This window comes from Amphibalanus amphitrite, unplaced genomic scaffold (genome assembly GCF_019059575.1).
Source record: "Amphibalanus amphitrite isolate SeventyFive unplaced genomic scaffold, NRLGWU_Aamphi_draft 001502F_arrow, whole genome shotgun sequence".
Lineage (NCBI taxonomy): Eukaryota > Metazoa > Arthropoda > Thecostraca > Balanomorpha > Balanidae > Amphibalanus > Amphibalanus amphitrite.
In genome coordinates, this window is record NW_024882995.1 from 29,787 (window position 1) to 152,764 (window position 122,978).

General features: G+C 58.3%; 4 protein-coding genes and 1 pseudogene across 7 annotated transcripts; 1 reads left to right on the forward strand and 4 right to left on the reverse strand.

Annotated features, from left to right (window-relative positions):
• Positions 1 to 17,158: 17,158 nt before the first annotated feature.
• Positions 17,159 to 73,393, reverse strand: LOC122373478 (muscle M-line assembly protein unc-89-like). 3 transcript variants are annotated; one of them, XM_043351580.1, is made up of 45 exons: positions 73,197 to 73,393; positions 64,530 to 64,652; positions 57,707 to 57,885; positions 52,060 to 52,171; positions 51,589 to 51,724; positions 51,092 to 51,220; positions 49,636 to 49,760; positions 48,853 to 49,044; positions 48,536 to 48,706; positions 48,232 to 48,360; positions 47,483 to 47,605; positions 46,878 to 47,016; positions 46,424 to 46,635; positions 44,897 to 45,073; positions 44,515 to 44,698; positions 44,204 to 44,331; positions 43,750 to 43,877; positions 43,062 to 43,173; positions 42,619 to 42,828; positions 41,970 to 42,158; positions 41,531 to 41,714; positions 41,212 to 41,396; positions 40,846 to 41,004; positions 39,636 to 40,594; positions 39,271 to 39,479; positions 38,843 to 39,136; positions 38,482 to 38,645; positions 35,393 to 35,521; positions 35,005 to 35,157; positions 33,860 to 34,040; positions 33,210 to 33,391; positions 32,677 to 32,946; positions 32,307 to 32,484; positions 31,932 to 32,065; positions 31,645 to 31,743; positions 31,185 to 31,338; positions 30,774 to 30,977; positions 30,088 to 30,285; positions 27,793 to 27,938; positions 20,954 to 22,285; positions 20,633 to 20,807; positions 20,188 to 20,394; positions 19,181 to 19,591; positions 18,282 to 18,500; positions 17,159 to 18,097 (listed from the first exon to the last, which is right to left on the reverse strand). In XM_043351580.1, exons 1-45 carry the CDS (start codon positions 73,329 to 73,331, stop codon positions 18,009 to 18,011), a joined length of 9,648 nt encoding a protein of 3,215 aa, XP_043207515.1. In that variant the 5' UTR covers positions 73,332 to 73,393; the 3' UTR covers positions 17,159 to 18,008. The 3 variants fall into 3 exon arrangements, with proteins under 3 accessions (XP_043207515.1, XP_043207517.1, XP_043207518.1); XM_043351582.1 differs by lacking the exon at positions 19,181 to 19,591; XM_043351583.1 differs by lacking the exons at positions 48,232 to 48,360; positions 48,536 to 48,706; positions 48,853 to 49,044; ... (5 more) ...; positions 64,530 to 64,652; positions 73,197 to 73,393 and having other exon boundaries at positions 46,878 to 47,085; positions 47,483 to 47,580.
• A 3,931-nt stretch (positions 73,394 to 77,324) lies between these two features.
• Positions 77,325 to 79,719, reverse strand: LOC122373480 (band 7 protein AGAP004871-like). Its single transcript, XM_043351586.1, has one exon. It carries the CDS (start codon positions 79,454 to 79,456, stop codon positions 78,533 to 78,535), a length of 924 nt encoding a protein of 307 aa, XP_043207521.1. The 5' UTR covers positions 79,457 to 79,719; the 3' UTR covers positions 77,325 to 78,532.
• A 783-nt stretch (positions 79,720 to 80,502) lies between these two features.
• Positions 80,503 to 82,914, forward strand: LOC122373479 (band 7 protein AGAP004871-like). Of its 2 annotated transcripts, none has more exons than XM_043351584.1 (2): positions 80,503 to 81,929; positions 82,063 to 82,914. In XM_043351584.1, the coding sequence occupies exon 1, from the start codon at positions 80,796 to 80,798 to the stop codon at positions 81,717 to 81,719; it is 924 nt and encodes a 307-aa protein (XP_043207519.1). In that variant the 5' UTR covers positions 80,503 to 80,795; the 3' UTR covers positions 81,720 to 81,929; positions 82,063 to 82,914. The 2 variants fall into 2 exon arrangements, with proteins under 2 accessions (XP_043207519.1, XP_043207520.1); XM_043351585.1 differs by having other exon boundaries at positions 80,565 to 81,920; positions 82,054 to 82,914.
• A 696-nt stretch (positions 82,915 to 83,610) lies between these two features.
• On the reverse strand, positions 83,611 to 111,453 carry LOC122373481. Its single transcript, XM_043351587.1, has 20 exons — positions 110,041 to 111,453; positions 107,633 to 107,816; positions 105,393 to 105,506; positions 105,002 to 105,176; positions 104,590 to 104,759; positions 103,864 to 104,109; positions 103,413 to 103,622; positions 102,851 to 103,004; positions 102,449 to 102,551; positions 101,846 to 101,984; positions 101,259 to 101,381; positions 100,925 to 101,101; positions 100,306 to 100,520; positions 96,923 to 97,148; positions 92,319 to 92,540; positions 91,611 to 92,039; positions 90,858 to 91,502; positions 90,357 to 90,626; positions 89,589 to 89,684; positions 83,611 to 83,625 (listed from the first exon to the last, which is right to left on the reverse strand). Exons 1-20 carry the CDS (start codon positions 110,208 to 110,210, stop codon positions 83,611 to 83,613), a joined length of 4,083 nt encoding a protein of 1,360 aa, XP_043207522.1. The 5' UTR covers positions 110,211 to 111,453.
• Positions 111,454 to 114,914: 3,461 nt separating this feature from the next.
• Positions 114,915 to 121,460, reverse strand: LOC122373482 (annotated as a pseudogene).
• Positions 121,461 to 122,978: the final 1,518 nt, after the last annotated feature.

The following is a 122,978-nucleotide window of genomic DNA, read 5'->3' on the forward strand; positions in this document are numbered from 1 at the left end:
ATCGGGTGGGGAAGGAGAACGTTCCTAATCGAGCTTGGGTTGGGGAAAGCCGAAAATATCGCGATCGGCTCATAGCTCAGACAGGGCCGGGTGCCGTACCATGTGTTGTATACATATTTAGGCGGGCAGACAGAGATGAGTTATTGGATTTAAATTCACCTTACCATCGGTTTCTGGTGGGGTTTGAAAATGGTTTTAGTCAAGCTCGGAGTGGGGCAACCCACTGGCGGATCCAGGGGAAGGCATTTGGGGCAAATGTCTTCCCCCACATTGGCAGCGCCCGAAATCGCTTTTCGAGAATCAAAGAAAACTTCACAACTTTTCTGAGGAAATGTTGGTTAATCACACTGCACAGCAGTGCGCAAGGAATCGAAATCAGAGTTTTTTTTTAATTAATTCCGAGAAACCTTTTTGGGGTAAGCCCCCGCAGTGTCCAAGACCGCTTCCTGGATCCGCCAGTTGTGAATAAGTCACGGTCGATACCGAGCTTCGGCGGGACCAGGCGCTGTATACGTTGTTCTTTCAATGAAGAGGTGGACAGAACAGACACCTAGCCCCACATCCTACTGCTATGCCCGTGCTTCTGTGGGTGAAGCACTAAAGCATCACGGAATCCCACAGGACCTGCGAGTCGACGAGGTGGGCCGCTTTGGCCGCCGGGTACTGCAGCTCCCTGGAGTTGCCTGGGACCGATGGCAAAACAACAGCTCCGGCGGTGCCCCTATGGGCCGTAGTAATTAGCGAATTCCTGTAATGTAGAGATCATATCCTCAATAATCTCCATTACCATTTTATATTCCTAAACAGTATGACAGAACAATTATGCTTGCCTACGTTCAGGCATTACCTCTGATGGTCATACGTCCAGTACAACATGTGTTGTCTGTCAAACAACAATCGACGACGGGATCTCTTCTCATTATCTCTTAAGCCATCGGTTGTCAATTCACCCACCCCGTTTCCCTAAAAATAGACGGTCAGATTCGGCCTGGGTCCTTACGACCCCTCTAGATTCGCCAGAGACGGGATTGGATCGCCGTTATTGCACCCGTCTTAGTGTCTTTAATACTATGACAGCTTCGACCACGGACTTCGGACGGGGTGATCGTTCCACGAATGTGTTACGGGCGGCTGTGACCGCCCGTTGTGGCATGCCTGGCGCCGCCCGTGGCGCCTCCCCGGCTGGCCGCGCCCGGCGCCGCCCCTGCCGCGTGGCCCTGGGGCGGGGTCGAGGGCTGGCGCTGGCTGGGCGGTCGGCGGCCCGGGAGAGGCAGGGAGACCGTGGTTACGAGCGGTTGGCTCTGTGGTTCTTGTTTGGGCCTCTGCCGATAATACAGTAAAGCATCGAGTCTGAGTGTGTTCAGCTCCCGCAACATTTGGCGCGGTCGGTAGGACTGCAGAAGACGACAAAGGGTGAGTTCATTAATTTCATTTGATGATATTTATTGAAATTTAGTTCATGAATGTTGATTATCGTAACTAGTCTGTGCTCAACAAAAAGCGGGCGGTTTGCTCAAAAATAGAACGCCGATATTTTCTGTTCTGAGGGGAACGTTAGGAATAAGGCGGTCCGCCTGGGTGCAGTTTTGAATAATTTGGTGAATTGTTTCCGCTGGCCATGGATTTCAACGACACTATTTTGGTATCGCGAACCCCTCGTTTTGCGGGTATAGAGACAGATGATTGGGAGCGGTGGATATCTCGTTTCGAGTCGTTAACGGTGGGACTCGGAGACGTTGAGCGAGTTAAGCGGCTGTTGCCTCTGCTGGATGGCGTCGCACTCGATTATGCGCATTCGCTGTATCAGGGTGACAGTTCGTACTCTGAGATAAAGTCAGGACTTGGGGTCCGGTTTGGTCGGTTAATCGAGCCCTTACAGGCGCAGGCCGAGCTGGGGCGCGCCTCCCAGTCGCCGGGGGAATCAGCTGAGAGCTTCGCTGACCGTATTAAGAGACTGGGGCGGGCTGCGTTCCCTCATTCTACCGGTCCGTCAGGGGAGGGAAAAGGTCCTGAGGAAACGTATGCAGAGAGGGCGTTCGTGATGAAAACCCTGACGAGTCGGTTCATATGTGGACTTCGGGATGAGTGGCTCCAGACGAAACTGTGCCACCGTAATCCTGAGTCACTGTCTGCGGCTGTAGCGGTGATCCGAGAGCTGCATAAACGCCAGGAGGTCGTCCAGGCGGTACGCGCTGCTAACCCATCGACGCATACAGGTACTGGGCCCCTTCCCCTGGGTGCTGTAGCGTCAGCTGTTCATGCAGAGGTAGGAGGTGGGTCGCAGCAGGATGCAAGGATAGCTCAGCTGCAGCAGGAGATCGGCCAGCTGCGGTCTTCGTTGGAGGCGTTCGCCGTTGCCAAGACGGACCACCTGCCTGAGGCTGTCAAATGTTACGGGTGTGGTGCCCCCGGCCATTTTCGGCGTGACTGCCCGGTGGTACGCCGTGGTCAGCCGAGAACTGGACCGAGAGCCACCAGGGTGAAATGTTTTTCGTGCGGGCAGGAGGGTCACATTCGGAGCAACTGTCAGTCGGCTGTACAAGCTGCCACCCCGCTCCAACCGTTTTGTTTATTCTGTGGCGAGGCTGGGCACTGGATGGCGGCATGCCATTCTCGCCTGCAGCAGGGGCCTCCAGCAATGGGTGGACGTCGGGGGCTGATGTCGAGGGAAGCCCTTCCATCTGATAAGCCGGCGGAAAACTAGGGGCAGCTGGCCCTGTGGGACAAGAGCCGGCTGCGTGTATCCAGTCCCGATTAACTGCAACAGCCATTCGAGTCCACTTGGGCAGCCTCGAAGTATGGGCGCTGGTCGATTCGGGTGCCGACTTTTCCATGGTCAGGGATGGGCTCCAGCAGCGGTTGAAAACGGAACTGGCTTGTCAGGCCACCACCCCGACGCGGTCCGCGAAGGGAGCTGGTGGTAGCCCCCTGAACATCGTTGAGGTGCTCCGTGATGTCCCTATCCAGGTGGAGGAGGAGTCGATTGTGTGTCCACGACTGGCTGTGGTGTCGGGGCTGGTCTATGACGTGATCCTTGGACGTGACTTCTGTTGCCAAAACAGAACTATCATTGACGATGAGAAGGGGGTGATCCGTATGAAAGGGATGACGATTCCACTTCCAACATACCCTGAGATCCGTCCCCCGCGGGCTAGAGTCATTCTTGGCGATGCAGTAACACTACCAGGTCGTTCGGTAACAACGGTAGCAGCAGTGGTGCAGCGACTTGATGGCCAGGGACCTTTTGTGACGTCAGCAGGCTCGGTAAGTGGGATGATGGAGCCAAGCCGCACGGCGGAGCGTGAGGATCTATTGATTCCACGGGCTGTGGTGGTGATCGCCTCCAATGGCACCATACCTATCCGGTTGACGAATGTCGGAGCGGAGGGCGTCCGTCTCTTGAAGGGCTCTGATGTCGGGACGTTCCTTGCGTTTGGGGGCGGTGAAGACGCCCTGTGTGTTTTGTGTCCCGGGGCAGACTGTGCCGATTGCAATGTGGCGAGCTGTGGAGATGGAGGTAATCCATCTCATGATCCTGGAGAGGTGGAACCGGAGGTGCAACAAGCCCTGTCACCAGAACTGACAGACTTGAGTGAGAGAGGTCGTAACAAACTACGGGGTTTATTTGAGACCTACAGTGACGTCTTCAGTAAAAGACCGGGAGACATTGGTCGTACAGGTGTGACAAAACACAGGATTGACACGGGGGATGCAGTCCCAGTCAAACAACGTCCACGACGGATACCCATGAAAGTCCGAGACCAGGTAGAGAAACAAAAAGAAAAGATGTTACAGGATGGTGTCATTGAGGAAAGCGAAAGTCCGTGGTGTTCGCCGGTCGTGTTGGTGCGCAAGAAAGATGGATCCTTCCGCTTCTGCGTCGACCTGAGGGCTGTGAACGCAGTGACGAAGGGCTTCGCCATGCCGCTCCCACGAATCGACGACTCGCTCGATACCCTGTCAAGGGCGAGGTGGTTTACCACGCTGGACATGGCCACAGGGTATTGGCAGGTTGAACTGGCGGCTGAAGATCGAGAGAAGACGGCATTTTCGACTGGAAAAGGCCTCCATCAGTTCAGAGTCATGGCAATGGGTCTCAAGAACGCCAGCGGCACTTTCCAGAAGATGATGGAACTGATTCTCGCAGGCCTTGACACCAAAAGCTGTTTGGTGTACTTGGATGACGTCATCTTGTTCAACAGGACCGAGGAAGAACATCTGGCTACCCTGCAGGAGGTACTCCTGAGGATTCAGCAAGCCGGGCTGAAGCTAAAGGCACAGAAATGTCGATTCGCACGCAAGGAGGTGACTTTCCTTGGACATCTCGTCTCCGAGGAAGGGATACGTCCAGATCCGCATAACGTGGACAAGGTCCTGGCCTGGCCGCAGCCGTCATCTGAGGAGGAGATGAAAAGCTTCTTAGGCCTGTGCGGGTACTACGCGCGGTTTATTCAGGGGTATGCCGCGATTACAAAGCCACTTAGGGACGCCGCAGTAGAGGAGGGACGAATCAGGTGGTCCGAACCGATGCGCATTGCATTCGAGCTGTTGAAGTCCACTCTGTCCTCGCCTCCCGTACTGGCTTTGCCAACAGGTGAAGGGACGTTCGTCCTGTATACAGACGCATGCAACTCTGCCGTGGGTGTGGTGCTGGCTGAACGCATTGGAGATGAGGAAAAGGTGATCGCCTATGAGAGTAAGGCACTCACAAAGCAGCAGACGAGATGGCCGACTTACGATAAGGAACTCTGGGCGATCGTTCATGGCATCAGACATTTCCGTCAGTACACTGTTGGTGCCAGATTTGAAGTGGTGACCGACCACAAGCCGCTGGCAAACATACCGACATCGATCGCAGCAGAGCGAGACGGCACAGGACGTCGTGGTCGATGGGCGATCGAGCTGAGTTCTTTCGACTTCAATGTTCGGATCCGCAGCGGTCTGGCCCACGGGAACGCTGATGCGCTGTCTCGCAGACCACCAGATATGGCGTCTGCGGTCCGATCTGGTCAAGCCCAAGGCCAGGGGTGGTGTCCCGGTCGCTCTGTCTCAGAGAGAGGAGATAGAACGGAGACGGTGGGGTCAGTAGCGGGCGGCTCGCCCGCGCCGACGGAAGGCGGTTCGCCTGAGTCGGTTGTGACTCTTGTAGCTCCAACTGCTGTATTCTCAAGGCTTACGCAGGAACCGGCTGCTGTATCAGTCGCTGTGTCACAATCAGTCCAAGAACGGACCCTCCCTCCAATCGCCCAGGCGCAAGCCAGTGACGCGACGCTGTCGGCTCTCCGAAGAGCACACGAGAGGAAGGAGAAGCCAAGGCCTGCAGCGTTCGCTGGGTGGGGAGTGCTGCGAAAACACTGGAGCAAGGTGCGCGTCATGAATGGAGTAATCGGCATTGCCTCGGGTCGACAGTTCCAGGCGGCGGTGCCTCAAACTGAACGGGCCGAGATCATCCGACTGGCGCATGATGATCCATCGAGCGGGCACATGGGTCGCAGACGGACCATCGCCCGGGTGAAGGCTCGATTCGTCTGGCCGGGGATGAATGAGGACATCCGGAGCTTCTGTGCCTCGTGCACGCCGTGTCAGCGGCGGTACAGACCGGCACCCAAAAGACGAGCACCGATGGTTACCGAGGTTACCTCACGACCCTTCCAGAGAATAGCCATGGACATCACGGAGATGCCTGTGTCGAGAAGAGGCAACCGATATGTGCTCGTGATCATGGATTACTTCTCAAAGTTCGTACGAATCTTCCCGATGCCGAATCAGAAGACAGAAACGGTGATGGAGGCACTCCTTCACTGGGTTCAGGAGCTTGGTGTTCCCGAGAGGCTTCACACAGATCAGGGCGCTCAATTCGAATCTCTGATGATGCGTGAGCTGTATCAGAGGCTCGGCATCCACAAGACTAGAACAACGCCTTATCATCCTGAGAGCGACGGGATGGTGGAGCGCTTCATGAGGACCCTGAAAGACATGGTGTCGAAATACATCGACAGCCAGGGCCTTGACTGGGACGAAAGTACCAGATCATACGCCATGGCCTACAATTCTTCCCTCCACGAAACCACCGGTCACACACCTTTCTACATGATCCATGGCTTTGAGCCTCGGTTGCCTCTGGATGTAATGTACGGAACCGATGAAGTCGCAATACCAGCTGAAACCTTCCTGAACAAACGGCTGAAGAACATGAAGCGGGTCTTCGCACAGGTGAGGAGAGCCTCCTCCCAATCAGCTGCTCGAATGGCGGTTCGCCATGACAGCAAACTCAATTTTACCGCGTACCCAACGGGCTTGAAGGTGTGGGTACGAGACCACACTGCCGCTGTGGGAGGAAAACCGAAGCTGGGTCTGCCGTTTAAAGGACCGGTGACCATCGTCGAGAGAAGAGGCACACCGGGGGAGGAAGTTACCTACCGGATACAGGACGTCCGCGGCAAGACACGCGTCGTGCACCACAACGACCTCAAGGAGTTCATCCCTCGTCGGACCGACTTGCAGCCAGTTCAGGATCCGAGTGGTCCAAATGGACGTGGTGAGGCCGTGGGGGTGGATCCCGTGAGCGACTGTGGTAACGAGCATGGCGTTCTGCTCGAGGTGCCGCTAATGCACTTACTCGGGAGAACTGGCCCATCTGGTGATGTGGGCGTCGCTCAGAGGGGAATGTTGCCGCCAATGTCATACGTGACCAGATCAGGCCGAGTATCGCGACCACCTGAAAGGTTCCAGGCGGGACTATGAGTGTGGTGGAGGAGGTGAAGGCTGTGATTGTGTATATAGTTGTAATGTAAATAGCGTGTCGTAAGTGTCGCATTGTTCAATGTATGATTGTTTCCGTGAGGGGGGAGGGGTGTTACGGGCGGCTGTGACCGCCCGTTGTGGCATGCCTGGCGCCGCCCGTGGCGCCTCCCCGGCTGGCCGCGCCCGGCGCCGCCCCTGCCGCGTGGCCCTGGGGCGGGGTCGAGGGCTGGCGCTGGCTGGGCGGTCGGCGGCCCGGGAGAGGCAGGGAGACCGTGGTTACGAGCGGTTGGCTCTGTGGTTCTTGTTTGGGCCTCTGCCGATAATACAGTAAAGCATCGAGTCTGAGTGTGTTCAGCTCCCGCAACAAATGTACGAACCATCCAGGCCTAGAGTGCATCGAGGTTTAAAAGAATGCAGTCTGTAGATCAATAAACATAACAATGGTGGTATACAACCACATTAAAATATCTCCCCGGCTCCCGCAACGTTCCAACGCCCCTCCGTTATGCATTCGCCTTGTGTGTCCGCCGAGCCGGCTTGCCTCCAATGACGTCATCGGCCGGCCGGCGGCGTTCAAGGTCAAACGGCTGGTGTCCTTACCTGGAGTTCTATAGCCTTGGCCCTTATAAGGGGCGGGGGGGGGGGGGGGTGGAGTTGGACCGTGGACGGATCCCACTATTGAGTACGAATAGAAGCGTAAAAACCGGAGCATCACGACATTGCTCCAATCAATCTCGTGTTACTTCGTTTTACACCTAACCTCAAAATTTCATGACTAATTCAAATGATCTTCGACCTGTGACCTGTTTCTCGAGACCAGGTCAACCCAGAATGGTAGGAACTGAACGAAAGCCAGCGGACCTAATCAGTTTATTTATTAGGTAGGTAGGTATAGGGGAAGGGTTCGGCAGGCAGGGGTTCGCATATCATTCGATTCGGCAGGCCCATCGGTGCTCCACCGGATTCGGCTGAATTCGATGGGAGTACCTAATTATTGACGAAAAGCTTCGATGACTTCAAACGACCCGAGTATTTCGGAAAATCAGCGATGCAAAAGCCAAGCGTGGAACCCAGCATAGAATGTAGGGCAGCCTTGATTCTACGTGCTTGAGAAATGAGATATTCATAGATCCTTTTCAGCAGGGTTTCGGTGTCGGAGTCGGAGTCGGAGTCGCCCGGAGTCGTGGAAGCAGCCAGGAGTCAGAGTTGGAGTCGGAGTCGGTCAAGCTGCCTCGACTCCGACCCCGGAAATTGAACTAGAATCCGTGATATCACTTTTCAGCTGTTTTTTTAACCAATTGCCCCCGCGGTAGAATTCGCTTCTGGTGATCAAAAATAAATCATATATCTACCTATCTTACGTAAGTTCTAACTACAGAGGCCACTCTATGTAGTTGATAAAGTGTCGTTTTCAATGCTTCGTATCAGACCCGGAGTCGGAGTCGGAGTCAGTCAGGACCTCAGAGTCGGCGTCGGAGTCGGAACAGGGCTACCACGACTCCGAGACCACGACTCCGACTTTTCGGCACCATGGAAACCGTGCCACATCGAATGGGCCACGAGAAGCCGTTCTTCTCCCTAGATGGCGTTAGTAGTACAGCGCCTGGACTCACGCTGTGCCGCAAGACGCGAGCCCGGCTCAGGTGGCTCAGGGAGCGGCGAATGCATGGTGGCCTTCGATGTGCTGGCTGCTCTTCTAGGCGATGTAATTAGATAGACGATCAGCATTATTCAGCGATCGATGCAGGCTGATTCTAATCAGGCGGCCCAAACCGTCAGCTTCCTATACGGTCCTGGGGTGGCCCCTCTAGGCTTTGTGATGAGTTTCAGGACATGATAGCTTATTTATTTATTTATTTATTTACGATCTTAAGCCTCCACATGGTGGGTTTTAAAGCTTGCGTCAATATACATTGAAGCATCATGTATGGTATTGGTACCTACATACAAATTATGATCACATGGTTTCTACATACCTACATATTATTGTCACCGCACAAGAATCACAGCCTAACTATAAAACACTGTACCTCGCGACGCGTTCTACAGATTAATACACCAAGTTGATACAGAGTTAAAATGCAGTCATCACAGTGCAGAAGCTCACTTTGATCGCAGTCTCGCACGACACGTGGCGACAGTTACTGTCTCCCTGACAGCATCAGGGGCATCGTTCCAGCTCATAGCGGCCCGGAAACAAAAGTGCCGCCGGGCCCGCTCAGAGCGCACCTGGGGCAGCTCCAGGTGACCCGCCTCCGTAGCCCGGGTACAGCGGCTTGATACCTCACCGCGCCGTGTTAGCAGCTGTTTCAGTCTGACAGGAGCCAGATGCGAGTGTGTCAGCTTGTGGACGGTAATGATATCTCTCTCGCGTATGAGGGAGTCCACGCTCTGCCAGTCTAGTTGGGCTAGAAGTGGCGTAACGTGCGTCCGACGTGAACATCCCGACACGATCTGCGCGGCATGGTTTAGAATTTTCTGAACCCTATGTCTTTGGGTTTTATTACACCCGCCCCAAACAGTAGCGCAGTACAAAATGTGTGGGAACACCAGGGACTCGACGACTAGTTTTTTGACCGAACTCGGCAGCCGATGGGAGAATTTTGAGAGACCTGATAAGGTGCTGTAGCACCGGCGCACCACTAAGGACACGTGGTCCACCCACTGTAGGCGCGAGTCGAGCACCACTCCCAGCACCTTCACCTTCTCACATGGCTGAACTACTGCACCGGCAAACTGGATAGAAAAATCGGCTCCGTGATTTTTTCCGAACATGATCAGTTCTGTTTTTGACGGGTTTATCCTCAGGCTGTTTTGATTGTACCATGCCTGGACCACCCCGAGCATGACCTCTAGGTCGGCTGCGTGTTCTCCGATACTGGTCTGTCCACAGGTATTAATGAATTGTGTGTCGTCCGCGTACATAATCAGTCTGCCGCACGGTACGTGAGACGGAAGCTCCTTCAGTGCTCACTGCTCAGCCCATTTAGGAAATCTCACTAGCTTGACAGTGCAAAAGACAGTACCTAATCATCGTCTAAAGAGCGCCTTATCAACTGTGTGGCCACAGCGGCTCCTCGAAAACACGTGCACCCGAGCTGCGACCTCGGCCGGTGACCTCGACAGCCTGAGGCTGATACCCTCTGACCAGTGTGATTGGCAGCTCCCCTTTGATCAGTGAACAGACAGAGGGCAGCTAATGTGAGCGGGAAGGGTCGGCGGCCCGCCGCCATATGGTGCACCCGGAACGGCTAAGGCGGATCCATCAGCTGAGACGGGGTTTCGCAATTGATCCCAGATGGCAAATGACTTGTGCAGTACGGCGGGACAAGCCTAAAAAACGCGCATGTGTATTTTCGATTTCCCATTTAGCATTCAACGAAAAAAACAAAACAAAACAATAACTTTTGCTCTTTCAAGTTAACCAACAGTGCATTTATCGATGGTTAAAATGTCACCCTTTCTGTCGGCTATTTCAGAGTCTGAGCCCCTACAGTGGAGTCTGGTATGGCCGCTGTGCTACAATGCCCGCCACTGTTGCCGCTGCTCCCGTTCTCCTCCAGCGGCGCTGGCAGCCTGCCGCCCTGGAGCGGCGGCGGGGGCGGGGCGGGGGCGGGGGCGGTGCAGCGCACACTGGTCGGAAACGCTCCAGCGAGAGGCCAGCGGCCTTTCCGCAAAAGTTTTTTGCTTGTTATTCCACAACTAGTGAAGCAAACTTCATAAAACTTTGCATACCTTCTCTGTCATATGTAAGCTATCATTTGGATGTCAAGCACTAAATATATGACGTGAATCTGTTAAGTTATGACGTCATAATTGAGTATAATACAGGATCTAGCACCACTTTAAGTCAACAAGGGAAATTGGGAGCTGCTATTCGGGCACCGGGAATGGTTTCATGCACTCCTTGCAAGGTCCTGTGCTTGACTTTAGCATTGTTGACTTTGCGTGACGTCATTTATGACGTCACTAAGGCCATGTAAGTTTTTCGTCAATAACTCCTGATCAGATGGAGCTAGAGAGTCGGGAAAGCCACCATTGGACTCCGGAAGACCTGCCGAATCGAATGATATGCGATATGACCTCCTTCAACCATTTTCGTGACCTGAGGGGCTCCGACCTGACCTTGACCCGAGGTTAACACCTTAACCCTCGCCGGCACAGGGAGTTGATGCAACCCCCCTAAAGTTTTTCGCGAATAACTCGCGTAAAAAGCGGCCAATCGCGACGAAACCTTCAGTACCCTCGCATTGATCAATTTTACACCTACCCTGAAAATTTCATGACCCTGACCCCAATGACCTTTGACCTGTGACCTCTTTTCCGTGACCATGTTTGGAAATCTCGATTCGGCGTATGTCGGCTCGCATTAGCCGCGCGTTTGCAGGCTTTTCGTGGTTTCAAACGTTCAAACATGTGATTTGATGTTGCTCCCATACATTAGGATGGGTGTCAAGGTCACCTGAAGGTCAGGTCAGGTCACTGACCTTTGGTGACCTCGGGTGACCTCGGTTCACTTTTTCGAGTTTTACATGTTTCTAGGCTAGGCTAGTTTTTGGAGCTGAATTCCAATTTAGCAACCATTTGAACATTTACGAAGTAGTTTTGGCGCCTTCGTAACATGTTACGAAGCTGTCAGAGGCGGTTGACACGTATTACGAATACCCGTCACAACCCCTACCGGTTGACCTGACCTGACCTGACCCGACCTGGTCTAAATGCTTAAAGACATCATCTCTGATCAAAACTAATACGATATTCGTGATCAGCACCCCGGAAACCACATAGCAGCCACAATTTACGACTTTCTAACAGGTCCCGATTTTCCCGGTTTTCGGGTCATTGACCTGACCTGGAAGGTCACCCGATGACCTAGGACCTTAAAATTGGGTATCATCGGCTTCCTCTCGTGACGGGCAACACGCTCGTTTTTTTCGCGAGGCTCTAGCTCGATCAGGGGCCAAACGCGACCCTTGTGCCGTCGAAGGACGCAAAATGGCCTGTGCCGGCGAGGGTTAAGTTGACTTCACCCGAACACCAAGTATAGCATTCAACGCGCCTGAGCTAGACAAACACAATTATGCCAAAATCGCGGCAGTGCGACCATTTTTGGCAAAGTAATTAACCTAAAACCGAGCCCGTGCCTTGTGGCACTTACCTGACCTAAGAGGTCACTGGCTGACCTAAGACCTTAAAATCGGGTAGTACCTAATTTTTGCGACTTATAACTGCACACAAGCTTGTTTTTTTCCGCGAGGCTCTAGCTCAATTAGAGGCGAAACGGCGAGGGAGTTGTACCAACTCTCCCCGGTCAATGTAGAAAACCAATCGGTCCGGCCAGGGTTAAATACCGGAATTGTGATCTAATGTAAAAAGACGGCCCAAGGTAACCCGACGTCAGTGACAGGTGTCCTATATTTGCAGCGTCTTATATTCACGAAGGTTTCAATTTCCACTTTCTTCAGCCGAGTGATGGTTGTCAATAGCAAGGCTCTCTAAATGCAAGCCGTAATCGCCACGCAATATGTGGAAGGCTTTTGATGTCAATACATACATAAATGCATACATAAAACGCGCTTTTCACAAAATTCATAAACTCAAGCGCATCTGTTTTTAATGACCAGTCAACTACGCATGGATGCGTGCAGGCCACACAGGTCAGCGTAAGCCGGGCGCGGCGACCGAGCCGAAACTGGGGCGGGGCGGGCGGTAGTTGGGTAGGAAGAGCGGCTCCTGCAAATTTTGCGCAAATATGCGCAGTTAGCTTTTATGTTGCCCTGGTGTAAATTTAAATCCTACTTCATCTCACAAAAAATCAGAGTGGAACTAGATGGGACTACCTGTTGTTTCCTTACCTAAACTTTGCAGTTATATTCCAGAATCACTGTAGGAGAGCCTTCATAAAAAAGCTATAGTACATCTTAGTTAGGGAAAAAGTATACCAAAAATTTTGCACTGACCAGTCGGCAACTTCATAACGAACATTTTGATGCATAATATGTGGGATTTCAATTTGGTGTCTATCAGCAATAAGACTCTGAATATCCGGCTCAAGAAACCTCCTGCTCCGCGTCAGTTTCCGAGTTCTGGGATATCCCATCTTCGGGGGCTGATTACAGCTATTTTTGGTCACCCGGATTAGTTTTTTTGGCCTAAGTATAATAATTTGATCAATTTCAAATCGATCTATATAAAAAATAATCTGAAACTCCGGAATCGCCCGTGGCCTCTCGTGAGGGCGTTTCCGACCAGTGTGCAGCGGGCCGGTACCGCCAGCTGTTTACCCTGGCTCCGGAGCCGTGTACATACGGTACCGCTGTATTCGGGACACGGACGGCGCGGCGGCCCAGCCTCGAGCTCTGAATCAGCGCGGCCCTCACTGCGGCTCTCCTGTCCTCTATCTGTCCATCCTGCATCCGCCCCAGATTCCCTTTAATGTTCCCCTGTCATCGTCAGGCTGGTTTCCTGGAACGCTGGGTCCCTCCGTCGTGGCTGGAGCGATGTTCAGTGACCAGTGGGAAATGCAGGGCAGATGGGCGGCGAACGCCCTAGTCCCATTGTCAGAGAGGTGAATCCTATTTTCAACGTACGGTCCTGCGGTCTGTCAGCTGAGCCGCTGTGCTGCAGTATAGCGCAGCCTGGGCCGGCTCTGTTGTGTGTTGTGCAGCAGCTGTGCGCCACCTGAGTCACGGCTGACCGCTGCTCCCACCCCGTCCCCGGCCGGTGATTGGGCGGCTCAGTTTGGCCACCGTCCTGGCGCGTCCGACGGCCGGGGAAGCGCCCAGACGGCTGAGTCACTTCCCCGGCCGAGCCGCCTCACCGCCGGCTGTCACCGCGATCAGTGACGTCACCGGGAGCAGTCGCACGTCACTGGAGTCAGTGATACGTCGCCGTGCTATTCTCCCGAGCATTCGTGCCGCCCTGTGACGCGGAAAGTCGCCCCCGACTCACGCTCGAGGTGACGTCTAACAGGTGGGCCCTGACGGTGGGTGTGGGTGTAGTGACTCGGCGGACAATCTCTTTGGTCACCGCGAGTTCCGAACCATACAGAGGCAAAATCACCCAGCAGGACAGGCCGCACAACTTGCCCTAAAAATCAGTATCTGCAAATCGCCGGTGAAGTAGGTAAACGGGCTGCCTCGTGACACCTAACGAAGTACCCACACGACAGCGCACACTCGAATGCAGCTCCGACGATCACAAACCAGACGGAATGAGGGGTCGTGACAAACTTAGAGCAGGCTTTGGCTTTCCATAGCATTTTAGGTAGGAATGAAACACCTGCCAATGAAATATATGCTTCATCAAAATCGCCTAATGACCGATTCCGGTTGAGGTGGACGCGGGAATGACCGATAAAACGATATTTATATTAACGGAGCTAAAGGCACTGGCCATAGCTTTTGTGCTAACAAAAATGGCGAATCAAAATGAGCCACCGTTGTCTGATTGGACGCGGCCATCTGCGTCTTCCTCCGATTCGGTGTATGTGTTGCAGGCACTTTAGAAAATCAGTCATTTTGTAAAATGCCTAGGCATTTTGCAAAATGCCTGATTTTCCAGGCTTTTTGCAAAAAGCCTAGGCATTTTACAAAATGACTGACTCTCCAGTCATTTTGCAAAATGCCTAGGCATTTTACAAAATACCTAGCCATTTTACAAAATGACTGAGCAGCGTGTTGTAGATACGAGTACCTAATTATATACGTTTTGGTAGCGTGTAGGTGGACCGAGGAGTCCAGCATTATGACCAGAGGAGTTCAGCAGTGGGAAGTCCATACCTACCTCTCTCTATTTTGAGAAGTGCAGGCCCGCGACATTTCCAACCCCCACGTCAGCGACGCTGCTGGATTTAGAATGATCGATCTGGAGCGTCAACAAACGACTGGCCCTATGCCGGCCTGCATTTGTAAAACCATTAGAGGTCGCGAGGATTCGATCCCACACTTAGGCGCTAGTGTCTTCTGAAACCAACGCTCTCGTCCTACGCCAAGCGACCTGATGATTCTCCCGATGTGGAGCTTGATATTTTTAACTGGGACCATGCAAGTAGGTACTCAAAGCTGTCAAACAAAGACACAATCAAACAAAGACTACACTCATTCGTTTACATGTAATTGTACATCAACCGGGCCTGCCTATTGACTAGGGCCGGTCTCCGGCTGGTTTTGTTAGGTCTAGTTTCAGGCAGAACGTGAACGGCGTTGATGTACTTGGGAGTTTTTACAGCGATAACTAAACAATGCTTTATGCTACAGCCGAGTCTGCAACTCAACCTGGTCGTTACTCAGCATTGTAGTCATCACAGAGCTTCAAATCGATCAGCTACAGGCTGAACACGTACCTATAGGGTATAGGAAGACGTCCAAAAACTGTTGGCCATAGTATCTGTAGTGGGATCTACGTTCCATGCTGGTCAAGCATTTTGCAAAATGCCTAGTCATTTTGTAAAATGGCTAGCCATTTTGAAAAAAGCCTGGTTGCGTTCAGTCATTTTTCAAACAGCCGTCTTTTTGTAAAATGCCTAGGCATTTTACAAAATGACTGATTTTCTAAAGTGCCTGCAACATATGCACCGCCCCGCCCGCCTTGCAGACGGCTCAGTCGCCGCTGGCCGGCGGCGGCCTCTGACTCGGCGGCCTCTGACTCGACGCTGGCTCTCGGGCCGACTGAGTCACGGCTGTCCGTCGACTGCTGCGCGGATGACATGGCCCGGTCAGACGGGCGGCCGGCCGGCCGTCCGTCGGCTGACCGCCGCCCCAGACGGAAGGACTCCGGCTCTGACAGACGGACGCAGCGCCAGACGCACCGACGGCGGGTGACTCAGGAGTCAGAGAGGGGCGATCCAGGGGCCAGAGCGGGGCGACCCAGGTGTCGATGATTTGTCCGATGATGCGAGGCAGAGCACGATGTGTCGTCTGAAATCTGTGTCGTACAAACACTGGCATTCAACGCTGCCATAAGCAAAACCGAAAATAAATCAAACGATCTACCATGGCTGTGCAAACCAGGTGAAATGATGCACCGACGTCCACGTGACATTGATCAATGGCCCCACTTTGTGTCTAGAAAGTAATGAAAGCGATCAGCACCCGTTGCTGCGAAGAGTCTGATGCGCTGGGGTATTTTTACACACGGAGCACCCGATCTCGGTCGGGTGCGGGGCCGGGCGGGCGGCGGCAGTTCGCCGGTCAGGGCAGACGCGGTGAGTCACCAGCAGGGGCCGGGCCACCAGCTGGCAGCCGCTGCTACCAAAACACTGAACCGGGTAAAAATAAATACCACAACGCCCACGGAGGGGCGCGCCGCGGCCAGACGGGCTCTTCACCGGCATCTACCGACGGGAGCAGGCACTAGTGATACCTCAGAATACCGTCGCACGGCCGCCGAATACGGAACGCCAAGATCCGAGCCGGAACGGGGTGAACGAACCGATATATACGAGTAGGTACACGAGAGGGAGCAGGGTTCGTGTGCACCAGCTGATGTTCACCCGTCCGTCGTTTTCATCCTCAGAATGTCCCGTCCGTCGTTTTCATCTTCAGAATGTTCAAATCCTTCTTATCCACGCCGTAACCCTCGGTCCGGGCTAGACAGGCAGGCAACTTGATCTCAAACGGTGCTCCCTTGGAGCGGCACCGCTGCTCTAAAGGGAGCACACCCGTAGCCGGGTGCAGAGAGTAATTGGGGGCTGGTCTACCTGTTTATTGGGATGGGCTCAGCCCCGGTGAATCTCGTGCCTGCCCAGACCAATGCCTCTCCCCCTATTTCTTATCATCCTCCTGACTCTGCAATGGTCTCAATGGACCGAAAGGGCCTAATCCAACAAAAGGAACAAACAAGCAAGCAAAACTGATGTTCCAATCATTTGAATGATGCCACAAAAAGCCCTACCAGAAACGATTAGCCTGTTAGCATCTCCTGGACCACGCTCTCTCACTTACCACTAATGTTGTATGTTTCTTTCGGGGGAATTTCCAGGGCAGGAGTCGGGCAGCGGCTGCGGACGGCACAGGACGCTCCGGCAGAAGTACCGGACCCGCCGCACACTCACGGTCCGCAGCGGCGGGCCGACGCTCTCCGTCCCACTCGCGGCCGAACGAGAGTCGGTGGGCGGCCGAGAATCCCGTGATCCAGGGTGGGAATAGGTAGTCCAGCCGGATTGACATTCTCGAGGAAAGGATGTGCGTGGATGCGGGACGCCTGAAACACAGGAAATGGATGCTTGTTATAGGTATAGAGGCACGAAAATAGTTGAGTGTGGATATATTCACGTGTTACGCAACACACTATCGCAGTGGCAGAGGTGGTAAAGGTTTCTTTTCTTTTCTTGCTGAATGCGCAGCTGATCAAGTACTTGTCTGAGTTGTAAGTTCAACCGGGGATCCTCCGTGACTTTGAGTCGGAACCAGTGTTGATCAGAGACGGTGTATTGCTATTGCAGTCGTCGTATTTATCAACACGGGCCTCACTAAGATCTCGCCAGCTAGTTGCAGCTTTATTAGTAACTGACATGTCACTGTATATAATATATCCTTCGTCTACCAACAACATTCTACAGAGCTTATAGTGGCGCCAGGAGCAAACACGGGCCCGCTGTGCGCAGGGGCGGCACTATTCACACAACAGTCCACACACAAACACGAGAACGCGTTATATATTTACATCCATGATCTAGCTGCCCATAGGCGAGGGACGAGCACCAAAGCGGAGACGGGCAGACAGGGTGGCCCTAGCAGAGCCTTACTGACCGGCGGACAGGACACACCACACATAGCTCGGTACAAACGGCGGCGACACGCCCAACAGTGACTAGCAGCGCGGCGAACCCCAGGCGGCGGCGGGCAGTCCGCTCCTCCCCACCACCCCCTGAACACCCAACAACTCGGTACGTATGACTGACCTGACCGCGGCCACGGAGCAGTACCTGGCACGACTGGACTTCACAGACGACAGGGACAGGCCACCCGACATCCCTGTTCCACCTCCCCAGTCTCCTAACATGTCATCTTCTGTACGGCTCCTCGCTAACAACAAAGGTACAAATACACCCCACTGGTTCTCAAATCAGGCAGTGCAGTTATCAGCGCTGGGGGAGCACCCCGGGTGCAGTGCAGTGCGGATCGGTGCAGTGCAGTGCAGTACTGACCAGAACCCATCCACCGAGTGCGCTGCGCCGCGGTGCAGTAGTGTTGGGCACGGTGCGGCGCGGTGCTCTATGGCACAGTGCGGTGCAGTGCAGTGCGGTGCGGTGCGGCGGCTCCTCAGGGCTCACCGGACACGGTCACCACCGCCTCTGACGTCACGGAGCCCTGCTCTCCAGTGCAGACGCACCGGTACACACCGGCGTCCTCTGCGGCGCAGATGGCACACGTTCAGACATATAGAGGACTGGAATGCCGACAGGCGGTCCGACGCGCGCATGATCGGCGACGTAGGCGGTGCTTTACGGACAACGGCGACAACAAATCGTGAGCGATACATTTATTCGGTGGGATATTAGCTCCATGAGCCAGCCAGTCCCACAGGAGTCTCACCTGCGAACGCCTCGCGGACGGAGAGTCGGCACAGGCCGCCGGCCGAGTCGGCGCGGTACGGCGAGCCGGGCCCGGCGCCCACCGGCCGGCCGTCCTTGGTCCAGGCCACGCGCAGGCCGGGCGCCGCCTCCACCAGACAGCGCAGCTCGAACGGCGCGCCGCGCACCACGTACACGGCCGAGAGCGGCTTCAGCAGAACGGGCGGCTGCTGCGCGCCGTCTGCGGCGGGGCGGGGAGGCGCTGTCAGAGACTGGCACACCGGGTGGCCGGTGAGGGGGGGGGGGAGGCGTGGGTCAACTGTGTCAAAGGGAATGCGGGATGGCCAGTAACATAGGTCGCACACTGAGACGGGTAGATGTGATTGAAAGTAGCGATACGAATAGTTGTGCCGGTCGATGGGCCACGCATGGTTGTAATTAGTGTGGATCGGGTGACTGTCGGCTGGGATACGGTTGGAATCAACGTCGTGTTTAACTTCATCATCTATAGCATATTGATGGCCTCAGATCACATAATTAAATCTACATGCTGATAAGTTAGTACTTCATCACCTCAGACAACGAGACATGTCATGACAAGGTAAGTCATGCTGGCAAAGGACATACTAATAAAGAAGCATGTCGAAATGAAAAGAATAACAACATGACACAACACATTTGGATGTAAAATCACGCTTAATAAAAGATGACAAAACAGCAGGCAACACATACACAGAACAATCACATGGTCATGCAGACACGTTGCGCCCATGCCGTTGTATCGTGCTCGTTCCGTGGTCGGTCTCGCGGCATGTCGTCGCCGCGTCTCTCCGGCTCATTATTCGGCTCTCGTTAGACCCATGCGTCCGTCCGTGCCGCACCGCACACCCGGGCCGGTGGACCGGTCCGTGCACCACTCACTGCCGACTGGAGCGGGCGGCACCAGGGGCGCCGGCCGGCGCAGGATGCCGCGCGGCGCCGGCCGGCTGCCCGGCCGACTCTCCTCGCCCTCGGAACGCTCGCCGTCCGTCGCCGGGTAGTCGACGAACGCGTTGGGCGGCGTGCGCGTGCCGAACGCGCTCTCGGGCCGCAGCCGTCCGGCGGTGACGAGTTCGCTGAGCTGCGCCCGGTCCAGCTCCTGAGCGGGCGGCGCGGGCGTGGAGGCGGCCGGCCGGACCGACTCGGCCGCCGGCGGGCCCGGCCGCGCCGCCGCCGCCGACGGGTCGATGTCGACGGTCGGAGGCCTCTCGCCCGGCAGGATGACGCCGAACTCGTACCCGAAGTCGTACTTGAAGTAGATCAGACCGGTGTCCTGGTCGATGTGCTTCGTGCCTAGAAGTTCGCAACGCCATTGAAATGCTATCCATGTCCTTGACTACAGCAGACGTTTACGACGTAAGATTGAAGCTGGCTGGACCCGACCGAGGGTTGGGGGCCGAATCTCGGAAGACTTTAGCTCAACTAAACTTTATCCCTCCCATTTAAAATACATGCAACCCTGTAATCAAAACACAACCAAAGCAGTGTCTCACAGGCCACAGCACGTCTTCCGGTTTCCACGGTATCCTTTGGTAGTGTTCCCAGAGTGGAGTATGTGCCGGTCAGCGCCCGCGTTACCCGTCCCGAGACCGGCCTATCCACTCGCCAGTCCTTTCCTCCGGTAAGACACCGGCTGCCCTATCGCTCACCCTATCACTTACAGTTGCCCCATCCATCAGCCGCAGTCCCGGGCCGACCTACCCACTCACCAGTTTCACGGAGGCCCACCCTGGCACCTCAGTCCCCTAACAGGTCCATTCACTCACCGCAGTACCGGGCCGCCCTGTTCATTTACCGCAGTCACACAGACACCATATACCTACCTTTACCGCAGTGCGCCGGACCGATCTGCTCACCTACCACAGTCCCGGGCCGGTCAATGCACTCACCGCAGTCGCGGGCACGGTCCTCGTTGCGGTACGACATCGGCCGGCCGTTGTCGGTCGGTGGCTGGCCGGCGCCGCCCTGCCCTGCCGTCACGGCGGGGGCGGGGGCGGGAGCGGGGGCGGCGCGCTCCGACTGCACCTCCTTGGATAGCCTCTGCACCTTGGAGCTGAACGTGTCGCGCATCTCGCTGAACTGCCGGGACAGAGTCTCTGGAAGACAGACAAAAGGGATACGAGTTAGGCAATCGGCACCAAACGCATGCAATCACAAACAAGCCACAATGATTAAATCTGTTGCCAAAGGATCTAACAGGAAGCACAATGCCACCTTCGTTAATTCATTGCTCTGAGCGACGTTAATGATCCTGCTCAGGAAACCATACAACCACTTGAACGACTACGAGTATACGGCTTAGAACGACTGGACAGGTGCAGGAATCACACTCACCAGTCGCGTCGGTGTGCTGGCTCCCCGCCGCGCTCCGCTGCTGCTGCTGCTGCTGCTGCTGCTGCTGTTGCTGTTGCTGCTGCTGCTGCTGTTGCAGCAGCTGCTGCCGCTGGACCTCTTGGACCAGCTGGCTGGAGGTCGTCGATGGGGGCGGCGGAGGCGTCGGCGAGGGAATCTGAAAACGTTGGAATGACTATCTCATTCTGCCCTTTAATCAGGGGTACATGTCACGATTACTACAAATCGACAGAATGTTTAAGAAATAACAAATCAGCACGTATCTCTCTCGGCTCAGAGCTGCAGTGAGCGCCGGCCACGTACCCGGGTGGCGGTGGTGGTCTCGCGCCGCTCGGTGACGGTCCGCCGGCTCAGCTGGCTGCTCGTGCTGGTCGTCTGCCGCACGGAGCCGGCCCCGACCGGCGCCGGCTCACAGTCGGGCTCCGTCTGGAGCGCGCCCGGAGCCGGCTGGGACCGGGCCGCCGCCGGCGACTCGAACCGGGACGGCGGCGTGGGAGAGCGGCCGCGGCCGGCGGCGGCCGGCCCGGCGCTGCCGGCGCGGTACTCCACCCGCCGGTAGCCTGGCGTGCCGGCGCCGCCCGCCCGCGCCGCGCCGGGCTGCCAGCGCGCCGCGATGCCGCCCTCCAGGTCACTCTCGTAGTCGGACTCGCGCATCTCGCCGCGGACGAACTTGGACGGCACTGGCGGCGAGGGGGCGACGGCCGTCCGGCCGGGGCCCTGCGCCGCCGGCTGGGAGCTCAGCTGGGAGGTCTGCTGGGAGCTCTGCTGGGATTTCAGCTCGGAGTTCTGCTGGGATTTCAGCTGGGAGCTCTGCTGAGAGCTCTGCTGGGAGGTCTGTTGATAGCTCTGCTTGGAACTCTGCTCGGAAGTCTGCTGAGAAAGTCTCTGGGACTGCTGAGACGACTGGTTTATTGATTGGTGAGAGCTCATTTGGGAGCTCATTTGTGTGGTTGTTTGTGAGGTCAAACGAGATGTCATTTGGGAGGACATCTGAGAGGTCATTTGTGATGTCATCTTGGAGCTCGTCTGCGAGCTGGATTGGGATCTCTGGTTACTCACAGATGACTTCTGTTCCGTTCTCGCTCTGCTGATCTGTGTACCGGACGTTCCGTTGGTCTGGGGGGTTTGTCCCGGGCCGTTTTCCCTCCGGCTGGATGTGGCCGAGGTGGTAGCGCTGTAGAAGGTCTGGGCAGGGGGCGGCGGAGCGGGGGTGTCGGCGATTTTCACCGCGCTCTCGGAGGTGCTGACAGACGTCCTGACCTGCCGGCTGAGGCTCTCCGTGGTGGTTTTGGTTTGTGTTTTGACCTGCCGCGGTGGGGACGGCGGCCTCGCTGTCTGCTGGAGCCGCTCGCTGATCCGCTGAATACTTTCACTGGCGTTAAGCTGTCTGAACACGGACGGCGGCGGAGCCGGCTGTCCGTTCGCGGCTCTGCCGGCCGGCCCGGTGACGTCACTGGACCGATGGTCGGTGACGTCACTGGTCCGGACGGTGCGCTGCTGCTGCTGGCTCAGCTGGGTGAGCTGCTGAGCTCCGGCTGGCTCAGCGGGCCGCGGCGCCGGCCAGTGAGCCAGCGGAGCCACGGCCGAGTCTAGCGCCGCCGCCTCCAGAGCCGAGTCAGCCGCGACACCATCCTTCTGCAGCAGACACACACAGACAGACACACAGTCACATCCTCTGAGCGGCGCGGGCCTCTCACCGGACCACCCAGTCGGGCTCATATGTGGATGGCAACGATAGCTTGTTTACGAGTGAGAGCTCGCACTGTAAGCGAGCCATCAAAATCGTTGAGATAACGCAAAAACACAAATCAAGCGGTAAACGACTGATGTAGTTGGGAATACAATAGCGGAAACATTTTCTAAACTTAAACAGTACCGTGCCACTACTCTATATCTATTGGTTTGAACTTCTACCGTCAGTTAGGGCAAACGTAGCCAAAGAAGCGCTCTAACAGCGTTTGAGTCCAGATCTCATTGCTTTTTATCGTTACTTTACAACGGCATGAGCTTTTACAATGGATACGGGTAGCTTATTTCGGCTCCTTCCTATGAATTGCGATAAAAGGGTTAGAGCACGTGCCTTCAGTTAATAAGTCATGGGCAGTCTCGACTAGGATTCTATGAACACTAAATGGGATCTATTGTGAGATTCTAAAAAAGACGACCAAAGCTAAACAAAGGTCACACCACGTTCAGCGCAGCCTGCGATGGATTCAGTCAGGTTTTGGCGCAGTGTAGCGGTGGTTGATCAGGCGCAGTCAGACAACCGACACCATGCACACTCGGTGGGTAGTCACTCCAAAGCTCTAGCCTGGATACAGAGAGCACTCGGCGGCGGGGGAAGCCATGCGAACTCAGCGTCAGTGCGTGCGGCGGCCACGGCTGTGTCGGCCGGACGCTGCAAAACCAGCGGCGCAGGAAAGCTCGGGGCTGTGAGCCACAGTGAGTCAGCAACCGGACAGACAGGACAGATACCTAGCGAGCAGAGAGAGCGGCCGAACCTGACGCACCGGCGGCGCCGCGTCGCTGCCCTGCTCCGGGAAGCTGGACACGGAGAGCGGCGACTCCGAGCGCGGCTCGTCGCCGTCGGCCGGCCGCTGAGACTGGAACGTCGCGTCGGCCGTCTCCGAGTACAGCGACGTCCGCTGGCGGCGGATGGTGTTCTCGGCGTCTGCTGTGTAGCCCGAGTCGGGCTCGCGCGCCGGCCGCGGCGGCGAGCGGCGCACCGCCGGCGGCGAGCGGCGCGGCGGCGGCGAGCGAGGCGGCGTGACGGGCGGCGCCGGCCGCGCCAGCGGAATGCCCATCACGTCCGAGCTCTCCTCGGCGGCGGCGGCGGCGGCCGGGGACGGCTGCGGCGCGCGCACGGCCCGGTACTGCGGCTCCTCGTCGCCGCTGTCCTGCGGACGCCAGCGCGCCGGGATGCGGCCCTCGTAGTCGGACTCGAAGTCAGACTCGCGCATCTCTCCCTTCTGGAACTTGCTGGGCATGCGCGGCGGCGGTCCACGTGGCGGCCGCGCGCGTGGCTCCTCGGCGCGGTACGGGAACGGCGGCAGCGTCGGGAACGGCTCGAACGCGGCCGACGTGGGCGTGCTGGTGGCGGGCCGGGCGGCGGCGGCGGCCGGCGCGGCCGTGGCCGGGGCCGGCGCGGACGGCGGCCGGGCGGGCGGCGCCGCCCTCAGCACCAGCGGCGACTTGGGCCGGATGGGCCGGGCGGGCCGCGGCGACTGGTGCGGCACCACGCCCACGGCGCCGGGCATCCGCGGCGCGCCCGGCGCCGGCGCCTGCTGCCGCACCACCTGGCGGCTGCTGTGGAACTCCTGGCGGCTGCTGAAACTGGTCACAGACGTGGCCGTCGACGCGGCGGCCGCCGGGCCGAGCTGGCGCTGCGGGGACGGCGACGGTCGCACCGGTCGGAACACGGTCTGCGCCGGCCGGGCCCCGACCGCAGTCTGCTGCTGAGTGACCTGACGCACAGTGCTCTGCTGCTGCTGCTGCCATACGGTCCTGCTCTGCTGCTGGTACTGCTGCTGCTGCAGGTATTGCTGCTGCTGGTACTGCTGTACCTGCTGCGGCTGCGGCTGCGGCTGCGGCAGCACCTTCTGCTGGATGTACGGGTCGGGCCGGCGGGCGGCCAGCGCCGCCAGCTCCGGCTCCGAGGCGTACCCGGCAAAGTCGGACGTGTAGCCGGCGCTTTCGTAGGCTCGCTCCTCCACATTGCTGCCCAGACTGAGTGCCGACGAGGGCCGGTCACGCTCGTCCTGCGTCCACACGGGGCCCGCCGGCCGGTCGTCTTCCTGCGCCGGCGGCGGCCAGATCTTGGAGAGCTTCTCCGACTTTTTGGTGGACCACATTTTCTGCATGGTGACGGCCTCTGCCGAGGGGCGCGGGGACAGGCCGCGCGCCGCCGGCCGCGGGGACACGGGCGATGCGAGGCGGACCCCGGCCGGACCGGCGCGGCGCTCGCACGACGAGCTCTCGACTCGCTTCTCGAGGCGGCTGTAGCCGGTGCTCTGCTGGCCGAACGGCACTGGTCCCTGGCCCACCGGACTCTGAGGGACGCCAGCGCGCGGCTGCGGCGACGGCTGCGAGAAAGGCACCGGCCCGGGCGACATCGGTCCGACAGGGCTCTGGGGCACACCGACCCTGGGCTGAGCTGCCGGCGGGACGAACGGTGCTGGCCCGGGGGACACCAGTCCCACGGGACTGTGGGGCACGCCGACTCTGGGCTGCGGCGGCGCCGGGGCCGCGCTCGTCTCGACCGTCCGTCGCTGGCTCCAGGCGGCCTGCTGCTGCTGCGTGGTGGTGGTGTGCGCGGCGGCAGGCTGGACGGGGGCCGGCGCCGGCGGCCAGGCCGGTCTCCGGTACTGCGGCTGCTCCGGCTCCGAGCTCTGGGAGGCGCGCCGCGCCGCTGGGCCACCGTCCGGCTGCTCCACCGGCGGCCACTGCGGCCGCGCCGCCGCCGCCGCCGGGGCCGGGCCGGCCGGCGCCGCCGCCACTGGCCGCTTGGTGGGCACCCACGGCGTCTCGACGGGCGCCTTCTTGGTGAAGCGCGGCCGGTCGGGAGTCGGGTCGCGCGGCGGCTCGGCGGCCGGCGGCGTGTCCAGTTTGGGCCGCGGCGGCAGCTCAATCTGCGGCGGCATGTCGAACTGGGACGGCGGCGTGGGTGGCTTGGCGGCGTCGGCCGGCCGCGGCGCCGCCGCCGGCAGGCTCACCTGGATCTCGCGCCGGTCGATGTATTCATAGCCGTCGGCCTGCCAGCGGGTCGGGATGCGCTCGTCGTAGTCGCTCTCGTGGTCGCTCTCGCCGAACTTGCCGGGTACGAAGCGGGTGGGGGTGGGCGGCGGTCGGGTGGCGCGGGCCGAGGCCGGCCGCGGCCGCTCCGGCGCGTACGGGAACGGCTCCAGCTCGGGAAACCGCTGGAACGGCTCGGCGGCGGCCGACTGGGGCCGCGGCGCCGGCCGCGGAGCCGCAGCCGCCGCCGGAGGTACCGGCCGGGGGGCCGCAGCCGGCGGTGCCGGCCGGTCCGGCTCGGCCGGCCGCGTCGGCAGCACACACACACCGCCGCGCAGCTCGGCCGTCGAGCCGTTCGTCTCCACCTCCGAGATCTGAGACTCGAGCTTGCGTTTGATGCTGTTGAGCCGCTCGCCGGGCTGTCGGCGCGGCTCGCCGGGCTCGGTGGCGGAGCCGGCGCGCTCCTCTCGGCTCGTGACGCGCTGCTCGCTCGTGACTCGGTGCTCGCTGCTCGTGACGCGCTGCTCGCTCGTCACGCGCTGCTCGCTGCTCGTCCTTGTCGTCTCGCTGGTGACCGTCGCTGGGGCCGGGACCGGCGGTTTGTACGGCTGGTGGGCCGCAGCCGCGTGGGATACGTACGTCAGCGGCGCGGGTGCTGGGGCTGAAACAGGAGCAGGAGCTGGAGCCGGGGCTGGAGCCGGGGCTGGAGCTGGAACCGGGGCTGGGGCTGGAGCTGGAGCCGGGGCAGGAGCAGGAGCAGATACTGGGGCAGAAGCTGGAGTACGGGTTTGCAATGGAGCTGGAGCCGGGGTGGTTTGCACGGGAGTCGGTTTCGGGAACCTGTACAGGCTGGCTCCGCTGTGGACCTGCGGCGCCGGGGCGGCCGCGGCCGCGGGGGCCGCCCGGCCCACGGCCAGCTGCTCGGCTGTGAGCGCAGCCTCGCTGGCCGTCCGTCCGTACACCGGCGACTGGACGGGCGGCGGCGCCGGCTGCTGGGCCGCCGGGACGGCAGGGGCGGACGGCGGCGGCACCGCGGGCTTCGGGGCCGGCCTCGGGGGCTCCTTCGCCGGCGGCGGCGGCGGCTGCTTTACCGAGGTCTCGGTGGTCTGCCGGAGGGTGTGCGACTTCACCTCGTGGGACGTGGTGGTGGTTTTCACAGCAGTCGGTGGCGGCGGCTGAACGGGCGGCGGTGTCGCGGTCAGCTCGGGGATCCTGGGCTCTCGGTTGACGGTGGTCTTGGTCACCTTCTCCTGCACGGTCTCGCCCTCCCTGATCTTCTCCTCGGCGAGTTTCCTCAGCTCGCTGACGCTGCGGCGCGCCGGCGGCGGCTCGGGAATCTCGGCGATCTCCGAGAGGCGCGTCAGCTGGCTCTGCCTGGTGGCGTCGCTCTGGGCGTCGTCCGTCTGCGGGATCACCTGCCTGGCGATGGGCGGCTCGGGCCGGCCGGCGGCCGCCAGGTCCACCGACACGCCGCCGGTGCTCATCCGCAGCTCCTTGTGCTGCTGCAGCTCGTGTCGGGAGCGCGTCTCCAGGCGACTCAGCTCAGCGGCCGGCGCAGCGGCGGCAGGCGCGGCAGGAGCGGCGGCCGGGGCAGGCACGGATGGCACAGGGGCGGCCGGCGCCGTCTCGCAGGCCACACTGCTCTGCCCAAGCGTCGCCTTATACTAGGGGGGAGCAGAATATGAACAGTTAGCACAGCCACGGCGGCTTTGGGGAGGCGCGGCGGGACTCTGGTGTGGCCATAGCCGAGCCAGCTGAGGCGCCGGCCCGGCTACTTTCGCCACTTCCTCGTGAAAGTGAAGTTCTGGAACACAGTGTGGTGCTTTATACAGGGTGGTGACGGTGCAGGTGATTAACAGACAACAGACCGTCACCGGTGCTGCCACCCCACCCAGACAGTGCGCAGGCAGGTGCACGGGCTCAAATAACTTGAAATCGGGCCTATATCAGTGGCGAGAGTGACTCCAGAATGCCCACACAGACCTGTGCATATACCTGCTGCAATGTTTACCACACAGAAAGACAGGCCACCACCAACCCAGTAAGTCCTCACTCATCAGCATTCTGAGACACCAGGACAATGCAACACAGAGCCCATGGTGGATAAAAAACGCGTAAGAAGACCCCTCACCATATGACCGACCATCCCCAAACCATACCATACACCATACTCGCACTCAAAATTCCGTACACTAAGAAAAGCAATGGCGCAGAGAGGAAATTACGACAGGCGAAAGAACGCGACAGAAAAGGTGACAGGGTCGAGGCTAAAAACGGGAGACGGAAGATGGAACATGTGACACTGACGGAGTGCATGGGGACGGGGAGGATACGGGAGCGGACTGGGACGGACCGAGACGACAGGGGACGGGGCGGCCGTCTCCGCGCGGGGCCTGGACCGGCGGACCCACCTCCTTCTCAGTGAGGTTCTGCGTGGTGAGCCGGCGCTCCACCAGCAGCGGCACCTGGTCCGTCACCACCAGGTCAGCGATCGAGGTCGCCTCGCCGGCGGCGTTCGTCGCCCGAATGCTGTACTTGCCCGCATCCTCCCTCGTCACTGCCGAAACAAAACCATAGACACGGTAAAAATGAATACGGCTGTGTTCACTTGCCTTAGATAAAACATGTAAATACCTACCTACTGAACATGGCTTGGAACTTGGAAGTGCAAAAAACCTACGCTATCTACGCAGGTACCTACGCTATTTTCGCGGCAGAGGATGCTTGGATAATGTAGCACGGAATTATTTGAGATGACAACACCACGGTGACAACACTTTGCTACCTGCAGAAATCACCTATAATTACCGATAATTACCTGCAAATTTCAGTTACCTAGTGACCCTAGCAGAGTTTCAATGGAGCTGTAGCGGGTTGGTTTCGATTGTGTTTTTAAGGGGTGGGGTAAAGGGGTGGGTGCAATCACACATAGACAATACAGGGCAGCCTGCATCATAAGTGAAAATTTACGTTAATCAGCTGAAACAAGAAACTAAGCTAATCGCAATTCATCATAATGCGAGCACATTAGCAGGCCCAGGTCGGACTGGTGCGCCGCTATGGGTGCCGAGTCGGAGGCGGCGCCGGCCGGCCGCCGTGACGCCATGGGCGAGTTTATACCGGCGCCGGGCGGCAGGCCGCTGACCGCGCTGTGCGCGCCCACCCCGGGGCCGGCCAACTACCAGCTGCCCGAGCTGAACGCCCACCGGCCAGCCGCGCCCGCGCACCTGCTGGTCGGCCGGCCCGCCGAGCGCGCGGCGCCCGCCGACGCCGCCAACGCCGCCTCCTACAACCTGCGCGAGACGCGCAGCCGGCATCGGCTGGCGGTGACGCTGAAGCCGCGTCTGAGCGCGCCCGACTACCGCTGCTCGCCGGGCCCCGTCCACCTGGTCACCGTCGGGGACGTGGCCAGCCGGCCGGCGCGCACCTCTCTGAAGGCGGTGCCGGCCGCCGGCGTCACGGTCGGCCTGCCCAGTCCGCTCGACAAGGGCATCGTGTCGGCGCCGGCGCCCGTCTACGGCCCGGTGACGGCGCACCTGCCGTCGGCGCCCGTCCACAGCCTGGCCGCCCGGCTGCCCGTCTGTGACCGCACGGCCGGGCCCGGGCCGGGCGCGCGGGACGTGCGAGCGCCTCCGGCCGGGCCGCGCCACTCGTTCACGGGCCGGCCGCGGCCGGTGACGCCGCCGACCCGCGACTTCCCCGGGCCGGGCGCGCACGACCCGGTCCCCGTGACACCCGCGAGCCACGCGCCCACCATCGGCCGGCGGCTGCACCCGCGCGGCCCGTCACCCACGCCGCCGCCTAACACCTACACCATGCCACCCGGCACGTCCCGCAAGTCAGAGATGACGTTCCGGCCGTTCGAGAGCGAGTCGCCCGCGCAGGAGACACCCGGACCGGCCGCCTACTCGCCCGAGAAACCGGCGCGCCGCCGAGCTCCGGCGTTCAGCCTGGCTGGACAGCTGACACCCAGCCAGAGCGGCGCGCCCCCTGCCGTCGGGCCGGCCACCTACAGACTCCCCCGGGAGCCCAAAGCGCGGCCCGCCTTCAGCTTCGGACTGAAGGCGGCCCGCGCCGGCGGCGGCACGCCGGCGCCCAACGCCTACGAGCCGCACGAGCCGCCGGGCACCCGACGCGGCTTCCCGCTGGTGGGCCGCCGACCGGCCGGCCCGGCCCAGCCGACGCCGGCGCCCAACGCCTACTCGCCGCGGCCGGTGCTGGCGCGCGCCGCCCGCTACCCGCTCGGACTGCGCCACGTGGACATGAGCGGCCGGCAGCAGCAGCTGGTGCCCTCCCCGGCGGCCTACACGCCCCGCGGCGGCGGCGGCTGCCGGCTCCGCGCCGGCGCCACCCTCAAGGGCCGCGCCTCCCGCTACATCTACACAGGGTTCGACCAGAGCAGGCCACTCGGAGACATGTCGCAGCGCGCGCAGCGCACCCGGCCCGTCATCTACTAGACGTCGAGCGAAATCCCTACCGAGTGACGAGCACTGCTTATGGGAAGCAATGTGTTCAGTTTGTTCGTTTATCCACTCTGGTCTCCGCATTTATTTTCTGTTACAATACACGGGTCGAATGAAATAATAATAAATCGATCTATGAACCTACTGCATGACAGCATGACCCCAACTGCCTCGCCAAATGTATTTATTTCTTTCACCCTTGTTGTGGGGAGACCACGCTTTCCCTTCCCCGTCCCCACTGACCTGTCTCGATGACGAGGATGTGCCGGCTGCCCTCCTCCTTGACGCGGTGCCGCTCGGGGTGGAGCGGCGCTCCGTCCCGGCTCCAGACCACCTGCGGGTTCGGCGTGCCGCTCACCGTGGCCTCCAGGAACACCCGCTGGCCCGGCTGGGCCACCTGCGCCTTCAGCCGGTGGTCGAACACCGGCGGGAACACCGTCTCTGCGGGGAGGAGGGGGGGGATGGTCAGTCAGGCCGGCGAACGGGCCACTAGTGGGTGGAGGTGGACCACAGCATCAGCGGAATATGTACACGTGCAGGACACATTTCCTGAACTTTGGGGTGTTCACGGACACCGCACACTGCTGCGTGCGGTGTGTGCGGTGCGTCCAGCAGGCGTGGGGGTAGGGGATGGGTAGGCGGCTCTGACGTCACGGCTGCGTGCGGTGGACGGTCTGCTGTGGCCAGTCCCGACCGGCCACAGCGGTCGCTGTGTGCGGTGACGGAAGGCTGCCGTAGGGACGCAGTGGGCGGAGCTTGGAGGCTGTGTGCGGTCCGATCGCACACAGGGCCCGTGAACAGCCCTCATGCGAAATTATTGCACGAATTCGACTGAGTCTCTCTTTAGAGTTAGACACTCGGCCTCATCATCTAACGGTCTCTGTCGGCTAGCCCATGACCCCGCGCCGGCAGTGCGCCCAGTCGCCTACTTTTGACGACGAGGTCGGCGGTGCTGGTGGCCGTGCCGGCGGCGTTCTTCATGGTGCACGTGTACCGGCCGGCGTCCGCCTCGGTGACGTCATCCACCGTCAGCGTGACGCGGCCCGGCTCGTGTGACGTCACCAGCCGGGGCGCGGCGTCGGCCGGCAGCGGGGCGCCATCCCGGAGCCACTGCACCTCGGGGGCCGGCGAGCCTGCCGGACAGACCGGGCGGCGGCCGTCAGTGCGGATAGCGGGTATGTACCAGCCTCACTGCGCATCACCGTGACTCTACCGTCTTCACATTCACCGCCCCGTCCTGTCCGTCCCCATACATACAGGTGAAGGTCCCACCGCCCGTGTATATGGACCCATCCGTACCCATACAGACCCCTCCCTACCCCTGCAGACTCCCTCCGTACCTGTGTAGGCCCCCTCCAGGCGGGCCGTCTCGCCCTGGCGCACCATCTGACCCTGCAGCGGAGTCAGGAAGCGCGGCGGCTTGGCCGGCACCTTCTTCTCGACCCGCTCCGCCACCTCGCCGCGGTGGACCTCCTCGTAGGTGGTCCGGTGCAGCTGAGGGAGGTCAGGTCAGGTCAGGTCAGTGTGGACCTCCTCGTAGATTGTGCGGTGCAGCTGACTGCTGAGGACGGAGGATGTCTGCTGAGGTAAGGTCAGGCTAGCGTCAACTATCAAACCAGTTGGGTCATATTCACAGCACATTTCATCAGACAAAAGACGAGCAAAATACATCAAGCTTGGGGTAGAAAAGAGCGTTTTAGCTTCAGAGGCCTTCCCTGGGTACAGCCAATGGCAAGCCATCACAGCACTCACTGGTCGTCCCTCTGTTGAGTCCCCCCCCCTGCCCCTACCCCCTCGTACCGGCTCCTCGGGAGGAACCGCGATGCTGGAGTGCACCTCCTGACTGCGCTCCTGATCCTGCTCCTCCGCCGGCTTCGGTCTCCTGCCACCGTTAATCACCTGAGGGCAGGGACAGAGTAGGGCACTGCTGAATGCTGATAACTGGTAAGTGGCTGAATCGATGTGTCATCGTGAGGAACTCGATGTTTCTGCGCAAACAAGGAAAAAAATGCATGAAGTGACTAGTAGACAGCTCCGTTTCCAGCCCATGGGACGAGGAGGTGGCCGTTTCACGGCCCATCCCGCACCTGCGTCTGTTCGTGGACCTCAGTGTGCAAGGTTTTCTTCATGGTGAACGACTTGGCCGTCTGGCTGTTGGTGGCGCCGCCGGAGAGGGCGATCATCTGGCTGACGGTGGGCGGCGGCAGGTCGGACACCGGCTCTGTGGACGACGGACACCGGTGGACCGGTCAGCGACGGAAACGAGACCGACAGAGTAAACTAACGTCAGCGACGAGTGGAGCGGTCAGGGACGGAAACGAGACAGAGTACACACCAAAAACAGGACTGACGTTTCACGGCTAACCGATCGCCAGAGCCATTTCCGTGTGTGGCTACCTCCGAAAGACATCTGGGCCCAGCCCTGCAGCCACCCCAGCCGCTGATTCCCGCGCTTCGGCTACCTTCGACGGAGAGCTGGGCCACACAGGTGGCCTTTCCGATGTCGTTCTCGGCGATGCACTTGACGCGTCCGCAGTGGTCGAGCTCTGCGGACCGAATCCTCAGCACGTGGTGCTGGCCCTCCGAGGAGACGGAGAACTTCTCCGAGGGCAGCGGGCCGTCGTCAAACAGCCACTGCACCTGTGACACGGCACACAGACAGGTATCAGTCAGATCAGGACTGGAGGGAGAGGAGGAACGGCAATGACTGCAGATACGGAGCTCGTCCCCAAATACGACATGTAACATTGACGGACACCTGACCATCTACCCGCGTCCCGCAGCCTCCGGAGTCCAGCCTGTGGAGTATGCAGTCCCCCAGCGTCCACTAACCGTCGGTTTGGGTTTGCCGTCGATGATGCACTGGTAGAGCACGTCATCTCCCTCTGCCACGTGTTGGTCCTTGAAGATCTGCACGAACACGGGCGGCTGCATGGGCGGCGGCGCGCGGAACTGCACCGGCTGCGGCCGCGCGCGAACCGTCACGTGCGCGAAGCAGCGCGCCTCGCCGGCTCGGTTGGAGGCCACACAGATGTAGTTACCGGCGTGCTGCGGCAGACAGGAGCCGATCTCCAGCCGGGCGCGGCCCCCATCCAGGGAGAGCTGCGGGAAGATGGGGGGGGGGGCGGGGTCAGGCACTGCCAGCTACGTATGCGAACAACGGGCCCGTCTAGGGGGGACTGTGGACAGACGGACGCAAGGATAGGTCAGGGACTGTGAGAGCTTTTGTCAGGGAATATATTCTTCACAGGGGGACCATGGGCTGCGAGCTGGTGTGAGGTAAAACATCCAGCCGGGCACAGAAGGTCAGAAAGTCCCACTCAAACACTCCCTTCCAATGGGAATCCACTGCGGCCCGGCCGTACCTTGACGCTCTCCGTGGATCGGATCTCCCGGCCGTCCTTGAGCCAGGTGACGGTCGGCGCCGGCGTGCCGGTGACCTCGGCCTCCAGCACCTCCTGCTCGCCCTCCCGGGCACTGGCGTCCGTCAGCAGCCGGGTGAACTTGGGCTCCTCGGTCACCTCCTCCGGGGTGGGGGTGCGCGGCGCTGTAAGGGGCCAGGGTGGGGGTGAGTTAGGACTCCTCAGTCACCTCCTCGAGGGTCGGGGTGCGCGGCGCTGTAAGGGGCCAGGGTGGGGGTGAGTTAGGGCTCCTCGGTCACCTCCTCCAGGTGGTGCGCGGCGCTGCGGGCAAAGGGGTCGCCGGTCAGGATGGGGATATGTCGTACTGCGAGGAAGGGAGCTCCCATCGTAAAGTGGATGTTTCAGGTCGTAAGCTGGAGTGGAGACTAGTTCAATTAGCAGCAAATAACAGTTGCGTTTTGACATTACCAAAAAAAGTTATCTGTTGCCCCTAACTAATAAACGAAACCAAAACACCTTCGCTCCTCAGATATTCAATAGGTCCTCTCCACCCTGAAAAGTACAGTGCCAGCCCACCGCTCACCGAACACATTCATGTAGCAGCGCGAGCTGACCTCCCCACCTCTCCCCTCCCTCCTCCCAGACACTCTCACCGAGCACGTTGAGGGCGCAGCGCGAGCTGGCCTCGCCGGCCGAGTTGATGGCCACCACCGAGTAGGGGCCGGCGTCCTCTGACAGCGCGCTGTTAATGACCAGCGTGCACCGGTCGCCGTGGAACAGCAGCTGGTAGTCGCGCGACTCCTTCACCGGCAGCTCGCCGTGGTACCAAATCACCTGTCAGACAGAGAGGGTCGGTACTACAGCAGCTGGTAGTCGCGCGACTCCTTCACCGGCAGCTCGCCGTGGTACCAAATCACCTGTCAGACAGAGAGGGTCGGTACTACAGCAGCTGGTAGTCGCGCGACTCCTTCACCGGCAGCTCGCCGTGGTACCAAATCACCTGTCAGACAGAGAGGGTCGGTACTACAGCAGCTGGTAGTCGCACGACTCCTTCACCGGCAGCTCGCCGTGGTACCAAATCACCTGTCAGACAGAGAGGGTCGGTACTACAGCAGCTGGTAGTCGCGCGACTCCTTCACCGGCAGCTCGCCGTGGTACCAAATCACCTGCCAGACAGAGAGGGTCGGTACTACAGCAGCTGGTAGTCGCGCGACTCCTTCACCGGCAGCTCGCCGTGGTACCAAATCACCTGCCAGACAGAGAGGGTCGGTACTACAGCAGCTGGTAGTCGCGCGACTCCTTCACCGGCAGCTCGCCGTGGTACCAAATCACCTGTCAGACAGAGAGGGTCGGTACTACAGCAGCTGGTAGTCGCACGACTCCTTCACCGGCAGCTCGCCGTGGTACCAAATCACCTGCCAGACAGAGAGGGTCGGTACTACAGCAGCTGGTAGTCGCGCGACTCCTTCACCGGCAGCTCGCCGTGGTACCAAATCACCTGTCAGACAGAGAGGGTCGGTACTACAGCAGCTGGTAGTCGCACGACTCCTTCACCGGCAGCTCGCCGTGGTACCAAATCACCTGTCAGACAGAGAGGGTCGGTACTACAGCAGGTACCAAATCACCTGTCCGAGGGGCAGATACTACGGCTGTCCAGAGTGCATTCTCACCCAGAAATATCCAGCCTCCCGCAGTACTCCCGTACATCAGGCTCGGGCTGGTTTAAGTCCCGCCGTACCCCGGGCTCGGGCTGCCCCATGGTCAGTGTTTCAGTTACCCCCCCCCCCCCTCCCCGTACCTCTGGCTCTGGCTGGCCGGTGATGACGCAGTCGAGCTGCGCGCGCTGGCCGCGCTCCACAGTCAGGTCTCGCAGCTGCACCTCGACACACGGCTTCACCGGCTCCGCGTCACTGGCAAACTCCGAGTCGGACGTCTCGGTCGGCAGACGGCCCTGCCGAGGGTGGAAACGATAGAGTTTAGTTGTTTGGAGCGACAAAAGGATCCTGGATGTCAGTGTCACTAATTATCAAATACTCAGACCACGTAAAAACTAGGCCATGCAGTACATTCGGTGAAAACCAACTTGTGACAAGTATCACCATCTTGCCTGGGTACCATTGACTGCCAGACTCACAAAAACAGGCTGCTTACCCTGACAAACGTGACACTGCCACACTGACTCGTACCTTGACGGAGACGTGGCACTGGCAGCTGGCCTCGCCGGCCTCGTTTTTGGCCACGATGACGTACGTCCCGGCGTCCTTGGGGAACGCCTCCGGGATGGTGAGCGTGGCGCGACGGCCGTCAAAGGTCACCTGAGGTCACAGGACGGCAGCGGTCAAACACATTGACACACTACACAGAATCGGAAGTTTCCAAAGTCGCTAAGACAGTTCCAGGCATTGGAGATTTCCTGAGACGGATAAGTGACCTCGTTTAAATTCAAGACCCCACTGACCCGGGTAGAGTGCCCCTCAGACCCCACACTGTCCCGTGCGCCCCGCCTCTCTTGTGACTGGCCCGGGTGTGGTACCCCTCCCGCCACTGACCCGGGTGTCTCGTCCCTCCCGTCACTGACCTGGGTGTCTCGTCCCTCCCGTCACTGACCCGGGTGTCTCGTCCCTCCCGCCACTGACCCGGGTGTCTCGTCCCTCCCGCCACTGACCCGGGTGTCTCGTCCCTCCCGCCACTGACCCGGGTGTCTCGTCCCTCCCGCCACTGACCCGGGTGTCTCGTCCCTCCCGCCACTGACCCGGGTGTCTCGTCCCTCCCGCCACTGACCCGTGTGTCGCGTCCCTCCCGCCACTGACCCGGGTGTCTCGTCCCTCCCGTCACTGACCTGGGTGTCTCGTCCCTCCCGTCACTGACCCGGGTGTCTCGTCCCTCCCGCCACTGACCCGGGTGTCTCGTCCCTCCCGCCACTGACCCGGGTGTCTCGTCCCTCCCGCCACTGACCCGGGTGTCTCGTCCCTCCCGCCACTGACCCGGGTGTCTCGTCCCTCCCGCCACTGACCCGGGTTTCTCGTCCCTCCCGCCACTGACCCGGGTGTCTCGTCCCTCCCGCCACTGACCCGGGTGTCTCGTCCCTCCCGCCACTGACCCGGGTTTCTCGTCCCTCCCGCCACTGACCCGGGTGCCTCGTCCCTCCCGCCACTGACCCGTGTGTCTCGTCCCTCCCGCCACTGACCCGTGTGTCTCGTCCCTCCTGTCACTGACCCGGGTGTCTCGTCCCTCCCGCCACTGACCCGTGTGTCGCGTCCCTCCCGCCACTGACCCGTGTTTCTCGTCCCTCCCGCCACTGACCCGTGTGTCTCGTCCCTCCCGTCACTGACCCGGGTGTCTCGTCCCTCCCGCCACTGACCCGGGTGTCTCGTCCCTCCCGCCACTGACCCGGGTGTCTCGTCCCTCCCGCCACTGACCCGGGTGTGGTACCCCTCCCGCCACTGACCCGTGTGTCTCGTCCCTCCCGTCACTGACCCGGGTGTCTCGTCCCTCCCGCCACTGACCCGTGTGTCTCGTCCCTCCCGCCACTGACCCGGGTGTCTCGTCCCTCCCGCCACTGACCCGGGTGTCTCGTCCCTCCCGCCACTGACCCGGGTTTCTCGTCCCTCCCGCCACTGACCCGGGTGCCTCGTCCCTCCCGCCACTGACCCGTGTGTCTCGTCCCTCCCGCCACTGACCCGTGTGTCTCGTCCCTCCTGTCACTGACCCGGGTGTCTCGTCCCTCCCGCCACTGACCCGTGTGTCGCGTCCCTCCCGCCACTGACCCGTGTTTCTCGTCCCTCCCGCCACTGACCCGTGTGTCTCGTCCCTCCCGTCACTGACCCGGGTGTCTCGTCCCTCCCGCCACTGACCCGGGTGTCTCGTCCCTCCCGCCACTGACCCGGGTGTCTCGTCCCTCCCGCCACTGACCCGGGTGTGGTACCCCTCCCGCCACTGACCCGTGTGTCTCGTCCCTCCCGTCACTGACCCGGGTGTCTCGTCCCTCCCGCCACTGACCCGTGTGTCTCGTCCCTCCCGCCACTGACCCGGGTGTCTCGTCCCTCCCGCCACTGACCCGGGTGTCTCGTCCCTCCCGCCACTGACCCGTGTGTCTCGTCCCTCCCGTCACTGACCCGGGTGTCTCGTCCCTCCCGCCACTGACCCGGGTGTCTCGTCCCTCCCGCCACTGACCCGTGTGTCTCGTCCCTCCCGCCACTGACCCGTGTGTCTCGTCCCTCCCGTCACTGACCCGGGTGTCTCGTCCCTCCCGCCACTGACCCGGGTGTCTCGTCCCTCCCGCCACTGACCCGGGTGTCTCGTCCCTCCCGCCACTGACCCGTGTGTCGCGTCCCTCCCGCCACTGACCCGGGTGTCTCGTCCCTCCCGCCACTGACCCGTGTGTCTCGTCCCTCCCGCCACTGACCCGTGTATCTCGTCCCTCCCGCCACTGACCCGGGTGTCTCGTCCCTCCCGCCACTGACCCGGGTGTCTCGTCCCTCCCGCCACTGACCCGTGTGTCTCGTCCCTCCCGCCACTGACCCGTGTGTCTCGTCCCTCCCGCCACTGACCTGGGTGTCTCGTCCCTCCCGCCACTGACCCGGGTGTCTCGTCCCTCCCGCCACTGACCTGGGTGTCTCGTCCCTCCCGCCACTGACCCGGGTGTCTCGTCCCTCCCGTCACTGACCCGGGTGTCTCGTCCCTCCCGCCACTGACCCGGGTGTCTCGTCCCTCCCGCCACTGACCCGGGTTTCTCGTCCCTCCCGCCACTGACCCGGGTGTCTCGTCCCTCCCGCCACTGACCCGGGTGTCTCGTCCCTCCCGCCACTGACCCGGGTTTCTCGTCCCTCCCGCCACTGACCCGTGTGTCTCGTCCCTCCCGCCACTGACCCGGGTGTCTCGTCCCTCCCGCCACTGACCCGTGTGTCTCGTCCCTCCCGCCACTGACCTGGGTGTCTCGTCCCTCCCGCCACTGACCCGGGTGTCTCGTCCCTCCCGCCACTGACCCGGGTGTCTCGTCCCTCCCGCCACTGACCCGGGTGTCTCGTCCCTCCCGTCACTGACCCGGGTGTCTCGTCCCTCCCGCCACTGACCCGGGTGTCTCGTCCCTCCCGCCACTGACCCGTGTGTCTCGTCCCTCCCGCCACTGACCTGGGTGTCTCGTCCCTCCCGCCACTGACCCGGGTGTCTCGTCCCTCCCGCCACTGACCTGGGTGTCTCGTCCCTCCCGCCACTGACCCGGGTGTCTCGTCCCTCCCGCCACTGACCCGGGTGTCCCGTCCCTCCCGCCACTGACCCGTGTGTCGCGTCCCTCCTGCACGGGCCGTCCGTTGTGCAGCCAGCTCAGCTCCGGGTGCGGCAGACCGGTGACCTCACACTCGAGCCGCAGCTTCTGGCCGGTGCGCGCCATGACGTTACTCAGCGGACTGCAGAACTGGGGCTTCTCGTACGGCACGCGCGCTGCCGACCAGAGCGAGGGCGAGGGTCAGTCAGCTCGGGGCAGGTGGATGAGACGAGATGGGTGAACGCAAGCAGGGTGCTATTCAGGTGCAGGTCAGCGTTTTACAAACCCCAGAACGATCCAATCAATAGAGCGTGTCAGTTTTCCTGCAGTGCCTTATCCTGCACCCGCCCTCCCCGGCTGAGGGAGCACTCACTCTGGATGCGGACGGTGGCCGAGGTCTGGTCGAAGCCGAGCGCGTTGGCGGCGCGGCACACGAAGACGCCCTGGTCGCGCGGCTCGGCCGCCTCGGCGCGCAGCGTGCACTGGCCGTTGTTGACGGTGGTCAGGTAGCGGCGGTCGGCGTCCACGCTGGCGCCGTTGTGCAGCCAGCTGACCTGCGGTGTCGGCGAGCCGGACACGGTGGCGTGCAGCACCAGCGGACGGCCCGGCTCCACCCGCAGGTCGCGCAGCGGGCGGCTGAACGCCGGCGACTGGCCGCGCTCCAGCTCTGCCGCCGCAGCAGAAAAATAACATCAGACTCGCGTGAGGAATAGCCATGTATCAGGCGCCCCAGAGTCGCACCCCACCTCTCCTCTCCCCAGCCCACCCTGCCCCCATCCCCCGGCTCTCCCGGTGCCGTACCGCGGACGGTGAGCCGGCCGCTGGTCTCGGCCACCCCGGCGGCGTTCTCGGCGCGGCACGTGAACACGGCGCTGTCCTCGACCAGGGTCTCCTCGATGAGCAGCGAGCACAGGCCGTCGGCCGTGCGGCTCAGCTCGTACTCCGAGTTGGCGCCGCACGGCCGGCCGTCCTTGTGCCAGGTGACGGTCGGGGCCGGCTCTCCGGACACACTGTATAACAGAGGGAGGTACAGTCAGAATGGACAGAGGAGGGGGGCGGGAGCAGCCGCTGGGGTCAGTAAAAGTAAGCCATGTATGAACGATAGCCACTTGTCATTGCCGATATCCACCCTCGCCAAGACGCCCCACCCCGCCCCGGGTACGTACCGGGCCTGCAGCACGTGCCGTTCGCCCTCCGGTACGGTGCGGTCCGTCAGGGGAACCGTGAACACGGGCGGTACGAGCGGAGCGGCCGGCGGTGGCGGCGGCTGGGCGGAGCGCGGCCGGCGGGCGGCCGTCACCGGCTCCTCGGCGGCCGGCACCTCCGGGGGCGGGTCCGTGAGGCACGGCTCCGTGCCGGCGTCCACCACCGAGACGCCGCTCTCCTGAGTCGAGGCGTCCGCCGCCAGAGTCACCTTCTGAGTGGCCGCGTCCGTAGCCGCCGTTTCGTTCTGGGTGGCCGCGTCCGCCGCCGACGTGGAGTCCTGGGTCGAGGCGTCCGTCCCCATGGTGATTTTCTGTGTAGAGACATCCGTTCCCACTGTCGTGTTCTGCGTGGAGGCGTCAGTGCCAACAGTGACGTTCTGGGTTGAAGCGTCGGTTCCCATGGTGATTTTCTGCGTGGCGGCGTCTGTGCCGCTGGAGACCTTCTGCGTGGCCGCGTCCGAGGTGCTCACGGGGAGGTCCTGCGTGGAGGCGTCCGTCCCGGCCGACACCTTCTGCGTGGACACGTCCGCCACCAGGGCCACGTTCTGAGTCGACACGTCCGTGCCGAAAGACACCTTTTGGGTGGCCGCATCCGTGCCGAGCGACACCTTCTGCGTGGCGGCGTCCGACGTCCCCACGGGGATCTCTTGGGTCGCCGCGTCGGAGGTGCCCACCGCGATCTGTTGCGTGCAGGCGTCGGCGGTGGCGGCCGTGGCGCGCTGCGTGGACGCGTCGGCCGTGCCGACGGCCATCTCCTGAGTGGCGGCGTCCGAGGTGGCCGGGATCTCCTGCGTGGCGGCGTCCGCGGTGCCGACGGCCGCCTGCTGCGTGCCGGCGTCGGCCGTGTGCACTGCCGCCTGCTGGGTGGCCGCGTCGGCCGTACCGACAGGGACGCCCTGGGTGTACCTGTCCACCGTCACCTGGGGCGGCACGAACACACAGGTCAGCGGTGAGACGGGTGGGAACAGACAGACGATGCCATTTATGTAAACTGTGTGACCAAGAGACAGAGTGATAGAGCTGCCAGCAGATGACACTCAGTGCGCGCCTTATTCATTCTGGTCTGTCACCGCTGTCCATTGCTAAGCAGCTCGGCAAAGTGACGCATCTTTGTCACTGGCCCGGTGTTCACCACTGACCCCACCGCCCGGCCTCCCGCCGCAGTACATACCTTGGTGACCTCTGTGAGTGTCTCAGTGCAGACGTCCACCTTGGGTACGACCAGCGGCGTGATGGGCCGCGGCATCTCCTGCAGCGCCAGCGCGGCCGCCTCCGCCGCGCGGCGCGCCTCCTCGGCAGCCGAGGCGGCGGCGCGCGCCGCATCAGCCTCCTGCCGGCCGCCGGGGAAACGGACCGGATCAGTGGAGGGACAGGGTGGGGTGCAGTGCAGCATGGAGGTTAACGCCGGGCGTATACCGAGTTAAAACTGTGCGACAACGAACATATCAAGCCACGAACATCCTACTATCGAGCCTGACACCGGTCACGCTGCCCACCGGTCCCTTCCTCCGCTCCGCCTCCGGCCGTGCCGTCTGACCTGCTGCGCGGCCCTCATGTCGACGGCCAGCTGGTCGTTGTGGCGGCGCAGCTGCTCCCGCTCCGAGTCGGCCTGCTCCAGCTTCTCGACGAGCCGCTGCAGCTCGTGGCGGACCGTGGTCAGAGAGTCCACCATGTCGCGGTGCTGCTGCGTCACCGTCTGTACACGCTCCGGCTGCGGGGTGCCTGAGGGAATGCGACCAACGGTCACACTGGCACCAGTCTGACGTCCAAGCGAGAACCAGCATACAGAGAACGAAACCGTCCTCTTAGTCAGAGAGTTAGCTAATCAGCCAGACCCCTCCTTCTCTCCCTCTCACCATACAGCTGCTCGGCCATCACGGAGATGGTCCTGAGCCGCTCCTCCTGGCGCTGCTCGCCCGGCGAGAGGAACAGGTTGATCTCGGTCCTAAGCCGCTGGGCCTCCTCTGGCGAGCGGATCTGGGTGGTCTTTCGGGCGATGTCCACCAGCAGTTTGCCGCCCTCCTTGTACCAGTCCTCAGACTGCGCCACACAATAACCCAGCCGGTCAGGTGCCGTCAGTGGGACCGAGATATGACAATATAATCACGCGAAACTAGCAGGGCTGATGTGTTCAAGCCACTCACTAATTACAGCAATCAGCATTAATGGGGATCATAATGTCGGTCATAACTAAAGAAACATACAAAATCGAGTCACATTCCTGTCACAGGTGTTAGTCACACGCTGCTCTCCCTACCCATGTTCCAACGTCCCCTCCGTCCCCGGTCCTCTCACCTCCTCGACCAGTTTGAAGTACTGGATGGAGAGGTCGATCAGCTTCCGGTTGTCGCCGACCTGCCGGTGGAAGGAGGACCACTTGTTCTGCACCGTCTCCAGCTCCAGATGGACCCGCTCCGGCTCTGGCGTCCCGCCGAGGAACCCCTCCGCCGTGCTGACGAAACTCTGGATCTGACTACCCGTGTTCTGCAAAAGGCAGAGAGAGAGAGAGAGAGAGAGAGAGAGAGAGAGAGAGAGAGAGAGAGAGAGAGAGAGAGAGAGAGAGAGAGAGAGAGTCTCAGGTTATTGTTCTTGCAGAAACATGGTCACACGTATAAAAAATGTACCCACGGTAGGCGTGAGCCATGGATCGTATCGGATAGCATAGAGGCAATACCTACGCAGAGATAGTACGTACGCAATCGGTCAATGTCACGGAAACTCTCCGACAGTCATTGAGCGATATGGTGTCCCGTCACTGACCGATATGGTGTCCCGTCACTGACCGATATGGTGTCCCGTCACTGACCGATATGGTGTCCCGTCACTGACCGATGTGGTGTCCCGTCACTGACCGATATGGTGTCCCGTCACTGACCGATATGGTGTCCCGTCACTGACCGATGTGGTGTCCCGTCACTGACCGATATGGTGTCCCGTCACTGACCGATATGGTGTCCTCGAAGTTGCGGAAGGCGCGGCTGGTCTGCTCGGCCTCCCGGCGCGTCTCCCCGTACTGCCCCCTCATGGTGTCCAGCTGGGAGCTCAGCTCTGCCAGCTGGCCGTTAATGGCTCCCAGCTCAGAGTTGAAGGCCGTGGAGGCGGCCTGGCGCTCCAGCTGCTCCCGGCGAGAGCTCCACGTCTGCTCACACTTGGTCTGAGGAACGGGCGGTAGGGGAGGGGCGAAATAAGCGGTAATGGTGTGCGACGAAAGAAGAGGCGGAAAATTGGAAAACATTGACAAAAAAGATCCGAGTGCGGCTCATAGACTATTTTGACCATTTGCATACAAAATTGATTTCGTTCAGACTTCCGAGTGTTCCCTAGATGAATGACTGTAATTAGCACAGCGAAGCAGCCCCCCGGACAGCCGCTGCGGCCGCGCCTCACCGTCTGCGTGTCCAGAGCCGAGCGCAGCTCCCTGATGTCCTGAGCGGCGGCCGCCGGCGGCTCCACCTGGTGGACGCGCTCCTCCAGCCGCTCCAGCTCGCCGCCAGCGAACCTGGTGGGAGAAAGAAGAACTACGCGTCAATAATATCCCTCCCTATCACACTCTCCAGCCGCTCCAGCTCGCCGCCAGCGAACCTAGTGGGAGAAAGAAGAACTATGCGTCAACAATGTCCCTATCGTACTCCTCCAGCCGCTGCAGCTCGCCGCCAGCGAACCTAGTGGGAAAAGGACGAACTACGTGTCAATAATATCCCTATCACACTCTCCAGCCGCTCAAGCTCGCCGCCAGCGAATCTAGTGGGAGAAAGATGAACTATGCGTCAACAATGCTCCTATCGTATTCCTCCAGCCGCTCCAGCTTGCCGCCGGCGAACCTGGTGGGAGAAGGACGAAATATGCGTCAACAATGTCCCTACCGCATCGCTCTAGCCGCTCCAGCTTCGCTAGCTCGCTGCCAGCAGTTAGCAAACCTGGTGGCAAATAGTCAGGTCAACACGGCCCAACTCCCCTTAAAGTGCTACCGCTTGATGAAAGCGACCTCACGGAAAGGCTCGCCTATATGAACACCCACCCGTTCAAGCACTACCCACAAACATTCGTCCTACAGAGGCCGGTAGCGGTGGCCCACCTGAAGAGCTCCTGGAAGGCGCGCCGGCTGGACTCCAGCTCCTGGAGGCGCTGCTGGCAGTCGGCCGGAGCGCTCGGCAGCGGCTCGCTCTGGTACGTGGAGCGCTGCTTCTCAATGCCAGAGTCCAGCTGGTGAGTGAGCAGAGACGGGCGAGGGTGTCAAAGACGAGGTATATGCCGAACAGTGAGGTATATACGGTACATACGGCATAGAATGGTATATTAGGACTGTAGCCTGCCCACTTGTACCATCAAAATGAATATTATGACAACATACAGAAGATGGAAGAGCTCCAGCTTTGCCTGTTAACGGACGTCAATATAGCAGCGATTTTAGCGAAATATACCGTAGATAATTACTAACTCCACTATTTGCAAATCACTGAGATCCTCAAAAGTCGTAATAATGGAGCAGCATTTCCACACAGATGAGGCAATTCACGTCTCGTTCGTACCTCTGCGACGTTTTTGAAGTAGGTCTGCATCATCTGTAGCGTCATCTGGTACTCGGTGGTGACGGTGGTCACGTGATCGCGCTGGCGGCTCAGCTGCTGCGCCAGCCGGTCGGCCTCGCCGCCCGTGTCTGCCGGACATAAGGGAACTGAGGGTAACAGAAAGTGTCACCTGCGGGGGACCACTGGGGGTAACGAGACTGACAGGCGCTGCTGACGGTTGATTAAAGCGGTTGATTAAAAAGAGTGATCTACCCCCCCCCCCCTTTATCACCGCTGTTTTACCGCAGCCGCCCTCGCTCTCCGCTCCGCACCTGCGTCCCGCAGTTTCTCGGCGCTCCTGGCGCGCTGCTCCAGCTCCTGTCTGAGCCGCTCCAGCTGCGGCACGTGCTCCTGCACCGCCTGCTGGCACTGGCTGCCGCGCTCCCGGGCCGGCCGGGGCGGGTCGCGCAGCACAGGGAACAGCTCACCGAGCAGGCGCGAGGCGCTCTCCAGAGTCTGACGGCGGGAGAGACACGGCGCGATTATCAGCGGAGCTAGGGGAGGGACGCTGTCATAAAAGGCGGGACAGCGGGACACACCAGGGCATTATCATCGTCTGAAAAAGAATATCGGTAAATGTCTTCAAATATGACGAGGAGTTCCGCACCCCACCTATCCCTCCCCTCCCAGCCCTCTCTCCCGTTCCGCCCGCACCTGTTTGGAGTCCCGCGCGCACGTCTCCCAGTCGCGCTGCAGCTGGCGCGCCGTGCTCATACTCAGCTGGACGCGCTCGTACGTCTCGGTGACCTTCAGCTGGTCGGCGCGCAGGTGCTCCAGGATGGACTCCACGCAGAGGCAGGCGCGCCGCGCGTCCAGGTACGGATCCTTGCACTGGGCAGACAGGGGAGGGCTCGAGGTCAGTTACTGCCAGCCGCGCGTCCAGGCACGGGTCCTTGCACTGGCCAGACAGGGGGAGGGCTCGAGGTCAGTTACTGCCAGCCGCGCGTCCAGGCACGGGTCCTTGCACTGGACAGACAGGGGGAGGGCTCGAGGTCAGTTACTGCCAGCCGCGCGTCCAGGTACGGGTCCTTGCACTGGACAGACAGGGGGAGGGCTCGAGGTCAGTTACTGCCAGCCGCGCGTCCAGGCACGGGTCCTTGCACTGGACAGACAGGGGGAGGGCTCGAGGTCAGTTACTGCCAGCCGCGCGTCCAGGTACGGGTCCTTGCACTGGACAGACAGGGGGAGGGCTCGAGGTCAGTTACTGCCAGCCGCGCGTCCAGGTACGGGTCCTTGCACTGGACAGACAGGGGGAGGGCTCGAGGTCAGTTACTGCCAGCCGCGCGTCCAGGTACGGGTCCTTGCACTGGACAGACAGGGGGAGGGCTCGAGGTCAGTTACTGCCAGCCGCGCGTCCAGGTACGGGTCCTTGCACTGGACAGACAGGGGGAGGGCTCGAGGTCAGTTACTGCCAGCCGCGCGTCCAGGCACGGGTCCTTGCACTGGGCAGACAGGGGGAGGGCTCGAGGTCAGTTACTGCCAGCCGCGCGTTCAGGCACGGGTCCTTGCACTGGACAGACAGGGGGAGGGCTCGAGGTCAGTTACTGCCAGCCGCGCGTCCAGGTACGGGTCCTTGCACTGGACAGACAGGGGGAGGGCTCGAGGTCAGTTACTGCCAGCCGCGCGTTCAGGCACGGGTCCTTGCACTGGACAGACAGGGGGAGGGCTCGAGGTCAGTTACTGCCAGCCGCGCGTCCAGGTACGGGTCCTTGCACTGGACAGACAGGGGGAGGGCTCGAGGTCAGTTACTGCCAGCCGCGCGTCCAGGTACGGGTCCTTGCACTGGACAGACAGGGGGAGGGCTCGAGGTCAGTTACTGCCAGCCGCGCGTCCAGGCACGGGTCCTTGCACTGGGCAGACAGGGGGAGGGCTCGAGGTCAGTTACTGCCAGCCGCGCGTTCAGGCACGGGTCCTTGCACTGGACAGACAGGGGGAGGGCCCGAGGTCAGTTACTGCCAGCCGCGCGTCCAGGTACGGGTCCTTGCACTGGACAGACAGGAAGAGTCAACTCAAAAACAGTCATTCAAAGAGCAGCGTCCAAAGCGTTCGGCGTATTTAAGCAAAATACATACTGCATTGAGCGGAAACATAGCAAACACAGAGCGAGCAGAGAGCACCTAAACCCTTCAATTCTCTCCACTTACACGATACATAATTTCAAGCAAATGACACCGTTCTCACGTTTTGCGCCATGTCGACGAAGGCCTTTCCGGCGTCGGCCAGCTGGTGGTACTGCTGCTGCATGCCTGGCCAGCGGGTCTCCACCAGTGCGATGTCGTCCTCGGTCAGCGGCCGTCCGTCCAGCGCAGCGCGCAGCTCGTCCAGCGTCCGCTGCAGCTGCTCGGCCCGCTGGTGGAACTGGCCGTACGGCCGCAGCACCTCCTGCCGGGAGTCTGGTGACCACAAACACTGACTGTTACACAGGGGAGGGAGGCCCACACCGCCCGCTGGTGGAACTGGCCGTACGGCCGCAGCAGCTCCTGCCGGGGGCCTGGCGACCACAGACACTGACTGTTACACAGGGGAAGGGCGAGCGGGACCGGATATCCGCCGGCACTCTCAAAGTTTCGCGACACCTGTATTTGTTTGTCTGGTATTATGCCGGAAAATAGGTGTGTCTGAGAGCGCCACTCACTGATGATTCTGTAGATGCTGTTCCACTGGGCGCGCATGTCCTCGGCCTTCCGCTGGAGGTCGGCCGCTCTCTCGGCGCCCAGCTGCTCCGACAGGGCCGGTACAGAGTCCAGCAGAGCCTCCATGTCACGGCCGCGGGCCTGGGATACAGGTCAGGTCAGATCAGGTCACACAGAGTCCAGCAGGGCCTCCATGTCACGGCCGCGGGCCTGGAACACAGGTCAGGTCAGACCAGGTCACACAGAGTCCAGCAGGGCCTCCATGTCACGGCCGCGCACCTGAGACAGACAGCAGGTCAGGTCATGTCAGGTCAGGTCAGACCAGGTCACACAGAGTCCAGCAGGGCCTCCATGTCACGGCCGCGCGCCTGGGACACAGGTCAGGTCAGGTCAGGTCATACAGAGTCCAGGAGGGCCTCCATGTCACGGCCGCGCGCCTGGGACACAGGTCAGGTCAGGTCAGGTCAATTCACACGGGGGACCAGATACTAAATGTCGGGTAACATATTAAATAAAAAACGAACTATAAATGGGTGGCGGACGAACCCCCGTCCGTCCGTCTATCCGTTCGTCCGCCCGCTCCAGCGCGCGCCGTTCCGCGACTGACCTCGACGTCGTGCTGCATGTGCTGGTGCAGCTGAGAGAAGGTGTTGGCCGGCTCCAGCGCCTGGCCAGGGTCGGTGTGCGTCCGAAGGAAGGTCTCTGCCTCGCCCACCATCCAGCCGAACAGCTGTCAGAGGAGGAAGGAGCAGGCAGGTCAGAGGGGAGACACGGACACTGACATTAGGTATCGTCACAAAAAACTTGTTTCATATCAGGCTGCAACGCATCGACATTTAGATGGTGGTCTTAGGAATAACGTGTGTTTCTGCCCGACCATATGGGCACACCCTGAGACAACTACCACCGTAGAGTGATGTGAAAGGAGTACCTAACAGCGATGTAACAACACGAGTTTAGCGACTGTCTGACAGGGATCCGACGCGAGTCTAATGCTGATATAACAGATGTCCCTGTCACGGGCCGGCGACTCCCGACTGCCGGGACCGTACCTGGAGGACCCACTGCGGCCGGTCGGCGGCAGGACGGGAGGCACGCGATCGGAGGACAAACGGTCCCCCGACACGCACCGACACCGCTCGGCAATTACCGGGATGAGACCAAATTGGGACGGTTAATGACACTGGGCGGGGGCAACTATGGTATATGGGTCGACCACATGCACACTGCACAGACAATGGACAAACAGAAACGATAGACACAATTGTTAACACGATGTAGTAACAAAAGGAGGTACACATACTATACCAGTGCAGTCGATACACTGGCATCCGAGGCCGACCACTAATAGCTCACCGTGTTGTACTTTTCGAGGAAGTCGTTGTACAGCTGCGTCTGCCGCAGGCTCTCCTCCTTGTGTGCGGTGCAGAGCTGCTCGAGCGCCTCCAGCCGACGCTGCAGCGTCTCCAGACACTCGGACACACCCTGAGGGAGGGAGAGTGGGGTCACATGGGGTCGCCAGTGCGGTATGGGGTGGCATATTGGACTAGAAAAAAGGCACCGACCCGACCACTGACCCTCCCCACTCCCAGCCATCAGGACCAGTGATCAGCGTCTCCCAGCGCAGCACCTAACCGTCCATGCCGTCACCCCGTCCCACCTCTGTTCCGTCGGCGCCGCGGCCGGCCAGGTCCAGCAGCTGGTTACCCAGCCGCGCGGCCGGCTCGCCGGCGGAGCGCAGAGACTCGGCCGTCTGCGCGTGCACCAGCGCCCGCTCGGCGGCCGGCGCGGCGCGCAGCGCCTCCTCCATCCGGTCCAGCTGATCGCAGGCCTGACAGACAGAGACAGCGGGCGGTCAGCAGAGGCAGCGGCACGGTCAGAAGAGGCGGCGGCGACCTCTGTTATTCTGTCCTTTAGCCCGTCTCTCAGCCTTCACTTACTATCCCACACCCTCCCCATTCATTTCCTCGGCCGAACCTTCTGCGCCTGGTCGAAGAACTGGGCGGCGCCGGTGAGCAGGCCGCGCCGCCGCTCGGCCAGCTCCATCAGCTGGCTGCAGATCTCCAGCACGGCGTAGGCGCGGGTGGCCGGCTCGTGGCGGGCGTATGTGTCGGCGCGGACCAGCGCCTCGGCAGAGCGCAGCAGCGCCAGCGCCCGGTCCTGCAGCGCCTGGGAGGGGGAGGGGGAGTCAGTGGGGGAAGGGAGCAGCGCCAGCGCCCGGTCCTGCAGCGCCTGGGAGAGGGAGGGGAGGGGGAGTCAGTGGGGGAAGGGAGCAGCGCCAGCGCCCGGTCCTGCAGCGCCTGGGAGGGGAGGGGAAGAGAGTCAGCGGGGAAGGGAGCAGCGCCAGCGCCCGGTCCTGCAGCGCCTGGGAGGGGGAGGGGGAGTCAGTGGGAGGGAGAGAGAGGGGAGGAGGGAGGTGGTGGGCGGAGTGTGAGGAGAGCATAAACACTCGTACAGTCGAATCGTCCGTCAATCGTCATGGCTTACAGTGTGTGGGATACGATAGAATGAACACAGCCCGAGGGCGGCAAATGGCGACCGAGCTCAGCACTCCATTTATACGGCGCCTAGGCCTGTAAAATACATAACTACACAGGTATCTAAATGAGCATCATACATATTTTCGTCGCAAAAAAGAGATGTATCGGCTGTTGGTCCATTTTCGTGACGGAACTCCACGGCTACTGACGTGGACGACACGTCATGCACATACCACAGGGGGGGGGGGGGCACAGAGGGCGGGCGGCACCGCGGTCCTACCTTGGCCTCCAGTTCGATTTTGGAGTGTTCGTGCAGCAGCAGGTCGGCGGCGTGAGCGGACGCGCCCAGCTGGCAGCCGGCGGCCAGCTGCCTCCTGACCAGCTCTGCCCGCTTCTGGACACCGCCTGGGGACACGGCGCGCCGGTCAGGTCAACAGTGCTGGACGCCATCTGAGGGTACACCGGGCCAACACCTCGACAGGTCGGGTCAACAATACCACCAAAGGAATGTTTCCAATTTCAAACGATAAAAACGTAACTTAGCAGACTCAAATGTTAGCCCGCGCACCGACGGGGGTCTGCGCCAACTTCGCACCGACGGGGGGGGGGGGGCGGATGACCGCCCCCCCCCTGAGATCTCGAAAACGAAGCAAGATAGCGACAAGCGGTAAACGGCATTGGATACACACGGTCAAGATCTACAATTTTTACTAAGGTCATTTTCAGGTCAGGTCAAAGATGACGTCACAGGGGTCGAAAAAAGTCAAAATGGCGGCGCTAGATATGGAGAGAGTTTTTCTCGAATAACTTTCGAATTAGTCAAGATAGGAACAAACTAAGGGCATCATCGTGATCCTCTCGTCAATCCGCATCGAATGATATATATGTTGACCTCGAAAGGTCAAGGTCAAAGGTTGACCTCAGGTCACGTGACCTCGAGGTCATCATGTATATCATTCGATGCGTCTTGACGAGCTGAACACAATGAGACCATCCACGCGTCTGTATCTTGTTCCTGCACGGAGTTATTGGCCAAAAACCTTTGGTGACCTTTGATGACGTCACATGACCTCACAGCTGCCCAACAGCAAAACAGACCTCAAGGTAGTGAAGGTTGATCGTATATGAAGTCATGCATGGTATATGGGGCCATTCCGACCCGTTTTAGTGGTAAAAACAGGGAGTTGATTTTTCCCCCATTGACTTATAATGGGGAGGTCGCGAAATTGACCTGACCTTAGGTCACCGATATCAAAATTCCGAGATATACAAATTGTAGCTTCTAATGACCTAATAACATCCTGCGACTTTCAAAGGCCTCCGACATCTACTGTAGCTCTGGCACGGTGACAAAGTTGCAAAAAAGTGACTTGAGGTTGGGTCATTCAAAGTGACCTGGTGACCTGACCTTAATAGGTAGGAGGTTCAAACTTGCACACCATGTGTAAAATTGATGAGGTAATAGTCATACCAAATTTCGCGGCGTAGCGCCGGTTTTCCCGCTATTCGCGAAAAACCTCAGGGGGGGCGGATATCCCCCCCCCCCCGTCGGTGCGCGGGTTAAGAATTTACTGATAATAATACTGAAACTGATAATCCGGTGCCTCAGAATTCACGGATAACATTTTTTTTTATATATAATATGTACAAATCATATGAGGGGTGGTAAAACAATGAGCGGCAATACCGCGAGGTTAGAGGACGATGGACGGCGATAATATGTAAGAGCGCCCTACCCAGGTCGGTGTAGAGTTGGCAGAGCGCGCGGCACTGGTCCAGAATCGTGCGCCGGTTGTTGAAGAGAACCTCCAGACAGCGGCGTCGGTCGTGCAGTTCCTCCAGCCACCGCTCCACCTGGCTACAGGCTGGACACACAGACACACACACAAACACACGGTCAGACGGGCAGTTCCTCCAGCCACCGCTCCACCTGGCTACAGGCTGCAAACACGAGGAAAAACATGGGTTTGCGAAGCCAATTGTTGTACGTGAGTGAGTACTGCTTCGCTACACACAACCAAAATTTTAAGCATTTATCGAATTCACTAACGCCAGTTCGGCAGGGGAATAAATGTGCCAGCTCGATTGGAAAAAAAAAAATTGGACATAGACTGCATTGCACCCAAGCTTCACTGGTGTATCTGAATGCAACATATGCCTATACGAATTACGAAAGATCGGATGGATTCAAGATCGCGCACGAGCCAGAGGCCCAAAGGACTGGACATCTCACCGGTCTGGACGGTGGTGCGGATCTGGTTCGGTCGGGAGTCGATCGTTCCTCGCAGAGCCAGCTGGCGCAGCTGCTCCAGCAACTGGTTGCCCTCCTGCAGTGTCAGCATCGACGCCTCCAGCATCGCCTTCTTCACCTGCGACATCACATCAGGGCAGTGGCGTCAGGACAGAACATGGGTCAGATTTCAACATGGCGTGCACCACAACCCGCGCTCGTCCATATTCCACTGGCAGATCCAGCTCTCCAGCGCATGGTTTACGTACTTGGGGGGGAGGGGGGGGGGGTAATTATCGCTAGCTTTTGTCTCGCCAGGGCTGTGAGATGCTGGTAGTTAACTCACGTCTGTTAGCTGTTAGAAGGAGGGTAAGAGGCCGGTAACTCAAATCGATCAGCTGTTAGAAGGAGGATGAGAGGCCGGTAACTCGCAGCTGTGAGCTGTTTGATGCGGGTGAGAGGGAGGTAACTCACGTCGGTGAGCTGTTTGATGGCGGCCTGGGCCTCCTCCGAGTCGGACGGAATTCGGACGTCGCTGAACACCCGCTCCGCCAGGTCCATGCTGTCGCTGAAGTTCCGCGCCCGGCTGCAACAACGAATAAAAACATGTAAACGCTATTGTTGGTGGCATTACATTCTGTTGTGTCGTGAGCCGACTGGCGAGACTTATGCGGTTCTAGGCAGGTTTATTCTTGGCTGCGCAATCCACGATCACACGTTTACACGGATCCTACCCGGACCGTGCCGGGGGCGGCGCGCGACTTCCCTCCCCCACGTGCTGCCATCTACGCGGGCACGGTAACAATGCTGCCAAAGCAGGGGGATTTCTACCGGCGGAGGGAGTCCTGTTAACATTAACGGGCGACGCCACCACACCTTACCCTCCTTAATTAAAATGGGTGTAACCACATCAGCGTTCGGGCCTGTAACTAAACAAAGCGTTAATCCCGCCGGCGTACGAAAACACAACCCCAAAAGATCAAACATCGACATCGACCTTAACAAACAGTTGCTTTACGCCAGTTTCCCCGACGCATCGCCCTCCTTAAAATCGAACGGCCGGCACCATGCGAAGATGTAACGAACATCTCAGAGTGCAACGACAATAAAAAAAATCCAGCTTCTCAAGACACCGGGGAGTCATGGTGTGGAAACAAAAGATCGCTGCCCCTCACCTATTCGTGGCCGTAAGGTTACAGAGAATCACTCAAAGATTGGCTCACAGTATCCGACCTGTTCGTTTCAGTCACAGTTCCGTTATAAGTCGGCGGGTTGCCTTCCGGCGCCTGCCGGACCGGCGGCCGCCGCGTGTGCTGGTCCCAGCTCCGGCGTTCACTGCTTGTGTGCCAGCAGTTACCGGCTGATCCGCCGCGCCGGCGCCGTCTCCTGTTCCCAGCTGTCTGTCTCTGTCCTCGCCGACTCTGGGCGAGTCTGGCGCCCCGTCTGTTTCCGGCCGACCAGTGGTGTCGGCGCTGCTGCCGGCGTCCGTACCGGGTCTACCGTCTGCAGGAGACCGGCCGGGTGTGCAGGTGCCGCTGGCCGGTACCGGGTCGCTGCCCGTACGGCTGCTGACCGGGACCGTGCCCGTGCCCGGGCTGCTGGTCGCTCCTGAGCCGCCGGCCGCCCCGGTACCGGGCCGCTGCTCGTGACGCTGCTGACCGGGACCGTGTCCGGGCTCCTGGCAGCTCCCGAACCGCTGCCGCTGACCGGTACCACCGACAGCGTCAGGCCCACTGGCCGCGCCGCGTCCGCTGACGATGCCGCCGCCGTGTGTCACGCCCGGCCAGCCGACTGCGCCGGGTCCGGGGACTGCACTGGGATCGACAGGCGTGTCGGGGTCGCGGGGCGCGCCAGCATGACGGAGCTGATCAGCGTGTCGGGACCAAATGGCGCTGCCATCCACGTCGATTTCGTAGGACAGCGGGCCTGTCCGGGCCATGATGACGCCCCGCCTCCACTTGGCAGCGCCGCCGTACGCCCGCGTCCAGACGTGGTCGCCGATCACGAACGGCCTGTCCCGTCCTCCAGCGCTCTGCCACTGCCGGAGTTTCTCCTCCCTCTGCCTCACGCTCACGTCCGGCTTGAGCAGGTCCAGGGTTGTCCGTACGTTTCGCCCGAGGAACATTTCCGCCGGCGACCGGCCCGTAACGGCGTGTGGCGCCGCTCGATACGCCAGCAGGAAACGCTGCAGCCGCTGAGACAGCGTGCCGCCGTCCCTCACCGCAGCTTTTAGCGCGTTTTTGATGGTTTGCACCGCGCGCTCAGCAGCACCATTACTGCTCGGGTGCCAGGGCGCCGTCCGGATGTGACGCACGCCGTTGGACTGGAGAAACTGTTCGAAGGCAGCAGCGGTCAGCTGAGGTCCGTTATCGCTCACAAGCTGTACCGGCAGTCCAAATCTCGCAAATATTTCACGCAGCACGCGCACCGTGTTCTCCGTCGTCGTGTCACGCATCGGCACCGCCTCCACCCACCGCGAATAACTGTCGTACACTATCAGGAAGGACGTTCCCTGAAAGGGTCCCGCAAAGTCAATATGCACGCGGAACCAACAGCTGTCTGTCGGTTCCCACGGATGCAGCTCCGCTCTCGGCGGCGCGCCACGTTTCTCCATACACGCGGCGCAGTCTCGCGCCATCGCCTCGAGCTCTGCGTCCATTTTAGGCCACCAGACATATCTGCGCGCCACTCCCTTCATCTTGGCGCTGCCGAGATGGCCTTCATGCAGCTCGTCCAACACCTGCCGCCGGAGGCACTGGGGAATCACTGTGCGGCCACCCCAGAGCAGGCAGCCCATGTCCGTGGATAGCTCCTCCCGTCGCCGTTGGAACGGGGCCAGCTCCGGCTCGACTCGGTCCGGCCAGCCGCTGTGCGTGTAGGTCAAGACACGCGACAGCAGGCGGTCTCGGCGCGTCGCCGTGGCGATCTGTCCGGCCGTGAGCACGGGGGCCACTCCGTCCATGAATAGGAGGTGAGAGCCGCCGCTGTTGTCCTCTTCGGCCTCCGCTGACTCGTCGGCGGGGCGCCCCGGCACCGCCATGCGGGACAGGCTGTCAGCCAGATGCATGTTCTCCGAAGGTCTCAGCTCGACGTCGTACGTGAAGGCTGCGAGCTGCAGTGCGTACCTCTGTAGTCTCGCCGCAGCGAGGGTCGGCAGCTCGCGTTCGGGACAGAGAATACGCGACAGCGCCCTGTTATCCGTGACGAGAGTCCATCGTCGGCCATAGAGGAACTGCCCGAACCGTTTGACGGCGAATGACACCGCCAGAGCCTCCTTTTCCACCATCGGGTACTTCCTCTCGGTGCCGGTGAGTGTGCGGGAGGCGTACATTATTGGGCGCTCCAGTCCTTCGCCGTCGGGCTGTGTCAGTACTGCTCCCACTCCGACCTCGCTGCTGTCCGTTACCAGCTTGAGCGGCGCCTCCGGCTCGTACCGCTTGAGTACCGTGTCTCCTGCCAGGAGCTGTCTGACCTGAGTCAGCGCGCGTCGACATTCGCCGCTCCATTCCCACGGCACCCCTTTCTGCAGCAGGCGGTAGAGCGGCGCCAGCAGCGTCGACAGGTTGGGTAGCAGCCGCTGATAGTAGGTGATACTACCCAGGATGCTGCGCAGCGCCTTGACGTCCTTGGGGTCCGGCATGTCCAGCACGGCTTGGACCTTGTCCTTCACCGGCCGCAGTCCGTTCGCCGATATGCACCAGCCGAGATACTGCACTTCATCGAGTCCCAGGCGGCACTTTTCTCGCTTCAGTTTGACCCCGTGCTGCTCCAGGCGAGCCAGCACTCGGTCGAGCCGCTGCGCCAGCTCCACCCGGTCGGCGCCTGCGATGAGCAGGTCATCCTGGTACGCCACGCAGCCGTCAATTCCATCCAGGATATGATCAATCGCTGATTGGAAAATTGAGCTGCACGCCGAGATCCCGAACGGCAGAGCGAGCATTCGGTACCTTCCTCGGTGCGTGACCACGGTCGTCATGTCACGCGACTCCTCTTCGAGCTCCAGCTGTAGGAACGCGTCCTTAAGGTCGAGTTTACAGAACTGCTGTCCTCTGACGTTCGCGAAGATGTCCTCCGGCGTTGGCGTCGGGTGCGTGGCCATCTGCAGTTGCGGATTTACCGTCAGGCGGTAGTCTCCGCACAAACGTATGCCTCCATCAGCACGCGGGACTGTCACCAGCGGAGTGCCCCATCCCAGGGCGTCGTTTGGTCCGATTTTCTCCGCTATACCGGCTTCCACCCACCGGTCCAGCTCCCGCTCCACGGCTGGTTTGAGCGCGTAGGGAGGCAGACGTACCGGCCTCGACACAGGCTGCGCGTCGGGTTTAAGGACCAGGTGCGCCTTGGTCCCTTTGATCCGCCCCGGGCGGCCATCGAACACAGGCGCGTGCCGATCACAGACCGCCTGCAGATCTGCGGCCATGCCGCCCGGTCCGACGGTCAGTACCTACTGCAGCCTCGCCACTCGCGCTGATGTTCAGGGCCGACATCCAGTCGCGGCCCAGCAGCCGTCTCTCGCCGGGATCCTCGTCGCCAAGTGTTGTGTCGTGAGCCGACTGGCGAGACTTATGCGGTTCTAGGCAGGTTTATTCTTGGCTGCGCAATCCACGATCACACGTTTACACGGATCCTACCCGGACCGTGCCGGGGGCGGCGCGCGACTTCCCTCCCCCACGTGCTGCCATCTACGCGGGCACGGTAACAATGCTGCCAAAGCAGGGGGATTTCTACCGGCGGAGGGAGTCCTGTTAACATTAACGGGCGACGCCACCACACATTCAGTAAATGTAAACTTATTAACGTTTTCAAATTGCAGGGATACCGTCTGCTCAAAAGACGTAGGGCAGGACTCCTAAAAATATAGCACTGTCAGTTTGTAGGATACCTACATTGACACCTCGCATACAACACAAACCTACTAACGTTTCGGACTGGAAAACCGAGACGGCTAACAGCGTCAGCCGTCATGTCACGGTCGGTCCGGACCAGTCCCGAGGGGCTGCGTCCCCACCAGTCTCTCCTGAGCTCCCCGGCACGCCGAGTTATGCACGGAGTCCGTGATGGGCAGACGGACACATTCCGGCGGACTGCCGTAAGATTGTGAGCAGCTGCCGACTGAGTGCGGCCATATCGCAGTAGTGTTGGCGACACCCGACACGGTCCGAGGGCAGCCGGCCAGACGGGCCAGTCTGGCAGCCCGGTCCGTGACGTCATCACAGTCCGCTGGACTCCCCCGCGGGTCGCGGCTGGGGGCCAGCGCATCACTGGGTGGGTAAGCTACGACAGAGTGTCCCTCCGGCCAAAGAAAGCTGGATAAATTCAGTGGACGGTATTAGATGGAGACCGTAAAAATACTAAGCCGTGTGGATGATGAATAATCATGGTGAAACACCACACTTCAATCAAAACTGAAGGAAAAAAGTAACAGCTACCGCAACGCTGCAACTAATTTGTCGTAATAAAGTAATTTCGCTTATTTCTAAAAATGTCATAAACATATCGTCACAAGCACTTACTCTATACACCATTCTAATTGATCTTTTTTTTTGCATTGGGAGTGCTTACAAATGAGACGGGGCAGCCCCTATACCTACTTACTTTTCAGAAGCTATCCATGGAAGCAAGAATAGGGAAGATTATCAGTTTAGTTGATTATGACAATTTAGTTGATAGGCAGTGAAGCATTGCTTCACAAAATATCACTATGCTTATTGATGGACTGCTTAGATTAAAAGCCGGCAGGCAGCTCAGTCAGACATCAGCAGTCGGAGCACCGGAGGCAGTCGAACCGCCCGGCAGTGACGGCGACATATGGGCGGCCGACGAGCGACACGATACCAATGACGGATGGCCGCAGCCGAGCGGGCGGCGCACTGCGGGAATGGCTGGGGATGAAGAGAAACGGAGGACTTCGCTCAGGGGCGGCCCACAAACAATACAATATTCCATGCATCATATACCCGGCACCACGGACCTGTGGAAGGCGACGCTGTGCAGCCGTGTGGAGGGGCCTGTGGAACTGACCTGTGGAAGGCGACGCTGTGCTGCAGTGTGGAGGGGCCAATGGAACTGACCTGTGGAAGGCGACGCTGTGCTGCAGTGTGGAGGGGCCTGTGGAACTGACCTGTGGAAGGCGACGCTGTGCTGCAGCAGCTGGCGGCGGCTCTCCAGCTGGCCGTTCAGGTCGCGCCAGGCCAGGCCCAGACTCTCGGCCATGGCCGAGTACACCTCGGCCTTGGGCTTCTGGCTGGCGATCAGCTGGTCGGCCTGGTTGAGCAGCTCCTCCACCGGCGACTGTTTGCTCTGAAAGGAGCCGGACGGGGGGGGGGGGGGGGTCAGACCACACTCCCACAGCACAGCAGCAGTGCATCCCGGGGAGGCGGGACGGGGGGGTCAGACCACACTCCCACAGCACAGCAGCAGTGCATCCCGGGGGAGGCGGGACGGGGGGGGGGCAGACCACACTCCCACAGCACAGCAGCAGTGCGTCCCGGGGGAGGCGGGACGGGGGGGGGGGGGTCAGACCACACTCCCACAGCACAGCAGCAGTGCATCCCGGGGGAGGCGGGACGGGGGGGGGTCAGACCACACTCCCACAGCACAGCAGCAGTGCGTCCCGGGGGAGCCGGACGGGGGGGGGGGGGGTCAGACCACACTCCCACAGCATACAGCAGTGCGTCCCGGGGGAGGCGGGACGGGGGGGGGGGGGTCAGACCACACTCCCACAGCACAGCAGCAGTGCGTCCCGGGGGAGGCGGGACGGGGGGGGTCAGACCACACTCCCACAGCACAGCAGCAGTGCGTCCCGGGGGAGGCGGGACGGGGGGGGGGGTCAGACCACACTCCCACAGCACAGCAGCAGTGCGTCCCGGGGGAGGCGGGACGGGGGGGGGGGGTCAGACCACACTCCCACAGCACAGCAGCAGTGCGTCCCGGGGGAGGCGGGACGGGGGGGGGGTCAGACCACACTCCCACAGCATACAGCAGTGCGTCCCGGGGGAGGCGGGACGGGGATAGCGCGCGGAAATCGTCAGGGGACGACTCATGACTAAAAGAGACCAACAGGGACAGCCATCATATGTACCTAGTCATTATATCTTTTTCAGGATACATTTAAAGAGCGTAAGTTTTTAGTGGTAGACCGCGAATCTCGACATAGGGTGCCTTCCATGAAAAACCAGCATATAAATTATTGAACCAGGTTTAGCGCCAGCCGGGCACTACGATTGAAGTCCAAGGAATCACGTGCAGAGCAGAGCTAGCTCAAACATAATGTCTGTTACAGGATCAGTGAGATTGGGCATGACCGTGAGCGGACCAAAATTGGATGGATGTCATCGAGACGCTCAAGAGACATCTGTGAAGCCATACAGGCTAGCGACAACGTGAAATGCTCCAAAGACAGAAGCGCGCCGGAACAGAATCACTTTGCCAGGCCAAATCCGGTCGGTTGCATTACTGTGTGCAGTGTTTACCGCTCAGATCATCTGGCAATGCCGCGCAGTAGTCGGCTCTGCAGTATTGAACCCGGCATCAGATCCGTCCGACCGTGCCGGCCCGGCTCCCGCTGTCAATCAGACTGACGCAGCTGAGCGGCCAGGGACAGTGTCCCGTCGGAGGGGGTGGGTCGGCTCCGCCAACTGAGCCACCACTGCACTGGGACGGGACATGGAGGGGACAGACTGTACCCGGGACAGAGACGGACTGTACCCGGGACTGGGGCGGTCCGTCGCTGGGACTGGGACGGTCCGTCGCTGGGACTGAGGCGGTCCGTCGCCGGGACTTGGACGGTCCGTCGCCGGGACTTGGACGGTCCGTCGCCGGGACTTGGCGCCCGTGCCAGGAGCCGGGCCACGCCCCGGGCGGGAGAGAGGATGGTACGAGCAGAGAGCCGAGTCAGCCAGACAGTGGACAGAACGGCGAGCCGAGCGGTCAGACGGTAAGACAGGCCTGCTGGTCGAGCGGACCAGACACGGCATGGGCCGGCAGTCCCGAACTACCGACAGCTCTGCCCGGACCACATCGGCGCCCAGAGGAGGCCCAGCGCGCCGATGGACTCATCAGAGTCCCCAACAGCCCGGCGGAGAGGTGCTGCGGTCACGGCAATTACCGGCGACTGTGATTAGCAGCCGCCGTGGCCCGCCACTGCCGGCCGGCGCGCTCAGGGGAGCCAGAATAACGCCGGCGTAGAGAGGTGCACGTCAATATTCCCTCCGAGTCCAAAAACCTGACACCTGCGTAAGATGCTATCAGGCCCCATCAAAGTTCGTAGCTAGTAGCGTCTGAGGAGGCATTATGAAAGTGGTCAAAACATTGTCGGCAAACTGAACTTACTTTCCTGTGATCAGTATGCACTACTCTGCCCGCCCCCTACCGTTGGATGGGAGAGAGGGGAGAGGGAGAGAGAGAGAGAGAGAGAGAGAGAGAGAGAGAGAGAGAGAGAGAGAGAGAGAGAGAGAGAGAGAGAGAGAGAGAGAGAGAGAGAGAGAGAGAGAGAGAGTCGGAGAGAGCGGCGGGGAGGAGACGTCTGTGCCGACAGGTGATCAACAGAGGAGAGGTCGAGCGCTAACAAACACACGCTCCGGCCGGTGTGTGTATATGGACCGACGGGCCGCGGCCGGCGGCGCCCCGTCCCGCCCCACACCGGATGCAGCGCCTTTGTTGGAGGAGACAAGACCGCCTCACGGAGACATTCACTGAGTGAACTGTACAGAAAATCACACTCGCGCAATCATATCAAATCACATTTAAACTGGAGAAATGAGAACTGCATCCAAACAGCGTAAGAATAAGTTCAGCCGTATTCTGGGAAGCTGGCCGACGCGCCCCGATGAATGAGCCGCTCACAGCGCCTGCAGTGGGTCCGCACTCTGCAGCTGCGTGTGTCGGAGGGAGCGGAAGGGCCGCACGTGCCCGGGCGTTACTGTAGCGCCGGCACGTCTTCACAGGTTAGGCAGCTGACATGACGGAGACCGGACGGCACCCGACGCGCGGCACGTGCGGCGGCGCGCAGCGCGAACCCGTGTCCGGGGCGAGCGCCTCACCACGGCTGGATGGGCGCCGCGCCGCCACGGACCACTGGACAGGTGCCAGAGCGCCCCTGAGCCGCCCAGCCCAGCACGACGGCGACACTGGCAGTGGCTGAAGGCGATGATATGCGAGCCAAACATGTCACGGCGCCGGAACTTCGGTAGATTTATGAACTGAAATTGTTTAAATTCAAAGTCATAGTAACCGAGAAGCATAAGGATAGGGATACCATAAACAATGACCCACATGACATTTAAAAATGGAATTAAGATCGAGTAGAGCCATTTGCGAGTTCTCCATTTTAATTCCTACTCCCTCATACAGCTGTTGCCCTGCCCGGCCCGACTCTGACAGTCGGGTCACAGACTCAGTCGCGTCACCCAGCAATGTGCCTCGGCGGTCGGCCGGACTGTGATGCGTCAACACATCGACACCCTGCGACAATGAGGCCGTCCCAGACAACAGACGGTGACCGAGCGACCATTACGAAATCGGTCCGCAGCGTCCGGCGGCGGAGACGTGGGGCGGCCAACAGAGCGGGCTGCCGGCGGCGAACTGTTCCGACCCGACTCGTAAACATAACTCTGAGACCTCCAAAAATAAAGACGGGTGCATAAATGTTTGCACTTTCCGTTCTAAGCGTGCTTATAAAAATGTGATCCGAGGGTTTATGATTCAGTTGTTTATAAATTTCATGAGATAACGGGTGGTCAGTATGAAACTGGACAAAATTTGATTAAGTATAGCTTCTCTAATTATGGACAGATTTTAATTATTTTTGGCAGGTGAATACTTCCAGTTATTGTATATTACCAGCTCATATTTCAACTTTCTGCTATTAACTAGAAGAAAACATTGCGCCGGTAAGTCAGCAAGCGTTCCGGGACCTGTTCGCGGAAGTTTGTGAAAATAACACAAATTACAAAAATGCTACCATTATGCGTCACATTACGCCATAGGGTGTAACCAGATCTTAAGAATATGTGATCATCGATAAACTCTGAGGACTTGCAGATGTTTTGCATGGTGGGAATCGCAAGATCACCAAGAAAAGGCTCATTCAGCACCGGAAGAAACAAACCGGCGCCGTCACCGAACAGTTGGGGCTCTCCTTGTGATCTCTGGGAAGAAATGTTGGAATCTTCAAAACATATGAACAATTAATGCGTCAAGAAGCAGGAAGCAGGTACAAAAATAGGATAAAGGTGACGGAGGCACAATTTCGAACACAGAAAACCCGCCTGCGCCGTCTGTCACAGGGTCCAATGCAGGGTAGCAAAAACATGGAGGTGCATATGGACGATGAATCTTATTTCACCTGCAGTGGCAGCCAAATGCCTTCCATTGTCGAATTTTACACCTCAGCTGGTGGAGACACTATTCCACATGTGGATCGCACCTTCGCTTTCGACCTGAGAGCAAGCATCCACTCGAGATGCCCGTCTGGCTTGCCATGCGTCCGAGGGGCTCACGCGTCCAGTTACTTGCCGAGCACAGGCAATGTAAAGGGCGAACTGTGCTATGAAAAGTGTTTGAATGGCGCGTTGCTACCACTTCGTGAGTCTCAGAACACAGAGCATGATGTTCTGTTAGGTTCCGACCTTGCAACAGTCACAGTACGCGCGCTAGAACACGAAACTTCTTGAGGAGGCTGGGGTGCCCGAAATAGCACGTGACATGAACCTGCCATGTACCCCTCAGATTTAGCCCATTGAGGATCTGTGGGGGCTCATCAAACAGAGAGTGTATAAGGGAAGGTGACAGGCCAGCTGAGACACTCAGTTGAAGCGGAAAATCCAGCAGGTCATACGTCAAATCGACCCGGAGGTGCCGCGAAAGACAATAGCGGGGCTGCCAGCGCGCGTGCGCTTGGCGGCTGACAGAGGTCCGGTGTCACATATCCATTAGAGCGATCGTGATCACAACAAAATAATGGCACGGTAACGCGATTTTCGTTGCTTTTGCTTGGAAACTTTCGACACAGTAACAATTCAAACTTTGTCCAGTTTCATACTGACCACCCGTTAGGTAATGGCCTAAACCTCAGGCAGGCAGTGACTGAGAATTGCTATGAGCTCATTTTTAGAACTGTGAGAGCAGAGCTGAATTGTGCGGTCATAGTTCACATCATATGTCGTCCTCAGTTCCACTGCCCGGAGCTGGGCCCTCTCAGGCCCGCTGTGAGGGTGTGAAAGCTCCGCCAGCTCGCCGGGAGCTGCGCTGTCTGTTTATACCGGCCCATCCTGTGCCGGGCGGGGGCGGGGCGGGGCGGGCTCCTGGCGCCGCCGCCGGCCCCGGCTGGGTCAGGAATGCCGCGCAGCCGTCCGCGCCGGCAGGGGGTGACCGGTGAGCTCAGTGGACGCCGTCTCACCATCCGCGGCCCAGCCGTCACACAGGCTGCACACTGCACAGGCCTCCTTTGAACCTCGAGTTATCGCCCAGTTTTGAGACAGCACAAAGAAGAGGGTGATGCATCCAGTGTTGATAAAACAGGTGACTGTATTAAAGATAGGAGCAATAGCTCTGAATTCAGAACAATGCCGCACTAACATAGGCGCAATGTAGCAATTGAAAACAACGCAAAGAGTTGCTACTATTTACAGATAGATGCTCGATGCTGGTTTCCTGCGTCACACAGGCCATTATTTTACCTTCCCGATTAAATAACTAGGCTGGTCAATAGGGGAAGTTGGGGGAACGCCGAAGACTTTTTTTTTCTGACGCCCGTAGCACGCAAGGTAGACAACATACGCTATTCTTGCTGGCGTCATTCGAGAGGCCAGTCTTTTGCCTTTCAAACATACCAGGCGCATTTGATGAATTCGCACACCGTTAAGCGCACAAACTAAAAATATCAAAGAAGTGACTTTTTCGGCGTTGCCCCGGACTGCGGGGAAAGCCGAAAATGGGAGAAATGATCTACGGGGAATGCCGACATTGATGTTTTACCATTTTATCTCAAACTTTATCCAGAATTCATCAAAGCTGACACACGTTTCAAGAGATTGAGGACGCGGTGCACACTGGAAGTTATAATTGTGTGATATAATAAGAAAATGCCAGGTAAATCATTCCTTATAGGTAACAAGCCGTTGTGTCGGTTGAAAGTGTAATTTGTGTGACTAAAAATACGCGTTGCTTTTCTACAGCAGTAAAGTCCACGTAGCGTGCTTTTAACACGTGCGTAATCGCACGTTTTCGGCATTACCCCAGCCAGCCATACTTTCATTTGCAGGCCCATAACTTTTCAACGTGCTGTATAAATTTCAAATAGGCAGCACACTTATGCAAAGACATGCTGAAGATTACTTAACCGAATTGGCCAGACAAACGGTAGCATAATGAGTAAAAAATGCAGCTTCAAAGGCGCATGTAGTACAAGGGAAACGTACCTTGAAAACGCTCTTGGCGCCCTCACAGTCGAAGTATTCCGAATGACGACTCGTAACAAACATGCGATAATTGTAGTCACTTAAGCTTCAGAGCATCACTGACAGGTGGCATTCATGTCTTACGGTTTTCGAAATATCTCGAATTTCGGCTTTGCCCCAACTCCGGCATTGCCCCAACATCCCCTACACAAAGGTCACCAGCCCGGCAGAGCTCAGTGTATCTAGTTCTACACGTGTTCAGCCGCAGCACAGCCGTTTGACGGCGGTGTCGACCCTGCCCAGCTGGCACTCACCGTACACCTGTGCGCTACACACAGCACACCGCGGCGGCCGGGGGCGACCCTACCGCGAGAGACCAGCGTTCCTTACCGCAAGTTTCTGCAGCACCTGCAGACCAGCGTTCCTTACCGCGAGTTTCTGCAGCACCTGCAGACCAGCGTTCCGTACCGCGAGTTTCTGCAGCACCTACAGACCAGCGCTCCTTACCGCGAGTTTCTGTAACACCTGCAGACCAGCGTTCCTTACCGCGAGTTTCTGCAGCACCTCGTCGTGCTGTTTTTGGAGCAGCTGCGCCTCCTCCAGGCTGTGTCCCAGGTGGGTCAGCTCCGGGCTCATCTCCAGTACCTTCAGCTCCACCCATTCTCGGCTCTGGAAACGAAAGCAACAAACCCGTCACGAATAGAGAAATGCAGAGTCTATTTAGCCAGGGCTCATGGAGCGCTGGGTGGCATAAATCAAATTGACCAGAACGCCTAAACTGTCCGACACTGCACCCAATAAAGTATGTACTGCACAGTGCACACGCCGGTCGCTTTGGTGCTCGATGAGCGCATGTAAGCTGTCCAGCAACACACCAGACAGAATGCCGTAAACATAGACTGTACCGCAATACACCAAACAGAACGCCATATACAGACTGTCCCGCAGTATGTACACCGAACGCCGTATACATAGGGTGCCCCACAGCACACAGAACGCCGTAGACATAGACTGTCCCGAAGTACACCGAATGCCGTGTACACTGTACACAGACTGTCCCGCAATACACGGAACGCCGTAAATGTAGACTGTACCGCAAAACACCGAACGCCGTATGCCTAGACTGTGCCGCCTTACACACACCATACAGAGCGCCGTATATGTAGACTGTCCCGCAATATACCGAACGCCGTATACATAGACTGTCCCGTTGTACACCGAACGCCGTATATGTAGACTGCCCCGCAGTACACCAGGCGCCGTATATGTCGACTGTCCCGCAGTACACTGAACGCCGTATACATAGACTGGCCCGCAGTGCGCCAGACGCACGCATTGCATCACAATCTAGTTTATGAATATTCATCATTATTTATAGGGCCACTGTGAGGCATTGCAACATGGCTTCACTAGCCTGCCTACACAAATACAATTGTAATTCATATTAGCTACTCCTTTTTCCGCTATTATCATGCCTACGTTAACTATTTTCCCTTATCATAAAACAAAACCCCGCCCCCGACTAGAGGTTCAATGTCGACCGCACGCGCCCACGTCAGACGAAGAGCGATGAGTGACGGTGTCTGAAACAACACAACGTTCTCCGACAGACGGGCTTTGTTCCTCTCAGGAGCCAGGCCCGGCCAGGTCTCCCGGTCCAACATTTCACGCGCGGTGTGCAGGTCGCCAGACGCAGCCACCGACCCCGCCAGGTCAGCCGGTCGGGTCGCGCCCCACCTGCGCCCTCCATTCCCCATAGGACCGCTGCCGCCCCTGGGACGGCCACACAAACAGAGGCGGAGGGGGGGGGGGGGGGGGGCGGGGGCTGTCGGCGCCGCCGGCCAGGCTGCCAAATGGCCGGCCCGCTCGGCCCCTGACGGAGCGCCTGTCGGGAGGGTGACGCTAGAGCGGCGAAATTAGCGCCTCCGCGCTGATAACGGACACTTCAATGTCAATGCGAACATACTGCTGTATGTAATTCGGTGGCGATGATACTAACGCTCACAACATCCTTTATGCACACACTGACTGGGTGGCAATAGTGCGGCGGCTGCTGAAGTGGCACTCCGCCAACATCGGCTTTGAGCGGAACCAGCAGCGTCGGACGACTCTGCTCCAACAATGCCGGCCCCCGCCGTGTACCCGGGGCCTTTCCATCCTCCAGCACACAGGTGCTAATCAGCCGGGCAAACGGGCGCAGTGAATTGTACCGGGTCTGACTCGACAAACAAGCCCGACGTGCAGCCGCGGCAAACACGCCAGCGACCTGGCGGCTATCAACAATAGCCAGTAACTGCCACCACCGGCGGGCAAAAACGCTGCGACCCCGCACGGCCATGTAAGACCGCGCTATTCGCTAATCCTTATTACTGTTTTTAATGTGTGCTTTTACGACTGTTATTCCTTTCAATTATTTAGACAGGTATAGGGGGTCGATAAGGCCGGATTAGATCACACTGTCCCATGTACATACTATAGTTCCGCACTGGTAGTGAACTTACTCCCCATCGTCACCGCTGCCCTGCGACTCTCTGCGCCTGGTGCGTGGCCTGTCACTCTCCACCGGCCGTCGGAGGGCCGCACGCAGTATACCCAACAGGTCACCACCGCTCTGCGGCGGACCGCACGCAGTACCCGCCGCTCTGGGGCGGACCGCACGCAGTACCCACCGCTCAGGGGCGGACCGCACGCAGTACCCGCCGCTCTGGGGCGGACCGCACGCAGTACCCACCGCTCAGGGGCGGACCGCGCGCAGTACCCGCCGCTCTGGGGCGGACCGCACGCAGTACCCGCCGCTCTGGGTCGGTCGTCAGACCACCTGCGACGCCGCGGCGCCGTCCAAACAAACTGACCGCCGCGCACGGGCCGGGGCGGGCGGGGGGAGGTCGGCTCTGACCCGGCTCACAGGTATATACGGCCGGTGTACGCCGCGGGCGGCGGAGAACGGGGAGACGAGGAGAGGGGAGAGGGGAGAGGGGGCGCCGATGAAACATAGCCCGGTCAGCGGTGAGATGGCGTCTATTTCAGGAGGCTGAGGCACCGACGGGAAATGCCACAGCCCCCGGCCACGGTGGCAACCGGAGGCCTCCTACATCGAACGGTGGCTTTATACTGGAAAACTTCAATTAAACTACAAATGACTTTGTTGATTCAACTTTAAATCATGAATGAACACCAAATAACAAATCTGCCCATGTCCTTGTTAAGCAAAATTAAAGCTTCGGAAACGTTACTGCAAGCTTTTGAATGGCCTATAAGTGCGGCATTGCAACAAGATACCAGCACCACCTCAAAGGCCAGCCCCAGGCAGTGGTCAGTCATCTCCGCTGACGTCCAGCACGCCGGCAACAGCCTCCCGTCCCAAATCACTCCCCGGAAGCGTCTCACACATCATTCTGTTCCGCGGCGGCTCGTAAAGCTCATTTGTTTAACCCCATTTCTCGGCACCTGACGGGCGGGCTGCGGGCCCTCCGGCGCCGCGGCTGTGTGAGGCGCACTGGAGGGGAGCAGCGCGGCGCCCTGCTCTCCCAGCCGGCCGTCTCAGCCAGTGACAGACGCCACTCGGCCGTGCAGAGAACGGCTGGGCGGGGGGGGGGGGGCAGGGACCGGGAGCACGGCGGCCGCAGAGTGAGGTCTGCCGCTCTGTGCCTCTCAGAGCGCATCGGCCCACCCGCCCCAGACCGGCACCTTTGAGGGCAGCACGGGCCGAGACAGCCGTGAGAGGAGCCCTTCACTTCGGAGGGAGAGATCAAAGTGTGAGACGAACAGCAGTTCCCGGCAAAAAGATATTCAAAGGAGCGCGACTGGGTGGCGCAAAAGATGACCGACAGACTGGTGAAGATTGAAAAGACGAAATAATTTATCTTACGGTAATTTATTCTCCCGTCTCCCACATCCAGCCAAAATCCAACTCTGCATGCTTATTCCGATATATCTTCCTCATTCACACCACAAGACACGAGCAAGGAAAAGTGTTATTCAGAGGGCCACTCCATTCAAACGCCTCCCAACACTGTTCCGGTAGCTATACAGACCCAGCGCGGGCAGTCCCAGTTGTTCCAGCCGCGCCGGCCGTCCCTGGCCGCCTGGAACCGCCGCTGGCCTCCGTCAACACGGTCGGGCCGCGCCGGCTGAAAGCGGTGCCGTCGTCGTACCGGCAGGTTGACGTCACCCGCTCCCTCTGCTCCCACCCCAGACAGGGCATCGTCCCACCCCGCCCATCCCTAACCGCCGGTCATCGTCCCACCCAAACTCAGGAGTCCGCCCAGCCCCCAGATGTTTGTCCACTTGAAGCCCGTGCCCTAATCCCGACCTCACAGGAGTCAGGAATCATTCCTTCCCGAAGCCAAGCTGCCCTTCAGCTGGGAGGGCTTCCATCCCGCCCAAAACTCGGCCGCAGCCCTCGCTGAGCGCGGACGGGGCCGGGCGCGGCGCGGCGGTGAGGCCGGCCGGACCGACTCGGTTTACACGTGCGCGCCCGGTGGACCCTGCCCGGCTGCACGGCCGCATACGGCCCGGGTACGGCGGACCGGCCGAATTCCATTCCGCAGGTGCCCGGTGCCGCTGGCGGAGGGATGGTGCCAGGGGGGGGGGAGGAGGTGCCGGGGGCGAGGAGGCATTACCCAGACGGTGCGCCGACGAGCCTCTGGGAAAAACGGGCTGAAAAACGGGCCGTCGACGGATGCAAGTAGGCGAGAAACTGGCGCGAGAGCCAAGATAAGGTGTGGTAATTAATCTGGAATGCCGGCAAATTTTACGTGCATCCCTTGGTAACAAACAAAGCCAGAAGGCACGGTACACACTGATAAATTGAAGATTGGGGACGATACTCACCGACACGAGATAATAGTCATGATAAAGGGTCATCGCAATATAAGAATGCGGTAGTCGACGGACGAGACGAGACGGACGAGACAGCTGCCAGCCGTTTTAATAAAGGTCGCCCCGTGCACCACCAATGTGTAAACGTCGTTGACACTGCGGGCGGCGCAGACCCGCTCTATACATCGCCGAGCCACTCAGCCGGACGACCAACACCCGATGCGCCTCTATTTGTTGTTGAATGTCGAGTGCTCCATGAAGTGCTCCTTGTTGCAATACAACGGCTATGCGAGTGAAGTCAGTTACGCGATCGATCCCCTATGGAGGCCTAGTTGGGACGCACGGGTAACATGAATTATTGGAGCGTGTAGTCTCGCACGGGGCACACCGTTGGTAACGAAAGAACACCGAGTTAGGTGGCCACATTATTCATTGGCTGGTGCGCATTACGACCCATGACACATATACGAAATACATACTTCCGAATGCGATCCATACGCTCAGCATGTGCGCTACCACGACTCAAAAGCCATACCATGCAATAACCGCCCGGCTGAACAGTGAACACCACACCGGGGCGGCGTCAGTGATCGCGCATTCCGAGCCGACCGCCGTCACCGCCGCGCCCCGTGGGACCGTGGGTGTGTGACAGCAGCGCCAATACATGGCGACTCGCCGCCCGCTCCGCCGAGACAGGCCGGCCGGGACAGGCGGCAGGCACAGACCTGGCGCCCTGCCCCGCAGCATGCGTCAGGCCCAAAACTCTCAGAAGTGGCCTGTCGGAGCCGCGGTGAGGGGGGAGGGCGGGGCCGCCGGGACGGCACCGAGAGCCCGGGCGCGGACTCGGAGATGGGAAGCTATCATGACGCTACTAGACGGTGGTAGTCGTTCGACGACGGAGGTAGACCGGAGGGACACAGCGACCCCACCTGGCGGCAGAGTGGATCCGCTGGGGACTCAGTGGGTCCCGCCCAGTGCTGACGGCCATGGGTGCCCTGACCGGTCGGCTGGGCCGGCGGCTATTTATACCGCCGACGGTGAGCTCATAGCGGGCCGAGCCGTTCTCGGCCGGCACCTGCTGCGACAGGCCGGCCGGACTCTGACTCGGAGTCGAGTCCGAGTCCAGCGCCAAGTTTACATCCAGCTCGGAACTTGACAATGACTCGCCGCTGACGCAATGGCTGCTTCTGGACCCGCAAATCGAGTTTCCATTCCAAGTTCAACGCTTATTTTGAGTCTGACCCTTCAATGACATCATATTCTGTGGGCCCTCGCAGATGGTCTGACTCCGAATGCAAACAGTGTTTAGAACAGACTTCAACGAGGGCTTACTTTCATAAAGTAACTTTATAGCGACAGTCGCTACCTGCCGCAGACATCTGCCCGAACGAGCCAGATCAAGCAACGTTCATAGATAGACTCAGAATTCAGAATTCAGAATTCAGAATTCAGAATGTATTTCAAGCTCATCCAGGTAAACATACACCGGCTTTTCATGTGCTTACGTCAGTTGTGGGATAAAAGGCATACACACACGACACTAATACGACATAAAACAATGCAAAAGGCAACTAACCCAATGAAAGAATGCTAAAAGGTACCACACACGAGCACGCTCACACCTGGGGCATTCCACGTCAAATCAAACACCGAAATCCGTCATCCCCTTCGATTTTTCTGAAAATTTGTAGGCAGACTGGGCATGGTTCAAAACTGAGTTACGTATAATATTTTCAAAATTTGATAACGTATCGCTGAGATATAGGTCATCGAATATAGCGAAAAATGCCACACATCAATTTTTTAAATGGCTATAACTCTGGTTCCTTTTCTGGTATCAAAATGATATTAACAGGGTCTTATAGGCAATTGATAAGGCTTTGATTTTTAATTATAAAATTAAATTGAAGTGACCTTGAAATGCATTTGACCTTGAATTAAAACAGAAAAATTTAAATAGCAAAAAACACGTCACCTTCGATTTGGGTAATTTTTACATATTATGTCCGTCACAATGTTCCTAACCATCTGTGAAAAAATTGGAGTGGGCCATTCATAACTTTCGCGGCAAACGCCGTTTTCATGCATCAACATCACGCAACCGCGCGTGACCTTGAAAGACAGAGTCAAGACATGCTTGCTTGTGTACACTTTCTGAAATGAATGATTGCTGATTAGCGATATCCCAAACTCTGCGAGAATGGAAATGCATAGTCATCGTAGTCAAGCATTCACGTTCCATAGTAAAAGTGTCTCAGGCAAACGGTATTTTGCGGTGAATTTTGAGCCGTGTGGAAATGCATCATGAAGTAAATTCAACGAAAACATTATCACGCTACGATATTTTCACGTCTTTTGATCTCCACTATACGAAAGAACATACATTTTTTAGTATGTATGGGGAATTTCTAGTTAATCCAATAATAAATATGGCAGTTAGAGGCCTGCTAAGAGTAACATGTCGCCGGCTGAGGCGGGCTCGGCCGATGCGGGAAACGCAGCAATCACAATTTTGTGTTTACACGTTCATATTTCAATTGTTTACCAACCGATTTTCAAAATTTTTTCGCCATAAGATTGCCTGTACATTTCTTAGTCTTCTCACAAAATTTGACGCGAATCGAAGGTAATCAGCGGTAGGGAGCGCGATGTAAAGACGGAACCGTTCCGTTCCGTCCCGGCACAGTCTACAATTCAGGCGGCGTGTAGCGGTCGGCGCCGGCTGCCGAGCCGCCGCGTTGCTGCGGCGACAGGATGTTCACTTTACACCGCTATTACTAGAACAGTTGTGAACCGATTTTCTTATTGCTTGCACGATGAGATGCCCAATTCAATTCTTGACAGGTAGCCATAATTAATTTCGCATTAATCTTATGAGATATTGGCGAAAAACAGGAGGGGTGGGCGAAATTTGTTCTTCCCCCTCCACTGCGCGTGCTAACATACGTTTGCATATGTGCAATTTTCTTCAAAACTTATGAATGGCCCACTCTAATTTTTTCACAGGTTGTTAAGAATATAGTAGGCAATAAAATATATGAAAATGAGCCAAATCGAAGGTGACGTGTTTTTTGCTATTTCAATATTTGTGCTTAAGAACAGAGTTAAGCAAATTTCAAGGTCATATATTTAAGTTAGTGCAGTTCTAAACAAATGCTTAAGAAATTACCTAAACAGTAAGGTTTATTTCATTCAAATCAAACAAGTACAACCAAAGTTATGGTCGTTCAAAAATATAAAGATGCAACATTTTGTAAAAATTTGATGCCCTATATTTAGAAGACCTGTGGTCAGAATGTGCAAAAAACATCAATGTAATGTCCGGAGCCACACAGGAACTCGCTCACAAATTTATAATGAAATCGCTGATGGTAAGGTGCAAAACAGCCGATTTTTGTTCGATTTGACGTGGAATGCCCCACCTGCATCTGCCGCGCCTGACCCATGTGTATCCGCAAAGCGTTTTTGAAAGCCGCGGTGCGTCCGTCCCGTACGGAGGGTGGTAGGGCATTATATGCTCGGGCCCCCCGGTAGATGAACATTCTCCTCCCTGACTCTGTTCTGATGCGTGGTAAAACAAGATGGTCGTCCTGCCTGGTCGATCTCTGCCTCACACTCATCGCCGTTCGAAAGTGACTCGCTAAGTCAGCCGGTTGTTCGTAGGTGAGGATGGCTTTCAGCAGACACAGTGTACGATACATCACGAGGTCCTCGGCAGGCAACCAGTTCAACTCGCTAACAACTCGCTAGACGTAGGCCTAGTGCGCTATGTCTGTGGGTGTCTGTGTGCAGTACGGTCACTGCTGTTTGTCTGGCTGTGTAATACGGTGTCAGTCACCCAATCAGTGGTAGAACTGGCGTCGGCCGCCACTGTGTCTGTGAGTGGCACGGTAAGCGGAGCGATGCGAGATGCGACGGCGCCGCCCAGGCACTGCTATAAACAGCGCCCGGCGACCGACACCGTGCGGCCGTCCCCGCGCGGTCAGGGCCCGTTCGTCTCACCCACTTACAGAGCGGTCAGGGAGACCGACGGGCCGGGCGATAGGGACAGGGGCCGGGCTGTCAGTCGCCCCCTGCCACTGTCAGGATTGATCCAATGGCAGGGAGGAGAGCTGTCACCGAGAGGAGACCTTCAGTTCAGTCCAAGGTGTCAGAGGTGGATGTAAAAGAAGGAACGCCGCACCTGAGCGGCGCTCAAAGGCATATCAAAGACGATCGTCGGGGGCTGTTAATGAAACAGGGTCATATTCCAGACGCAAATGGGTCAAATCTCAAAATCATTCCCAGACGCTACCGTGCACTAAATTTCGGTCCCATGCAGGCTGACTCGACACCCTCAGGCTCGGCCTCGGCTGACCTCAGCCCAGCCGGTCCGGTGCCCCGCGGCCGTACCTGCAGCAGAGCGATGACGATCCGCGTGGCGCCGCTCTGCACGGCGATCGTCGATAGGGTGGTGGGCACGCGCTGCTCGGGCCCCACCGACTCGAGCCGCCGGCCCAGCGGCGCCTGCTCCGCCTCCGTGGCCATCGCGCGCCGCTCGCCCTCGCGCTCTCCGGGAGTACCACCTGCCGCCGCGCCGGCTCGCCGCCCTGTCCGCCCGAGCTGCGACCGGCCACGCCCGCCGCGACGGCCGGCTATGATTAGACGCCGGCTGGCAGGAGCTAGTCGGCGCCGGCGCACTGCTCACCGGACCGCCCCGGGGGCGCACTGCAGGCGCGCCGCACCACCCGCAGCTCAGCCCCGCCGTCAGGTGGCAGGGTGGGAGCTGAGAGCGGCCGCCAGGTGGCTGGGCCCTCGGCACATCTGACCACCATGCACCCCCCGTGGCGCTGAGATCAGTCTGCAGGACCGTCGGCCGGTGTAGATGGCGCAAACAGCCGCCCCGAACTACCCGCTCGTCACCGCCCGCCCGTCAGCGGTCGCTAGACATTAGACGATCAGGTCGCAGCTCAGTTCGCCGATACCCAACGAACAAATGTCAGCAATGGGAGGGGACCACTGGGTCACCAGGCCAGCCGCCCGCATTTGTCACACTATGCGGGCTGGTGCTGATATGTATACAGCCAGGCGGTGATCCCAATAGCGGCGGTAGTCGGTAGAATCGCTCCGTGAACACGGCCCAATCTCGCTGAAAGACCGCTACCCGCCAGTGGATCAAACGCTCCCCGCAGGAGCGTGACGACGCATTACGAGACTGATCTGAGCGACTCACCACGTGCCTGGAGCTGCACTCGACTGGTAACGTTCTGGATAACATTCCAGCAATGGACATTGGAACTGAAACTGAATAGCTTGACCGTGATAACATGACTCCGAGCTTCACAAACGCCACTTATCAGGACTGAATCTATGCAAATGATCCAGCTGCCTCCAACTGTGACTCTGGATCATCCAAAGTGTGATTTGACTAAACGTTGAAGGTAAACTGGCTCCAATGCTGCCTCGTATCTTTTCAAAGACTGTCGTCTGGGGCCAGCAATGTGTTTTGCTTAATTTGCTATAGACTGCCGTCGACTTCAATTTGTCGAGTGTTTCTAAAATGGCGTCAGACATTTCTGTTTTTATTTACACTGGCACCCGATACCCACTGCCTGTAGGCAGCAGTTATGGTTGGCAGCAGGCAGACCCCAGCGCGAAATATCCCCAGATTACGGAGAGGCCACCATCGCTGGCACCAGACCACCCGAACGGCTCGGGCCAAATCAGATTCACATCCTGTATCCGGACCGGCCGAACAGAGACGCTCCTGTACCCGCGGACAGGCGGAACTACCAGAGGCACTCCTGTACCCGCGGACCGGCCGAACAGAGACGCTCCTGTACCCGCGGACCGGCCGAACAGAGACGCTCCTGTACCCGCGGACAGGCGGAACTACCAGAGGCACTCCTGTATCCGGACCGGCCGAACAGAGACGCTCCTGTACCCGCGGACCGGCCGAACAGAGACACTCCTGTACCCGCGGACAGGCGGAGCTGCCAGAGGCACTCCTGTATCCGGACCGGCCGAACAGAGACGCTCCTGTACCCGCGGACCGGCCGAACAGAGACACTCCTGTACCCGCGGACAGGCGGAGCTGCCAGAGGCACTCCTGTACCCGGACATGACAGAGCTACTCCTTTACCCGAACAGCTGAACTGCCAGAGGCACGGTTTTCCAATCAAAGTGACCACTGACCACAGTATGGTTGACTTAGCGTGACATCGCGTCGGCGCGGTTCATTACGATTACATAACACCGTCCGACCAGCCATACCTACCGTGGGAGAGACGGGCAGCCGGCCATGCGGTACAGCCTACATTCAGGCGCTCACCTCTAACGCCATCTAGCGGCTATGAATAAAGCCCAACGCCGCAGTTCACCGAGCGAAGTAGTTATGTGCATATTCCGGGTGGCCCAAAACAACGTTCCGAACTTTGAATGCCTATATCTAAAATTCGAGTGCAAATAAAGAGCCAAAATTTTCATCAAGGTTGCGTCACTTCTTTCCGCATTGGTAGGTATGCCAAGTTGAAGTAATAACACTGTACCATCATTTTCAAGCCAGCAACCTTATGTTGAATTCAGTAAGACATTTTTGCTTTTTTGCCGATGTTGAACGGTAGTGATGATTGGCTTAGACGTACCATGTTAGAAAAAAAAAATAGAACACGTGAATGAAACCAGCACGTGTGTTGTTACCCTAAATATTTTTGTCCCACTTATGTGCCAAATATTCAAATATTGAGGCAAAATGGTGTAAATTGATGCCATTGGTTTCAACACTGAGTCCTGTTTCGAGCAGAGGGAGTGGCACGGTGCATGGGTTACTGCTGATCGCCCTCAATTTAAGAAGATCAAACAGTAAATCGACCGAATAAGGAAAAAAGCGAGAGGGAATGTGTTACCCTGAGGTCTGAACCATCAATGAGGCTAGTTGCCAGTAGCAGTCATGGCTGCAGGCCGTCGCGTCGAGATGGAAGTGGCCCGTTCACTCACATTTTTTAGTAAACATCTGAGCAAAAAAGTAATTTTTACATGGCATGCTAGAAACACGAAACGTTTAAAAAGTAAATGACCGAATAACATAAAAATCATACCATTTACTGAAAATATATGCCGCATTGTCTGTTAGAAGTTTCAATGTTGTATCTTTATCACTTTCTGAGAAATATTGATTTTAAGTTGGGAACGTTATTTCTGGGCCACCCGATACTTATCAGCTTTCATAAGCTAGTGTAGTAAGCAAATATTTAGGATAGAAATGCAAGGTTCGCTCATAGACAGGAAAGAGCACCCGGAAGGAATTTTATGCGACTGAGCGTCTCTGGTCTCCCTTCAATCAGATAGAGGCATCACACGACCGAGTATTAAAAATTAGCCGAACAGCTAATCCACACCACAGTCCACAATCCACTCCACAAGACTAACCATCATAACCAAAGCAAATACATGGGCTCAGCCGAGACTGCGTCAGTCGAGTCGATGCATTATGTAACCACACTCGAACTGGTTTCCTGCCGTCTGGCGGCCGGGACAGTACCTAATCCCTTCCCGGCGGACACGGCTGCGGTGCAGGTGTTCCGATCTGCCCCCGTCCTCACCCCCACGGAGAGGATCCCAGCCCCTCCCCCGCCGAGCGGGGCACGCCATGAGTCCGCCGTTTGGACTACCCCACCACAGTCGCAGTTTGGACTACCCCACCAGGCGACTGCCGGCGCCTCGGCGCCGGCTGGCTGGGGAGGGGCTCCGGACGGGCTGGGGACGGGCCCGGATCGGGCGCAGTCGCCGCGTGTTTTTGCTGCCTCACGCCGCCACAGCTGCAGACGTGCTCCCATCCGGTCTGTTAGTGAGCGGTGAGCACACGGCCCAGCGGCCTCCAATGGAACCACAGCCCCATATGGACTGTCCAGGCCGCGCTGCGCTCGTCAGAGACCGAGACGAACGTATCGTGCACGTGCGCAGCGCACGTACCGGCTACTGTGCCACTGGACAGACCGGGCAGCACAGAGTGCATCAGCACCGAACACGGAGCGGTACCGGAGCGGCGTGCACATTGCACACGCCGCCCGCGCCGGGAGAGGGGAGGGGAGGGGGCCGGGCGGCCAGATGCTGACGACACATCCAGTCCCGCTGTGGGGCGGGGAGGGGGACCTGTCGGTCAGCTAAATATGTAACCTCCAGTCCCGAGCTAAACTCGTCACCAGTGAGCGTTGACGTGGCGCGCGGAGCCGCTGCTGGGCGTTTGTGGCGGACGGCCTTGGCGCGCATTGTGGTGCATTGGCGCAGCGCTCCCTCAGTGCCCGCCGTGTCCCCGCCGGCCGTTGTTGGCTGCTCAGAGACTCACTCGGCACAGTCGCCGAAACGTTCGGGGATAAACACGACCGGTTGCCATAAACTGCTACCTACACAGTACACACGTACAGACTGAGACGGACGCGGCGCCGCCAGAAGAGGGCGGCTGTTCTGCGCCCCGTCCCGGCAGGGGAGCCGGGCGCGCCGGCCGGCCAGCACTGAGGCTATTAACTGTGGCTGGAAACAATGGCCGTCACTTCACGTGTATTTTCTTACAGAAAATAGTAGTGCCGTAAGCGAAGCATACAAAACAGTTAAACACGCAGGTGCGACGGAGAGGTCAGGTGACGGTAATACAAAAAAATGATTGTGCGATGTGACGGATATATCTCGGCTCAATGATATTAGGCATTGTACACGCAGAAGGCAGCGATATTGGTTAACTAGCGGTTGACCAAAGGCATGCATGCAACGAAAGCACGTCCAACACGGCATATCCTTCATAAAAGTATATGGTGGAGCTGAATATGTCCTAGCAGGATAACGAACAAACTAAAATATGGTGGATGAAGCAGCTTTCCAAAATACCAACGCAAAGCTGAAGTGATTGAGCCCAAACATAGCTGCAGCTCATTGAAGCCTGCTCGACTTTATATCAAAGAACTACAAGTCCAAAACCAATATTTTCATTCACATTTCATAGGCACCTGACAAGGCCACTTGTAACCAGTGATCTACAGCTAGTGCACCTTAAAAGCGCTCAGAAATCAAACACCAAATGAGAGCCACAGTGAGCTCCAGTCTCTATACCTACGCGTAACAAGCTTCCGCACAATCAGAAGAGCTATCTGCTGGCCAATCGGGAAAAGAAGCTGGTGACCCGAACTCAGATCGCAGTGGACGCGCACACGACCCTGTCATCAGATGGAGAAATCTCCACTCAGATCGTATCGGTGCAGTGCACACTAGTCAGCACTGCTGACACCACTGCACAAAAGCGCCCGCAGTCAGCGGAGCCGAGAAGGCCGAATTCGGTAACGGTCTAACCCTACTCGTCCGCCACCTGCGTTTTCACCTCCGGCATCAGCGGATCCTTGTCTAGACGTCCGTGCGTCCGTCTATGCTCACTTCACGCGCCACGACAGTGGGCACATCAGTTATCTTCTTTTCGTTTTCAGACGTTATTACGAAACGATCGGCTCTGATAAGTCCAAACAGAAAACTTTCTGTTCCAGGTCATGATCCATCTGACCCAGGTCACGACCCTGCTGTTCCAGGTCATAAGCCGGCTGTATCATGTCATGAGTCGGCTGTAACAGGTCATCAGCCGGCTGTCCCAAGACATGATCCAACTGACTTTCGGCGTCAGATCGGCCTCTGAAGTGTCCTCGTGAAGCACCAGTCCGCTGCTGGGTCCGTAATCCGCGGACACTTCCGGCATGTTCAGGAAGCTCCGACTACTTCTTCATCAGTCCTCCGATGATGTCGATGGGCACGGGGAAGATGATGGTGGTATTCTTCTCTGCCGAGATGGAGTTGAGCGTCTGCAGGTAACGCAGCTGGAGGGCGTTCGGGCTCTCGGCCATGACGTCGGCGGCCTCCTTGAGGGCGCGGGAGGCCTTCATCTCGCCCTCGGCGGCGATCACCTTGGCCTTGGCCTCGCGGCTGGCCTCGGCCTCGGCGGCCATGGCGCGCTGCAGCTCCATTGGCAGCCGCACGTCCTTGACCTCGACACGCTCCACCTTGACGCCCCAGGCGTCGGTAGCCTCGTCCAGGGTGCTCTGCATCAGGTGGGCGATGGTCTCGCGCTGGGAGAGAATGTCGGACAGGTTGTACTGGCCCAGCACAGTACGGAGCGTTGTAGCGGCCAACAGTCGCGTCGAAGAGCCGCTGTTCTCCACGTTTGTGACAGACACCGTCGGCTCGAAGATCCTATAGTAGACGACGGCATCGACAGATACGGTCACCAGGTCCTTGGTCAGAATCTCCTGGGGAGCGACATCGAACGAGACGACTCGGAGGTCTACACAGCGGAAGGTGTCGAGGCAGGGCAGGATGAAGAACAGTCCGGGTCCCTGCGCGCCGCCGGGCGCCAGCCGTCCCAGCCGGAAGATGATGGCCCGCTCGTACTCCTGCACCACCTTGATGGTGAAGCAGAGTGACAGTGGGAAGAAGCAGATGACCAGCAGCCAGGAGATGAACGTGAGGAAGGCGGTGCAGCAGCCGTCCGGCGCCGGGTTCTCGTCGTCCCTGCCGAGCACGCGCGGCTTGGGTCGGTCCGGGTTGGTCGGCCGGCCGGTGACCAGGTCCACCGTCGGCTCCGAGCCGTGCTCAGAGATCGACTTGCGCAGCGGCAGCTCCTGACTGCCGCCCTCGGCCATGATTGGCGCGCGGACGCCGCTCCGGTCCCTCACTCAGTCGCTCCGGTAACCCTCTCCGAGACTGTCTCGCCGCGCGGCGCTGCACTCGGCACAGATGGCCGCGGTGGCTCAGTCCTCAGACACCGGTGTGGCAGTGAGCCGCTCCGGCAGTCTCCGTCTCTCAGTCACTGCACGCTACACCCGGCCTCGGCCAGCCACGGTCACCGAACTGCGGCGCGGCGCGGCGTGCCCGGCGGACCGGCGGACGCGCTGTTTACCGGCGCAGTTCGGCACGCCACCGGGCGCGGCGCCACCGTCACAGGCCGGCGCCGGTGAAGGTCACCGTCCTGCTCTGAGCGCGCGCCGCCGGGTACAGCGGCGAGCCCCGCCTCCCGCGGCGGGGGACGCCGGGCGGCAGAGCGAGCGAGCGCACATCACCTGAGGTACCGATCGAGTCTGCACGACCGCCAACCCCGCACCACTTCCATTTCACGGGTTCAAACGGGAAACTGGAGGCTTTTGGTCAGCTATTGTGCAGACGCCTAGCCATTAGCTCGCGTACTTTCGAGTTTCGATGCATTTTTGATGACGATTTGAAATCCGCCAGATGCCTCTTGCGCTGCAGTCACGGGTTAAGCGGCGGCGGGCCACAAATGACCCCTATCAGCAGCAATAATGCAACATTTTAGAAACGGTGGGACTTTCACGATGTTAAAAACAGAAAGTTTTCGCAAAACAAGTAGGAAGGTAGCTACTAGCTATGCTACTAAAATCCGTCTTCTGAGCACGAATACCTGCCACTGGCTTGCGTTTGAACTCGTCAAAATTCAAGCGGCGAGTAGTCAAGAGGATATAGGTAACAGCATATAGGCAAACAGGGTTGTTACGCATCATTTATAGGTATTATTCCTGGCTCACGATCACTGTCAGACAGTAAAAAATCACTCGAATGCGTAGTATAAGCGTCTCACCCAATGCCTGTCGAAATTTCGGATTTATTTTGACAGCGCCCTGTCGCCGGCGCCGGTCCGTCGGTGGCGTCGCGTGGCGGCGGCGCATGGAAGCATCCACCGAGCAGCAGCAGCCGGGCCGGCCGGCCGGCGGGCCAGCCCCGCGGCCGTCGGCAGGCACTGCGGCCGACGGCTCCGAGCGGGGAGGGTGGCGGACGCTCCCGACAGTGACCGCACGGCCGCAATATCGACCCAGTCCCACACGGCACGCGCCGCTGCACGCCGATCGATTCCGCCGGCGAATAACGTCCGGTGTGTGTTGACCAGCGGACGCAGCCGGTGCGGCAGTGAGCCCGAGGCGGCGGAGCGGTTCTCACGTGCACACGAGTGGGGCGCCGCGAGCACCGACGATGGGCGCCACGGCCGAGTACGAGTTGAGCAAAGGAGGCCAGGAGCCGGAGCCGGAGCCGACTGTTCAGCTGGTGCCGCGCCAGCCGAGCTCGCCGGGCGCCCGGCCGCCGCCCCGCGTCATGGGCCGAGAGGACGACAGCGACGAGAACACCAACGGCGGCTGCCAGGCCCTCCTCATCTTCCTCTCCTGGCTGCTGGTCATCTGCTTCTTCCCGCTGTCACTCTGCTTCACCATCAAGGTGGTGCAGGAGTACGAGCGGGCCATCATCTTCCGGCTGGGACGGCTGGCGCCCGGCGGCGCGCAGGGACCCGGGCTGTTCTTCATCCTGCCCTGCCTCGACACCTTCCGCGGCGTAGATCTCCGAGTCGTCTCGTTCGATGTCGCTCCCCAGGAGATTCTGACCAAGGACCTGGTGACCATATCTGTCGATGCCGTCGTCTTCTATAGGATTTTCGAGCCGACGATATCTGTAACGAATGTGGAGAACAGTTCATCGTCCACACATCTGCTGGCGGCCACCACTCTTCGCACGGTGCTTGGCCAGTACAACTTGTCCGACATCCTGGCCCAGCGCGAGACCATCGCCCACCTGATGCAGAGCTCCCTGGACGAGGCTACCGACGCCTGGGGCGTCAAGGTCGAGCGTGTCGAGGTCAAGGACGTGCGGCTGCCAATGGAGCTGCAGCGCGCCATGGCCGCCGAGGCCGAGGCCAGCCGCGAGGCCAAGGCCAAGGTGATCGCCGCCGAGGGCGAGATGAAGGCCTCGCGCGCCCTCAAGGAGGCCGCCGACGTCATGGCCGAGAGCCCGAACGCCCTCCAGCTACGCTACCTGCAGACGCTCAACACTATCTCGGCAGAGAAGAACACCACCATCATTTTCCCCGTGCCCATCGACGTGATCAGTGGACTGATGAAGAAGTAGTCCGATGTCGTCACGTCACGACGCTGCCCAGCTTCCCTGAACTCACAGCGTTGTTTCTCGGAAGGGCTGGGAGTCATGTCGGGTTGGGACACTGGACGAACTTTTACTCATTGTGGAATGAACAAAAATGCTCGCGGACTCTCAAAGCTATAGGAGAGAGAAAACGATGGAAAAGCGATGGACGGTGAGAAAAACGGTGAAGTATTAGAGGATTCGTAAACTTGGGAAGCAAGTTGTTTTCGATGCAGATCTGGTTAAATTTAACAGCAGCATTTGTCCTGATTAAGTCTTTTCCAATGGATTCTAGTTTTCTTATCGCCTTCTTTTCTTGTCCGTATTAGAGGATGCGGACAAGTTTCCGCCCAGAAGCTCGTCCAGCCCCTTCCTGACGGATGGAGAGCGGTGGCTCGAGCGTCTGCACACAGTGCCGCGGAACGGGTGCCTTGACCGCCGTGCCTGCTGACGGCGGGGATAGTCCTGCTCAGGGTGGCCTGGCGCTGTCCCTGACTGTGATCTCTCGCACAAGGACTGCCGTCTGCGGCGCCTTGAAATTGAGCTCGCCTAATATCTCTGGTGACCGGGAGGTTCACGTAGTTTTTGATGTGCCTGCACCCGGCTCGTTTTGTAAGGGCCTCAAAACGTCTTTCGAAGGAAAATGCTTAGGTCCATGTTGTCGATGTGCACGTAACTATCTTGGAAGTGGTCAGTATTTATTTGCATTGACACGTCTCGACATTGATGCCATTCAGTTCCATACATATGTGTTTTTGAGCAAGCATATGTCTGCATGTTTCATCTCTCTTACAGCCATTCACATTTCTACTGAACGACCATCATCAGACCAGAACCGTGTTTTGGTGAAATTACACAAAACAAGGGCGAAGCAATTGGCGGTTAGACAAGTGCGTCTACGGAAACATGTATGTCAACCTATTGCAAAATTACCTCGAATCGACATCATACTCGTGTGAGATGGAAGAGAACTCGAAGTTATCGTTTCATGTGCATACCAACGCTTCGCATGATTTCGTGTTCGGTCATCATCATCGTCTTATGTGGATTAGGAGTCACATGATTTTATTTCCGCGGTTGATTATTATTTGTCGTTTAGTTAAAAAGGCACGTTTATCTGTATAGTTGTACACATACGAAGAATATACGATCCTTTGGTAAAATAAAATGTGCGAAATCCAAATGATTTGTTTAACACCTACCCCACACATCCATTCGATTTATACCTAGCGGAAATGTACACATCTGGAATACGTTATGAATGCTTAACACGGACAGGCATTTACCGTGAACCAAATAAAGGATGTGCGTGTAGGTAGTGACCGACCGGTCCAAGCCATTTGTGACCATGGTCACAAAACAACGAGTTTGGGATGATTTTGTGGGTGAAGGTTGGGACTACGACGAACGTTAAGATTGCTTTCTAGTAGAATCAGAAATGGGACATTCAAATAAATAACATCAATAAATAACAGAAGTCCTGTAAACCATGAAAGAATATCAAAACCCCGTCGAAAACAATTGTAAACGGTAGCAAAACCCGTCGAAAGCAGGCACCTGCACCGCACGTGATGAAAAGGGTTTCACCGTCGCGTAAATAAGACTGTCTAGCGACTAGTTGCATGAGGTCGAGTCAAACCCACAAACGATCGAAAGGAAAATGCATATTAGAGCCACAGCAGAATTCGGTCCAGTCCCGTCCCCGGGTTGCGATAAGCCAACACCGTTTTTAGGCGTACCTATGTCTAAGTACAAACCTCGCGATCTGTAAACTAGCTCAACTGAAGACATTAAAGCGAACTCGGTAATGACGTACGGTAGGTCTACAAAATGAGTCCTCTCCGTATGCGGGCACCAGTGGGCAGTTAGCGCCTGAGCGCTACTCGGGCGCCACCTGCCCGCATACGGAAAGGACTTATTATGTAGACCTACTGTACGTACAGTATATCTAAAAAGTATGTCCCCTGGTTTGGCTCTCCCACAGGAGGCGAATCGGTAACTTGGTTGAATCCCAGTTGCGGCACCCGGCCGCCAGGGTCGCTGCCGCGCGAGCGGCCTTGACCGCTCGCATGTCATTGGCAGTTCGGTCCCTCCCCATCTATACCGAGGTGGGGAGGGGAGAAGAGGGGAAGAGAGGGAGGGAGCGGCATCCGCTCGGCACTTGGCGATACCTGGCTGACCCCGCGCTCCCTCGCTGACCTTTGTCCTGCCCTCAGGCGAAGCCCGACTTCCTGGCCTGTAGCGGCCCAGCGGAAAACCGAGCTCGCGGGGCGCGACTCCATTGGCCCAATCTTATAAATGGAATGCTGTCGTATTCACGGCATTAGATAATATTAATAGTGATACCACCAGTGGATGTGGTAAAATACAGTCCAAAATAAACGAAAGCACTCGATTCGTGCATAATGCGCCCTCCCATTCAAATAAGCCCGCCCACTTCGATAGATGGTGTAGTTTCTTAGGGCGTAAAGGATGCAAAACACTACCGATTTTTTTTTTTAGCTCGGCCACTGGGACCGACAATATACAATTGACTGAAATGCATGAAAACCATTTTGCATTTAGGTAATAGCCGTTTTCTGCACCCAAACTTTAGCCAGTGACGCCCTGTCCATTCTAAAGCGTTTATAAGATTGTTCCCAGCACCCGATTTTATATGAGGAAGTCGTTTAAAAAGCATCTTATTTCTAACGAATTTATTATTATGGCCACTTTTACAGGACGTCTATAGAGCTTTGACTTTTACATTTCTTCCTCGTTCAGGAGAAACGTTTTAACCCTCACCGGACCTTCAGGTTTTCTGAATACCGAGGGGACGTTGGGGGTTGGAAGTGAGGAAACACTTCCAACCCCTCTTCGCCGATTCGCCCCTAATTGAGCTAGAGCCTCACGAAAGAAACAATCGTGTGCGTCGTTACGAAATGCAGCGATTGGTCTCCGATTTAAGGACCAGGGTCAGCTGATGACTTCGGAGGTCAGGTCAAGTGGCCCAAGGCACAGGTTCGGTTTTTGGTAAATAACTTCGCTAAAAATGATCGCAGATCCGCGATTTTAGCAGCATCGTGTTTGTCTAGCTCAGGCGTGTCGAATGGTATACTTTTTCTTCGGGTGAGATCAACTTAACCCTCGCCCGTATAGAAGGGGGGGGGGGGGTCGAACGGACCCCCCTCCCTCGGTTTTTCGCGAATAACTCGCGTAAAAAGCGGCCGATCGCGACGAAACTTTCGTTACCCTCGCGTTAATCAATTTTACACCCATCCTGAAATTGTCATGACCCTGACCTTAATGACCTTTGACCTGCGACCTACTTTTCGAGACCATGTTTGGCCGGAATCGCGATTCGGCGTATGTCGGCTCGCATTAGCGGCGCGTTTGCAGTCTTTTCGTGGTTTTAAGCGTTCAAACATGGGATATGATGTTGCTTCCATGCATTAGGGTGGGTGTCAAGGTCACCGGAAAGTCAGGTCAGGTCATTGACCTTTGATGACCTCGGTTCACTTTTTCGAGTTTTACATGTTTCTAGGCCAGTTTTAGGAGCTGAATTCGAATTTAGCAGCCATATGAACATTTACGAAGTAGTTTTGGTGCCCTCGTAACATGTTGCGAAGCTGTCAGAGGCGGTTGCCACCTACTACGAATACCCTTACTGGTTGACCTGACCTGACCTGACCCGACCTGGCCTAAATGCATGAAGACATCATCTGTGATCAAAACTAACATGATATTCGTGATCAGCACCCCGAAATCCCCATAGCAGCCACGCTTTACGACTTTCTAACAGGCCCGATTTTCCCGACTTTTGGGTCATTGACCTGACCTGGAAAGTCAACCGATGACCAAGGACCTTAAAATTGGGTATCATCAACTTCCTCTCGTCACGGCCAACACGCTCGTTTTTTTCCGTGAAGCTCTAGCTCGATCAGGGGCGAAACGGCAAGGGAGGGTCCAACGGACCCCCCCCCCCCTTCCTTATACGTTTGCGGCTGGAAAAACACCAATACGGGCGAGAGTTAAGGTGTTAACCTCGGGTCAAGGTCAGGTCACACCCCGTCAGGTCACGAAGCTGGTCAAAGGAGGTCATATTGCATATCAATCGATTCGGCAGGTCTTTTCATGTCCATTAGTGGCTTTATCGACTCGGTAGCTTTAGTTGATCGGGAGTTATTGACGAAAAACTGATACCCTTGGTTACGTGATAAATGACGTCACGCAAGATCAACAAAGCAAAATTAAAGCTTCAGACCTTGCAAGGGGCGCATGAAATCACGATTCCGTGTGCTTGAGAATTTGAGATAGTTGTATATATTTCCGGACCAAACTAGCAATTTCCATATTCCCCTGACTTTTAATGGTGAGAGACTGACCTGATCTCTGGCGACCCTTCAGAAAATCCGAGATATACATTTATACAAGTTGTGAGACTCTCGATCATACTATAAGATCCTGTAAGTTTCATCTCCCTATGAAAGCTCTGCACTGAGGGTGTTGCGAAGTTGGAACATTTTGGGAGTTTGCACACAGTCCCAAATTGTTGAGGACAGTTTAGGACAGTTTCACACAGTTCATTTTAGGACTGCTCATTTATAGCGTCATAGATCAGTGACCTGACTTGACTTAAAAATGCGGTTGACGTAAAAAAATCCGACTTATCAAATCCCGACTAAAAAAATCGACTTAAAATCCGGTTAATCAAATCCCGACCATGTTTTTACCTGGCCATTAATGTTCTAGCCTTACAGGTGATTGTTTGAACGCGGAAGATGCTGAATCTTGGTTAACCCCATACTTATCGTATGATAAAGAACGTCAGTGTTAGAAAGTTAATTAACAATTTTATTTAGGATAGTTTAAATCAAGTGGGTATAATCCGACTTGACAATTTACTAGGAGCGTTTTGCAGCGCTATTAGTTCGGCATTTAATTATAAATCATTGCTAATTTCGATCCGGATATCGTTATTCAATGCTGGCCTTTGCGTCCTCAGAAAGTTGTTTATAGTCATGAAGGCTTGCATTGACCCATATTTTCCATTTTTCAGCACTATTATTCGCCGTAGTTGAACAGGTGTTTTCTTCAGCTCTCCCCTGAATCCTTTGGCTTAGACCTGGCGTATCACCCGTGCATCGCCAGACGCACCTACCACACACAAGTTCATGATCCCCACGAACCCACATCAGCGTCCGTTCGCTTGGTGTGTGACCCCTTGACCTTTGGCCGCGACAACTGCCAGCTTGCTGGAGCACCCCTCCCTACACGCGCTGCCCCGCCCGCTCCCCTCCCTCCCCCCCCCCCCCGGGGTCGTGTCACGAAGGTTCGGGCTTACGCTACTACCGGCCGCTGCGCAGCTGTCACCTAGCGCCTGGGAATGTGTGGTCTGGTGCGGATTCAGCCAACTACCGGCTCGCGACACCAGCGCCACGTAGTGGCGACGGTACATTCTTTTTAGACACACTGTACGCCGCCACACATACGTCAGGCGAGTATGGCGTGTGTCACGCATTTGAAGCGACTCCCTAGTCCCTATTCATGTAAACGGCTGCTAAAACGGCCCTTAGGCCGTTTAGGGCCGCGTTTACACGTCCAGCTCTTTCTCGTGAATTAACCAGCCAGACAAACAGTTCTGACATCAGCACAGTCAGCACGCCGAGGGGCCAGCTATATGGAATTGGATACAGCGCACTCATCTGACAGTGGAGGAATGTGGCCTGCACTGGCGGCTGGCGGCCGGTTCTGGCGTGCCAGCCGGCCTGCTGCCTGGCGGCGGCGTGTAACTCATTCAGTGCATCTGTATGTCTGTATGTCTGTCTGTGCCAGTTCCATGACCGCCAAATTGGCCGTGCCGCCGCCGCCGCCCCCAGTCCGCGTCGTCGGCGGCCTCAAGGCCGGCTGGCCGAGCGGTGAGCCGCTGACCGATCCGCCGGCCGGCCGGACGGGGCCGGGCCGGGGGGCCGGCGGCGCAGCCCGGGAGTTCCCCGAGCCGCGGGACCGCCCACTCGCCGTCCCGGAGCACTCCCGAGACGAGCGCCGACAGCACGCCGCCAGTTCCTCCGGCCGCCGGTTTTACGGAGAGTGCGCCGGCACTCGGAGCGTGTTCCCAGAGTCCGGAGCGCGGCGGCGGGCCGGGGCCGACAGCGACTGACGGGGTAGCTCCAATGATCACCGTCCGGTCCCGGAGCGTCCCAAACGGCTTCCACGAACACGAGAGGTCACGTGAGACAGAGCGCATATCGCTAACACGGAAACCGGCGACTGAAGCGCCTGCCGACATTGGTGGGCAACAAAAACCGAGCGTGTCGCTGACATACCAACCAGAAAGCCCATCGTGAACCTGATTTTATCGCTTGTCATGGGCACTGGGCAAGCCCCTTTCGGCTCGATCAGCATTCACCTCACTGAAGCTCGATTTGACCAATGGCCACGCGCCGGTTGAGTAAATTTGAGCCGGCCGGCCGGGCCATGAAAGCCCCGCTGCACAGAGCTGAGCGGGCGCACGGCTGCCGGCGGGCGCCGTCTGCACTGTACACGGACCACGTGCGTCGCTGGGACGGTGTGGGCGCGCACGGTCGGCGTCGCTAGGGACAGAGTCAACACTCCCCCGGGCCGGGGCGGCAGCTGCACCGGCGGGGGACGCACCGAGGGCGGGGGAGGGGACGCACCGAGGGCGGCGGGGGGAGGGGGCAGCAAAACGCTGCGGAAGGCTCCCAGCAGCGCACCGGAAGGTAGAGGCGGATGGAGCGTATTCACGATAACGCTGAGAGGAGCAGACATCTCGAAACAACTAGCTGGCACCACACTACAAACAGCCTGAGCTGCAATCCGAGTGATGCTTTTGATGCGCATACGGAGCATCTGCGATACGAAGCGGTAGGTATATTTAAACGCGGCTTTTATTCGCCGTGACAACACAGTTCAAACTTGAACTGTGTTGCAATCTATGTCAGAAATATCAAAGGACGTCAGTGGGTGATATGAAATTTACCAAACTCTGCATGGACATCATGTGTACCTATACTAAGTTCGAATCAAATATCTGCCGAGTGCTACAGTCCGCGTTGCAACAAATAAAAATAAAAATAAAAATAAAAATGCGTAACTCTGCTCACTGCATGCTCTTTCCTCATTGGGAGGGCAGTGCGTGGTTCGGGCGATTTCCTTTCCCGGCCGTCCGAAAATAGCTCCTCCAGACCTCCGGCGGGAAGAGCCTGGGAGAGGATGGCAGACCGGGAGGGGGGAGAGGGGAAGACGGGAGCTGCACGCCGAGATCGACCGGCCGGCGGCCACATGGTTTGGCATGGCGCCGCGCTCCCTCCCACCCGGCGCGGCTGGAGAGCCGCTCGGCCCGCTCTGGGCCGGCGGAACACCACAGAGCGGCGCCAGGTCCAGCCGGGAAAACAAACCGACCGACGGGACGGTAAAAAACTGGGCAAAACGCCGCTCGAGCGACCGGGCCGGACAGTGGAGCCAGCGCCAGTGTCTGCCGTCTGGAGGCGGTGACAGGCCAGGGTTGAGACAAGGCACGGTTATTGTTCACTGCATTGTGGTACAATACCCGCACTATGTAGATAGCAATGTAATGGGAGGTTCGGCCACCAGGCATGAGGCAGCAGCGTTGCCTTCATTCCGTTCCCCGTATTCAGCCAAGTTTTAACTGAGCTGGCACGTCATCGGGTTGGATCTTATATGCTGCACGTGCCGCATGCAGCCACCATGAGCTCTGCAATCTTCCGTCCTGGCCCGCTGACAATGTCGGAGGGTAGGTTGGCTCGGCCGACTCCGGAGCCATGTCTATTCTCTATCCCCTACCGTCCCATGTGAGCGAACAGCATTACCTGCCGACCGGAGCCGAGCAGGACTCACCTCTGTGAGACGAGTCTCCAGCGAGTTCCCCGGCGTCTCAATCTGTTCCAGTCCCCTCGGGCTCGTGGCGGCGTCCGAATGGGCCGGCGGCTCGTCCTGAAAAAACGGGCACACATTCACACACACACTGGGATAATAGATGACCATAAGACAGTGGAGCTATTTTTAAGGAAGGAGAGTGATATCTTTGCAAACAATAAACAAACTTGAAGCATAAAAGCACTGCTGCCCTAAGCGCGGCTCGAGTTGGCTGCGCAGCCTGATCTCCCGGCCGGCGCTGCCAGATGAGGCCGCTGGCAGTTGGGAGTAAACATTTACCGGGCGCCACGGCCCCGGCACCCGGACGCGGCTCTGTCCCCTCACCTACCCGTTCTGGCACAGCGCGGCCACATACTCCTCATCGGGGTCCACCGACTCATCCCATGCAGACCTCTGTTGGGAGCGAGCCCCTCCATAGTGCCAGTCATCGTAATGTATTAAAGTGGTGCATTAAAGGGCATTAAGGGGTATTAAAACCGTATCGTTCTCTCTAGTTTCGCTACTAGGTAGTCTGGAAAGTCCGTATCTACGAAGTTAATTTCTGCGGCTGATTAATGAACATGTAATGGCTTACGCGACAAAACAAGTGTTCGTAGCCATCGAGGTAAATCAAACAAATGCACCGATTCTGAGGTAGTCGCTAGGCCGTCCCGCCCGGCCCGGTGTGTCCCGATTGACTCGCCAGCTCGTCCGTCCCGCCCGTCCCAGTGCCCCCAGTGAGTGACTCGCCTGCTCGTCCGGCTCGTCGGCCGGCTCCGTCACACTGACCCGGTGCGCGTACTGCAGCTCCATGCCCTCGTCTCCGGTCCCACTGACGTCCAGGTCCGGAGACACGTCACCGCTGACGTCGGCCGGCCCCGTCCGCTGACGGCGCGCCGCCGCCGTCTCCGCCACTGTGCGCGCCGTCTCCGGAGACAGCGGCGGAGACGGAGACGGCTCGGGCGCGGCGGCGCGCGGCTCGACCGGGGGCTGCGTCCACGGCTCCAGCGGCGGCGGCAGCTCCGCGCAGTCGTCAGAGGCAGCTCTGTCCGCGCCAGTCGCCGGCTCGTCGTACGGCGGCGGCGGCGGCGGCAGGCCGGCCAGCTCCAGCTCTGGTGGCGGCGGCGGCAGACTCCCCAGCTCCGGCGGCGGCGGCAGCTCCTCCTCGGCCGCCGGTGTCCCGAGCGGCGGCGACTGGGGCGGCGGCGGCGGCGGGGGCGGCAGCTCGTGTCCTCCGGCGGTCTCCAGTACCGGGGTCCGTGGCGCGGTGGGCGTCTGGGGGGTGACGCGGCCCGGCAGCCGCCATCCGTCCACCTCGGCGTCCTCAGAGGCAGACGGTGTCAGGGTGCGCGGCCGGCCCAGCGGCGACGGGGTGCTGGCCAGGGAGGAGGGCCGCCGGCCGGGCGCGGTCTCCAGTCGGCCCTCCTCGCGCACCGCCGGCGGCACGGGCGTCAGACTCTCCGACTCCGCGCACAGGTCTACCTCCAGTACTGTGGAGGACTGCTTCCGAAGCTGGTGTTCGTGCTGGTCCTCCGGCTGGTTTACGGGTTCGCTTCCTTCGCATTTTCCGTCCAGCTCTTCGTAATGCTCATCGTCATACTGTTCCTGGTCTTGTTCGCTCGCCTGGCTCTCTATGCGAGCGTCCAGGTGGCCTTCCAGCTGGAGCAGCTGCGCCTGGACGGCGTCCACGCAGGCGTCCAGACGCTCCAGGCGGCGCTCCAGGCGGCTGAGTTTGCGGGGCCGCGCCGGACTGCCGCCCTCGGCCGGCCGCGACTGTTTGGTGGACGTGGCGGCCGGCCGGGGCCCTCCGCCGGCCTCAGGCGACTCCGAGTCCCCGCTGGCGGCCGGCCTACTGCGCAGCTCCGTGGAGAAGGAGGCTGAGCGCTGCACGAGCCGCTGCTCGGGCCGGTAGAGCGCCGGCGCCGTCACCACCACCACGGCGCCGGCCGGCTCCGGCGGGCCGTGCGGCCCCTCCGCGCCGGCCGCCGCGCCGGGCCGGCTCACCACCAGTCGCGCCCCGCAGCCCGCCGGCTGTGGCGGCCGGCGGCCGGCGGCGGACACAAACACGGCGGACGGCCGCCGCGGCTGCCCCTCGGACGAGTCCGCCTCTGAGGACGGCTCCCGGTCCCCGGCCGATGACGACGGCAGACCGTCATCGCACGTCACCGCCGGCGTCATCGCGGCCGGTGAGCGCGTCTCGGCGCTGCCGCTGGCGCCGCCGCTGTCCCGGCTGCCGGCGCTGCTGCTGCGCCGTCCGCTGAAGCCGGCCCCTAGGGGTGGCAGCGGCGGGAAGTCCTCGTCTAGCAGCTTCTCCAGGGAGGGCGTGCGCGACTTGCTGCGCCAGGCGGCCCAGCCGGGCAGCGAGAGGTCGGCCGTGTCCGGCGGCGAGTCGTAGCTCCAGTCCTCGCCCAGCGACGGCGGCTCCGTGTCCTGCTGCGGGGGGTAGAGGGAGGTACGTCAGAGACGAGCGACACAATACGGAGCAGCGGATACACTGGCGAATTCTGGGACCAACGTCATCCTGATTATGTGAGCCAGTATGATGGAAACAGTGCCGATAAATCATAAATCATAACTATGCCGATAAATCATACGAAGCAAAGTTTCCGTCCCAAAGGATGATCCATTTACTCACAGACTGAGTGCACACAAATACCTCAAAGTATGCTCTTACGGACACATGATCACCATCTGGGCCAGTGAATTAGTTACCTGTGACTCGGGGCTGGAGTCGCCGTCGCCGTGCTCCAGGGATCCGGAGCCGGCCAGCGGAGCGGTGACCAGCTCCTCCAGTGAGGCCAGGGAGCCGGCGGCGGCGGCGGCGGCGCCAGTGGCGCCCTCTGCGCTGCCGTACTCGGACGACTGAGCGGTGAGCCAGTCCGAGTCGGTGGACCGCCAGGAGGCTGACCGGTGCAGCGCACAGTCCGGCCCCTCCTGGGGGTCACAGAGCGGTCAGCGGGTCACAGGAAGGGTCACGGAGAGGAAGGGGGTCGGTGCAGCGCACAGTCCGGCCCCTCCTGAGGTCACAGAGCGGGGTCACAGGAAGGGTCACGGAGAGGAGGGGGAGACCGGTGCAGCGCACAGTCCGGCCCCTCCTGAGGTCACAGAGCGGGGTCAGAGGGTCACAGGGAGGGTCACGGGGAGGGTCGGAGGGAGGGCCCAAGGACAGGTCGGAGGGGAGGGGAGTCGGTGCAGCAGGGATTAGAGCAGGCTCTGAAGCCAGAGAAAGGGGTAAGATAAATAGAACGAGGGAAGGGGCCAGAGAAGAATGGAGGTGAACTTGGTTTGGGTGAGCAATCAAGTGATAGCACAAACAAGACCCGCACAAGTACCACCAAACACTTCGCAAATTAACAGGTAAGACAGTTGACAGCATCATTCCACCGCTAGAAACGACTGACGGAAAAGTACTGACAGACGACTACGAAAAGGCGACATTGTTAAACGACTACTTTGCCAGTCAGGCAAAGCTCGATATTCCAAATTCGCACACCGTACCAATGGACAACATAGGACACACGACGATTCCCACCCTCGGTACAATTGAGACAACTGAGAGAGAAGTCCTACGAATCTTAAACTCCCTTGACTCTAATAAATCCACTGGCCCGGACAAAATCCCAGTAAAAATATTAAAATTATGTGCACTCATCATAGCAGGCCCACTTTCGAAATTGTTTAATAAGTCTCTCGCGTCTGGAATTTATCCTTCAACGTTTAAACAGGCCAATGTGAAACCCATATATAAAAATAATGGATCACCATCTGATTATACCTGTTACCGACCCATCAGTCTTTTATCTTCCCTTTCAAAAGTTTTTGAAAAAATTGTCCACAAACGCATTTATGATCATTTAACAGAACACTTATTATTGACTGACAAACAGAGTGGATACCGGAAAAAAGCACAGCACGGAACAACAATTACTTTATTTGACCCATAACATGCACAAATCACTCGACTCAGGCCATGACTTCACAGTAATTTACCTGGACATATCAAAATATTTTGACAAGATCTGGCACCAAGGACTATTATACAAATGCAAACATGACTTTGGCATAACTGACTCACTGTTAAAATGGTTGACTTCCTACCTCAGTGACAGACGACAACGAGTGCAAATAAACAACACCTTTTCGAACCAACAAATTGTTAACGCTGGCTGTCCTCAAGGCTCTGTACTCGGACCTCTCTTAGCCTTAATGTATCTTAACGGAATTCAACAAAACATCGACAATGAAATTTTACTTTTCGCAGACGACACATCTCTTCACGCATCCCACTCAACGACAGACCTCCACGACGTAGAACTTTCACTTCAACGCGACCTTGACGAAATATATAAATATGGCAGAAAATGGGCAATTACATTCAACACAACAAAGACAGTCCAGCAAACATTTTCACGTAGAAATAATTTCACAGCACCACGTCTCACATTTGGTAGGAATCCCATACCCATTCATGAAAACCACACTCATCTGGGATTAACATTCTCCAATGACCTACATTTTCACCATCACATCAACAAAATTTGTAAAAAGGTCAACCAATCACTAAGCCCACTATATCCAATTGCACAGTACGTACCCAGGCCCATTCTCGACCAAATTTATAAGACGTATATCAGACCACACTTCGACTATTGCGACACAGTATACGACGGACATATCACGACACACGACGCCATGCGACTCGAGAGACTACAAAACAGAGCGGCAAGACTCGTGACAGCAACCTTATTTAGAACACCAACTGACAAGCTTTTACTCGACTTAGGGTGGGATAGACTATCGACGAGAAGACGCATGCATAGAATAACACTTTATCACACATTCAACAGCCACGAAGAGTACACACCACAATATATTAAAAATACAATGCCTCACACACGCGCTGAAAACACCGGACGAGTCTTAAGGAATGCCAGTACACATACAACGACACCTAGCCGGACCACTTCGTACCATAATTCATTTTTTCCATTAACGGCTAAACACTGGAATGATCTCCCCGAAACCATCCGATCCCTGCCACGAACATCCTTCAAAAAGACCATTTCTGAGCGGCTGGGGGTGACCAAGCCTCCAAAATTTTATGAAACTGGGTCTAAATTGGGAAATATTTTACACACAAGACTAAGAACCGGAATGAGTCACCTGAACTCTCATCTCTTCCAAATTCAAAAAAGTGAAACATCAATGTGTGCTTGTGGCTTTCCAAACGAGAACGTTCGGCATTATATCCTTGACTGTGCACTCTACGAACCACTAAGGCTAGAAATGTTTCAAACTATTTCTTATCAAATAGGTATTGAGCTAAATGAAATTTCTCCTAAGCAAAAACTTGACTTTCTTATTCACGGTGAAACTCTGGACGATGAGAGCGGCTGCGCGGTCGCACATCTCTTTCAAAAATTCATTTTATCATCAAACCGGTTTACAGAACACTAAATTCAACACCAAGATACCACCTTGATCTAGGTTGTCAGGCTGCGGTTGGACGTGGCGCTCCGGACTGACCGTGCGGTGGCTCGCGCACACTGCTTTACTGCTCGGTGTCTGTCGTGGCGGCGACAGCCAACTCGTATGCTTTGAGTTTTGCCTATCAAATGTTTTCTGTATCTTAAGTTTAGGATCTCATCTGGTATGTTTTTGTCTGTTTGTTTGTATTTTCTTCTTCCAGAGTGATGCTCAAACTCAAGCGCTTTGCGCTTTTGCATCCCTCTGCTGCATTCTTCCGGAATCTTTCTGTCTTTGATAATAAACATTGTGTGTGTGTGTGTGTGTGTGTGTGATATGGGCAAGTCCAACCAAGGGTAAAGCTAGAAACTGAATGAAATAAGTTGGCCGGCATAAAGCGTCTCATTCATGATGCTTCTCGACCGTAACAGAAGGCTGACAATTTCTAATGTAAACATCTTCCGGAGAGCCGGAAGAATCGGATGGTTTGGATCTGATTTCCCAAAGAAACAAACGTGGCCTCACCCGCCACAACATTCCACAAAAGAACACCATCACAGGTCCCATAAAAAGCAGCGCGGGCCGCGGGCCGCCTGGCGGAGCGTGCGGGGGGTTGTGGCTGGCAAGCGCTCTGGCACACCGGTGCTACCTCAGCTACCCAGCGAGGAGCTGAACCACTTCTTCGTCTCTGTCGGACCGCGAGTGGCCGCCGAGGTGGCGGACCGGGACCAGGGTGCTGCTCGATCCGTCGCGTGCCGTTTACCGCGTGTGGGGGCGTGTGGTTTTACTGTATCACCTATCGATATTGACACTTTGACCAGCACGCTGCTCAGCATGCGCAACTCCCTGGGTTGCCGTCAGCCGCCGCTGCACTGGGACCCTCATCGGTCTCTCACAGGTACGACGTCGTGCCCCGGGGCATATTCGTCTCTCTTGTGACAGCCCTGGTTCTCTCGCAGGTTCGCTATTGCATATCAGTTTATGGCAACGGCTCAAAAAAGAACACAGCTAGAATCCAAAAAATCCTTAACTTTGCAGCAAAAGTTATTTTCGGCCGGAGAAAATTTGACCATGCGAGTGACCTGCTGGAGAACCTGGGCTGGCTGGGGGCTCAGCAACTCGCTGAGTACAGTACGCTCTGCCTCACGCAGAAACTGCTCTCGAGTGGCGAGCCGGTCTCCCTCGCGGCCGTCCTCCGCTCGAACTCGGACGTACGTGAGCGCACGACCAGGCAGGACAGTCATCTCCATGTACCACGGTCAAGAACCGAGGCGGGGAAACGGCGTTTCTGTGCGAGAGCCCCGAGGCTTCACAACCAGCTGCCACCTGAGACCGTTTCCCTCAGAGGGAAACGCTTCCAACGAGCCCTGAAGCGACAGATGCGGAGCCGGACGCTGTCTTTAAACTGAAGTAAGGTCGTCTGACTCAGTGTGTGTGCGTGTGTGTGTGTGACTTGGTATGTTTCGGTTGGATGACTAATTGTTTTGTACACATCTGGTATCTACCCTATTCTCTGACTCGGAGCTTGAAAAGCCACTGTTGCTGTGGAGTGCTCTTCAAAATAAATACAAATACAAATACAAATACAAATACAGTGATCCGGAGGCGCCGGAAGCGTGACTGCGATAGCACTTAACACAAACCCGGAGAGAAATGGGCAATATGCGATGAAATTTATAATGAAAAATGAAATGCAGCACAACACGAATCAATGGCACGGAACAGGCCAACACATAAAAAGAACGACGCAGGACGAGGTGACCGCAGAGCCCATATAGTCAATGATTGTGCTAATCCTTGGTACGCATGATCTTGTCAGTTTAACAAGACGGTTCTCCCTCGATTCTTACCTCATCTCTGCCGGTGCCGGTGGCGGGCGCCCGCTCCTGAGCGCCCGCCGCGCCGCGCACCTGTCTGGACACGGGCGAGCTCTCCATGACGGGGCCGGAGTCGGGCGAGTCGCCGGCCGCCCGCCGCCACTGCCGACACTGCGCGTCCAGGCGCGCCCACAGGAACCCCACCTCGGAGAGTTTAGCGGAGATGGCCGCCCGGGCGCCGGCGTTGCGGTCCGACTCGCTGAAACACGACAGCGGGGCGCCCAAACGGTTACCGAACGGGACATGTTTAGGCGGCGGGTCTGCTAGGCATGCTGGGTCTGGTGTGATTGGGCGGGGGGGGGGGGGGGAGGCGGCCTGGTTGACCTGCGTAGGTCCGCATCCACCAGGCGAGAGGCGAGTCGTGTTTGACTCGGGCGTTACCATTCACCGGTTCCTGAAATGCTAGTAGTTATATGTGAGTACGAAGTCTACGCAGTTTGTCAATAGCCTAAGCAGAGCCGACAGACCCCTCGATCCCCTCGATAACTTGTTGGTAGCGATGAGAACAAAAAAAAAATCGGTCGTCGTGTTAAATTCACTGGACGGTAAATGTGGTCAGTTCACCAAGGAGAGACCGGTCACGCGAGGGAGCAGACCGACGTCGCCAGCTGTGATAATAGCTTCCGACTATTGGAATCCTCAGTCGGCACTAAAGATTATCGGCTTAGCAGACTTATCTCACCGCTCAGCAGGATTCAACGCTCTGTGAGGCAATGCTTTTCAGTTTTCAACATTCAAAATATGCGTCGCTCAGGCGCTGAATCTCACCAAAAGGACATTTGACCGAGTCGGTTCTAAAACTGGCGAGTGCACTAACTCAAAGAGCGCGTCACGGTGAAATGAGCCGCTGTTTCCGGCGCCGCAGGGCACGCGGCCAGCACCCGATGACAACCGGGCGCTACGCGCGCTCTGACGGATCGGCTGGCGCTGCCAGCTGTCCCCGCAGTACCGCCCGGGGGGAGGGGGGGGGGGGCAGCAGACGGCCGGAGTAGCTCCGGCAGGCGCCGCAGGCAGGCGGTGCGCCAAATCGGCCGGCACGGCTGCCACGCCGCAGCGGCCACGGTCAGCTCAGAACGGCGCGGAACGGCACGGAGCACCGCGGCCCGATACGGACCCGTCACGGCACAGACCGGCACGGAGCGACTGAGGAGCGGGCGCGGCGGCTGAGCCCGTCTCCCGGGCCGGCCACGGCTCGCCGACAGCCCACCCGTCGGCGCTCGCCGGCCCATTGAGGGGTGCCAGGGCGGCGGCCGGCACCGTCCGCGGTCCGCTGCCGGGATTTATCGCCGGCCGGCCGCCGGGGGTCTGCTGCCGCCCGTCAGCCGGGGGTCTGTCGCCGGCCGGCCGCCGGAGGTCTTCGCCGGTCCGCCCCGAGTCGTTTGTCTCGTGACCCGGGCGGAGGAGGTGTGGGAGACAAATTGGACTTGGCACTGGGCGTCACATAGTGTGACGCTATGGCCCTGCCACGGCTGTGGCCGAGCATGCCATGGTCAGGTGGCTGTGACTGTTCCATAATTCAGTGTCCAGGGCTTTTAGAGGGGACTTGTCTCTAATCCCCGCCATTCGGTTACAGCGCAGACCAGCCGCAAGAGATAGTATAAAAGTCATTCGTTTTGTCTTCAAATCATTAGTACGACCGGCTCATTGCGTTGCACTGAGTGATCCATTACCATTATACAGAGAACGCCAGCACTGGCCTATGTCGGATGGACAGAACGATCTGAATGTTTCACCTGTCAGTCGCCCCTCTGTAACCCAGACACGCACAGACCGCGCCGAACTTGGCCCAATACCTCCTGCCGTCCCTGAGGAGCCTGCTCCCTCCCCGCCCTCCGGCCATCCCTCACGGGCGACCCCCGGCCGTCAGAGGCGATCGGCGCGGGGCATACCGGCCCGGGTGACGGGGCGGCCGCTCGCCACGGCCGCGGCGCGGCGCGCACCAGGAACGTGGAGGTCGGTGTCGAGCCGCCGGCGGCTGCCAGCGCGGCCCGGGGAGCCGGGCGGCACAGTTTGGGACGGAGATCGTGCCGCCGCCCCGGTAAGGCAGCTATTCTCGGTGAGAGGGGAGGAGGGCGGGGTGACGACTGGTGAGAGTGGAAATGGGTCCGATGGATGTGGGCGGGTACTCGGGCGCGGAGATCCCTCAGATGTGCCGATCGGTCGCTGATGGAGACGACCTCACACCTGTTCGGCGACAGCGGATACGCCGCGAAGTGTGTCGGACATCAAAGGAAGCAGGTCAACGCAGCTGAGCGCGAAGGCAAGACTCAAGGGGGATCTGTCAAGATGCTCACCGCTTTTCACACGGCGGTCGGCGGGGATCCTAGGACATGCGTGTTTGTAAGGAAATTTAACTTAACAGCACTGGTTTATTGGAAGTCACTGAGTAATGATATCATAATTTAAGTTTAGGCACAATCGAACTTATTTCGGTAATCAGATCGACGGTGAGTCCATATCGAGCTTTCGCGATCGTGAACAATGACCAAATAAAGATCGTGAGTACCGTGATACATGACATGATACCATGATCCACACCTCAAACACCCTGATGAAGTCAACGTCATATTTAAATGTTCAGCTTAGAACAGCTACCCTCCGCTGTTCAGCTTAAACTTGAGGAAATGCAGAAAAAATGGAATGCCTATTTCAATTCCGACATGGCCTTCCACATGGGTATCCTCCCGGCCGCCCCCCCCCCCCCCCCACCTACCCACCCACACCCACACATCTGCACGCCCACTCCCCGACCTACCTGTGGTTGTGCGGAGTCCCGGCTCAGTCACACCGAACGCCGGCCACTCGTCACTCTGTACCCACTCTCCCTCACTCGGCTGACCGGTGTGACCCGCGCCACTCGGCCTGTCCTCCCGCGGGTCGTCCGCCGGTCACCGTCCGCGCTCCGCCCGCCGCCCACTGGGTAGGTCGCTCGGTCCCGGCGGCAGCTGGCGGGGACGCTGCCAGTGCCGGCCGTCGCCTCACGTTTGGCACTGCGACCAGGTCGGCCGGGCGGCCGCCCCCGGCTGCTGCCCCGGCCCACAACTCGGAGCCGCCGGCGCCTACCGACGCACCGGGCCGGCCCCCGTCCAAATCACCGCCGCGGGGGAGGGCGGAGCCGGCGGCAGAGCGACGGAGGAAGGTGGGCGGCACCCCGCGGCCCTCCCCCTAACCCCGCTCAGGTACCCCCGTTTGGAGCTGCGGAGCTAAACGCTAATGGTGGCGGTAGGATGTTTACGTAAAGAGGGTGTTAATGGTTGTGTGTGGGCCAACCGCGGCGGCGGTGATTATATTCCGCATATCCGCTGCTGCCCACCTATTTGACACCGCGTAGTCGCACTCTGAGCGGCTCTGCCCACCTGGGTTTGACGTCGTCCTGGAGCCGCTCTCGGAGCAGCTTTCCCAGCCGGATGGTGCGGCCGACGTCTCGCAGCAGCGTCTCCCGCTCGCCCAGCTGACTGCCGACGGCGTCAGAGGAGGCCGATGACGGCGACGACCGCGGCGAGGAGGCGACCGACGAGGCGCGCGCCGGCCGCGGCGGCTCGCAGCACAGCTGCCGCAGTCGACGCAGTTGCTAGGGGGGAGGGGGGGGGGGGCGTGAAACGATACTGAATACGAAATACAGAGGGAAGCGAGGGAGAAACAGGAACACCATACACAGTACAGTTGGTACGATTGGGTGAAACCTCCATCTTCTTTCGGTGACACCCTCCGGCCGTCCTGTTATCACACTGTGGTCGACCGTTCCCCACCCCCGGCCAGTAACACCTCCCAGCTGTTGGTGATCGGCTGTCCCACAACCCACTCTCCGGAGAGTGACTCCTCCCAGCCTACGGCCGGAGACGGCGGCTCCCGGCCCAGGGACCCGAGGAGGAACTGACAGCCGTCGTCCCGCTCCCAGCCGTCCCAATGGACGGCCCCCGGTCAGTGGGACGGGCCGCGGTCCCCGCCCGGCAGATCGCACCGGACCGGCCGTACCTCGTCGGCGGTGCGGTGGAACACGGCGGCCACTCGAAGGCGCGTGATGTGCTCCTGGGCGGCGGCCCTCAGCCGCGACCAGGCCTGCTCCAGACGGCCGCTCAGCTGCCCGGACACCTCGTCACCGCCCAGCCGGCCGGCCGCCGCGCACGACTCCGCCCCGTACTCGTACGTGCGCTGGAAAAATCGAACAAATTATTCGTACTTCATAGTACTTGCAGTTAAATACAGCACTGAAGCATCAGTACCTTTACTCAAATGTAACGCTAGGAGACGGAACAAATATTGAAGCACACCAAAAGTTGCAGTCACCCGCTGCCTGCGCCGGCCTCACCTTGGCCGTCTCCTCGAAGCTCTGGTGTTGTCGCTTCATCAGCTGTATCTCGGTATTGTCTCGACCCACCCGGGCGTGCTCTGAGCCGAGCAGGCGACTCAGGTCCGCCAGCCAGGAGAGCGCCTGGGGCGGAGGTTAGGGACGTCATATAACCGGCACACACCGGAAGAACGCCTGAGGCGGACTACAGGGGGTCATATTCATATAACCACACACAACCAGCTGTCACACAGTCATCACTCCATTCTGAGGTAACGATGATACCCTTCCTGTTAACGAGGTCACTGAAAGATCGGCGTGTAAGTCCAATATATCGTCCCGTCGGCCACCACACCACCCCAATAAATAGCCCGGTGGTCTCAGCAGCCTCTCCTCTGTGGGATGATGGAGCGGCCGTTCGCCGAGCAGCCGGTGACCGTCAAGGAGCGACTGCCCGCTGACAGACAGCTGTGTGTGTGTCTGTCTGTCGGTGCTGCCGCAGCGGGACAGACACGACCCACCGGTTACGGCTGCCGCTCACATACGGCGCATATGGTCCCGCACCGGCCCTGTAAACAGCCGCGGCCGACCCCGGCGCCCCCACTGACCTGCTCGGCCTGCGCCTGACACTGGCCCAGCTGCAGCGTCTGCTGGAGCCGCAGCCGGCTGATCTCCCACGTCTCCAGCACCGTCTGCACGTGCTGCTGCAGCCGCTGCGAGAGACGCGTCACGTGCGCCAGCTCCGAGCTGCCGGCGCACCAGCGACACGTGTCACGGGGACCGACAGGTGGCGGGCTCGGTTTGGATGGGATACAGGGTAGCAGCTGCTTACTTGGTTTTGGTCACACAATGAACACATGCAAATGATGTCAAAGCTGCTTATTCAAATTGTTCCTCTCAAAGAAGGACTGATTGAATGCGTACGCGGGTGATAACTGTTCGTATGTATGTATGTATGTATGTATGTATGTATGTATTTACGATCATGGGCGATCCACACATGGCGTGGCGATTACTGCCCACGTGTTCGATTACTGACCTGCAGTCGGGGGTGATGTCCTGGCCGTAAGATGGCGAGCGACAGGTCCACTCACTCACCTGTAGTCGGGGGTAATGTCCTGACCAGAGAATATCCGAGCGATGAGCCCACTCACCTGTAGTCGGGGGGTGTCGTCCTGACCAGAGAATATCCGAGCGATGAGCCCACTCACCTGTAGTCGGGGGTGATGTCCTGACCGGCCGAGTTTTTCACCGGCAGTGTCAACATGTCCTGCAGCTTCTCACCCGTCCGGATCAGCTCGGCGTATATCCGCTCTACGCAGACAGACAATAAAGTGATTTTTACATCTCATATTTTCATAAAAACACCATGCAAGATTATATCCAACCGGTGTCTAAATGTAGTCAACTAGTTAACAAGGAGTGCGTTGCAGCTCAAAGATAAGTCGCACTATAATATGCATATAAACGAGTAAACATGCCGCTGGTCATAAGAAGCGGCCTTATCCCCAACCAAGACTCGGGAGAGGACGGGGCCGATTCGGGGGCTATCACAGCGACACCTAGGTACACCGTTCGAGCTCCGTGTCGTCGACAGCGTGTCGGCAGTTTACCCGTGTCGTTCGCGACGGTCTGCATGCGCCGCAGCTTGTCGGCGAGCTGGTCGGGCTGCAGCGACTGGACGCCCTCATCGGCGGCCTCCAGCAGCACGTGGCACGTGTCAGACACCTGCCGGGAGGGACACAGCACGTGACGCGTGTTAGATACCTGCCAGAGGGGCACAGCACGTAATACCTGTCCGGGGGACACGGACAGCCAGACGGATCACTGAACAGTCCTGGAGATGACGTATTGACAGCTGGAACAAAACTGTCAAACCAGCCCGTCGTCCAGCAACTACGAGGCTGTCAAACCAGTCAGTAGTCCGCGGCTACATCCTGAACAACTTCGGACACGAGGAAAATATGAGGGGGGGGGGGCGGTGAGCAGCAGGTGTCCCTCCCCTCTCCTCCCCCGGCTGACCTGTTCCAGTAGACGGTAGAAGCGCGCGGCGGTGATGAGCAGGTCCATGGTACCCCTCCCTCCCCCTCCCCGGCTGACCTGTTCCAGTAGACGGTAGAAGCGGGCGGCGGTGATGAGATGCCCCCTCCCCTCCCCCGTGGTACCCCGGCTGACCTGTTCCAGTAGACGGTAGAAGCGGGCGGCGGTGATGAGCAGGTGCCGCCGCCGCTCCAGCCGGCTGGCCAGCGCGCGGCACACGCTCTCCATGTAGCGCCGCTGGCCGGCCAGCGAGGCCGCCTCCTCGGCAGAGGCCGTCTCGGCCGAGCGGCCGTCGGCGGCCTCCTCCAGCAGCCGGCGCACCGCGGCAAACTCGGCGTACGTGTCCTAGGGCAGAGGTCAGCAGAGGTCAGATTGGGATAGGGGTCAGATATCGGCAGCATAGAGGGGAGATTAGAGGTCAGAGGTCCCAATATAAGCCGGGTCAGGGCTGAACACTGGGCGTGGAGGGTGGTCAGGAGTCGGCAGAGGTTCAGGCAGATGAGAGTTTAGCATACAGGTCAACGAGGAAGTGCGATTGAAGCATGTTCCTAAGTAAAGATATAAAACAAAGTGGCCAGCTTCTCACCCTGCACTGCAGCTCTGCCTCGTCGTGGAGCTCGATGAGCCGCTCCGAGGAGGCCACGTCCCGACCAATCAGCGCCTGGGACGCCAGAAGCTCCTCCCCCGGGCCGAGCACCCAGCCAATCACGTCGTCGACCCGCCTGACCAGCAGCCGATGGAGGTCGGCGCGGCCCAGAGCCGTGTGCAGCTCCGACCAGGCGTGACGCACCAGGTCACAGTGAGAGGTCAGGTCAGTGACCCGCTGCTGCACCTGAGGGGTCACAGTGAGAGGTTAGGTCAGTGACCCGCTGCTGAACCTGAGGGGTCACAGTGAGAGGTCAGGTCAGCGACCCGCTGCTGCACCTGAGGGGTCATATAAGGTCACAGTGAGAGGTCAGGTCAGTGACCCGCTGCTGCAACTGAGGGGTCATACGAGGTCACAGTGACAGGTCAGGTCAGCGACCCGCTGCTGAACCTGAGGGGTCACAGTGAGAGGTCAGGTCATGTCAGTGACCCGCTGCTGCACCTGAGGGGTCACATAAGGTCAGGTCAGTGACCCGCTGCTGCACATGAGGGGCGACATAAGATCAGATCAGTGACACACTCCTTGACCTGAGGGGTGATATAAGTCCACAGTGAGAGGTCAGGTCTGAGACAAGTATTCCTATACTGGTATATTGACTCGGAGCTAAGCCACACTGACGGCACATCCAGCGTCCACACGCCGGTCACTCAGCCCTGTGACACGCACCTGTTGTCGCTGGTTGAGCGGGTCCGGATCCGGCGGGGTCCGGGTCCGGGGGTCCGAGTCCGGTGGAGTCCGGGTCCGGGTCCGAGGATCCGGGTCCGGCGGCCTGCCGCTGCTCCGCCGCTGGAGGCCGGGCTCAGAGCTCGGCCGGAGACTGGACAGCAGCTCCTCGCCTGGGGAACACAACGGCCGTCAGAATAGAGCACGCAATTCGACTCATATTCGCCGACAAACAAAATAGGAAAAACATGATGATGACCGGGTCGTGTGACTCCTCATATAGCCAAGACGTAAGAGCCCATGGATAAGCGTATGTCGGCCGCAGCCCCCTCAGCCCGCCCCTGTGTGTATCTGTGTCCGGTCCCGGTCGGCCCTGTGTGTGTCTGTGTCTGTGTCCAGTCTGGGGCATATTTACCTGTGTGTATGACGCCCTCGGCGGTGTCCAGCGCCGCGCGGTAGAGCGGGCCGGCCGTGCCGATCGTCTCCCGCAGCTGCGCCGCTGGCGCGGCCTCGGCGGGCAGCAGGCGCAGCCACACCGTCTTCAGCGCGTCCAGCGCGGCACCGGCGTCCTGCAGAAACTGCTCCAGTCGCTGCCGGGGACGAACGGGAGGGAGCGCTGATTTCAATGGAGTTCTTTCTTTTGATCACAATGGTCTATAGGATTGAACAACATCGAAAGTTTTTCCACTAAAATGCAGCTATAGTAATACAGCGACAGCGGAATTTCATCCTTCGTGACTTCAGTGAAATGCAAACTAGAACCGAGCGTATTCGTCTATCCGTCACGTTTCGCTATCACATCTCACCATTCTGTCCTGGATCCAGTCCTCGTGGTTGTACGGGAACGTCCCTCCCAACTCCTCGGGGATCTGGTCCGGGGCGATGTAACGCTGCAGTTTCGACAGAGGAATGTACTCCGGCTAAAGGCAGAGAATGTGGCATGTTAGACGAGCAAACAGTTCCACACTCGGCTGGCTTATGCACACACGACACACGCTCTGATAAGGTTTACTCACTTCGGTAGTCTGTGTACGTTTGTAATGATTACAGCAAAAACAAATATGGGATTGGTACGTACATCAAAGTGGTATATACAAACGTAGTACATGAAGGCTTCTGAGAGGCTAAGAAGCTTTTTCTATGTTTGCAGAACGCACTGCATGAAAAGTATTGTCACGCAAATGGCACTGAACAGTGCAACATTATGCATAAATTCATGTGTGAAAATCATCCAACACTGGGTTGTTGACAATATTTATTTCGCCATATCATTCGAAACTACATATACAATCCATAATCTACATTCCACAGTTCTAATGAGGCTCATACAGTCAAGCAGGACACCTCAATCATCACATCACGCTCATAGTCTCACATATCCCGCCCCGTCTCCGCCTCGGTCTCCAGCTCCGTCCTCGTCTCCGACTTCGCCCGCTCCGTCTCCGTCTCTGTCCGCTCCGTCTCCGTCTCCGTCTCTGTCCGCCCCGGCTGCGGCCGCGCCCTGGGCACCTGGAAGTGGCGGAGCTTCTCGTTGAGCGCCCGCTCCTGCTCGATCAGATAGGTGGCGTGCCGTTTGTAGGCGTCGTACTCGGCTCGGAGAGCAGTCAGCTGCTGGCCGAGCCGTGCCACCTCGGCGTCGCGCAGCGCCTCGCGCCGCTCCTGCTGCGCGCGCAGCTCGTGCTCGGCCAGCCGGCGCTGCAGCTCGGCCAGCTCCCGGCGCAGCTGCTCCTGCTGGACGTCCTGCTGACGCACCTGCCGGCCGCGGTCAGACGCCAGCGCCGTCAGCTGCGCGCAGCGCCGCTCGCGCTCGAAGGCGCGCTGCTCCGCCTCCTGGCGCTCCTGCTGCGCGTGCAGCTCGGCGTCGCGCAGCCGCTGCTGCAGTGTGGTGCAGACGGCGGCCAGCCGCGCGCCGCGCGCCGCCTGCAGCCGCTGGCGCTGCGCGGCGTCCTCCAGCCGGCGGCGCAGCGCCGCCTCCGTGTCGGAGCTGCTGCGGCGCAGCGTCTCCAGCTGGCGGCTCAGCCGGCCGCGCTGCTGCTCGGCGTCGCCCAGCCGGCCGCGGACGTGCTGCTGCTGCTGCTGGCTCTGCTCCAGCTGGGAGCGCAGCAGGTCCAGCTCGCCCTGTTTGCGGGACAGCTCCCCGGAGAAGAGCTGCTCGTTCTCGTGCAGCAGGCGCGCGTTGTCGGCCTGCAGGGCGCGGTTCCGTGTCTTGTACTCGTCTTTGATCTTGGTCAGCTCGTCATGGTTCTGACTGAGCACCTGGAATCGTCTGTGCAGCAGCTCCAGCTGGTCGCTGGTCTCCTGCAGCCGGATCTGCTGGACGCTGCGGCTGCCGCGGGGCGTCCTCCCGCTCTGCTGCTCCTGCTGCTGCTGCTGCTGCTGTTGCTGACGATGGAGTCGCTCTCCCAGCTCGCTGTTTCGCTGCGTTAGGAGCTCGATCAGTTTGTTCTGCTCCTGAATGCGCCTTCGCAGCACCTCCGGACCCTCACAGTCCCCAGACATGTTCTGTGTGTTGTTTCAACAGAGGGGATAATCAATCATACTTCAACACTTTGAATGCTTATTTGAGTACAAACTGGCGGTAGCGCCAACATTCTATCGGTGATCGTTTTCGAGAAGACGGCCCGGAACAAGGCGCCCGGCATGGCCATAGAGGCCAAGATAGGCATGGCAGCAATGGCAGTTAAGTTTTTTTTGCTCATATTTCGAAAACGTGCCGAACATCTGGCATGTGCTACCAAGAAAAATGTCCTCTTCACATTGAGGTCGGAAGTGTGTTCATGTTTTCGCATTTTAATGTTGAACATATGTATGCGGCTGTTAGCAGCATGATTTATCAATCCAAATCGCAACAAATTGTAACTTTTACTATGCCTCTATATTCCTCGCTGACAACTTAAGCACTCATGTGAAATGTTGGCAAGATTTGTACGTAGAAGCATGTACATAGAAAACAAAAATACGAGTTTGTGCACTTGAAATGAAGTTTTTTCTTGAAGACCCCGTAAGCTGTAAACGTGCGAGTGCGTGCACTGTGCTGCGCACTGACCTGCACGTCGTCCTCTGGCCGTCCGCAGGTGACGCGCTGTTTCTCCCAGAAGGAGTCGTGGCGCAGCACCAGCTGCACGCCGGTCCGGCCGCTGATGGCCGCCAGCGTCCGCTGAACGGCGCGCACCGAGCGCCACGAGCCCGCGCGGGCGTCCAGCACCACACAGAGCGGCGAGTCGGCCGGTCTTTGAAAGGAAGGGAGAGTCAGTATCAGTAAAGGGCGCCCAGCACCACACAGAGAGGCGAGTCGGCCGGCCTGTAAGGAAGGGAGAGCTGTCAATATACATGGTCTGTTATACGGTTCTTTCCAAGAAAAAAAATGAAATCCACGAAACTAGGTATCAGAAACGGGAAATGTCAGCCTAATTAGCCAGATAAGTTTCAGGAACAAACATCTACCTTGAGAAGTCGAGAAGGATGTGGTTGAAAAAAACGATGCTCAAGCGAAGAAGGATAAGGCAATAATCGGGCAGGTCATTGTAACAGGTCTGTCCGGTGACTGACCTGAGAGGAAACCCAGCTCTACCGCTCCAGTCCGGTTTAAACGGCGGCTGAGCCGAATCAGAACCCGACCCCGCTGCCACTGTCGGTGCGAACGGCGACAGGTGACCAGATGTTGCCAGCAGGACTCAGACGGCGTAATACGGCCTCGAGCGCGGTTTGTGACACAAAAAGCTGCCTTCCTAACTTGATACCTACTTTTCAACCAACGAAATCCGTTCCATCATAAGCAATTTTATCTTTTTTAAATTTTTGGGAGTCAAGCTCCCCCGACACCGCCATCTGAGCTTTTATTGCGTCGGAGAAAGGTCATAATTATCTAATCGAGATAATGACTAAATGGACTCACACCACCTCATTATGTTTTAATGCACTCAGCTTTCATGTAACACTTCAAAACAGAGTAGCAGATGTTTTGTCCAGCGGAAAAGCTGAAGGCCCGAACCGCGATGGACGCAGAGATCGACGGTTGGTAGACCACATTCCGGCCTAGTCAGCCCAGCCTTAGTCCGTAAGTAGCGCCGCCGCGCTGACCCCAGACCCCATTATGCCGACTGTTTTACCGTCCAAACGAAAACAGCTCACAGACGCCCTGAATGTCACTTTTTGTCCACCGGGTCAGCTGTATAGCTGTCACTGTAAAGCCAAAATGGTTTCCCACACAGGAGGAAGGGCCAGTAGGTGGTGTAGGGGCAGCGAACAGCGGCGACAGTTCGACGGGTACTTACACGGCACAGGAGACAAGGTAGCGTCCTTGACCCGTCCGTCAACAGCCTCTTTATGCCCCCAACAAGGGCATTCGATCGGTTGGAAAGTGGCACGATGAAAAATCTTGGCTCCTTGATAGGACAAAAAAACATCACAAAAAAATCAAACTAACCGGAACGATGTGAGGTAGATGACTGTTCGGTATCAACTAACCCAAGAACACGATTTTCAATACTTTCGATTAGAAGTGCCGTGCGGCAGCTAATTGACTCTCGGTCAGATTGCAGACCTACCCACAGGCCAATACGTGGAACACGCCCGGTTGGAGAGGCTGCAAAGTGCGGTCCGTTTGACCGGCGGCCACAATCACTGAGCGGGGTCCAGGAAGTGAGGAGGGAAGGAGAAGGGGTGGCCGCAGCAACCAATCTCAGAACGCATCGTCCGCCCGCAGTACGACCGAGTAATGACCGACACTAGTTACAACCGCCGGCATTATCGCGAGCCGTCGGGTGTGCTGCGCGAAAACCGTTCAGCCGTGTCAGATATCAAACGGACAGTGCAGAAAATGACCAACGTGTCAGGCAGGCCGCAGGCGTGTCAGGTTTCAGATGGCCCATACATATAACTTACTCCTTTGCTCTGAGAGGCGAGACAAGTTCCAGCATAACCATTTGAGCTAAATGTGCAGCAGTGAGTAATTACATTAATTGCCCGGTATTCGCGGAATGTGGGACGGTCACTGACTCCGTGCTCCCTCCACAGCTGATGAGAGCAACAAACTCACCTGAGTAGAGTACACCGAACCTTAGAGCACATACCACAATAGCCACAGACTCACCTGGGTAAACTGAGCCGCCGAGTACATACCACGGACTCACCTGGGTATGTCCACCAGGTACCGGGCCGCTGTGTACTAGTGATGTCAATTACAGAAAATCGGAATACCGATACCAAACCAAATACCAACCAAAACCACGGGAAAATACCGAAACCAAACCAACTTGGGAAAATGAGGGAAATACCTACTTTTTACCGATTTCTTAGCCTCTTATACCTTAGTGAGGCCTTATGATACCAACACAATACCAAACACATTACGATTGAAATACCAAATACCAAGTTGGTATCGGTTTGGTATCGGTATACCAAAAAGTTGGTATCCGATTGACATCTCTACTGTGTACCTCACCATAGACTCACCTGGGTATGTCGGCCAGGTAGCGGACCACCTGTTGGAGCTCCTGCTCTGACCAGAGGCCGCCGTCGGCCGGCACGCCGACGAACAGCACCGGCCGGCCGGTCAGGTCGCGGCTGCCCGGCAGGCTGGCCGGCCGGCCCAGCAGCGCTCCCAGCAGCTCTGAGGCCCACATGGCAGGGCGGACGGTCCACGGAGGTGTCACAGGCCGCCCTGAGGCTGCAGTAGATCCACAGAGAGGGATCGCGGGCGGCAGAGGCGCGCGGCTGCCCACTGACGGGACTCAGCAGTGCGGAGCTCCGAACTCCGGCGGCCGTGTCGGGTCACCGCGATCACGGCGGGTGGGTGTCCGTTCCCGTCTCGGGTCAGCACGAGGTCACAGCCGGGTCAGAAGGCCGTGAGAGAGCAGCCGCCGCTGGTCCCATTTGATGCAGCTGATCTGGAGCAGTGAAGGTGGCAAGGCTGACGCCAGTCCAATTCAGTGCAGACGTGGTGCTCAGGCTTTTTCGCACTTAAAACTTTTCGTTCACAATCACAATCGTATATCACACTGCGCTCATAAAATTGTTACCCAGTAGCACAGTTGTTTTGTCACCAAACCATTACAAATTCGCTTCACCACAGAACATAACACTCTCGCTCCCGCCGCGGGCACGGGTCCTTCCGACCGTCCACCGTCCACCGTCCACTCGAGTTCCGCCGTCACCGGAGCGTTCCCACGCCTCCACAGCCCGCCGCGGCGCCGCTCTAAACGGTAAACACGCCGACCGGCCGCCGCAGATGCCTAACGGTGCACAGCGGCGGCGCGCACGCAGCCCACGTGACGGCGGTCCATGCGCGGCACTGGGTCACCGCGGTCTCCGGGCGGCGCGCCGCCTGCCGTCTGCCGCCGGCGCCGACGCGTCGGTTTCGTCGGCGCGCGGTGTCGGGTGACCTCTCCGGGGTGTCGGGTAGCCGCTCCAGCGTCTGTACCGACGGAGGTCCGGCGGACGCGCGCGACTGCACTGCAGAGCCGAAACCGTCGTCTACCTCAGAAGAGCGCGCCGCCGAGCGCCTACCTGCAGCGCCGAGAGTCGCCGGGAGCACCGGCCGCGCTCCACGGCCCGGTCCGGCGCGGCCGCCGCCGCGGGCCGGGCGCACGCCGGCGTTCCCCGCGACTCTCAGGCGGGTTGACGACCCCGCGTGCCTCGCGTCGGTCAGGAGACGAAGTCGGCGCGGTCGGCGGTGGGCAGTTGGTCTGGGGACGTGTCAGACCGGCCGGACGGGGTCAGAGGATCACAGGAGCAGCCATCCGGCGAGCTGACCCGTGCGGCGGCCGTCCGTCCGTCCGGTACGGTACCGGACAGGTGTGGTCAGGGACCGGACCGCGGACCGGTAGTGGGGACCGCACCCGGACGTACCGGTGTGGGAACCGCACGAGGCGGACCATATCCTACCGGAGAATCGAGCGCTATAGTCATTAGTCTGGGATAAATAAACAGGTTGATAAGTAGGTATAGGCACGCATTTAAACAATTAGGCATTCAATTAAAACTGATGGTGACATGATTTAAGGGGCGAAACGGTGAATAACAAAAGCTTGAAACATCCATGGAAAAGCAGGGCAGCTGCAACGGCAAGATCAATACAATCACTCAGGTCAGTTACACTTGTTGCCTGTTTGGTACACGGCCGCTTCAATAGCTTACCAGTTACCATGAATAAAACATCAGTTCCTGAAAGACATCGTACACTGAGCAATGAGCGTGCCTTAGCATGCGCCTCGAACGGAGAGTGTGAGCGTAGAATGTCAACTAGCCAGGTTTCAATGTATGTGTGGCTGTTAGGTGCATAGACCAGCGCACAAAAGGATTTTTTTCTCAGCGGTGGCAAATGACGTCGTTGTAAAAAAAAATGATGAATTTGAACGAGAACCACTACCTTATGTATCCGGTTATGGGACCAACCAAATTAAACGCCGTCAGTGTAGAACAGGACCGAGAAGCAGTACCTCAATGTTCAACACGTCTCGGATATTCGACATGAGCTCAATATACGGCAAACAGCCAAACAAACAGAACAACAAATTGCCCTTTTCCGCGTCACTTGCGTCAACAGCCAGCTTTGCACGCCTATGACAGCCCTCAGCTTCTTACCCCAGTGCCGTCTGCAGTGCTCTGTGCAATTCTGTCCGTCCATCGCCCCGACTCGTATTCGCGAGTGTCTCCGTTTACGATCCCCTGATGATCAGATAACTCCGCGGCAGTCCATTAGGCCAGCCAACTGACACCCGATCACTGGGACCGTTTACAGCCTCGGTCCGTCTCTCCTCCCCTCCCCACCCTACTCCGGACTCCCTGCCCTGGGAGTGAGTACCCCCCCCCCCCCTCCCTCCCCAGCGCGCCGTGCCAATGTGGTTCGGCGGTCTGCCCCCGGGCCCGCCGTGCCGCTCGCCGAACCGTGCTGGCCGCCGCGCGATACGAAATACTGCAGTCCCGACGGCTATCTCATTATACGGCGGCCGGCGGCGCTCGATGCAGGACCATGCTGCGCCGGGAAGGCGTGGGCACGCGGCGAAGGTCAATGACAACGCAATGGGGCTGGGCGGGCGGCTGGGCTGAACGAAATGCCGGGCTGGGTGGGCGGCTGGCTGGGCCGGACTCGACCAACGCTGGCCGAGCTGACATTGTAGCTGGTGGAGACGAACTGTTGCTGGAGATTTGTAGGTTGGACGGGCGACTGTGACGCTCAAGAGTCTCAGTCGGACAAAACCAGAAAAGACGGTGGCCGACTATGAGCCGAACCCGAAAATGACTCGATAGTGAAGGCCGGCTACTGACTAGTGCAGCAAACTGGATGAATAAAAACCAACGATACGATAAACGGATGTGAAACTTGTCACCGCATCAGCATCGAATAAATACATAAATGAATCACAAGGAATTAATAAATGAACACACTAGTAAGTAAATGAATGAGTGAATGAATGTATGTATCAATGAATGAATGAACGCATAAATGAATACCTAAATGAATGAATGAATGGGCACATGAACAATGAATAAATGAATGAATGAATGAATGATGAATGAATGCGCACATGAATAAGAATGACTAACTAAATGAACGAGGTCACAAATGAATGAATCAACGAATGATTGAATACTCGATAGAATGAATTATCTGAGCATCCGTGCAAGCAGCAATGATTAAATATCGACGGGAAATAATGGAAACAGCAATCGGCACAAGATTGAGATTGGGGTTGACTTTGACTTGCTTTAATGAACATTCAACAGGCACTATCACATAAATGGCAGCGTAACCGACCGACACAAATATTCAGTATTTAGTCTCTATGCATTTCTCACCTGTGTTGAAAACAAATGCAAAACAATGACTGTTGCCGGAATCTTGTTTGTTTCCGGCACTGACTAACGAGCTTTCGCGAAAATAAATCGCATTTGTTTGCTGCTACCAGATTACTTCATCGCTGCCAATTCCCTTCGAGAAAAAGGGCGAGAGTCGAGGATTGATCAATGAATTGATCAATGATCATATCAGAGTCGAATAGTGTAAATTGATTGTTATAATGCATCGTTTGTTGGATTTATATTATCCTCAGCCTGCAGAAGTACGACACGGTCAAGTACAAGTACGATGGTCATAGATACCTCGGGAACGGCTTCTTGACTTTAGCTTACCTACCTACCTAGTTCAGTTGTCACTAAATGAGTTGTCACTAAATGCTCACTCCTCATTGGTCATTTCACCCTGATGTGCTTTGCGTTTTGCGGTTTGGTCACTTTGCGCCATGGGTTTGCTAGCAGATGGGCTTTGTGCGGATGCTAACTGATAACAAATTCATTTATCGACGCTTTTTTTTAAATCCCACATCCGTTCTCTCGTGAATTTCCGGGAAGAACGTAACATCCCTTAAAGGTGTTAAATCATCCGAGCCCAGAGGCGGATCCAGCTCACAGGTTTGGGGGGGGGGGGCAAACCATAACAATTTATCGATTCTTTCCATGCATCGTCCATAGGCGTAATGTTAAAATTATGCCGTTTGGGGGGGGGGGGCAAATGCCCATTTTGCCCCCCCCCCCTGGATCCGCCACTGTCCAAACCTGATCAAAATATGTGTATTCGTAAGCTTGTTCTGACACTACCTGGTCTGCCGAGACAGACAAACTGAGAAAAATCGAGTGACAGTACTTTTTTGAAAGTGTTATCCAACTTGTCGGAAATTTACGGGAGGACGGATAAGTGGGGTTTAAAAAACGCATCGATATAAATTAGTTGGGGTCAAAACAGCATTATATTGCAAACATGTTTCATCATCCGCGTCGACGGATTACGGCTTCCAGATTTACTCGGGGTACGTATTGACCTGAAAGGTTATAATGGTAGGTACACGGACGCAAACGTACACAGCAAGCGCGAAAAGTTGGCGACAGTATCGCTGCGGATTTAACACTTTTTCACTCGACGCTGAGACCGACCTTTCGAAAAGAGTCGAGACTCGTACATTGGCGGGGAAAGTCGGTAACAGCACGAAATCGTAAACTGACCTCGGGTTGAATCCCTGACCAGCTATTTCGATACCTCACGTTGCATTGCAATGCCACGGCGTAATGGGTAGGCCTGAACGGAAACGACAAATTATGCTCGTCCAGCCGTCGCCGTATCACTTAGTAATGAATTATTGTCGTGAGCTAAACCACAAACGACCGAACGCTCTCTGCGGGCGATCAGGGTTTGTTTTCCGCGATGAACTTGTTGCCCTGTGTGAGCATGACCTTTCGGATGGCCTGCTGGCAGAGGTGGTAGTCGCGGTAGGGCGGGTACAGACACTGGTCCAGCCGGCTGAGGTTCGACATCAGCGTCTGCATCCCGCGCGTCAGCTCGCCGTCTCCAGGTCCCGCATACCTGCCGGCAGGTCAGAGGTCACAGACAGGTCAGAGGTCACAGACGGGTCACAGAGGGGTCAGTGGGTCAGCTCGCCCGTCTGAAGGTCCCTCATACCTGCCGGCGGGTCACAAACAGGTCACAGTGGTCAACTCGACCGTCTGCAGGTCCCACATTTATTTGTACTGACGGGGCACAGGTCAGAGAAGGTCAGGGTAGGTCTCCAGGTCACCAAACAGAGAGGTTCAGGTCAGAGTCGGTCGGATCAAGTTTCCGGATAAATCATCACTGTCGACAGGACACGGGTCACAGGTGGTGTACGCACTGCAGGTCACGGGATCAGAATGGGTCAGTTGTGCCCTAACAACGTGATATCAATAGGTATCACCTCACGTCGTTCAGCTGAACTTACAACAAGTCGCCATAATGCCAACGTTAACGCTTTCGTGCTGGTTTTGGAATTTGTATGGCTTTAAAACAGCGACAACTCGGCTGTTTCCGTTCTGTGAGCAGCCTGCTCACCGGCTCTGTAGGCGGCGTCGGTGTCCTGCAGGACCTTGAGCGCCTTCATGATGTTGGTCTCGTGCCCGCAGTGCTGGCAGGTGAAGAGCGGCGTCATCGTCTCCGTGGAGACCGGCAGCGGTCTCTGCCGAGAACCCACGGCGCGGGTATCAGCCTCCGACTCAGGGATGGGCTCCCGATCAGTAATCGAGCGGCGCCCATTGGCGTAACTCGGAACAGGCGTAGGATGGCACTTATTTAATTAACTTATTAAAATGGTAATTAAAGCAACTGAAAACATCTCAACATCTCAATATAACCGGACACTGGGCGGTCGCCTCTGACTATGAGCGTCGGTACCTTGCAGGTGGTGCATTTGAACTTGAGCACCGAGTTGTCCATCTCCTCGAATGTGGGCCACATCTCCGTACACGGCGTGCAGTGACACTCAAACTCGTAACGTTCGCGCAGGTACTGAAACGGAAATTAAACACCTGCTCAAAAGGAAACTGGGTTAAGCAATAAGCGTTGAACATGTAAACGATTTTGACTGAACAGATGCCGAGGTCGTAGGACATAAATATAACTTATCAAATGCAACCGATAAAGTGGCACATCAACAAAGAGGCTGCAGCCTGAACGTTCTGTCCAAGGGTCTTCCTAAATGCTGTGCTAGACGCTGCCTGTCCACAACCGGCTCAATTGGGTCTTTTATAGATTAGCACATTAACAATCGTTCTATGGACAAAATCGTACCTGCAATCGCTCTCTGAGCGGCTTCTGCGTAAATATCGGACCGTAGTTTTCCGCTATGAGGTCTCCCTTCTCGATGTTCTTGATTGCACGAGCGATTACGTTGTTACCGCTGAAATAACTGCAACAACAGAGCAAAGCAATGAGGGTTAAACGAGAACTTCCTGATATGGCATGAAGGCGTGCAACGTGCACGACTAAATGCGCTGTTTTGTTTAAATGTTTTGGTTTATATCGTTAAACCATTATAAGTTAACAAGTAAAGGAACCCACATAGAGTATAGCTTAGCCTTCTGAGCCTGTCGGCACAGCTGTTGCGTTTGGTACGGTCAATTCCCACCCTCCCGGCGCTCCGTCCGGCCGCGCTCGTCACTGACCGCACGATGCCCGGGTCGCAGGAGTGGTTGAAGAGCGCCAGCGTCGGGTAGACGGCCGCGCCCACGAAACACTCTCCGAGCCGTCCAGGTTGTTGTGGCCCTTCATGCGCAGTTCGGCCACCTCGTGCGCGTTGTAGGGCACCAGTTGAATGTGGTGCAGCAGCAGGCCGCCCACGAACCGGCGCCGGTCGTCCAGGACAGCGGTGTCCACCTCTGACAGGAGAGGGGGGGGGGATGAAAGTCGGATATGTTATTCACGGTTCAGGGGTCGTCCAGAAAAGCATAGTCCAACAGAAATTCATCCCGGCTGCTGAGCACCGATTTATTTTTCCCGGATATTTTACTGCTCACAATCGGCATTTTACTTCTCACCCGCTACACTCTCCCCGTCTCCCTCAGTTACCGCTCACCGTCTCCGAAGTAGCCCTGGAACTGCAGACAGCGCAGCATGAACACGGCCATCAGTGTGAGCGGGAACAGGGTCTCGGGTGTGCGCCGGTCGGTGTGCGCCACCAGCCGGTACACGGCGCCGTAGTCCTGTCCGCTGTAGGGCCCGGCCGGCGGCTGGCTGAGCCGCGGCCGCGCCGCCAGCAGCTGCTGCACGCTGAGCCGGGTGGTCAGCCGCAGCGACAGCAGACACGTCACGCTCATACCGGAGGCGTAGAGCAGCTCCTGGATACGGCACTCCACCCGGTGGTAGGAGCCCAGCGCCGCCTCGCGGCAGGGCAGCGAGCAGAACAGCACGCCGCTGCAGACCGTGCACGGCACGCAGTCGCGGATCCTGACAGCACAGGCACAGGGGGATGGGTGTGGGTGCATTTGGGGCCCGGTAATATGGTACATAATACGGTAATCCACACGGTACATCGGCGGAATCGGCGATCCACGGATCGGGAGAATGATTGGGGGGGATCGTCACTCGTGCAGGTTTGTGACAAACAGCGCAAATATTACCCATTCTGTCAACGAACATACCAGTGGAGGCGGTTTTTCGCATTCATTATGCGGTGAGGCGGTGTTAATTGTTCCCGTGTTACCTGACGTGGCAGTGCAGGCAGTGGGTGCCGTATTTCTGTAGCGTTACCTGACGTGGCAGTGCAGGCAGTGGGGGCCGTATCTCTGTAGCGGCAGTTACCTGACGTGGCAGTGCAGGCAGTGACATTGTATTTCTCTGGTGATGCCGTCAGTATTGTTCCCGTGTTACCTGACGTGGCAGTGCAGGCAGTGGGGGCCGTATTTCTGTAGCGTTACCTGACGTGGCAGTGCAGGCAGTGACATCATATTTCTGTGGTGATACCGTCTGTATTGATCCCGTGTTACCTGACGTGGCAGTGCAGGCAGTGTGTGCCGTATCTCTGTAGCGTTACCTGACGTGGCAGTGCAGGCAGTGTGTGCCGTATCTCTGTAGCGTTACCTGACGTGGCAGTGCAGGCAGTGGGTGCCGTATCTCTGTACTATTACCTGACGTGGCAGTGCAGGCAGTGAGTGCCGTATTTCTGTAGCGTTACCTGACGTGGCAGTGCAGGCAGTGAGTGCCGTATCTCTGTAGCGTTACCTGACGTGGCAGTGCAGGCAGTGAGTGCCGTATCTCTGTAGCGTTACCTGACGTGGCAGTGCAGGCAGTGAGTGCCGTATCTCTGTAGCGTTACCTGACGTGGCAGTGCAGGCAGTGTGTGCCGTATTTCTCCGGTGATGCCGTCTGTATTGTTCCCGTGTTACCTGACGTGGCAGTGCAGGCAGTGGGTGCCGTATCTCTGTAGCGTTACCTGACGTGGCAGTGCAGGCAGTGAGTGCCGTATCTCTGTAGCGTTACCTGACGTGGCAGTGCAGGCAGTGAGTGCCGTATCTCTGTAGCGTTACCTGACGTGGCAGTGCAGGCAGTGGGTGCCGTATTTCTGTAGCGTTACCTGACGTGGCAGTGCAGGCAGTGGGTGCCGTATCTCTGTAGCGTTACCTGACGTGGCAGTGGAGGCAGCGGGTGCCGTATTTCTGTAGCGTTACCTGACGTGGCAGTGGGGGCAGTGGGGGCCGTATCTCTGTAGCGTTACCTGACGTGGCAGTGTAGGCAGTGAGTGCCGTATCTCTGTGGTGATGCCGTCTGTATTGTTCCCGTGTTACCTACCTGACGTGGCAGTGCAGGCAGTGGGTGCCGTATCTCTGTAGTGTTACCTGACGTGGCAGTGCAGGCAGTGGGTGCCGTATCTCTGTAGCGTAGCGTTACCTGACGTGGCAGTGCAGGCAGTGGGTGCCGTATTTCTCGGGCCGGAGGACGGCCGCGAACGGCTTCTCCACCACGAGAACGTCTCCGACGGCCACCGGCTGGGCGCTGACGGCGAACCGACCCTCCTCGGCAGTCTCCCGCACTGCCACCTGTCGGCCAGAGGCGGAAACTCAGCGGCCCGAGTGGGGCGCGGAATGGGAGGCAGGTGCAGCGCCCGTATATCCATCCAGTGACTACAAATGCTGTATACTTACGTCACTAGCCGATCAAATGCATTTGTTTGTACTTCGCGGTGCAAAAAGAGGGGAGAAGTAAAAATATTCAAAATATAACATTTTATTATAAATCGTCGTCGACAAAAGATTGTAATAGCAGAGCGCCGGCCTTGTATCGACTATGTTGTCCGTTATGGACAATGTTGTACCGACTTTGATACATCGTGACGGTAAACGTACGCAGCCGAGTGGGTCGGTTTCTCACCTTTTTGGACGCTGCCGGGTACATCTGGTTGGCTCCGGCGGTGAGGGACGGCAGCGGAGGGAGCCAGCTGTGCGGCTGGGGGTCTGGAACACGGCCGGCCGGGAGTGAGGGCGGGGCGGGGAGGGGTGCATCATCATTGTCGCTCTGTGTTGTACGCCAGGAATGACCATAATGACCAAAGTGGACAAACTTATTATTCGAAAGCGAAGAGCTTCTACGTATTGCGCTCATACCGACGAATATCTCGAACAGCACCAAATCTATTATCAAAATGTTCTGCTCAGCTTCCATTTAAAAACCACTATGCTATTTATGCACAATGTGCTCTACAGCTGTGTTTACCCACCGGCGTCGGTGTACTTGCTCTTCTCGAAGAGCGCCAGCATCTTCTGCACCTCCTTCTGCCAGTGCATCTGCTTGCCGTCGCCGAGGCTGGCGTCGTCCAGTGCCTTGATGACGCTCTGGAAGGCCGTCTTGGCCTCGGTGAACCGCCTCAGTGCCATCAGACTGCGGGCGCGCCTGGGGAGCGGCAGGGGTCCCCACGGGGGGGGGGGGTACATACGTCAGTTGCGACAGGAGACTGAGGAGCGCGACAGAGGACCCCGGGAGGCACGTCAGCGGCAGGAGAGGGCTGCAAGCGGAATTACTCTCCTAAAGAATTGCAAGCGGAATTATTGACATGCAAATAACGTGCAAATGAATAACCGTCTCTGTCGAAGAACCGTCTCACCTGTCGAGCACCTTGTAGCGGAGCGCGGTGGGGTAGCCGGAGAGCAGCGCCAGCTCGATGTCGGCCAGGCAGCGCTGGTGTTTTCCCGTGTGGTAGAGGCAGGCAGACCGGTTGGCGGCGCACACCGCCACCAGCTCGCTGACGCCGTCTGGGGACAGACACGCGTCAGCAGGTCACAGCAGGTCAAATGGCACACAGCAGGTCACACCGCCACCAGCTCACTGACGCCGTCTGGGGACATGGCGTCAGCAGGTCACAGCAGGTCAAGTAGCACACAGCAGGTCACACGGCCACCAGCTCGCTGACGCCGTCTGAGGGGGGGGGGGGAGGGGGAGACACACGTCAGCAGGTCACTGACACCGTCACGCCATCAGCTCGCCGACACTCGCCCCTCCCCGCCACTCGCTGCTCACCTTTGTACGGCGCCTTGGCCATGGCCTGGCTGTAGCAGCGCATGGCCGCCGGGTAGTTGCCCTCGGAGAAGAGTTTGTTTCCCTCGTCCTTCCTGGCCCGGGCCTCGGTCTCGTCCTTCTCCTTGTAGACGTGCTGCAGGGCCACCTGGCGCACCTCGGGCAGCTCGTACACGAAGGCCACGCGCTGCTCGTCCGAGCTCAGCGCGCAGAAGCCCGTCCACTGGTCGGCGCTCAGGCTGCGCATCACAGACTGGCTGAACGGCCTGAAGAAGCCGGCCCGCTCCTCGTCCAGTTCCGGCCGCTCCAGAGGCATGGCGGCGGCGGCAGCGACTCCGGGTAGGTGCCAGTCAGAAGCGGGACAACGGTCGGACAGCTCAGGGCGGCAGGGACTCCGGGGAGGTGCCGGTCAGGAGTGGGATCACGGTCGGACAGCTCAGGTTAGCACAGACGGTCTTGGAATACCACTCAGGCGCTCTGTGCCTGTGGTCTCACTCACACTTAGCACAGGACCGCAATTCACAGCCTTCCGCAGGTCACTAGCCGACTCAGACCAAACCAACAACAGGCTATCACTGAGTCCGACGCAAAGTCTGACCACGTTCTCCTCAATAAGCGGCTGCCGACGACTTCGGGAGCGTTCTGCTATGCTCGCCTCGTCCTACCTGAACCGAAGCTGGAAGTACGACGCAGCCGGTGCGACGCTGCTGGGCCCCGACGAGCGCGACGCGACGCGACGGAGCCACGAGCTGTCGGCGGCACGCTGGGCAGCGAGCCAGCGGCCATCGGCGTGGGGCGCTCCTCGCCACTGGAGGTGCAGCTCGAGACGGCGGTACGCTGAGCAGCAGACGAGCTGCAGGTACTGAGCAGCGGGAAAAAGGAGAGGTAAACAACTTAGGTACGGTGCAATCATGGTCTGCAGGAAGCATAACAGCGTCTCATCTAGGTGATCTGAGAGGATGCCTACACATAATGTCTTCAATTTGCATGTCGTCAGCGCTCTGCATAACTTGATCCTCAGGTGTGTATTTTTGGAACAGCAAGGAAGTGAAGGCACCACTCAGCATCTGGCGAGGGAGTAAAAACTACCGTTATCAAACCACCCGACAGATGGCAGGACCTGTACCATTGGCCAGTCCATTGCGTGCTGACGTACCGCCGCGGCCCTCGCACGGAAGGGTCGTGGGCGACACGCGACCCTGCGTCTATCTGTCAGGCCCGGGTCTGAAATAGCCTCGAACGGGGTTAACGGCATGCAGATCAACTTCGCTAGCCAATCCGATAAAACAGCGAAACGAGTTACGTCGCTCCAGAGACCTCCAAAGCACAATACGGTCATGTGACTCATGCATGAAGTGTCATGCACGAGTCACACATTAGTCAGTTGAATAATGCGCCCCATTGACTTTACATCCAGTTCAATAGCTATCGTGGCGTATCTCTTAGTTTTGATCACACCCGAGGTCACCAGTCTTCTTTTTTCGGTACGCGAGCGAACAGATGTCCGTCAATCTAGCAGCATTGATATTCGCGAATCTGCTGCTGGCACCCAGACATTCTGCCTGGCCGAAGATGCTGCTCTGGCAGCGAACTCGCCGAATTTCTGTCTACCAGCAGCAGATTCGCGAATATCAATCTGCTGCTAGAATGACGGACATAACAAACAGCCATCTTCAGCGGTAGGCAAGCACCACAATTGTCCAGCGTTATGGCCTGGTCGGACGCATTTTCCAGCGATTACATCAGCCCGCTGTCTGCAGGACGACTGCCAACACCCCTCCCCCTCCCGCCGGGCACATGACCACATAACTCCCACCATGGCACCTCTAGGGCGTCAGTAACCACAGTACCTACCACCAAACAGCGAGCGATTTGTTCAGCACCTGTATTCCTGTTCAGACACAGCGCATACCACTCGGCTCCTCTCACGTTAGACACACACATGGCAGGAAACAGCTCATCCATAGTAATGGACATGATCATCATATCATTTCTACATAGTGGGGTGCGGCCGGGCGGGCGGCGGCGCCGGGACTGCACAGTCTCTGCCGCGCCCGCCGCAGTGCGCGCACCAATATAACACTCGGCCGGGCGCCCATATTGCTCTGTTCCGGCGGCGGCTCGCCCTGTCGGTCCCCTGTCGTCCGGGCGGACTCGGGCGGTGCGCCGCGCTCAGACTCAAACCCGTACAAATCAGCAGTCCTCGGCCGGCCCGTCCCCCTCAGAGCAGGCGGGCGCGCCGCGGCTCGGCACGCGCCGCCGCGGTCCACGCGAGCGCGCCGCCACTTTCTCCGGAGCGCGCCGCGCCGCACCAATCAAAAATAAATATCAACGCCTTCAAAGATCACTAGCCGGAAAACAGCTCACGGAGCGCCGGCGGCGGCTCGTCCACCACGGGCGGAATCTGCCGCCCGCCGCCCCCCGGCACCGTCCAGTCTCGCGCGCGGGCGGCGGCGGCACCGGCGGCGGCAGCTAGGTGGCCGGGCCGCCGGCTCCGGGCGGCGCGGCTGCGGCGCGGCCGGGCCGCCGGCCGCCGACTGGGCGGGAGCGGGCGCGGGCGCGGCGGCCGGCGCCACGGCGGGCG

Excerpts from the sequence above, each read along its gene's own strand:
- LOC122373478 (XM_043351580.1), bottom strand. The coding sequence starts at position 73,331 with ATGGCCACGGAGGCGGAGCAGGCGCCGCTGGGCCGGCGGCTCGAGTCG. Across the intron at positions 57,886-64,529 it reads AGGTGCTGCAGAAACTCGCG|AGCAAACAGTCGCCGGTGGA; the intron begins GTAAGGAACGCT and ends GGCTCCTTTCAG. Across the intron at positions 39,137-39,270 it reads CGGCCGGCTCACCGTCCGCG|AGCTGGAGCGCGGCCAGTCG; the intron begins GTACGGCACCGG and ends CTGCGGCGGCAG.
- LOC122373480 (XM_043351586.1), bottom strand. The coding sequence starts at position 79,456 with ATGGCCGAGGGCGGCAGTCAGGAGCTGCCGCTGCGCAAGTCGATCTCT.
- LOC122373479 (XM_043351584.1), top strand. The coding sequence starts at position 80,796 with ATGGGCGCCACGGCCGAGTACGAGTTGAGCAAAGGAGGCCAGGAGCCG.
- LOC122373481 (XM_043351587.1), bottom strand. The coding sequence starts at position 110,210 with ATGTGGGCCTCAGAGCTGCTGGGAGCGCTGCTGGGCCGGCCGGCCAGC. Across the intron at positions 101,985-102,448 it reads GACATCACCCCCGACTACAG|CTCGGAGCTGGCGCACGTGA; the intron begins GTGAGTGGGCTC and ends GTGCGCCGGCAG. Across the intron at positions 92,541-96,922 it reads CCGGCACCGGCAGAGATGAG|GAGGGGCCGGACTGTGCGCT; the intron begins GTAAGAATCGAG and ends TGTGACCCCCAG.